Source organism: Parasteatoda tepidariorum, chromosome 2, assembly GCF_982258835.1.
Source record: "Parasteatoda tepidariorum strain Cologne lab strain chromosome 2, Ptep-v5.0, whole genome shotgun sequence".
NCBI classification, from domain to species: Eukaryota; Metazoa; Arthropoda; class Arachnida; order Araneae; family Theridiidae; genus Parasteatoda; species Parasteatoda tepidariorum.
This window is the reverse complement of record NC_141756.1, coordinates 93516194-93660372: the sequence shown is the minus strand read 5'-3', so window position 1 is coordinate 93660372 and position 144179 is coordinate 93516194. Positions and strand designations below refer to the sequence as shown.

Genomic DNA, 144179 nt, shown 5'->3' with positions numbered 1-144179 from the left:
AAAAATTCTCAAATGCTTGATTAAACTTAAATTTTGCAACAAGTTTTCCTTAATTACTTAAAGTGATGTAAATTGTAATTAAATTATGAAGCAAAAAACTCAATGATATTAAATATCATCATCATAAAAGATAGACTTACGTCATGAGTTCAGAATAAAAACTTCGAAGATCAGCTGATTTCAAATTTGGAGATATATGTATGCCTTTATACTTTTGCTACCTATATGCTAATAATTTCGCTAACCTTTTGCTAATAATTTCGTTTGCCTTAGCGCCTATAGTCTACTTTCAATTGTTTCATACATTGAAAACAAATTAATTTTTATCTTTCTGTCATAATTATATCGTAAAAGTTGGGGGTAGGTTGGGATTTGCCTTTATTCTGAGCCTCGAGCATTTTTCCGTCTTAACTAACTATAACTTAAAAATTGGAGGTAAGGTGAGATCTGCCGTTATTTTGAGCCCTGAACGTTTTTCTGTCATGCATATGTCTAAAAAAATGGAGGTAAGGTGGAATCGGCCATTATTCTGAGAGATGAGCGCTTTTCTGTTATAAATACTATATTTCAAAAAATGGAGGTAAGGTGGGATCTGCCGTTATTTTGAGCCATGAGCGCTATTCTGTCAAAAATATATCTCAAGAATTGGAGATAATGTGGGATCTGCCATTATTCTGAGCGTTGAGCATTTTTCTGTCATAAATATAACTCAAAAATTGGGGGCAATTGGAAAATTTTTTTTTACAGTTGATTAATGCCGTAATTATTTAAAAGCTTATTTGGATGCCCCTATATTTTATACAACAAATTTAAAAAGCAACTTTCAGCTTTATTACTTACCTTAATTTATAAATACTTTATTTGAATGAATGAATGAATACTTTTATTTACCAATGTTTCTTCATTAAATATTATTTATGTTCGGCAATCAAAATTTGCTGTTTACCCGCATTACCTAATTATATCTGTCCATAGTTTAAAATGGTATTTAATGAAGAATGAGATTAAATAATTTGGGATAATTGAAAAGCAACTTATACTATAAAACATTCTGCTAAAGAATTTAATTTAAAATACCCTGACTTTTAAAACATAAAAAAAAACTTGGTGTTTTAAAGATATCTTTACAAACAACTTGCTTATTTACTTTTTTTTGAGTGCGACGTTTGGAAAAAAATTCCAGAATTAATTTATCCCTATTTCTCTAAGCATTTAATTAAAGTAATAAATCATAATCATTAAAATTCAGTGACGTTAGAGCGAAAATTAGCTTCGCCAAGTTAATTAGCTTTAGTCCCATTTTACTTCACTGCAAGGAAAAACGCATTTTATCTCGTTTCCAATTTAGCATAAAGGAAGAGAAATAAATTTCATCCCTCACGTTATCAAAACTGAAAATTAAAGTTAAAAAATTAAATTAGCATTACAAAATTTCTACATTACTCCTTTTTCGTGTAATAAAGTATTGGTAAAAAGAATGATCGTGCCCATAAATCATGCTTGTTAATTAGAGAGTAATTATAATACTTCGAAAAATATGTTTAATCATCTATCAATCATTTTTTTTACTAATGGAACTAAACCTTATTCAAGAAATTTCAATGAAGGCTAATTGTTTCTAAAAATTCGTGTGGATTTTAACGACCATTGAATACGCATTTAGAGTGCAAATAATTGAATACGAAAATATAGTTAGTTGAAAATGAAAATGAAAAGATAGTAATTGAAATGAAAATATAGTTAGTTTATTTATTTAATATTACAGTAATATTTTGTTTCATGCACTGATTCAGTGATTTTACGGTAATTATTACTGTAGAAATTAAGATATATAAGAAGTTTTCGTTTCATAACATGTTTTGGGAAAAATTAATTTAAATTTCAAGTCATAAGCATATAAAGACATGTTAACTCGATTTTCTCTTGAGATATAGTTCGCTCACCAGGAGTTAGCACTTGGCTCCTCCTTAATCACGTGGTATCTGACGATACTATTTCGCTATTTTGGGGAGAAAGGTGTGAACAATCCTGAACAAGGTTGCTGTTTGGCGATCGTATGACAAAAATATTTATTTCGCAATCTTTGTTAACATTAAATATTTCATAAATTTGACGATCTTTTGAGTGAATAGTTTGTCCTTTTAGAAACATTTTGTAGCAATATATTTAATTAAGGATTTTCTCAATTTCAAGCACGGAGACGTTTCTCCTCCTACTCCCAGCGCTGAAATTAACTCTTCGTGCTAGGAGGTGGAGCCAAGTGCCAACTCCTGGTGAACGAACTATACCTTTTGTTAGATGACGTTTGACATTGTTGGTAGCCTAGTCCCGCATAAGGCTTCCGAAATATTAAAAAAAACGTTTTTGAAAACTACATGCACCGTAGCTGCACCATATTTTTTCAATCAACTTCAGAATGACAAAATTATCCACAATCAATCAATCCATCTTTCGTCGCCATTAATTTTGTTTTTTAGCACAATTTTTAATTGCAGTTTGCCATTGTTATGAATTATTTAGTTGTATAGAAACTTTTCAAAAGTGTAACTATAAGCAAAATAACAAGTAATTTCAGTACTTACTCGTAAACTTTGGCGATATTTATTTAGTCACGTTGCTCTCACATTCTCACTATCCATGCTGATTTATGAGCTCACCTGACAAAGCAAATAAATAAAAATATTTACACTGGGGAACATGTTTTTGATGTATAAGATTTTTAAACAGATCTTAAGTATTTTCTTATAATTAGTTTCAAATCTGCAATACATTTTTCTCTCTAAGCTACATTAGTTTCAAGACATTTTTAGTCTACTTTTTTTTATCGAAATGTACAAGCTTAAAAACGTTATTTATAACAAGAGGTCACATAAAATGCCCAGAAAAACTTCTAAAGGAGTTAAGACTCATCATCAGGATTAAAATGGCATAAAAACTTATACCCGGAAACATCATCATATGCACCAGGAGGCTCTTCCATAAACTGTTTATTCCTGTTTTTCTGAACAGGTAATAATAGGGAAGCGCTCTTAGTCTCGTGCAAGGACATTTTCGGACATGGGTCCTATGCAATTTTAATTCTGTTGATGTGTTCTATCTGCCGTGGAAGTTTGTCGCAATATTTACTCCACCCCTCGTAATATATTACGTTTCTAAACTTGTATATTTCGACAAAAATAGACTAGAATTATCATTCTGAAAAAAATAATCTTCAGCTGCAGGAGTAAAACTAATTTCGGATTTGAAATTCCCACACCCGAATTAGGCAAGATCAAGTATTTTCGTAAGTACAACAAAAATTTATCCCCTAGTGTTATTAACTTTAGTGTTATTATTTTATTATTAAATTTAGTTTTTGATTAAAAAGAACTATCTGTTAGCAAAATTCATTCATTTTATCTTTCAAAGATTTAAAAAAACAGTATACACAGTTTAATTTTTAAAAAAGCTTTTTATTATATTAGAGGGAAAAATTCATCTCTCTAATTTTTCCCAGAAGTGACATCTATATATATATTTCTCTTACACGGTGACAAAAAAAAGCCTCATTGCAACTCCCCGAATGGCAACGCTAGAAAAGCTACCAATGATTGCCGCTAAAAATGTCACATACCAAATGTAGCTGAGGTGGCTCAACAAATAGCGCTTTTAAAAACGGAAACTGAAATAACCAGAGAGAGCATTCTCATCACATGTGATCTCTTCCGAAATTCACACTATCAGCTGCGGCAATCTCATACTATTAAGCTAGGCAGAAGTGAGTAGTCTTTGCCGATAGATCTCTATTTCAGTATTTTGTCGAAAGCGCTTTTTTTCACGAATTTATGTATTATGAATTTATTTGACGATTTTTGATTTATATCACAAATTAATTTGTTTTATTATTGTTATTAGTTATTCATTGAAAAATGAGTCTCAGACGTGCTGTTATGCTTTAAGATTTTATACCATAGCACATTGCTAATAGGTTTAACGAATTACATGTCATTTATTTGAATTCAAATTTATTTTAATGACTTAGTATTTACTAAAAAGATGTAATTTTTTTAAAAAAAAAAAAAGTTGTTATATGGATTTGAATGATTGTTTTGAATTCTTAGAATTTTGTGCATTTGCAATGTACCTAAGTTAGTTTCGAGCGAAGAGAGCTTGGTTTGCGAAGCAAACCATATAAGATTGCACAGCAATTTTGGGGGGTTGGCAAGCGTTAGCAAGCAGGGGGCGCAGCCTGCTTGTAGTTTTTCAAATTTTCCAATTATTTTCAAGATTGAGGCCTAAATTGTCTCTTTGCATCTACTGACAAATTTCAAGATCCTGACAGAAACATTTCTGGAGTTTCGTTCACACACAAAAACACTTCCTTTTATTATTAAAGACTGTTATATTCTTTTTAATTTAATACCATATATTTTAGTTAATTGGATAGTTAGTAAGATAATTATCAACATATAATTAATATTTCGGCTTTTTTTTGTAATCTTTCTTTTTTGTAACCTTTATACTCTTACCTCACCTTTATAAGCATTGTTTTAATTCACTTTTATTGAATATTCAATAATTAAGTTTCACGAATTAATCGTATTAATTAATTTTGATTTTGATTGGTTTGTAATAATATAACTTACTGGTTAAAAAAAAGCATTTAACTTATAAATTAGGTTTTTTACCGGTAATTAAATTAGCTTGCTCAATAATACCATATTTTCTTTTATCGTGTGTCAGCAATTATTGTTTTTTCTTTTTAATTTCTTTCATTTAAAATCTTTTGAAGGATTTATTACTGGAACAGTTTTTATCCTTTTATTCAATTAAATTAACGATGATTTTTTTAAAAAGAAGAATTTTTTCTTTATGAGATGCATTGAAAAAATAATTCTCTGGAAACAATTAAACCATTCAAAAGGAATTCCTTATTCACAATATGTGCTATGAATAAAGATTTTTAAAAGTTTTAATAGAAGTATGCATTCTTTTATTTTTAATGTTTTCCAACTGTGGTTTTGGTTGGAATTATGGAAAAGTCTTTCATAAAATTTTATATGCGTATAGTTCAAAGATTATTACAAATCCTATTAAAAATGTTTTTAGGGCAAAATATGATATTTTCTTTTGCTGTTTTTTGTTTTTTTCTTATTTTCATTTCTCATTGTACTTCCGTTTCAAAAATTTTCACAAGTATCTACATTTTTTTAAAACTATTATACTCATAATTTTTAACTATTATATTCATATTAATAAATAACCCAATTAGTTCAAATATATGAATGCATACTCACTTTAGGCCCATATTTAGCATTCAGAAAATTGTTTGAAAAAACGAAGCTCTTTGGTGAGAAAACTTAGAAGTTAATTTGATTAACTTGCATTTAAATAAATCTAATTAGGTGAAAATACGAGCTCTTCTACTTTTAAGTGGAAACATTGTTTCTCTAATTGCTTTTCCAAGAAAGCAAATTAAATTAAACTCAACGGCTTATGAGTAAAGAAGTATTTATTTTTTAAAAAAAATACATATTTTGTAATTATACAAAATGTGAGTTAAAAATACAGTGCGGATCATATATAATATTAAAACAGTTTTCATAATTAACAAAGTACACCCTAGAAAAATTATGATATTAAAATACTATTTAGCACTAATGAAATTATGTTTCTAAGTTTGTTATGAGGTTTAATAAAACAGTATTAATTTGTTATAAAATTGGATGTTTTCAAAGTACTATAGCTATATCTTTGAAGAAACAAGTATCATGCTAAGGGACACATTTTTTATTGAATTTGCACATATTCCTAATTAGGCATATACCTAATTTGCGATATTGCCTTATTGGGATGTGGGAATTTAAAAATCTGAAATTAATTTTGCTCCTAAAGCTGCAGATTTTTTAAGTTTATTTTTATCGAAATGAACACGTTTAAAAGCGTTATGTGTAACAAGAGATCGCTTAATGTTGTGACACACATTTTGGGAAATCAATTCGCATAATCAGGATTCAAATTGTATTCCTATTACTTGTTGGCAGTAAGCAAAATTAATTAAGATTTGGGATTTCGAAATAAAATGAAAATAAATAAAGATTCTTTTTTTAAATGCAAGCATATAATTTTGATTTCTTATTTGGTTTTTGTGTAATATCTATGTTCACTATTTCAAAGAAATATATAAAAATTTCCTACATTTTAAAATTTATCAATTTAAATTAAAATTTAATACAATTTAGATCGAAAATTTTATATTTTGTTCCGACATTTTTTAAGGATAATTAGGTAAAGGTTAATGATTAAAATACGGTAACTTTGAATTTTTGATTTACTAAAAATGTACTTTAAAATCATTAGTTCTTATTTGTTTTGTGCTTGTAAGTTTACTTGTATGTTTTGCTGGTTACTTTTTGAAATCGAAAATTTCTAAATTTTATATTCATTGCTTTTGCTTAAAGTATTTGTACTTTTATTTGTTACTTTTCTAAAGTAATGTTTCCATTTATGATTATTTCCTATTATGACCTGCTTAGATGCACACGGAGAAATAGTACATATTAGGGAAGCACCCCTAGTGGCTTAAGACGTTATTTCCGTGCACGAGTTCTTATGCAGATTTAATCCTGATGATGAGCTATAACTCCACTAGAAGTGAGCTGCAATATTTACGTTATACCATGTTATACATAATGTTTTTAAACTTGTATAATTAAAAAAAAGTCTAAAAATGTTTAAAAAAAAACTGTAGTTCGGAGTAAGAAATCGATTGAGAATTTGAGATCAGCTACATGAACGTATCCAAGATCCGTTAAAATTCTCATTCAGTTTTAAATCTTGAGTGATTAGAGAAATTGTTACAAAATGGTTTTACTGTTCTTGATTTGCAAGTACACATTTATACTAAATACGCATTTATAATTAGTTAATCCATTGTCACTTACTCGTCTGAAACATTTGCTCTCCCTTTGTTAACAGTATTCAAAATTCTTGGTAAAGTCTTAAGTGGACACAGTAAGTGAAACTAGTGTAAGTGTCGTAAGTGAAGTGAGTGTTTCACCTTTATAACAAATTATAAAAGTTAAAGTGAAGAAAAAGTGATTTCTGACAAGCCTAGAATTTTTACATACCAAAGAATTTTCACTTACCGAAAAGAAATTTTGAAATATAAAAGTTTAAAAAAATATATCAGAGGATAACAAAAGATTACTCATTGGGAAATTCTCTATCAATAATTTGTTTGCATTTTGATATTATGAATTTTTCATATGGCATTTGAATTCATATTGAATTCGCCCATGGCATTCGCCATACTTGCTATACCCTAGATACGCCACTGACTCTGACCGCCACAAAGTCTGCGGCAGTCTGGTGGTATGGAAACAAGAAGAGGACATTTTAGGGAGGGTGGCTTCGATGAAGAGGTCTCCTCTTCTTTCGTCGAAACCAGTCCTAAAGAGGGACCCCGCATCCCTACTTAAAATAAACATACCTCGTTACCATAGTCACCGCCACAGCTCCAGACGAATGTCTGGCAGAGTGCCTATCGTAGATAAACAGGTTTGCCTAAGATAGGTACTCTGACCGCCAATAAGTCTGCGGCAGTCTGGTGGTATGGAAACAAGAAGAGGGCATTTTAGGGAGGGTGGCTTCGATGAAGAGGTCTCCTCTTCTTTCGTCGAAACCAGTCATAAAGAGGGACCCCGCATCCATACTTGAAATAATCATACCTCGTTAAAATAGTCACCGTCACAGCTCCTGACGAATGTCTGGCGGAATACCTGTCGAAGACAAACAGTATTTAAGAGAGTTGAGAGGATTTCTTCTCTAGAAGTTGCCGGGCGTGTCATGCCTCAATTTCTACAGAATATATAATTCTCCTTCTAAAGCGTCTATTTGAGTAAAAACTTGTTCAGAAAGTCAAGATCAAGTTGAATGTCAAATACTGAATGTACTAAGAAATGCTAGCTTAATTAGGAATATTAAAATTTTCTGTCGGACAATGGGCTGCAACAACTGAAAATCCTGTTTATGGATTTTAATATTATGGTGTATGTGGGGCGAGGAGTTTCCGACCATGTCAATTGTCATCGATGAAAAGGTACTTCCACCATAGAATCGAGTTAACATGTCTTATATACTAGTGAATTGTAATTGTATTTTTGTAGTGGTAGATACGCTGCAGTACTCCCCCACCAGAATTATGTCTGTGATAGAATTCGATGAATGCATACCACTAGCTGATTCATTGCTGCTTTGTGAGACGTCGGGAGAGCTGTATTAAGATCACCGAACCTTTTGCTGATCGTGAGAGCTGTGTTAAGTTCACGGTAGTGGTTGCTCCTGTGTTGCCTTTTAGCAGTCGAGTGTGTACAAACCGACGTTGTGTATGATCGAGACGAGACTGAGCAGCAACAGTGCGAGGAGTTGGTTAATGTCGCAGTCACAAGTTGCAAGTCAACTATTCAATGTGGACCATCCAACGAAGTAGGCGTTTTCAGATCAAAGTGGGCGTTACTGTCAATATAGGCGTGTTCACATCACGTCCGGATCACCAATGTGGGGAGAGAAGTCGTGAATATTCAATATCGACAATGTCAACCGTCATCTTTGAAAAGGTACCCCTCCATAGAATCGAGTTAATAAGTCTTATATACAAGTGAATTGGAATTGTTTTTTTGTGGTGGTAGATACGCTACAATGTATGCCCCCATTTGTACGTCAGTCTTAATCAAAAATAATACAAAAATTACTTTTTGTACGTCGAAGACCTAATCCCGGACAGGGATCAAGTGATAAGCCCTCCCGTAATTCAAGTAATCATGTGTTTGCTTGGAATTTAATAGACCAATTTGTTCCAATGATTTTTTTCTGAACTAAACGCTTAAATAAAAACAATCTCCCGGACTCTAAAAACCTAATAATAAGAAAATTTATGAGACAGAGCTATAATTTCAATCAGCAGTCATTCTAAAATAAAATGTAAGTATCGAAAAAAAAACTTAAACTCATGAATTGAAAAGTAAAAGAGCTGCAAATGAATATAAACTCAAAGAAATTGGATAGAATATCCTCAAATTCAGTTCAAAATATCAAAAAGCAATGAACTAAAATCGAAGAAAAACAGTTCTATGAAACCTGGTATAGAAATAAGTTATTTCTGCATTAAACCATACTTCCGCTCCGAACTAGGATGATGTGATTATTGAAGTTGAAACTGTGGAATAATTTTGCTCTGTGTGTGGGAGGAATTCAGTTAGAAACACGATGCATTGTGTGCGAGTTGGAATTTGGATACATGTAAAATATACCGGTCCAATATCAAAAATAGAAATTGTTGGATAATGAACTTAAGACATTGCGCAAAAATATTCATTCTTAAGAAACATTCATTGTCTTATAGCGAATTATGTTTTTTTTTTCGATAAAAATTATACCAGAGCTTTCTAGTAAGCGAAATTTATGTTCATAATTTTTTTTAAACCTTTAATACCATTTATTGAAGTAGTAACAGTTAAGAAAATGCAGTATTGTATTAGCTAGCTTTAATATTAAACACTTGTTTTGGTATTCTAACTGTCTATTTATTATTGTTTGTAATAAATTGTTTTTAGAAAACTCCTACTTTTTTTTTTAGGGTAAATTATTTTTTCCACTCTTTTCATGCATTCTTTTACGAATTCGCCACCAGTAAAGGGTTTTGGTTTTTTCGCTATTAAATTTGCTACGACATAACTTGCTGTCACAATGATGATATTTTGAGTAGCTGTCCTTTTAAAAAAAATTTTTCAGACGATAGCAATTTTTTAGTTCTATGATTTTATCTTTAAGGCAAACGCCGAGATCATATTTTGTAGCATGCTTTTAACTATATTGTCATTTCAAATTGTAGATTTCAAAAACAGGGGCACAAAGTCCTTACAAATTAAGTAAAGTGCTTTATTATTCTCCTCAATGGAAAAGTATTTTTTCACCCAGTTTTCATTAAAAAAAAATTTTTCATCTTCGATTTTCCTTTTTTTAGGTTCTGTTTGGTTTTTAATGACGTGGAGGCCATCTAAAAACAATTATGTACTTTAATTTTATTAGCAAATATCCATAATGGATATGAATTATTCAGACATTTTTAAAGAATTTGATACAAGAATTAAGAAATCAAAATACAGTGCAATATAGTTCATGTAAATATGGTGATTCTTCAAATATTTCGCTGTCGCGTGGATACATACATAATTCGAAAGGTACGCAATAAGATGAGCTCAACGGTCAGATTCTGTTTTTTTTTTTTCAAATCTTAAGGGATAAAATATATTTAAATTCCCCCTGTTTACAGTTCGGTTCTGGTTTTCATATTTAAAAAAAATAATGATAAACCAGAACCCGAATGTTGCGTCCTAAGATGTTTTTATTTAAATTTTTATTTCAAAATAAATGTCGACGAATCGATAATATATGAAAAACATTGCAAACATTTAATTTTTTAATAAAAATGTGTAAATTTAAATATTTTCATAATTTGCGTTTTGGCCGCACTTTAGACAAGCATGATTTAGAACAAAATAAGTTAAAAAAAATAAATGTTTTGAAAAAATATTACCATCTTACTTTAAAGACAATATATGAAGTCCTTCCTTCCTTCCTCCCTCAGTGGCACGACAGCCCCGGGTGGGCCCTGGCCTTCTCAATCAACTTCCTCCAGGCCTGTCTCTGCCTGGCAGTTGTCTTCCAGTTTGAGACTTTTAAGACTGAAAAGTCTCTTTCCACGCAGTCGGCCCATCTCAGCTTTGGTCGACCTCTGGGCCTTGATCCGATGGGCTGAGCCGAAAAGATTATGTTTGTCGGACGCTCTCTGTTCATCCGAATGATGTGACCAGCCCATTTAATTCTTTGAATTTTTACGTACTTGACAACTTCAGGCTCTCTAAGGGCCCGATAGAGTTGTGAGTTTGAACGTCTGTACCAAGTACCATCAACTTGTTTGCCCCCAAAAATGGATCTTAGGATCCGACGTTCGAAGATTCCCAAGGAATTCTCATCTTTCTGTGTTGTTGTCCAAGTTTCTGAGGCATATGTTAGGATAGGTCTGATCAAGCATTTATAAATTAACAGTTTAGTATCTCTTTTTAGTAGGTTTGAGTTTAAATATTTTTTTAATCCATAGAAACATTTACTTGCACTATTGATTCTTCTTTGTATTTCGGGTGCGATATTGCCATTAACGTTGACTTCAGAACCAAGATAAACAAAACTGTTTACTTTTTCAAACTTGTATTCACCAATTTGCAAGTGAGTTGTAGAGTCAGTTATTTTGGTGCATTGCATGTACTTGGTTTTCTCCTGGTTAATAGTTAGATGCATTTTTTCTGCCTCTTTTTCCATGGATAGAAAGGCTTGCTTTAAGTCAGATTGTGTTCGAGCTATGATGTCAATGTCATCGGCAAAAGCGAAAATTTGGACAGACTTATGAAAGATATGTCCTCTGGTATTGATTCCTGAATCTCTGATATATGAAGCCTTCTACGTTTAATTTCCAGCGTAAGATCACAAATTTTTGTATTTGAACTTATGGCATGACTGGACATACTAATTAATACTTAAGGTATTAAGGTTAATTAATATTTAAGTGAAGAAGGAAAAAATGCTATCGATTCTCTAGTTAAAAATGCATTGCAAAAAATCACGAAAACCAATTTAATTGCTTAATGGAAATCACAGATGTTTCAAATAATCTCCATTTTCTCTCTGTTTCTTCTGTCAATAAAACAAACTGCTAGTCTACTTAGTCTCGGTATAAACACTAAAAAGATTACGATAGCACGATTTTGTTATTTTTATATGTGTTTTTTAAATATGTGCATTTTTTTACTAGCACCTAAAAATATGTAGATTTTTGTCATTACGAACAATACAAATGTAAGATGCAAATTAACAAATACAATTACATATGCATTCGAAAAATACAACTTTATTTTATAGAACATTAGTTCAAACAGGGAAATTATTGCAAATTATTATTATTTAAAAAATGAAAATCTTTCATTTGTTGTAAAACATCATACAAAATCTTTAAATGTGCTGCATTTTGCTTAATAAGATAAAATGATTAAAAGCTCGACAATCCTTTGTTTAAAGTTTTTTTTTAAAGAAATCATTAAATAAATTAAATATTATTTGTTAAAATATAATTATTCACTTCACTTGCATTCATAAAACTTTAGCTAATGTATTCTAAAATTTTAAAAGAGATATAAATTATTAAAAATTTAAAAAAAAATAGCTTTTTAAAGTAATTTAAACAAAAATTAGCCAGTAAACGAAATTTTGTTTTAAAAAAAAAGTAAAATATGCTTGCATAGTATAAATTAATAATGTATCTGACATAAATGTTTAATTCAGTTTTTAAAAATGGAACAAATAAAGTAATAGCAATGCGATATCCATTAAATTACTCTGAATTAAATCCCTAAAAATCTAAATATGTAAAGTAAACTTTTATTTGAGTAAATAAAGAAACTTTTACTCCTCTTCTTTTGCTAAAAATATTACTGCCTGGTTATTTTTTATTTTAAATGCTGTTTTAAGTGTTTTATTGCTAAGTAATATTCATTGATTTTTTTTTTCTCCGAAAGCATTTGTCAAATTATTATGAAAGAAATCTGTAGCTTCGGGTTATACAGCTAAAAGTTGATAAATGGAAAATTCGCTCATAATTAAGTTACGTATGCTTAGTAATTATATATTTTATGTATACCTTTGGAAAGGGATTTTTTAAGTGGGGGGGGGGTTCCAAGAAAGAGAATGATGAGTAAAACTTTAATTGCATTAAGTTTTTGTTAGTCATTGATAGAATTAAAGAAGTTTTATTTGAGGAAATATGATTTTGAAAAGATATCAAATTTAATAAGATAGTTAAATTTTTTGCTCATTTTCATATTTTCTGATGATTATGTGGATTAAATGAAGTGAGTTGAAGACAGCAAAACTGCATCGCTTGCGGAAAGGTTAAAGAAATATTGTCTTTTATATGTGTACACTGTTAGAAATTTCTCAGAGAAAATTGTTAGATAAAAATTTATTTAATTGTTATTTTACCATATTCAAACAAAACAGTCGAATTACCATAAATAAGACGGTATTCAAACTGTTGACTGTGAGAAAAACTGTTTATTTGCTGCTTTCATCTAATTTGGTTAAACAACCAGAATTATATTGCACCAACTAAGCCCATGAAGTAACTTAGTTCATTGAAGCTGAGGAAGGAACTAAGCGTTGGCATCACAATATTTCTTCCATTTCCTTCAACACATGAAGAGTTTACAGTGTGAACAGTGCACTGATCAATTTGTGATCCTGGAATACGATACTCTAATCCATACATAGATGGCAGCACCATAAAGCTGCTTATTACAAAAAAGTCTAGTATTTCTCATCTCTTAGGATAGGTGAAACAACCAAGTAAACTAACAAAAACACATTTCATGGTTCTCATCATAACCTATCTCCAATGATGATTTCCTAACGAAATGCCTAGCTTCAATGCCCGATTAAATTTCTTTTTTACTGTTTTGAAACCGTGTTAGTTGTAAATGGTAAAAATATGGTATTGCTTTGTATTAATTGTGTTTTAGCCATACTAGTTGCAAACAGTTTAAAAATCGCAAAGATAAAAAATGTTCTTTACCGTAAACTTTAAGGTTAACTGGATGGACAGACTGCAGTCGGTTATTTTACCGAAAATTTAAAGTGAAAATTATCACAATTTTTGTTACGTTTACATATAACGCATGCATTGTTAACTTAAAATAAAGTTGTACAGTAATTGTAGATTGTAGTTCCAGTTGGAGTTATTGTGGTAACCCTATTTCAGCGTGTTCTAACCCTAACATTCTCCTAACATCTGATCCCTGATTTAATTTAATCAGTTCTGACAATGCCGATTGATTGAAATAATGGATTTACATTTATGAGTTATCTCATACATGAAATCATATCCCTTGCATCAATGACACTCATAATTCTTTTTGTTCCTCATTCAATTAAAGAAATATATATAATGGACTTGCCACATATCTGCTTATGCCTTGCTCTTTCGTGTATTTTGATTTTGGAGCGCTATTGGGTAGCTAGTGTGCGCCTTGAGCCTACAAATATATCATGTCTTATTCATGTTATGTATTTTATTTGAAGCCTAATGGTCTTGTAACTTACATTTGGAAATAGAGAAATAAATGAAAATATTTTAAAGTTCTCCCTAAAGGTAGTGGTTTTCCTTGAATTTTGATCGACTATATTCTATCTATGAGACATGTAAATGCCCTTGTAGTATTGACTTTGAGTAGAATTTGAACTATTGATATTGTATTACCGTTCATTTTGAAGGTTAGTTAACAAATATGTAATATTTTAAAATCAAATAGGTTTAAAGCAATTTTTCTCCTAAAAAATTGTGTTTTCGAACTTGAAAACAGCACATTATTTTTTAGAATAGCTGGGATTCAGATAAAATTTTCTATTGAATGTTGACTTATATTGGAATATATCATGTATATCTCTCAAAATTCAAAGCATGAACTTCAACGTTCTTCTATTGCACGCCATCGCTGAACTGAAGAACTAAATTTTGATTATTTCCGAAATCTACTCTAAAAATATTTGTCATGCATTGGCACAGATTTCTAGGAAGCTTTTAACATTGGGAAATGCAACAATTCTCTTATTACCTAATTACTGCTCCACATTAGCCCAAACGTAGTAAACTATTCCTTTTTAGAAAAAAAATCAATTCAACATTTTCAACATTCTGTTTTCTTTTTCGATAAAGATAACTGTCGATACTGACTTTGTGATTTCGCTTGAAAATTTTCGTTTTATATCATCCTGCCATCCATTTTTTTTTGTTAATAAAAATACACCACGCAGCATAGAAATTAATCTAAGATTTCTGTAAATTATTTGGGACTTAATCGTTGTCCTCACTTAATATTCTTTTCTTTTTCTAATGAAACCACTGTTGACATTTCTGTTTTCTCTTATCCTTTCAATGTAGCAAAAAATACGAATTTTTAAAATTCATTATTTCTAATAGGATTATGGATAATCTCTTATTTAAAATTCATAGCATGATTTTTGGGGCAACAATTTAAGATCTTTAAACATCTTAAATTGTTACTTAAGATCTTAAGATATTTAAAATGCTTTAAATTCGCTTTAAAAATATAGCAATTAACCTCCTTAATTTCAAATAATTAATATTATATGCGATAATGAACATGCATGTTAAAATGAATTTAAACCTTTCTGAATTCGCTAAAATCACCTGACTATTAATGGAGAAGATAAAGCATGTGATTTGTAAAAACAAGAAAATGTGTAGAAGAATGTATCCTAAGAAACTTAATAGTGTACCAATATTATTAACTTATATAACCCATGATCGGTACCTATGGATACCTATATAACCCATTCAAAACCTGGAACGCAATTAATATATTTTACATCCACTCTAGGCCTGATGCACAATTCATAGCCTAATAGATTACTGGATGGTATATAACAGTTTCTTAATGAGGCTATTAGATATGAATATCAATTATTAGAATATAATAATGACTCCTTATTCGAGATTGAAGAAAATTCGCATCGAATGAAGACAACAAATTACGATGAGGCATCAATTTGATTATTTGATTCACTGTGGGAAAAAAGTATTCACGAATGCATGGCAAACTTAGTAAAAAAATAAATATTTGGTGCTTGATTAATAAAATAAACGCACAGTAGAAATGTTTTATGAAATTAAATAAGAACAAGCGTAAACCTATTAAATTGAAATTTGATTAAAAATGAGAACTGCAAGAAGCTCAGGAATAAAATAGGAGTTCTTATTCGTTATCTACAGAAGGTATAACATTATTATTAATGACAGGTTTGTTGCAATATTGAATGCTGTGTTTGCATTGCTAGTCGATTGCTACAATTTAGTTTTTTTTTTAAATAGCAAACTTAGAGGCATCTCGAAAAACTGTGTATTGATTTTTGCAAACTCATTTATTCATATATATTAGAACCCTCTGCTCTTCCTTAATAAAATACCTTAAAATACAAAAAAAAAAAAAAAAAAAAAAAAAAAAAAAAAAATTGGAATGGGAATTTGCAATTTTACCTACTTTTTGTAATAATGTTAAAATTTCTTTTGAAAATATGTTTAGAAAAAAGTATTTGCAAAATTTTAAAAACAGCATTTTGTATATTACAAACCTTGTTATCTTAATGCGTAAGTCAGCAGACTTTTGTCAATAAACATATTGCCTTCAAATGTAAATCAAGAAAAAACATCCATTATTGTTTCAAAAAATATCGCCGTAATATTTGAATCATGAAGAAAAAATAGAATAAGAGATCAAAAGGAAACGTGAAATTTTATAAAATGTAAGTAATTACCTGCAAAATTTTAAAATTGCATTTAATATTTTGCTTGCACAAATAATACTTTAGTGAACAAGTAAGTAAATTAGTTCTTAAACTAATCAACAGCACATGTAGAATAATAAAAACAAAAGAAAAAAACATTTAAGTTTAAACCAGAGAAAGAGGTAAACTCATGAGTTTTTTCTCTCTGGTTTCAACAAAAAGGAGGGATCATTGTATTTATACAAATCTTCTTCTTCAGGAGCGCAACAGCCCTTTGCAGGCCTTGGCTGCCTCAACAGCACGCCTTCTCCAGCTCCCTCTGTCCATGGCAACTCCCCTCCAGTTCTTAAGTTTCAGGACTTTGAGGTCGTTTTCAGTGTCTTTGAGCCATCGAGTAGGTGGTCTACCTCTAGAGCGGGACCCCTGAGGGTTCTTGAAGGTGGCAATTTTTACAGGGCTATCTTCAGAGCCTCTCCATATATGTCCGAGCCATCTTAGTCGGTTGCTTCGGATTATCTGCATAATTTGAGGATGTTTATAGAGCCCATAAAGTTCAAAGTTGTACCGTGTTCGCCAACATCCCCCCTCTTTTATGGCACCAAAGATAGTTCTAAGTATCTTTCTTTCGAACGTTTCTATCGGGCGTTGTACGTCAAGGTTTAAAGTCCAGGTTTCGTTTCCGTATAGCAAGACAGGCAGAATGAGTGTCTTATATAATTTTAGTTTTGTTTTTTGGCTAATAAAATTCGATCTTAGTTGACTTTTTAGTCCAAAAAAACATCTGTTGGCCATATTGATTCTATTGTCAATTTCAGGTTTCAGTTTGTTTTGGTCATTGATAATTGTACCAAGATACTTAAATTCTTTAACCTTTTCAAAGGAATGTCCGTTTATCTGCAAAGGTTCACTATAGTTTACAGTTGAGCTTGAAAACTCCATGAATTTGGTCTTGTCTTCGTTAATGGAAAGGCCCATATTTATAGCAGAGGCCTCAAGGGCTTGAAAGGCATCTTTAACAGCCCGTTCTGATCTTCCAATGATATCAATGTCGTCCGCATAAGCGAGGATTTGGAGAGATCTGTTCCAAATAGATCCTCCTCGGTTTAATCCGCTATCCCGAATGCATTTCTCCAATGCCAGGTTAAAAAGCAGACAAGCAAGAGAGTCTCCCTGGCGCAGGCCTCTTTCGGTAATGAAAGGTTCAGATAGATGGCTTTGGATTTTAATCCTGCATCTCACATTGTTGATAGTGGCACGGGTGAGACTTACGAGTTTTGTAGGGATTCCGAACTCGTTCATCGCTTCAAGTAATTTATCTCTTTTAATACTGTCGTAGGCAGCTTTGAAGTCTATAAATAGGTGAAAAGTCCTGATGTTGAACTCTTTAGTTTTTTCAAGGATCTGTCTTAGAGTATGAATTTGGTCAATGGTAGACCTTTGAGGCCTGAATCCACATTGGTAATTTCCGACCGCTTTATCAGCAAAAGGCTGGAGCCTTTTGAAAAGACAAATATACAAATGTCGCCCTCAAATGAACGTCGACAAGTCATAATTTTTCCCATCATCCATAAATGCATATACATCATTTGGAAAGCAAAATAGATCATATCGAAGAAATCATTACATCTAAAATAATATTAAAGAAACATGCTTTATAATTACATTACATAAAAATAATTAACATATTAATTACATTAAAACTTCATGTTTTTATTCTTATAAAATGAAAAGAAAAGCTTGAACAGAAGAAACTGACGCATTTGCTTGACGCTGCTACAAATTTTAATGCAATTCAAATTTTGATATAATTACTGATCAAGATATTCTGTTGACCAACAGTTGGCGAATAGCAATAAATCTGGACAAAAGTACGCTCGTATTTGTTCTGAAACAGAAATCCTACCTGTTAGACAGAATTCGATATACAAAAATGAGGTATAACATTATTTATCATTACATTATTTATCATTACATTATTTATCATTACATTATTTATCATTACATTATTTATCATTACATTATTTATCATTAACAGCTTATTTATAAGCAAAACATTATTTATCATTAACAGCTTATTTATAAGCAAAACATTATTTATCATTAAAAGCTTATTTATAAGCATAACATTATTTATCATTAACAGCTTATTTATTGCTAAATAAATTGTTTGTCAACACAAATAATTGTTCTTATCACGCAACAAAACGGAATTAAAGATATTTAGTTTTTAAAAAAGTTAAAGTTCTTAAACACAGGTAACGCTAAAAAATATTATACGTATTTAATTACATTTCAGTAAAATGTTTATAATTTTGATTTTAATTAAAATTGTAGTTACACACGCGGAGAAAAAATAATTAATCTCACTAATTATTTATTTTAAGACATTAAAGTGCTTTTAAATTAGTATATTATGGAACCATACTTGAAACATTTAATCCTCACATTTAGTATAGTTTCAGAGAATTAAATGCTTCGCAAATTATTTCAAGGAATTTAATTATTATAATGCATAGTATTGATCTGAAAATCCTCTTTATGTGAAGATTTTCTCATACTGGGAAATATATTGTTTACTAAGAAGCTGATTTGGTTTTTCCGTTATCTTTTCTAATAACTTCCGTCAATTATTGATTTCATAAAATAATAGCATTTAACATTAATTTATAATCTGTAGCTCGCTTTCAGTTATTACTTAGGATTAAAATATTCAAAATATATATTTTAATCATTTGTTACGGAAAAACATATCAATATTTTGTCTTATATTTTCAAGAATTTGCATACGCAGTTTGGTATTATTTAAATTCAAAACATAGTAAATACTTTTCTATGCTTCAAAGGTCTTTAATGCTTGTGTAGTAGGCCATCAGTAGATGCACATGATTACTATCTTGTTGAGTTATCTTATCCAGATTAAACAATTAAAAAGGTAAGAAAATAAAAAAGGCGTAGAATAGTTATTATTTGAGAGAATTTTTATTGAACTGATAAATCGATAAGAAAATGCTCTTCAAAATTGGCCGCCCATTTTCAAAACTTGCCAGGCGTGAATGTAAAGAAACTGAAATGATTTGAATTTGTGCCTATTTTTTAAACTCCTTGAAACATGTCGACTGCTTTTACATATTTTCTTTAGTTTGAATCGTTAAACCGATTAGAAAATAAAAAATAAAACGCTTGGTATTGGTGTTAAGATTATTAAGTATCTCGCTGAATTGTCTCGTTCAGTAAAAAATGACAAATCGATAAGAAAATGCGCTTCAAAAATAGCCGTCCATTTTCAAAACTTGCCTGGCGTGAATGTAAAGAAACCAAAATGATTTGAAATGATTTGAATTTGTGCCTATTTTTTAAACTCCTTGAAACATGTCGACTGCTTTTACATATTTTCTTTAGTTTGAATCGTTAAATCGATTAGAAAATAAAAAATAAAACGCTTGGAATTGGTGTTAAGATTATTAAGTATCTCGCTGAATTGTCTCGTTCAGTAAAAAATGACAAATCGATAAGAAAATGCGCGTCAAAAATAGTTGCCCATTTTCAAAACTTGCCAGGCGTGAATGTAAAGAAACCAAAATGATTTGAAATGATTTGAATTTGTGCCTATTTGTTAAATTCCTTGAAACATGTCGACTGCTTTTACATATTTTCTTTAGTTTGAATCGTTAAATCGATTAGAAAATAAAAAATAAAACGCTTGGAATTGGTGTTAAGATTATTAAGTATCTCGCTGAATTGTCTCGTTCAGTAAAAAATGACAAATCGATAAGAAAATGCGCTTCAAAAATAGCCGTCCATTTTCAAAACTTGCCTGGCGTGAATGTAAAGAAACCAAAATGATTTGAAATTATTTGAATTTGTGCCTATTTTTTAAACTCCTTGAAACATGTCGACTGCTTTTACATATTTTCTTTAGTTTGAATCGTTAAATCGATTAGAAAATAAAAAATAAAACGCTTGGAATAGGTGTTAAGATTATTAAGTATCTTACAGAATTATCTCGTTCAGTAAAAAATGACAAATCGATAAGAAAATGCGCTTCAAAAATAGTTGCCCATTTTCAAAACTTGCCAGGCGTGAATGTAAAGAAACCAAAATGATTTGAAATGATTTGAATTTGTGCCTATTTTTTAAATTCCTTGAAACATGTCAACTGCATTTACATATTTTCTTTAGTTTGAATCGTTAAATCGATTAGAAAATAAAAAATAAAACGCTTGGAATTGGTGTTAAGATTATTAAGTATCTTACAGAATTATCTCGTTCAGTAAAAAATGACAAATCGATAAGAAAATGCGTTTCAAAAATAGTTGCCCATTTTCAAAACTTGCCAGGCGTGAATGTAAAGAAACCAAAATGATTTGAAATGATTTGAATTTGTGCGTATTTTTTAAATTCCTTGAAACATGTCGACTGCTTTTACATATTTTCTTTAGTTTGAATCGTTAAATCGATTAGAAAATAAAAAATAAAACGCTTGGAATTGGTGTTAAGATTATTAAGTATCTTACAGAATTATCTCGTTCAGTAAAAAATGACAAATCGATAAGAAAATGCGCTTCAAAAATAGCCGTCCATTTTCAAAACTTGCCAGGCGTGAATGTAAAGAAACCAAAATGATTTGAAATTATTTGAATTTGTGCCTATTTTTTAAATTCCTTGAAACATGTCGACTGCTTTTACATATTTTCTTTAGTTTGAATCGTTAAGTCGATTAGAAAATAAAAAATAAAACGCTTGGAATTGGTGTTAAGATTATTAAGTATCTTACAGAATTATCTCGTTCAGTAAAAAATGACAAATCGATAAGAAAATGCGCGTCAAAAATAGTTGCCCATTTTCAAAACTTGCCAGGCGTGAATGTAAAGAAACCAAAATGATTTGAAATGATTTGAATTTGTGCCTATTTTTTAAATTCCTTGAAACATGTCGACTGCTTTTACATATTTTCTTTAGTTTGAATCGTTAAATCGATTAGAAAATAAAAAATAAAACGCTTGGAATTGGTGTTAAGATTATTAAGTATCTTACAGAATTATCTCGTTCAGTAAAAAATGACAAATCGATAAGAAAATGCGCTTCAAAAATAGTTGCCCATTTTCAAAACTTGCCAGGCGTGAATGTAAGGAAACCAAAATGATTTCAAATGATTTGAATTGTGCCTATTTTTTAAATTCCTTGAAACATGTCAACTGCATTTACATATTTTCTTTAGTTTGAATCGTTAAATCGATTAGAAAATAAAAAATAAAACGCTTGGAATAGGTGTTAAGATTATTAAGTATCTTACAGAATTATCTCGTTCAGTAAAAAATGACAAATCGATAAGAAAATGCGCTTCAAAAATAGTTGCCCATTTTCAAAACTTGCCAGGCGTGAATGTAAAGAAACCAAAATGATTTGAAATGATTTGAATTTGTGCCTATTTTTTAAATTCCTTGAAACATGTCGACTGCTTTTACATATTTTCTTTAGTTTGAATCGTTAAATCGATTAGAAAATAAAAAATAAAACGCTTGGAATTGGTGTTAAGATTATTAAGTATCTTACAGAATTATCTCGTTCAGTAAAAAATGACAAATCGATAAGAAAATGCGCTTCAAAAATAGCCGTCCATTTTCAAAACTTGCCAGGCGTGAATGTAAAGAAACCAAAATGATTTGAAATGATTTGAATTTGTGCCTATTTTTTAAATTCCTTGAAACATGTCGACTGCTTTTACATATTTTCTTTAGTTTGAATCGTTAAGTCGATTAGAAAATAAAAAATAAAACGCTGGAAATTGGTGTTAAGATTATTAAGTATCTTACAGAATTATCTCGTTCAGTAAAAAATGACAAATCGATAAGAAAATGCGCTTCAAAAATAGTTGCCCATTTTCAAAACTTGCTACGCGTGAATGTAAAGAAACCAAAATGATTTGAAATGATTTGAATTTGTGCCTATTTTTGAAACTCCTTGAAACATGCCGACTGTTTTTACATGTTTGCATATTTTTGTAGCAAATGAGGTTTTCAATAAGGTAACATGTATTAAGCGCGAGTTCAGATGAAAATGTTTTTACAGCATGTCCAAAAAAGTATTTTTTATATCCTATCACTTCATGAAAAAAAAAATTATCAGAAAGTATTAATATAAATATTACAAATTTTGGTGGCTCAAGGGCCCCTCGCAATGAAGTGAACCGGGTTCGAATCTCAGAGATGGATGATCAATGCGAAGTCTGCACTCGGCTCACACAGACAACAGCGCTGACATAAAATATCCTCAGTGGTAGATGCATCATTATTTAGAGTCCACTTGCCGCCAGAGTAACCATGGAAGTTTTTCGTGGTTTTCCTTTTATTGCAGCCCAAACGGGGGTTAGTCCTCTCAAACCTTCCTAAACGAAGGTAGAATTTCTCCAAATACTTGATAAAGAGTTCCATTGTCGTCGATTGGGTTCAAATTTATAGGGCTACGGAGTTTAACATTGGTAGTCGTAAACTTAAATTTGAGTCAGCTGTTTAATGACGATTCTAAAATAAAAAAAAAGATATAAATAATGCGTATTCAACGGAATTACACAGTAAAAAAAACCGTTAACAGTATAAAGTACTGGCACATCGGGTTGATCATCCGTAAAATCCATTTTACCGTAATTTTTACGATAATATTTATTTAATTAAAATGATTCAGAGATTTTACGGTAATTATTACTGTAAAAATTACTGTATATCAGTTTTATTCTTCCCTAACATCTTCCGGGAGAAATGCATCATACGTTAAAAGTACCGGCATTCTGAATTCCGGTAAATTTTACCGGAATTTTTCACAGTATGTATATTTTTCACTTAATCAATATTTTGCCATTTTCTCCAGCACCACCGGATAACGCTTTCAGTAAATATTGATTATATATCTATATTTTATTAATATTTTTTTCGAGAATCTGAAATAAGTTAAGAAATAAAAAGCTCGATTTTAATCTTATCTTACTTTTTTCAATGATCCCAAAATAATTCGAAAATCGAATTTGAAAAAGAATGTGTGAATGCAAGATAGTTTTTCACTTAAAAAATATAGCTGAAGGGAAAAATATAAGTATTTTCACCAACCCACTGTCCACCATGTGGTTTGGGGGATTAGAGTCTTATCGAATTTTCTTTTTACTTTGCAGTACTTGTAATTATGGGCTTATTTCGTTTCCTTTATCCTAAGGAAACATATTGATAAAAAATATATTTCGTAGAAAAAAGTTTTATTAAAAATGGAGGTACAAAAAATTTTGTAATTTAATTCAGATGGATAAATGCTCTAAGAATTGTAATTGCAGTTTTAATGATATTTGCTGTATAAAAATTATTTGGAAACAATTGTATATACATTAAGCAATTCATTAGTCATCTGTGGCAGATAGACTAATGAATTCTTACAGTGACGGAAAACCGATACGAATACTTGATTCCCAATCCCTGATGTAAAACGCTTAATTTTTGATAAAATCCAATAGTAACTTTCCTAAATCTTTAGTTTGAAAGATAGATACTAATGATTCCCATAAATATATGCATATTTGATTCCGAGTGGTATTAGCACTCGCTCGTTAATTATAATTTTTTTTTAAAAATTAAAATAAATAAATAAATTTAAGAACATTTTAATACTTTATGGCATTAAACGTGTTGTAACAGATAGGCATATATGGGTATTGCTGTAAACGATACTGGGTCTTTTTAAAATTACTATCGCGTTGAAAAAATAGTTAATTAATTAATTTTAATTGTTTTCTTTAATTAATTAATTAAAGAAAATTAGAGGAAGATCGATACTTACTTTTTATTACATTCTTCTTAAGAAACTAGTTTATATTTAGCACCTTAAACATATCAGCAAATAATAAAGTGCCATCTAAAAACGTATACAAAAAGCGCGTACAATACATTTAACACGTGTACTTTTATACATATAAGCATACTTAATACGTATACAGGTTAGAATTTATAATGTTTTTTCTCAACAAGTACAAAATATAGTTACACATAGCTCTCTAAAATATGGAGTTGCAAGTTTGACAAAACATAACAAATTTCCTCAAAGCATTCATTTTTTGCATCAACTGTGTGGCGCAATCGGAGGATAAAATAGTAGATAAATGTGAAAATATGTTGTTGTTGTTAAATTATGCCTGTTTAGGCAGAAGGGGTGCGATTGTTCTTGTTTTACAGTGGCGCCATCTATGGTCAAGAATTCGATTTCTGCCGCACCATACGTCTCACCCGTTTATAAGGCGGACCCATTCATACATCCATTAAATCATCCACAGATCGTAATTTTGACCTGATTCAGAGAAAGATCGATCTCCAATCCAGTACCCCCAGAGGTTCTGATTTGTTATGGGAACACGGAGGACTTTTGCAACTCGACAGATTTAGCGTGCATCTGTCACTTTACTGCACGGTGAGTCTTGGGCCGTCGGGATTCGAACCCACGAACTCTCGGACATGGGCCCAGAGCCCTACCGACCAGGCTATCCCGGTCCACGTATAATATGGCTTGACATTCAGCAGAAAAAAAAAGTTTTGTTTTCAGTCAAACAGCGCCATCTTTTGAAAAACTGTGTGATAATTTTTGAAATTGAAGGATAACAATTATAGTTTCCTAAGAATAAGATCTCTACTGAGGAATGCATCTGAAACTTGGGCATGGAATTTCGTGTATTAAAAAATTTTTGAGATTTTTAGAAGAAAGATGTTTTTGCTGTGTACTCAGTGAGAACCAAATGGACGAACCAGGGAGAAGATGCCGTAACTTAGAATTCAACAAGTTCTATAAACAACCTGATGTTGAAAAATTCATGAAAAATCGCAGAGAATCAAATGGGTTGTTCATCTGGATAAAATGCGAGAAAATTATTTTGACGAAACACATGTGCACTAAATCTCAAGATAGACCTTCACAGAGATACATTGATTGTTTTAAAAGGACTTGACTGAAAAGACTTAAAAAGTCTTAGAGTCCATCCATGACTGTCGAATCAATAAAGAAGTGAGTGAGTAATTATTTAGGTTTTACAAAAAAATAATATAAAATATGAGATTAAAATATTTAAACAGAAACTAATTAATTAAAAACATATTTGAGAATTAGTTCGAAATATAGTATGATGTATGTTTAATTAATGGATTGTTCTATTTCTTTACTGTCTTGGGTGGGTCTTGGTTTCGCCGGACATCTTTATTTTTTGATGACGGTTCCTCACCTAAAGAGCGTTAAGGTCTTGCTGTAAGAAGTAGTATATATGAACTTTTCTAGAAAGATTTTTGTACTTATTCCAAAAAAGCTTTATTATTTTTTGATAAAACAAAAATATCATTTAAACTTATTGAAACATTAAATTAATGACTAGTTTAGAATGTTGCCTTCAAATTTTATAGAAAGCTATATTTCGCACCAGGAAGAATTTTCCGATGGCCTATAAATTAACTATAATATTTTAATTTTACGTTTCAGGTGGTGAGCTTTTTATACTAACTATTTTGATGCTATTGTCTAATGATGAGAAATTTCAATAATATTAATCAATTAAAATAACACTCCCAGATAGTAAGCATTCTCACGACGAACATTGTATTTTATTTTTATTTAGTTAGCATTGAAAGATCGACTGATTAAGCCTTTTTTAATTTACGCTTCTTAGAAATATTAGCATGCAAAGCGTGTCACCATAAAAACTAATTAAAATTTGCAAAACAATTTACAAAAAAATCTAATTTTTAAACTATTTATAACATACACTTTTAACCATTTTCTTAATTCTAACTTTATCTAGGCTCTCAAACGCAACATTTTGTTGGTGTTGAAAACTTAGCAGGTCAATTCTCCCTTATAAAGTGTTCCAAAAAGTTTATAAAAACCTGCATAAATAAACGTTGTTTTAGTTAGGGTTAAAAATTTCTAAAGCAAACCTTGAAAAGGTGAATTTGTTTTAGAACGCTTCCTACTCTTAATTTGCGAATGATTCATTATCAAATTTCAGAAAGTTTTTTCTAGTCTTGTTTAGTAAAATAAGATTCAATATCTATAGAAAATGGTTGTTTATGCAAGTGTGATGGAAACCTCATAGCGCCTAAACTTGCATAATTAAATTTAACATTGTTTCAATCTTATTCTGCTATCTGGGTTTGCTGTTAACGTAAAAATAACTATTACAATTCAAGTATTTTAATTTTAAAAGGAATCCATCTGGTTCAATTATTCTCGATTTCAGAAGGTTTATCGAGCCTTGCTTTGAAAAAGAATATTTAATTTAGATTTAAAAGCGTTATGTAAGATTAATACGAATCTAATCACGCGTAAATCAGGATAGTTAAATCTAACTTTGTTTCAAGCTTGATGGTTTATTTGCTTATCATTTAGATATCTTGTTTATCTTTGTGATAAAGGTTATTGGCATTAAAATCAACCCTGCATTACTATCTGGGATTGATAAAAGCATAAATTAACTATTCCTATGGATTTAATTATTTTTCTTTTAAGGAATCTATTACACTGTAAAAAAATTCCGCATAAAATCAAAGAACAAAGTACTGGCACTTTGTAAATGCACTCATACGTAAAATCTGTTTTTACCGTAAAATATTATACCATAATTTATAAAGTAAATTTTATTTATTTAGAGTGATTTTAAAATAATTATTACAGTAAAAATTACGGAATATCAGATTTATTGTTCCGTAACATCTTCCGGTTAAAAAATTGATTTTACGGTACGGTATGTAATGCACCCTCAGTGCTGGTACTTTTTACCGTAATTTGATTCGGAATTGTTATCATTTTTTTTACCGTGAAGCTTTACAAGAAACACTCATCTCTAATGTATATTCCACATTACGAATATTCCACATTACATATTAATACTTCTAAAATGATTCAGTATTTAGAAAAATATGAGTAATCGGCATTCAACATATATTCTTATAAATTTCATTTATATCAAATTTATTTATTTATGCCTTTTTTATACTGATAGACGAACAGAATGACAAACAGATTGCTCTTTCAAGGAAACAGACAACAAAATAACGAAAAACAGCTAGAGATAATTTAATTTAGAAAGAACCTAATTGATTTGGATTAAACTAAAATCTATTCAAGGTGACATTAAAATTGTTTTTATTAAGGAGACATGGAAGATGAAGCGGAATAGTTATTGAGCAGAAAGAGAATATTTTAAAGGGTTTTTAAAATAAGCAGTAGATGCATTTTTTGTTGTGTTGGGAAAATGAACTCAATATATTTGTAACCGTTTAACCTTGTGCACTCCACTGCAACTAAGAGGTAGCATCAAGAGCTACCACTTTGAAATTTAAAAACTATGTATCTCAATCTTACATTACCACTTAATTTTACGTTTATTAGCTGTTATATAGCATTGCGTCATGTATTTCATGTAAATTGTGCTTACATTTTAATTTAAGAAGCAATTTCATGAGCTCAGAGTGACAAAGGTCAAACATACACTCGAGATACGGCGAAATACGCAAAAAAATAAAATTCAGTTAGTGGGTCCAATTTTTGGACCGGTCTCCTGACCAAACTATGGGGATCATATTTTTCTGATTGCGACTACGTTGTTTTGGGGATCAATAAATCGGAATCTGTCGAAAAAAAGGCATGTTTATTCAGGGAAAGTACTTTTTTTGTCTGATTTCGTCACTTCAAATAAGGTCTGCACTTATTAATTAGCATATGCGTAGTCACACCCTTAAACCATTAAGAGTCCTAGAACTGAAAGCTCCAATCATTAGATCAAAAGTTATTCAGAATGGACCTTTTTTTCGCACTTTACATTATGAAATAGAATGTTACACTTTAGCTAACACTCATTTTGAGGTCTTGTTTTATAAACTTGAAGGTTGATTGAAGTTGGATATTCATGTAAATTAAACTCATTATTTTCCTTACTCAAAGCATTTACTCATATTTTTTTTTTCTTAATCAAAATTCGTAACGGAAAAATATGAAAAATAATTGCGAAAAGTTTATTCTAAGCAAATAGAATAGTTGTTTCAAGGTTACACAATGTTTCTACATTCCACACTTCCCCATGTTTTCGGCAAATTTTGCTTTTTTTCCCGCGTGTGTATGTTTCAACTTCTTACTGAAATACATTATTAAAAAAAAAAAAAATAAATCAAGATTTGTTGCAACCATGGTAACAGAAAGGGGCAAAGTGAGGTGAGTGGGAAAATCGAATTACTGTTTGGTTCAGTTCGGAATTTGGAAAAAGTACAATAAAGAAAAGTGACATAATGTGAGATCTACTAGTACGGTTAGAAATAGTTTATAGAAAATAAAATCTAAGATTATCAGTACTTTTTTATTTGATTTAAATTAAAAAGATCTATATTCCCTTGAATGATAGAAATAGTTTATTTCATGTCATTTAAAACTTTTTGTAAAGGAGTTTCTAAGTAACGATAACGGTATGAAATTAATATTTTAATTCATATTATCGAGAACATTTGTTACAAGTCTAATAAGATGTAGAACTGAACTCTGTTTCGTTGTGTGGAATCTCGAATTCTGTAATTAAGTTAAGAAGTTACTTTTTCTGTTTTACGTTTAAGGATAATTTGCTCAAACTTTTTAACAGTAACTGGTTAAACATAATATACAGGGTGTTTATAAAGTCCCGGACCCATTTTGATGTTCAATAACTCATAAAATAATAAAGATAGATTAAAATTACTAACATAATTGGTTAGATAGACTCAAAAAGTTTCATGACCCTTGTCAATGAACTTCCACGTGTGCCCCCTTCGTCGCACGGAGAATATCAAGTCCATAGTCAATTTCACGCCAGGTAGCGGCAAGCAGGTCGGCATCAACAGAGGCTATTGCGGTTGTAATTCTGGCTTTTAGGACATCAATGTTCGACACGATCCTCCCGCAAACATTGTTTTTTATAAATCCCCGAGGAAAAAAGTCCAGCGGCGTTATATCAGGTGATCAGGTGACCGAGTCATTGGGCCTTTCTCTTTTTTACAGAAAAGATGGTCTCGTCAGTCGTATACTTAGACTTGTTGGAAAACTTCGTATTTCCACAACTAGAAGAACTTCAGCCACATGTCTTTTTGCAACAAGATGGTGCGCCACCTCATTAGGGTATCATCGTTCGTAGTTCTTTGAATGGCCATTTTCCAGGAAGATGGATTGGGCGAGGAGGTCCAATTCCTTGGCCATCCAGATCACCTGATATAACGCCACTGGACTTTTTTCCTTGGGGATTTATAAAAAACAATGTTTGCGGGAGGATCGTGTCGAACATTGATGTCCTAAAAGCCAGAATTACAACCACAATAGCCTCTGTGGATGCTGACATGCTTGCCGCTACCTGGCGTGAAATTGACTATCGACTTGATATTCTCCGTGCGACGAAGGGGGCACAAGTTCATTGACAAGGGTCATGAAACTTTTTGAGTCTATCTAGTCTATCCAATGAAGTAAAGCATCACTGGCTACGGTCAGTGTGTGGATGGGTGACCACTTGGATCAGTCTGCGTAGGGACCGAGGGTGTGCGGTATTGGTCCTCACTGTGCTACCGTAAAGTGCTCGACTTCGCGCGCAAGTCGTCGGGCTACCGAAGCGGGGTGCCATCCCCTCCGCAGAGGATCAAAATTGTGATGGCATGTCTTCGGATCATCCTCCGGGATGTTTCCCAGACCGTCGCCAATAGCCCATTCTGCAGCTCCAGTGCGACATAAATTAACAACAACAACAACAACTAACCATTTATGTTATTAATTTAAATATATCTTTATTATTTTATGAGTTATTAAACATCAAAATGGGTCCGGGAATTTATAAACACCCTGTATATTACTATTTATAGTATAAACAGTATATACCGTTTTTTAAGGAATCGGCTAAATATAACACATTGTTATTTAATAAAGAATAATGCAGGGAATTTAAAATAACTTTATTTATCGTATTTTAACAAATGCTTTACATTTTTAAATACTTTCATGCATATTCTAGAAATGCGTGACATCGAAATTGTAAATTAAATGGCTCGTAGCAAGAAACAAAACATATTAGAAAAATATAAATAAAAGTTTAATTTCAGACCTATGAAATTAATTAAAGTATTAAACCAATACAGGATCAAAGTTGTAAATATTTAAAATTGAATTTATTTTAATGCATGGTTTCCTGCAACATGAAGGTAAATATTTGAAATTTAATTTATTTTAATGCATGTTTTCCTGAAACATGTAAGGTTTTTTTCCGTTTCAAAAAAAATAATAATCTAAGAATAATTAAATAATTATATAGTCTTTTAAGACAGCAAACTAAATTTTTAATTTTTAATGTGTAATACAATGTTCATTGAAAATAATTTATAATTTAATGAACCAAAAATTAATGAGTCTGTTTCAAATGTTTCTAATTAGAACCAGATAAATTATTTTAAATCTAACGTAGCTGCAATTTTAGCGACGGTTAGATTGAATTGTGACGTTCATCTTTAAGAAAAGAGACTTTTTACACTAAGAAATAAAATATGATCAAACACTTGGAAGAAAAATTGCTGCGTTTCTGGCTTTATGGGAACAACAAAAACCTTGGTAATTTTTACCTTAGTGGCTTTGGTAATTATTTCAGTAAAATTAGTAATAACAGTGATATAATGTATAGGATGCAAAATATGCTGCTTTTATGAGATGCTTTTACAAGACGTTACAAATTTGGTAACTTTGTCTTAGAGCATGGCATCAAAAAACATTTATTCGGTTAAATTTACTTCTCATTATTGAAATATTTACTAAATCTCGGTAAAAAAAAAAAAATAAATAAATAAAATTAAAAAAAAAACTATAATTTTGGAAATTAGAAATTTCGATTAACTTTTACCACACGGAATTATTACCAAACGGATGATTTAAATATTGTGTATTTTCTTAACACAAATGTTATTACCATAAAGTGCGGTATTTTCACCAGAATTTTTTTCCGAGTACATAATTTTGATTAGCTCATTTTGTTTCCTGCAAAACATGTTAAGTACAATACAAGTTTCATAAAATCCGTTATCATTTCTTTTTCTTTTCAGAAGTATTCAAAATTCTTGATTTATGTTGTTTATGTATCAAAGGAAAAAAAATTGCAATCATTACCTTTCCTCAAAAATATTCAAAGTACAAAATGATTCCCTGGAATCTATTATTATTTTTCACTTTTTATCAAACTTATGATGGTCAGTTTCGATAAGAAGACTTTATAAACAGCACCTCAACTCAATTTTTTTCCCAAATCATTTTAAGTACAAAAAGTTTTGATAAAATCAGTTATCATTTGTTATTATTTGAGAAGAAAAAAATAAAAATTCGTTACAGTGCTTTCCTGAATAAAAGGTTATGATTTGGACTTAGGGTTCTTTTAACATACGAGGTACACCTTAAAAAAAGTCTTTACAAAGATTACCTCGGTTCGTTTTGTCATCAAAACATATTTTCAATACGAAACAAAATATGTGATATACGTTATATTTTCTATCAGAAAGATTTTTCCGTCTTTTTTTAAACAAAACTTGGCCTTAAAGCATATTAACAGTGTATAAATTTAATTAGAAATGTGTGGTATCAAAGGAGGCATTAAATCTTCCAATTATCACTTTCTGCAATGCATGGATGTGAAATTAAACACAAACCACTCAGTTAACTAGAAAACAAATGACGTTTTATGCACTCTGACAATCGTATTATTGTTCCACAGATTTGTTTCTTGAACTTTCTGTAACTCTAAATTATAAATAAAAATTCATGATTTCCCGAAATGCAGATGAGAAATCTGGAAAGAATAGTCAAAAGATGACTTTATTTATTCCTTTCTTCAGAAAAAGTGTAAAATTAAAAAAAAAAGCTTTCACGTTAATGCGAAATTAATTCAATCATTATTTATACCAGTTCAGATATTTTATGTACAGTATAAAAACATGTAAGATGGATCTTTTCAATGCAGGAAGCACTGGCACATCTTCAAGTAGTCATGCTTCATTTTTAAGGCTTTAGAATAGTCTTCATCTAAACAAAAAGTAAAAATAAATAAATGATAATGAATTGATTAACATAAATAATTATTATAACAGAATACTAAATATTACGCAGAGACGTCGAATTATATAAATATTAAATTAAATAAAGTTGAATAAAGCTGAATATCTAACAAATCGAAACTATAAAATCATACAAAAAGTACTAGCAGCCTGAGTGTTGTGGAACTTTGTACCGTAAAATTTTAGAATAAGAATAGCCTTCATCTAAATAAAAAGTAAAAATAAATAAATTAAAATGAATTGATTTTCATAAATATTTATTATAGAATACTAAATATCACGCAGAGACGTCTAATTATATAAATATTAAATTAAATAAAGTTGAATAAAGCTGAATATCTAACAAATCAAAACTATAAAATCATACAAAAAGTACTAGCAGCCTGAGTGTTGTGGAACTTTGTACCATAAAATTTTAGAATAGGAATAGTCTTCATCTAAATAAAAAGTAAAAATAAATAAATTAAAATGATTTGAATACCATAAATATTTATTATAGAATACTAAATATTACGCAGAGACGTCTAATTATATAAATATCAAATTAAATAAAGTTGAATAAAGCTGAATATCTAACAAATCAAAACTATAAAATCATACAAAAAGTACTAGCAGCCTGAGTGTTGTGGAACTTTGTACCATAAAATTTTAAAATAAGAATAGTCTTCATCTAAATAAAAAGTAAAAATAAATAAATTAAAATGATTTGAATACCATAAATATTTATTATAGAATACTAAATATTACGCAGAGACGTCTAATTATATAAATATTAAATTAAATAAAGTTGAATAAAGCTGAATATCTAACAAATCAAAACTATAAAATCATACAAAAAGTACTAGCAGCCTGAGTGTTGTGGAACTTTGTACCATAAAATTTTAAAATAAGAATAGTCTTCATCTAAATAAAAAGTAAAAATAAATAAATTAAAATAATTTGAATACCATAAATATTTATTATAGAATACTAAATATTACGCAGAGACGTCTAATTATATAAATATTAAATTAAATAAAATTGAATAAAGCTGAATATCTAACAAATCAAAACTATAAAATCATACAAAAAGTAATAGCAGCCTGAGTGTTGTGGAACTTTGTACCATAAAATTTTAAAATAAGAATAGTCTTCATCTAAATAAAAAGTAAAAATAAATAAATTAAAATAATTTGAATACCATAAATATTTATTATAGAATACTAAATATTACGCAGAGACGTCTAATTACATAAATATTAAATTAAATAAAGTTGAATAAAGCTGAATATCTAACAAATCAAAACTATAAAATCATACAAAAAGTACTAGCAGCCTGAGTGTTGTGGAACTTTGTACCGTAAAATTTTAGAATAAGAATAGTCTTCATCTAAATAAAAAGTAAAAATAAATAAATTAAAATGATCTGAATACCATAAATATTTATTATAGAATACTAAATATTACGCAGAGACGTCTAATTATATAAATATTAAATTAAATAAAGTTGAATAAAGCTGAATATCTAACAAATCAAAACTATAAAATCATACAAAAAGTACTAGCAGCCTGAGTGTTGTGGAACTTTTTACCGTAAAATTTTACAGAACAAAATATAAATAAAACGTAATTTTTAAGGTAATATTTATTGTTACATATTCTCTGTAATTAAACAAATATTACTGTAAAAAGTAGGTATAAAATTTTAGGTAAAAACAAGATTTTACAGTAAAATGTATTTTGCGTTTGCTGCACTCAGGGTGTTAGTAGCTTTTACTGAAATTTTATCCAGAAATTTTCGCAGTGTATTTTTAAACATATAACTGCCTAGCACCTCAATTCTAACGTTAAAAATATTATTCCCATATTTTTTTTACTTATTTACTGTGTGCATCACGTTTTGATAAAAAGTAAGTGCTTCTTTTCTCGAAGATAATGTTATTTTGATACTAAAACAATGACCTTGAAAACTGTGGCAACCTTGTTTAATCATAACTTCTTTCATTGATATATTTACCTAGAATTTTATTTCTTTTCATATACATTTATTCCTCTTTTTCTACAATTTAATTCAACTTTTTATATACATTATTTCTTGTTGAGATTAACCTAACCAATTATAATACATTGGGATACATTATAATAGGTTAGGTTGTATTATATTGGGATAACCTAACCGTAACCTATGGAATTAGGTTAAGGTTTGGATAAGGCTGGAATTGGTTAAGGTTAGGTTAAGGTTAGAATTACGTTAAAGTTAGGTTAACTATCCTTAACCCGTCCTTAACCTATTAGAAAGCACTATTTCAGAGCGGTTTTGCTTTACATTATTGAAAAAAAATATTTACTATTATGTTTTAATAATCTGGAAATGAAAATAGCATTATTTTAACTAATAAAAGGGTTTTTATAATTTAACCTTATGTTTAATATAGATATAGATCAAAAGATATCAAACGCTGAGAGAAAAAATTGACAAAACTACCAGAATATGGTAAAAAATTTTGGAAAATTTAACATGCTACCTTATATCATGGCATAAAAATCATTAATTTGTTTGAAATTAATTTTCAGTTTTGTTTCTCTTATATTAAATGTGTGGTAATAAGAACTGTAATTTTGAAAATTCCAATTATTTGTTACCATATAAACAGAGAAAAATTACTAAATGAATTGTTTAAGTACGGTATGCTTTGGTTTTATTAAATAGAATTTTTTTGGAAGGGGGGTTGACCCAGAAATACCTTTACCATATAGCATGTTAATTTTATCAAAAATTTATTTTCTATAAAATATCAAGAACTCATTTTAATATCTTTTTCTGAATATGGTAGATATTTTTGTCCCATTGTTTATTACATTATAAGTATCCGAAAGTAATAAGATTTTACATTTAGGGCTATTTAACGCCTGTCTTTATTGCATAATTTGATTATGCGTAATTAAAGCACTGTCGTACCTACCTAAATCCAGGCCATAGTGTGATAAAGAGCATTATGAGCAACAGTAAGTTTCTGAATGTGCAGTTAGATGCTGAATCGACTTCTAAAAGAATAAATAATTAAATAAATAAAAAAACAAGCAAAAAATATAAAAAAGTAAACATGAAAACATTTCAATTTGAAAAAAAGAAGAAGAAAAACAGAGTATTATTTAAAACACTAGTTTTTTTTTTATTTAATGGAAGTTTAATGTTTGTCATTTCTATAAAAATCAACAATAAATTTTATAATGATCCTTTTCTTCTTAAAAATTTTTATTTTTTATTTTTCCCTTTAACTTCTCAAATAAAAAGATCTAAAACAAGAATTTAGTACAAAAAAATATAAAGCAAAATCCCTACTGTTCAAAGAATATATTTTTTCATCAAATGAAGTAAATTAAATAACGTCTGTTGTATTTTTTATGCATTTCCAATTGCGCGTAACTTAAATGCTCCAATTAATTAATGCAGACCGAAATTTTAATCACGATTAACTAAACTGAAGGCAGCCGATAAAAAAAAACATTTTCGAATTCTTTTAAATTATTTTTTAATTTGAATGTAAATTATTTCTTTTTTACTTCAGTAAAAGTTACTCGCAATTTCTTAAAATGTTTTAAGATTATGAATGGAATAATAGTTCAACAATCTAAATAATTTTAAATTTAAATAAATCCAATTACTAATTACTATTTGAACACTCGAACTATGGATCACGTAAATTTACGTTCTGTTTTAAATTGTGACTTCTGAGAGTGAAAAATTAGAACAGAAATTTTAATTACTATTAACTAAAATTAAGATATCCGATAAAAAAAAATACATTTTCAAATTCTTTTCAATTTTTTTTTTAAATGTAAATTATTTATTTTTCACTTCGGTAAAAGTTACACGCAATTTCTCAAAATGTTAAGATTATGAAGAGAATAACGGTTCAACAATCTAAATGATTTTAAATTTAAATAAATCCAATTACTATTTTAACACTCGAACTATGGATCACGTAAATTTACGTTCTGTTTTAAATTGTGACTTCTGAGAGTGAAAAATTAGAATAGAAATTTTAATTACGATTAACTAAAATTAAGATAGCCGATAAAAAAAAAAAACATTTTCAAATTCTTTTCAATTATTTTTTTTTTTAAATGTAAATTATTTATTTTTCACTTCGGTAAAAGTTACACGCAATTTCTCAAAATGTTAAGATTATGAAGAGAATAACGGTTCAACAATCTAAATAATTTTAAATTTAAATAAATCCAATTACTATTTTAACACTCGAACTATGGATCACGTAAATTTACGTTCTGTTTTAAATTGTGACTTCTGAGAGTGAAAAATTAGAATAGAAATTTTAATTACGATTAACTAAAATTAAGATAGCCGATAAAAAAAAAATTTCGAATCATTCTCCATTATTTCTTTACTTTAAATATAATTTTTTTTCTTTTTCCTTTCAGTAAGCATTAATTGCAATTTCTTAAAGTGTGAAGATTATTAACAGTTTACCTGAACTTACTTTCCTCTATACTTTAAATTTTAACCTCTTCCTTCTCGCTCCCGTGAAAATGACGGGGTGAGGTTTCGCCCTCTATTTCTCGCTCCCGTGATATTGACGGGTTGGAGTGTTCAGTAGTAACGCGCTAATAAGAATAAAACTAATTCATTTCTTTTGCTCGGAAAACATTTTATTTTTCATTTTACACACCAGATGGCAGTATCAGGATATTTTTAAGGTAATTGTAAATAGTTAGTTTATTTTATACTAGATGTCAGCACTAATCAAATATGTACTACAAATACAAAAGCCAAAATAATATGCCCTTTTATGACCATTTTTTTGAAAATTAACCGAACGTTAAGGGGTTAATATACCAATGGTGATGAAAAAAGCCTACCATGATACAGCGTTCTCTTAAGTTTTAACATACTAAGATAACATGTAAAAATTTAGAATGGTGTTAAGTAAAGCCCGCTTCACGTGATACTTTCATTTTTGAGAATTCAGGAGAATCAATAGGATTTATTCGTGAATTTTACGTAATTTTGATAAAATGATATTACCATTGAGATGTTTGGTAAAAAAAAAGCTTTGGTATAGTTTACGTAATATTAACAGAATGGATTTTACTAACTACCCTTTGGTAAGATTCAGAATTAAATTTTACGAAATTAAATTTCAAGAATTAAATATTTAAGAATACAATTTCTGAGAAATTTTTAAAATATTTGAGAATTTAATTTTACAAAAGACTGTCTAAAGAATATTTATTATTTAGATTAATTGACGATGCAAATTTACTATTTAAATTTCGGTAAATTTTGGTTCTTATTTATGTAAAAATTCTTTTTTTTTTTTTTTTTTTTTTTTTTTGGATAGCCATTTTTTTGTATAATTTCACATTTCAACCTATATACATTTTGACGCATTGTTGACATAAATATTATGTAAAAATAAGATATTCATTCTTACCAAGTAAAAAGTGGTTGGTAAAATATTAAAAAAAAAAAACGAATTTATTTACTGATAATTTTACTTGAATTTTAAATTTTTTTGAAAGCCATTTTTTGCTATAATTCGACGTTTTATTTTCACGTAAATTATAAGTATTTTTGACATAAAATTGATGGTTTTGTGCTACCTGGGCGTCATTTTGAGGGCATTATTCGTAAAACCCATTTTGTAGTAAAATATTATGCATGAATTTATACAGTTATATTTATCTAACAAGAGTAATTCAGTGATTTTACCATAATTATTACTGTAAAAATTATGGTATATCAGATTTTTTGCCCCGTAACAAGTTCCGGTAAAAATGAAATTTCCGGAAAAGAACCCTGGCTCACAGTTTGCCGGTACTTTTTACCATTATATAATCCGTAATTTCTTTTACGGTATATGAGTTATTGTAAAGAAACGGTTAATTTCTGTAGTTTAAATTAAACATTCCTCAGAGGAAAGTGTTGATTTGTGACTTTCCTCTGAGGAATGTCTCCTCTCTGAGGAATATATGTCATGTATTTTTGTGAGAGGAGACATTCATTCACAAAATGTCATATCAGTAAACAATAAAGATTCTCTTACCAATAAGTGTGATATCTCTACTGATAATGGCTACTCTACCATAAAAGGAAGCTTCACATTTTATCGCTAATCTCCCGTTGCTTAGCAGTCTCTCGGTTACCGGAATCTGCAGTGTTTTGGATGTGGCTTCTAGGTTTTCTGTATCGACAATAACTCCATGGTCTACAGTGGTGTCATTGTCATCAATCTGAAATAAAAATGAAAACACACAATTGATCTTTGTTGCTTTCAATTTATACTAAGGGGATTCAAGATATTCTGAAATAATTAGGTTCCAAATTGTGCCTTAAAAGGGTTTCCAGATAGTAGGGGAGAGTGGGGTCAATTGTAACATTTTTTACTTAACTATTTTTAACTAACAAAAAATCCAATATATTATTAGTATTAATTGACAGACGAGTAAAGTAGACTCTCCTCTGGTAGAAAAAAAATAAATACCTTATTTTAAATGTTGTTATATTAGTTATTAACAATTTTTGACAGTCGTGCACTTGTTACAATTGTCCCCACTTACGGGGTCAATTGTAACAGTTCATAAATTCAACTAAAACATAGTTAATCATACATATTATCATAGTTGTGATATATTTTTTTATTGATTAAAATAGTAGTGATATTTTAGAAGTAAAAATAATAATGAGCAGAGAACTAAGGGGTTAAAAGTTTTAATTTGTGCTGTGAAAGGTGACAAATAAAATAATGCACATGCAATATAATATAAATGATATAGGAAACTGTTGGTGGTTCTTCAAGAGTTAAGTAATGGTTTGTAAACAAAAGAAATGGGACCTAAAGGGTTAAACAATTGCAATTGAATTTATGAATTTATTTTCAGCTGTTACAATCGCCCCTTTACTTATTGTTACAATTGTCCCCAAGACGCCATTTCAGCTTCATTTGTTAAAAACAATGCTAGTTAATTGACATAACTAATCTTTTTTTTTTTTAAATGTTAATTAAGGTGTCCACTTACATATTCTGTTAATAATTTTCATCTGTTTAAACAAAATTACTTTGTAACAATATAATATTCTAATACCAAAAAAAGTACTTACGCAGCGTCAAAATATCTTTTGTGATGTAACTCTTTCAAAAGTACATAAAAATGGCTGACAGCAGGGGTGTACATGTAGATTTATTAAATACACCTTGTGCGCCACCTAGGAACCAAATCCAGAACCCGACACTCGAAATTTTTGCTCTATTACAATCGTACCCTGTTACAATTGACCCCACTCTCCCCTATTTATAAGATTAATTTTAATGTTGCAGCAACCTTTATTACTAAAACCCAACAAGGTTTATAAATGAGAAGCAAACAAACCATGCAAGCTTGAAACATGTTAAATCTAACTATGCTAGATTACGTGCGATGAGGTTTGCGTTCAGCTTCCATAAACAGTAGTTTTATATGGAGATTGAATCTAAAACAACCGCGCATCATCATTAAAAAATGCTGCTTATGAGGAATTAACAAAACACGCAAAGGAAAAAAAAATTAAAAACAAGTTTTGCAGTAAAAGCAGAGAAGTTAAATACTTTTTTTTCGTAAAGGTTTATGCGAACCTTTATTTAATGCTTAAAAAAATTAACATTGACATTGTAACATTTCTGCTTTGTAAGAATAATGATTAAGCAGTCAAACTTATTCACCAGTAAAAAAAATTAGAATACAACGTTTGCAGTGAGGTTTGCTTGTTATGTGGGATACGGATTGAAACTGGTATCTATGATTAGAAATATCGTAAGCCTGTTGGAAATCCTCTCCACTATGGACCAGTTTGATAATCGGTGGATTATTTTGATGCTAATTCATTAAATTACAATAAAACAGCATCTCTTGGTCTAATATAATGCAATTTTCGTGAACAATTATTATAAGAAAATACGATAATTTAGTTAAATCAAAGAATCAGTTCAAAAGCTCAAGGGTTGTCAGTCCATAATGGCTTCTCACCCCTAGGAGCAGATGGCATTTCAAAATATGGGTTGCTGTGCAATTATCATAGTGATGTCCACTTATGTGACGTGCTCTTCCCCCTTTTTCTTTATGTGTACGGATTTTAAAACGCCTTTATTAAAAATTTCAAGTGAGTTTTTAAACTTCCAAGTTCAGGGAGCACGATATAAGTTCAAATTTTGAGGCAGATTCAATTATGATAGTTAGATTGATGCCAATAACAATTCGAGTTTAGTGTGAAATAAAAATCGTGCATGTATTTAGTTTAAACCACAGAGATTTCAAATATTCGAATGTATCAGAGAAAATCAATATGGTTTTGCATGTCAAAACAAGAGGTCTAAAAACTTAACTAAACAAAGAAAGAAAAATCCAAATAATAAAAAGATAATAGATAACAATTTTAGAAAACACACAAAATTTCAACTTACGACTGAAAATACTTAGACCAACGTGTTGATAAATAACTTATATTTTAAAAAGAACCTTCAGTGGAATAAAAAGAGATAATTAATTAAACTTATTGCTTCTAACTTTTGTTTCCTGTGAGACTGAGAAAATAGATATTAAGTTTCATACATTTCAAACACAAAATAAGAGAAAATTTACAATAAATACTCCTTTCGCACTTTTACTAAATGAATAATTAAACAAATTATGCAGTCGGCGCACCAGAACGAACTGTTTATTGAAATATGAACCAGATATGGAAGAAGTATTAGTCTTCTAGATACACTTGGCAACTGCTCATGGTTACCTTTCTGCCCACATCTACAGCATTATCATTGCTGTTTGCCTCCTATGAGACAAAAGAAGCAAATGTGGGGACAAATAACACCTGCGTACTTGTGCTCTCCATAGAGAAACAGAATCGACAAGATATTAGAAAGCAAGAGGACTTGGGTTGATAGTGTTTCGTTTTCTTAGGAACTGTCCGATGCTTTATATATATCACGGCGAAACACCGAAATCGGTGGTTGTTGACTTTCCCCGGTGAATGTCGACAAACACCAAATACGTCGGTGAAAGATCGAATATTTCATTACATTCTTGTACATTCGGACCCTCACCGGTGTATGTCGACAATCACAGATATGCTTTGGTGAATGTCCGAAATATTTATTACATTCGATTTGATACGAATTTATTCGATATTTTAACCCTACACTGATGTTTTTTTAAATGTTAAGTGCCACTGCCCGGTATACATTTGCCCGGTATACCCTACACTAATGTTTTTTTAAGGTTAAGTGCCACTGCCCGGTATACATTTACCCGGTATATCCTACACTGATGTTTCTTTAAGGTTAAGTGCCACTGCCTGGTATACATTTGCCCGGTATATCCTACACTGATGTTTTTTAAGGTTAAGTGCCACTGCCCGGTATAAATTTGCCCGGTATATCCTACACTAATGTTTTTTTAAGGTTAAGTGCCACTGCCCGGTATACATTTGCCCGGCATACCCTACATTAATGTTTTTTTAAGGTTAAGTGCCACTGCCCGGTATGTATTTGCCCGGTATACCCTACACTGATGTTTTTTTAAGGTTAAGTGTCTCTGCCCGTATACATTTCCCCGGTATACCCTACACTAATGCTTTTTTAAGGTGAAGTGCCACTGCCCGGTATAAATTTGCCCGGTATATCCTACACTGATGTTTCTTTAAGGTTAAGTGTCTCTGCCCGTATACATTTCCCCGGTATACCCTACACTAATGCTTTTTTAAGGTGAAGTGCCACTGCCCGGTATAAATTTGCCCGGTATATCCTACACTGATGTTTCTTTAAGGTTAAGTGCCACTGCACGGTATACATTTGCCCGGTATACCCTACACTGATGTTTTTTTAAGGTCAAGTGCCACTGCCCCGTATATATTTGCCCGATACTCCAAACACTGATGTTTCTTCTAATCTATCGTCAGTAAGTATTAAAATATGGAATAAATATAAATATATCAAATAAATATAATAATATTAACGAATGAATTAATATAAAATTGGATATAACAAATATTTCGGACATACACCAAGCGACTACTTGAATGTCGACATTCTCCAGATTTCGGTGTTTCACTGTAACACATTTAGTAAGAAAATGTCTTAAAATAAGTAACAATTTCATTATATTTTCTGCTATATTGTATTTGTAAGATCAAACACTTTTAGAAAATATGAGTTCATGTTTTAGAAATAAACAATTTGATTGTTAAATACTTACTAAAACTCCATTTACTACCCAACTCAATTTGGCAGCTGGTTTTGATTTGGCTGATGTGCAATTTAAAGTAACATTATCCCCAAAATCGTATTTGCCTTTTCCCCCTGATATGACTGGTCCTTCCATTGGTAAAACTAAAAAGAAAATATTCAATTTGAATTACAAAAAGCAAATATTTTCAAACTTTTAAGGTGTTTACCATAAATATAGATCATTATTATACAGAAGTAGATGTTTTTTTTATTGAGATTCAAAACTACTACAACTTTTTAAACCACTTCATATAAGGAATATCATTTATTACAATTACATACGTACAATTTGTTCTATTCATTGTTCTACAACAAGATTAATTTTGAAATGTTTATCAACAACGAATTTCTGTGAGTTTATACTATTATTATAATGCTATAAACTAATATGTTTAATGCATAGCAATACATCATTTAATAAAGAGTTTTTTTGCACATTAGTCATAACTTTTATTGGCATTTTAATTTTTTGTAATTTTATTAAAATTAATTACATCAATTTCTTTGGTAAATAACTATCTATATTTTTTAAAAGTTACTTATTAAAATAATTTAAATAACCAGTTACTTAGAATAATAATCAATTGGTTGCATTAAATTATAAACACATATTGTCCTTACTACTCTTTTTAGCGACTTTTTTTTTAACAAACTTAGTACTTAAATATAATTATATTAACTAATTGTATCAGGCTGTTAGGAAGGACAACTTATTTAATATTATTGCTAATATTAGATGTAATATCTAGCTGATCAAACTATATTAACGTGCACTACTAGTAATAGTTAATGTTATGAGGAAAATTCATGATTGGACTAGTTCCAGTTTCTATTCTAAAGATATTAATCAACAGATGATGGCTATTTCACATTGGGTATACTTAGTTGCATGATAATTCTAAACATTATTATTAAATAGTTAATATACCCAGGTATAGTAAAAGTCTGACAATTTCAAATTTCAAAATTGATTATATTGCTTATGACAGTAATGTTTGTGATATGTTTATGATAGTAGCTAGAAGATTTAGCCTTTTATGTACAGTATCGAGTTTATCTGCATGTTATTCAATTTATAATCTCAAATAAACACCTTTGATAGACTTCTTATTCGATAGCAAACAATATAAAAATTCACTCAAACAAGTTAAAAAGTTCCTGGCAGGAAATAAACAAATGCCCGTAAATTTAACATGACCATAAATATAAAGACCAGTTCCTTATTTTTTCCTTTATTTATTAATTTATTTTGAGAAATACGAGGCTACAAACTGTAAAATAACGTATGCTCTCGTAAAATGTATCCTCAGTATGAGCCTTGACGTTGTTTGAGACTCAGGGCGACGCTTTTGTTGAAACAAGGCAAACAGTGGAACAAGGCGAATGTCAAAATATACGGGTGGGAATTGGGGAAAAAATCTAGTTACTTTTGACGAAATTTGTTTCCTCGAAAAAGTGACGATAGTTATTTCCTAAAATTAGATCGGCTGCTTAAAGACAATTATAAAATAAAATAAAAATATAGTTCCTCACTTTGAGGAACCGCTCATTACCAGCATATATATCAGGAAACGGTTTAGTCAAAAATGAAGAAACTTTTATGAGATTTGAGAATCCATTTTTTAAAGCGTACTAAATTAAGTTGAATCAGCACACGAAAATTTTAATAAAAATTATTAGACACATAATGTACTAATAGTCTATTTCAAAAATCCCAAAGGTCACTTCCTCAACTACTGTTTGGCTATAAGAGTTTTAGCTCAGGTAATTAAATTCAACAAATACTACACAAAACACGACATTTACAATGTGTTGTGAAACCCGAAGTGACGTCAGAGTCCATTAAATGTTGCTAGCTATTTGAAAGCTTTTAATTGGAGGATATCAAATGAACATCAAATAATTTTCGAAGCTTTACCTAGAACAACAAATCAAATTACATTATCCGAAATATCTTAAAAGTCACTCGTTGGAAACGGAGCTATTTATAGAAAATGCGCCACTTTTAATCTAATTTACATTACGAGTTGAATAAGATTTCTGTTGTAATAAGATTTCACGGTAAATGAGTTTAGTAAAGCAAAACATACGTCAAGTATTTACGTAAGGAAAATATTATCTCTTTATGTACTTTTTTTCTCGATTTTTGTTCTTTTTTTCGAGATTAATATTTTTTTTTCTATTAAAAATCAAAGTACTTTAGTTTTTTAAAGGTTGTTTTAAAACATATATTACCTTGAACAAGGGTTTTTATAAATTTTTTATGTTATTTTTTTTATTTAGCGAACTGCCTTAGATATCTGAAGCAAATAAACTATTCCATCTTAAGATTTAATGACTTTTCGAATCATAATGTAAAATTTTAGACAGTAAAGATTTTGCCACCCATGTTTTAAAAGTTTTCTTTTTCATGTCGATTTTTTGATATATGAAAAAGTTAAAAGATTATTTTAAGGACATTTTGTTTATAACTTACTGAAATTACACTTCAAATGAGTTGTTTAAAACTTAGTACCGCAAACCGAAGCGAGTCTACCTATCCAAGGGCGAGTCTACCCAGTTTAGTTTAATTTAATTTTCACTATTTTAAATTGCAAATAAATTTTTTTTACCGATGGAGGACTTAGTTCAGACTCTAAGGAAGATGGCGATGTAGTAGTTTGATCCGTTTTTATTTATTAGGTGTCTTTTGAACCGACCTGTTCAAACGTCTTTTGAGAGATTTGTATTGAAAATCAGCAAACTTTTAGTTGGTGCTACGTAAGTATATTATTATTATTACTATTTTCTCTTTGGTTAAGTGATAAACTTATCTAAGACTAAGATTACATTAATTTTATATGAAAAAAAAAACAAAAAGAATGTAAGTTTTGCTGTTGTAAACAAAAAGCCAGAATTCGCGGGGCGAGTCTACCCATTCGTATTTAGTTTTAATAAAGCATAATAATATAATTTAGAACTTTGTTTATATTAAAATTAAATCATTTTAAATGAATTTGAGTATATTATTTTAATTCTGCGATGATAAATTTATCATTAATAAGAAAATTTATAGGTTAAATATAAATTTAATATAAAATATGCTTATTTTACCCATTTTTTTCAATTTTCATATTACAAAATTAACTTTTTTTATTTAATGCAAGTTAAATAAATTATTATTTATAAATTATTATTACCTCCCAAAAGAATGGGAAAAGGATTTTTCATGATTTCCAATGTTTGAATTTCGATTTTGTTAATAATCTTTAATTATTATTATTTATTAATTATTTAATTGTAAATTTATATTAATTTTAATTTATTTTTATCAACAATAATCAGAAAAAAATGTTATTTTATAATGTTAATGATTAGAAAAACAAAACTGTGATCAAAATGTGATAATCGATCAAATACTAAATTTTTGTTATTTTATAAATAAAAAAAATGGAATATATAATAAAGTTATGAATTTTACTTCATAAATATCCTGTATAGTAACTATAATAACAATTTAGTAGTAAAATTTGATTATTTACAATGTTAACATTCATTTTAGTAGAATGGGTAGACTCGCCCCATACGAGAGATTTGTCAGCAGTTCTATAAAAATATACAGTAACAGCGTAACTGTTAATATTTTCTAAAATCGATTTCACAGCTTTAAAGAAGGATAAATAGCGATTCCGAAACACCTAATAAAAGCCTTTTTTTTCTTTAATATTTACAAAAGTTTGACCACTTGAAAGTTGACAAACTGAAAAAATGGGTAGACTCGCCCCGGTTTACGGTATGCGTTTTTCCTTATCAAAACTAAGATATAAGTTTAACGGAAATATTATTAGGTCCATTGAAATTAATACTATTCGAAAACTGAAATTAACTATAACTTAAAAATATTTTTTCTATTTGCCTTATAGTTGGAATTTGCCAAGTTTTTTCCTTTTGAACTCTCAAGTAAGATTTGAAATATGTTTTCTAAATAATTCATAAATTCTTGTCTTATAATTTAATCAATTCAATATTTTTTTAACAATTAAAAAGAATGTTATCTAAAATATTATTAAAGAGAAAAAAACGAAATGTAATGAAATTTTAACTTAAGAACTATTAATGGTCTAAATACTTTAGAACAAGCGTTACCTTTAACGAGAAAAAAAATGGTAAAATTATCGAATTGCTATGGTAATGCCAATTCTGGTAAAATGAAAATGAACCATAATGCTGGTTATCATAAATATTAAATGGGGTTAAATATAATATGGGTTACAGCATTTAAATAGTTCATTTGGTCAGTTTTCCTTTCATATTGTAACGGTTTACCAGAAATTCTGGTTTTCGAAATTATTGTTATTATTACAATATATTTAGTAAAATAAATACAAAACTGAAATTTGACTTTAACCTAATAAATGGTTTTCATGTCATTCTCTAAAGTTATTAATGTTAACATAGTTATCAATTTTTGTCACGTGCAATAATACCCTATTTATTTGTTGTTAATTTTACCAAAATCATTAGCGAAGCACTTCGGTAAAAATTACCGATCTTTTTTGTGTTCCCATAGAGCCAGAAACACGGTAAGTTTTACCATCGTCTGGCAGTTTTGACCAATACTTTATTTCACAGTGTGAAGTCTCTTTTTTTAAAAGTAAAGATCATAAGTCAATCTAAACCGTTGTTCAAACGGAAACTACATTAGATTTGAAATAATGAATCTTGTGACGTATAAATAAATAGATTTTATGTTACGCTATAAGGTATCATATTAAAGTTATCAAATTTTATCACATATTACAAAACCATATTCAATTGTTAGTTTTAGAAAATCATTACCATGCATTTCATTAAAAATTACCAACTCTCTGGTGTTCTCATAAATCTAGAAACCTAACCTATTTCTTTTTACAGTGTTGGATTACATGAAAGAATTTCATAAATCATGTATTTTCATTAATTTATGAAAATGAGAAGTTGTTGTTGTGGTGGGCAATTAAGGTCCTTGTTTTCCAGTGTCGCCATCTATGGACAAGAATTCAATTTCTGCAACAACCATACGTCACATCCGTTTACAGGGCGCACTCATTCATACATCCATAAAAATGAGAAGTGCTTCACATAAATTAAATAATTTGAAGCAACACACATTGATAAGGTATATAAATGCTTATAAAATTTAAATATGCACTTACTAACTACATTCATATCTTTAACAGCTTGAACACAACTGTAAAGTGGTGCGTCTGTAGACACTTGACACTTGTACGTTCCTGCTGAGTCAAGAGCTACGTTTTTCAAATATACTACGTTGCTACCTGACTTTGATAACTTAAAAATAAAAATACTCACATAAATATATATTTTTTGAAAAGAATAAAGCTATATATTTTTAAATATTTTAATCAGAAATTTTGAAAACTTTAATTGCAGTGGACTTTCCAAAACACAAAAAAAAAGTTCAGTTGTATAGAATTTGGGTATTTAAACATTCATTTTTACAGTATTTACAGTATTTTATCAGTTATATGTTATTTTAACTGTTATTATTTTAAGAGTATTTTAACAGTATTGACAGCATTTTATAGTATTTTAAAAGTATTGTAACAGTATTTTAACAGTATTGTAGCAGTATTTTTAAAAATTTTTAACAGTATTTTAACAGTATTGTAACAATATTGCAACAGTATTTTAACAGTAATTTAACAGTATTGTAACAATATTTTAACAGTAAATTAACAGTATTGTAATAATATTTTAAAATTCAGTAACAGTATTTTCACAGTATTCTTGCAGTTATTTAAGTAAATGCTAAGTAAATATTATTAAGTAAATGTAAGTAAATGAATGAGGTTTAAGTGTTAAACCTCATTCAATTCTGCGCTCTACAATACAAATGTATCAATAGCCATTCTATAATTTAGCTAGCAATGTTAGGTGCGTAAAAATGTAAAACTAAAAAATTGGAATTATTAGCATGTAAAACTTTTATAACTTTGAAACTATTTGTCCATGCATCTCCTGTACGTGTCGTTCACTTCTGCTCAGTCAGTTAAAAAAATACACGTGAAACCAGGATAATTATAATTAAAATTGCCCATTCAAAAGTCTAAAAGGAAATAACCATCAGTCAGAGTGACCTGTTTTAAATATACGTGAAGTAATTGGAATTTGTTTTGATTAAAAAAATAGTTCAAAACTTGATTGATGGATTTTAATATTTTTGACCAATTAGAGTCCTCCTAAGCTGTTAACTTAAAGACATTGCACATGGTTGCTACACTCCTTGTTTAAATTCCATCAACGATGAGGTTTTGAATCGAGGTACGAAAAAATATCGGTTTTTAACTGTGCATAGGTTAATACAGAATATCATTCCAGCCTTTTTATCAAAAGTGTAATGTGAGTTGTGCATGTTACGTTTTTAAAAAACCTCTTAAAATAAGATGTTTTACAGCAATCGTTTTTTAACATCTTATGACGAGTACAGCATCATTTATCGGTCAATTTTTGAAATATTATTATTTTTTTTAACAAAACAAATTCCCATTACTTCTCGTGCATGCTCAGATAAAATTTCAGGACGTTATAATCCTTTCAAAAACTTTTCTCATTAATTATTTTTTAAAAAAAGGCAACTAGAATTATAATTACCTTGTGGTTGAAATGGTAAATTTGCATTTTTTTACAATTTTAATAATAATTATTATGTGCATAAAATTGTAAATTTTCATGTATTTTTGTATTTGTTTTTTGAAACGTCAATTATAATTGCCCTGGGGATAAAATGGTAAATTTTTTATATTTTTTTACATTTTTTGAAACGTCAATTATAATTGCCCTGGGGATAAAATGGTAAATTTTTCATATTTTTTTATATTTTTTGAAACGTTAATTATAATTGCCCTGGGGATAAAATGGTAAATTTTTTATATTTTTTCATATATCTTGAAACGTCAATTATAATTGCCCTGGGGATAAAATGGTAAATTTGCATATTTTTTGTTTCTTTTCTTAAAATAAACCTTGCGTTTAAGAATCTCTTACTTTATCATATATTACCTAACTTACGTTATAGTTATAAGTAATTTCTGATACATCCAAAATCTGCAGTATTTTAAAATCACTAAATGCTTTTCATGCGCAACCATAATTTCCAACATTTGAGGTTTTTGCGAATTTTTTGTTCCAAAGGTAGTGAACTGAAGCCGTAGTTTTTAAAGCAAATGGAACAGTTAAAAAATTATCATGACTTAATAATATGTCTATCTGATCTTTTTATATCTTTTTTAATTGTTTGAATATAGCAATGCACAAGTTTCTTTGATTCGAATTTACTACTAATAATGATAACCATTTTCGATACCGCCATAAAAAGTGTTTCTGAAAATCTGAAAATTCCAGAGTGGTTGCACAATTATATGCAAGAGTAAAAATGTATTCAACCGTTTTCAGAAATTCTCTTTACCCTAAATTGAATGGTATTAATAGAAATAATAATTAAATGCTTCATTCTCTTACATTATATTTCAAGCAAAAAATCTATTGTGTTTCACTGAGAACTAATTGAAATACATTTTTTCTTCACTCTAAAATTACTTTGTATAATGATGCATTGTTTAAACTAGATATTGCTATTATATGACAATACAAAAAGATAGACATACACACAAAGAAGAAAATATTGTATTGTGTCATTAATGTTTTTATTTTATTATTTTCGTTTGATTTTTTTTTACAAAGAGCAAGTCAGTTTTTAGTCTCAAGTCGAAAAAAAATAACTCCATCTATTTTTGGGTTTGAAGTATACTAAAAATAAAAATACTTAGAATAACTTTTTAAATGAAAATATCTTTTTTGAACACAAACAAAACACATTTTATGCAACTTTAACTAAGATAAAAACATATGTTTGTTTAACTTTAAGCCGATGAAAGAAAGAAAAAAATGTATTTTCAAAGGAACATATATTCAAAGATATTTTTCTTTTTCTTTTCTTTTTTTCTTCAATCACGCAGAGAGTAAATTGAGGTAAAAGAAACAAAATACTTCATATTATGTAACAAAATAGGAAACAAATACTGAAATGTGAACTAAGGAATTTTTTTTAAAAAGAATCATAATATGCTTCTTTGAAAGTTGTATACATGGATCTCTGATTTCCAGAGGGACAAATATAGCCGTGGGAAAGAGCTCGATTTCTCAGTTTTAGGGGAAAAAAATGTTTATATATTTTTTTCATGTTTTACATTTGATACTAAACTGAAAAAAAGAGGTTAAAATAAGTTAGACTGAACTGAAAGCGAATAAAAGTGTAAGTATAGTTTAAATATTTGCGTAGCATTCAAATTTCAAGATTTTGTGAAAGAATCTTTTACGTTCTTAGATACACTGCTCGAATTTTTTAACGCAAGTAGTATTCATATTAACAATGGAATTATAATTAAATTTTTATATCAAATATTATCTGAAAATCCCAAAAGTATTCTGAATATTAAAAAAAATAAATAAATAAACCCTTAATTTCCCAGAAACAGTTTGAAATGATACTCAAAATTTTGAAGTGCTTATTTTCTGTAATCATTATGAAACTTCTTATCTACATTTCTAAAATTTTCTAGAAACAATATATGGAACCAAATTGTGTCAAAAGTTAGATTAGGAAATTGATGACACTTTTTTTTTTTAAATATTTCGAATTGCAGTCTTAGTCGTTAGTATTAGACATACGTATTTTTACATGATCTCACACTGTTAAAAAAGGATTTCACAGAAACAAGCAAAAATTTGTCTAAATAGCTTTGAAACAAATATAGTCGTATTTAAAAATCTCCGGGTATTCAAAATAGAAAAGACTTATACTTATTTTTGAGCAAAGTACATAGCTGTTAAGGAGATGTAGAGGGGTTTTAAAATGCGTAAGAGGTGATGTGTAAATTGATGTGGAGGATGAATGTTCATTAGCTGTAGGCAAGATTCAAATCAAGATTTTTGGGTTCTTTTTAGGATGCTTAAGTCAACATCAGTAGTACACTCAGGGGTAGGGATTTTTGGGGAGATTTATATCGTGGCCTACCCAATGGCATATCAAGACATACGAATTTCCAATATCAATATTAAGAAGGATCTCTGTTTGGAAAATGAGGTCCCAATAATTAAGTCAAGGAGATCAGTAATGTTAATTTCACTTTTTAATTTCACTTTATCATAAAAACCTTTGAAGGGATTCACAATGGTTACTATATAAAGCATCCTACCTCTCCCTGGACTATGATAGTTAAAGCATCCAACTACGAACTTTGGTTCGAATCTTGTTGATAGCCAAAGTACATTTCTTCCTTCACACCGATTTTAAGAATCTGCATTTTGCTCTGGGGTTTTCAGATTCGACTATATTTGTTTTGGAGTAATTTTGAAAAGCTCTTTTTTTACCGTTCGAAAAATTTACAAAACAGTCTTAGTCCAAAAAGTCGTAAGTCCAAAACATTCTTTTTTCTACCGTTTGAAATTAAGCATCTACAAACATTACGCTTTCATCTTAAAAATAAATCTTGGACTATTTAAATTAAAGTTGAAATTTTTGGAGTGATTTTTATTATTCTAAAATGTAGAAGAAAAAACTTTTATTTCAAAGAAGCATTCGTGGAACACTAATTATTCAATGCTAACAATGAGTAAATTTCCGAAAAGGTAAACAAATTATTCGAAATCTCTAAAATCAGCAATTAAGTTTCAGTTGCTCTAACTTACATCGATGTCAATGCCAGGCTGAGAGAAATATACTGATTGGTTGTCATCTTTTGGTTCGAATCTGTAAAATTCTAGATCGTCTTTGTACCACTTGACGACATAAAGTTCTTCACTCCCAAGGTCATAGTTGCAAACAAGAGTGACTGACTCTCCCAATATGGCGGTAGAGGGAACTTTTAGTTCAGTTACTCTCACACTTTTACTCGAAACTATATCTATAATTTAAAAGATATGGAATTAAAAAATAATGTTAAAGAAAACAAATATAGCGTTACTTGCATATTCATAATACTAAATACATTTTAGTAACATAAACGTAATATATTGTACTTCACCGTACTTGTACTAGTAACTTTCTTGGTCTTACCATACTTCTACAATGCGCCAAAAAAGCAAACCACTCTAAATAACTTTTAATCTAATGATCGGATCTCCACGTTCTAGGAATCATTCTTAATGGTTCAAATGGATAACCTCAAATAGGCTAATTAATAAGCTCAGACGTTATTTTAAGTTGCGAACAGAAGCATACTAAAAGAGGTAGTCGCAATCATGAAAAAATGGTCCCCAAAGTTTGGTCAGAAGAACGGTCCGAAATGCGGACCTCTTAATGTTAATTTCACTTTTTGCTCCAGAAATTACTCATTATTATAAAGTGTAAAAAAAAGTTTCGTAAATATTTGTTTTTTTCTTATTTTACTCAACAATAGTAAATTTTTTAATTGTTAGGTATACAGGTTCTTACATAATTTTAAATTATGTAATGTTTGTATTTTTCATGGCAAAATGCAAACTTTGAACAAAGTCGGTTGAATAGTTCCTGAGAAATCTAATTTTTAAATTCAACTAATTTAAATATTCGACATTTTTAAAATTAAATTGCTCAGGAACCAAAATATCGTCTGCACTAATTAATTAGCATATTTGAGGTCACCTCTTTGAACCATTAAGAATGAGTCCTAAGGCATGACGATCTAATCATTAGATCAGAAGCTATTCTAAATAATCCGTTTCAGTTTTTTTTCTTTGCATTGTACTACAATAGGGTGTTAGGTGACAGCATCAAATTTTGAAAAAAATTATAAATCGACTCCACTCTAAATTTTTAATAGCTAAATTTTTAGTTTGCCATATTTTAGTTATCTACATAATTGTACTGAACATCATTATACATCTTGCATCATTATACATAAGTGTTAATGCTTTATGTTATACATATAAGATCGTATTACTTTAGGAATAATATATAAATGACTATTTATGCAATACAATGTATTGATTACTTATAGTTTTAAAAATAGCATATTTTTAGATAAGCTCACAAATTTAATAAAAAAAAGTTGAAAAAAAATATTGAACTATGTGGCGAATAAACATTTTTTCAAGAGTATATTGCTTCTCATTTCCTCAAACCAGTATGCTTTGTACAGTATTCTTAATACTGCATTTTATTATGACAGTTAGACCTTCCTCACTTTGAATTGTTCACATTATAGAGCAATATATTTCAATTTAACATCCTATTAATACATCATCTAAATTTGTAAGCTATTATCTATATTATGGTTCAACGACATTACTTAATTTTTGGCACGCTGGGTTAGAGTCCTTTTCGTTAACTAGATTTTCAGGATTTGATTCCTACACTGTAAAAAATTCCGGATCAAATTACACTATAAATAATGCTACTTAGCGTAACATCAACAAAAATAGATTTTACTATAAAGTGCCGGAACTTTGAATTCAAACTTCTTACATTGTTGATCGGAGATTAATTCATTTTTAACTTTTTTTTTACCTTAAATATTAAATTTTCAGTAAAATGTGTTGGCACATTGAAAGCCAGTTCTTTTTACCATGAATTTTAAATTTTTTTCCTACAGTGAACCAAAATTAATTTTAATTCTACTGAATATTTCATGCACACACAGAAAAAAGCTCATTTTTATTATTTTTAAAAATGTTTTCAATTAAATATGTCACGAAGTTTTGTAATCAATAATACAGTTCAATACTTCAACAATATTGAAAGTGTTTCGATTTGCAACAAAATAAAATAAATGTATTATTATGTGATCATTTGTAATGAATTCCATTCATTTATCTAACAATTCGCTCAGCTACAATCTATTAATATTTAAAAAGAACCTGTCATGTTTTATTGTATTAGTTTTTCCGTCCAATTTCCCGTTAAAATAATGCTCAAAACCCACGCATTATATTAACAAAAAGGTCAATTAACATTTTGTTAAAAATACACTGATGCTCCGAATAATAAATAATTTATTTGCGTAAAAAAACGCAGCTCGTAAGCAAATTAATCATCCAGATTCAAATTTATATTTGATACCTAGCGAAAATCTGATAAACACAATGATATTCAGTAGCAAATATTTGCACAAAAAATACGACAAAATTAAACAAATCTATGTAAAGCCATTTTCGACACGCAAAACCATTAGTTACCAATAAGCATTTTTTTTGCTTCTAATGCCTTAAGTTAATGATATGTAGTTTGGAAAACCATTAACTTCTGAATGTGTAATACCCGGGGATAAATTTCAGCCTGACATTAAAAACATTTTTTTGATTTATTAAGGTATTTATTAATGGTAATAATGTACTTTAAATGCTTTCATTTTTAAGTGCGGTTCTTTATGTGCTTGCTGAAAGCTCTGACCGATAAAAATGCGAACAATGAGATATTTATCAGAGAAAAAATAATTAATCATTTCCTCCAAACTATGTTATTTTACCATTGATAAATCTGATTCTACTTTTTTTCTTTACATATTTGCTTTGATACATGGAATTCATAAAAGATAATAACAAACAGAAAATTCATAAATAAAAATGTTTTATTAAGAAATAAGAGTACCTTAAGGCCTTAAATTATATACACTTTTTTTTTATTCCTTTGTCTGTCTTCGACTATGGGTATAACATAATTCAACCCTTTCTACGAGTACAAAACCCAAGATAAAAAAAGCTTTTAAAAGTTCAGAAACAGTTTTAGCAAAATAATTCATAACACGAAATGTAAAATGACAAATGTGACAAAAATAAATGACTGTTGAAATGAAAAGTTTGAGAAAAGAAAAAAAAATGGCACTTAAACACTATAAATTAAGTATAATGTATGTATAATATTTTAAGAAGGATAATTCATCCAACCTTTAAGTATACGAAGGCTACAATTATTCTGACATCGGTGTACTGTCTACTTCGGCATCCTGTCCTGCATGAATTATCTTCATGAGTTTGTGAATTTTGGCAGCTTGCTTCCACAAAATCTCTTTCTGGAAAAATTCGTTAGTTTTTGTGGCCGGTAATCCTTAAGAACTATTGATGGTCTTATGAATTCGGATCAATGGTGGTTTCAATTATTCTTTTGGTAGGGAATGTTTTTTCCTTAGAAAATAGTTTTAAGTAACCAATTTAATGCATCTTTGATGTTCTATTGATTCATTTTGACTTGTGCTGGGTCCGTTAAAAAAAAGACTTATATTTTCTTTTTTATGCACAAAGCCCTGGACCAAAAAGTATATAACCTATGATTTCCTTGTTTATATTAACTTGCTTAGTTTGGCTTGAAATGACGAATGGTAGTAAAGTACGTTGGAGGCTTAATTTGTGTGGAGTTAGATATATAATTTTGCGAAATCTAATTGTTTTTTATTTGAAAAATGTCTTAATATAATTATTTGATTTTGACAAGCAATATATTTGTCACCCATATGTGTATTTTTCTAAATAATTTCAATAGATTTTTTGATATTACTAAACGTTACTAAATCAAACATTTCTTGCACAGAATGGAAATTTTTTTTGGCATTTAAGTTTTCAAATATGAAAACTGTGCTTAATTTTATTAAAATATAGTGTGTATTAAAAAAATTCTGAATTTTTTTTTCTGAATAAAAATAATTGTTTCTTCTTTTTAGAATTTTACCACATCAACATTTAGTTTGTCATAAAAATAAATTCAGAAATAAAACTTTAGTGTTCCATTCTTGATTAGGAGTGAATTCAATGCAATATTTCCATATCACAAGTTAAAAATTCATATTATTTACAAATATAAAATTATTTTTTTAACCTTCTTAAAATAGAAATATAATTTTTAATTAAATGGATTTAAGGGGGACTTGTATGTCAGTAAGAAATTTTATTGTTTTTATTACTTATTTTTTAAGAAAAAATTATAATGTTTATCGAATTTGTTCAACAAATTTATTACTTCTAATTTCGAAGTAACAAAGTTTAAAAATATTTGATATTTTCAAAATTAACATAAATAAAAATTCTTCTTATATAAAAACATTTATTTTCGATTTCCTCATATTTTTAGCGTATTTCTCAATTTCTGGATTTTTTAATGCATTTTGTAATTTTTTCATGCATTTTAAAATTACATGTAAATTAAAATTTGTTGCTTTTCAGTTTAAAAATATGTTTTCTTATATTTTTTAATGAAATTTAAGGTTACTTTGAATTTTTAATTTTCTCGAAATGCACCTCAAAATCGTTACTTTTTAAGTACTTATACTTTTACTTCTACTCTTTACTCGTTACTTTTTAAAATTAAACCTACTTTTTACTAGTGACTTTTGCTCAAAGTACTTGTACTTTTACTCATTACGTTTTAAAAATAGCTTTTCCATGAATGGATTATTATGCCCGAGTTGAAATGCTCATATGGTAGTGTTTTGGCTATCAAGAACAATACTTTTCTTCCATTTGGATTCAGAAACACTGAGACCCGCACTTTTTTACTTGTGATCATCTTATTTGTGATCTGAGGTATTGAACAAGACTCATGCGGAAAAAGAGCACTGTGAAAAATTCCATGTAAAATTATAGTAAAGAGTACTTCAGGGCATCAGAACTTTTTTAAAGGAATAAAAGGGACTAAAGTTCTTGTGAAGAGTCCCTTTATTGATTAAACGATGTAATGAAAGTAATAGATCAAATATATATAATATAAGCAATTTTCGATAGAATTGGAAAGCAAAGTCTTGCAGAAGGGATTGGTATTTGCGTATTTAAACAAATAAACAGTTTTCTTTTCTCTCAGAGGAGCATTGCCATTAAAACAATTTAAAATGTAAATAAAACAAATACTGACAAAATAAAATCTTTAATTTTTTTTGAGTTAGGAGAAACAAGTTAATATCGTCTTTTTGTCTCCAAATAAAATAGCGGTATTGATATTTAATATGATATACACAGTTTTTTTAGATATCTAAATTCTAATTGGCTAAATAACTTAAAATTCCCGGAATTCATAGATGCATGTTTTGCTTCTCGATTACATGCCATGCTGAAGCGTTTGCTCAGAAAATGAGACGTTGATATATATTTTTATCGTGCTGAAATTAGAATATGGCGTGAATGCTTCTTCCTTGAATAACTTTTGTTTGCAAAACTAGTTTATTTATACAGCAATCGATTAAAGCGGTCACAATACCCTCGCCAATTGTGTTGATAATTTTTTTGCATTCACCTCAAAAGAGATATTGTTGCTATGGTAAACAAAAAATGAATTATTCTTTAGTTACCACGTTTGCTCTTGGCTAAACAAATTTTAATTTTCTGCCTATAAAGGCCTGTAATTTTGAAGCATTTATCAGTTTGAAATACAATAAACAAAATTTTTAATATCACATTTACTTAAAATCAATAATTTATATAGGGTAATAATAATAGTGGAAATAATTAAGATGATCACCGTAAATATAATTCGTTTGATTAATTTATTTTATCGTACAACCGGCGTTGAACAGCAGATAAAATTCTGCGTTTACGACTATCAACGTTCGATTCCGCAGCCTTGTAATTTTGACCCTGATCCAAAAGATTAGGGAAATCCTTGATCATACTCGGGAATAAACTTGGATATTTCTGACTGAACTAACCCGCGTTTACGTTACATGGAGGGGTAAACTACGAAAACCTCCCACAGTTAGTCCGACGGCAAGGGTATTATAACCTATGATCCGAAAAAAAACATAATTTGCTCGTTTTGCACACATTTTTTCCCAGGCACTAAATAATTAACAGTAAGAATTATTTCGCGCCTGGTAACAAATCTGTCCAAAACCAGCAAATCATGTTTTTTTTTAAATAAAATAATTGTTTATTTTCTAAAATCCTCAAAATTTTGTAATTAAATATCAACCTTATTATTTAAATCTTTGAATCATCCAGTATTATATTATTACTTTAATCGCATCCATTTTCGGGCCAATCCAAAGCAATTAACATATCAAACGTGCATTATTACTGCAACAAGATCGCATAATTAAAAGGATCCATTTATTTACGCTTTTGTGTCCATATTTTGCAATTTGGCAATTTTATTACGTAAATATTTTAAATCATTCTTGAAAGATTCCGGTCCGCGTAAGTTTATTTGAATTCGCCACTCGCTTCATAGATTTCGTTTTGTGTTTTGATCTGTATTTTCGTTGCATTTTTTTTCTGTTTTTTTTTTCTTGATATATGTTTCATTTCGTATATATTTTTTTTCTTAATATGTTCTATTTTCTTTTCAATTTCTTTAGTGCTCCTTACACTATTGTATGATTCATTTTGCTTTGGCTTTATTGATCTAATATTAGTTAGCACTCCATTTTGCGCATATAATCGTGTGAGCTGATAAAGTCATTATGTCTTTTCATTATTTTGTTTTCCGGCTTTATGATATTTTTTTAAATAATTTTTATTCTTCTCTTTTCTTTTCTAAATCTTCAATATCTTCATATATATATATATATATACACAAACTGTAGTTTAACTCATTCGAAAACTTGGGTTGAACGTTGCTTTAAGATTTACTTCATTGTTTTCTTTAAACATTAAAAATTTAAGACCCGGGAAAATTAAGCTTTATAGGAGGCTTTCAAATGCTGGTCAAACAACTTGTTATAGAATTAATTATTCAACTTTCATAGCATGCAGAAAGTTTTCATTGTTAACTTGAACATCATGCTTAATGTTTGAGTGAATCCTTTGGGAGTAGTAACAATAGCTAGACTTTTAATTTAATCTTTGTTACCTTAACTTAAATATTAAGATTGGAAGTTTCCTCCCATTAGAGAAATTGAAATAACTAATAACACATTTTCTTTTCCCATAAAAGTTTTTTTTCCTAAGAAACATACTTAGCTAAAAATTCCGGATCAAATTACAATAAAATGTATCTGTATTCAAAGTGCCGGTACATTTTACCATAAAATGCCTTTTTTCCGGAGCAAAGAATATTATATACCGTAAAATAGAGATCTAATATTTTACGGTACAATGGATTTTAAGACAAAATGGTTATATATTTTTATAGCTTTATTTAAGCAAAAATTACTTTCTTCTGTAAAATTTTTTTTGCATACTTTTGATGGTTAATTTTATATTTGACTTATCATGACTTACAAATAAGGAAAATTTACGAAGTTGGGCAGTAGGAACAGTATGACGAATTAGAATGTGTCAAAAACTTTTCGAATCAATATGTTTATTTCGTTTAAACTTATATTTCAGAAACTTGCTTAGCTCAACTTAAATAGTTTAAAGCATATGGGAATTGATTTCAAAATTGTACCTATTGTTTCCTAATTCATCTAGAGAATAGAAAATTCTGGAAGGTATATAATGTTTTTGTTGCCAAAAATATAGCCAAAACGTCATTCTTTTGCTCTTAAGTTTGGATACTTAGCATGGTTTTTCGAAGTCTTTTCGCCAAGAAAAAAGGCATAAAGAAATCAAGAGTGAAGCTGTGACTTTAAATTATATGGGCAATCTTGTTGTGGAGAATTATCTAGTCTTCAGAGAGAACAAATTTAAGTATTTTAAAAATTACTAAACTTTTTTAAAAACACCAACTGGGTGACATTTTCCCATTTAAAAAGATTTATCAAAATCAATGCCTCATTCTCATATTTTGCAATTTTGTATGAGCCAGATAATGCAGTATTGAAGTGAATTTTTTAGCATTAAAATATTGGAACAAATGTTTTTCCTTTTCTTAAAACTGTGGCTTTTCTCCATAATGACGTTTTGCGCCATTTTCAGAACAAGCCTCGAAGGTGCTGGCAAAAGATAGGTTAAATTTGCTTGACATTCATGAGTAATTGTCCCAAACTTAATTCAGTAATGAAAATATCAAATTATATTGAAATTAAAATGAAATTTATCCGTGCATAGTTTTATCCGATGACGAAACCTTTGAAAAGCAATCTTTTAAAATAACAACGAATTCATCATTTTTGCCTAAAATATGCAAGAAAATTCAAATTTTATCTGAAGGAGAATTTGACACTGAACACTGCAAAATTAATAACGAAATTTCGTCGTACTGCGTATTTAATAAAAATTGTACAATTACATAAAAATAGAAGCTGTTGTTTTGCTGCAAAGCACATTGTTATGTAGATAAATCTGCTTATTTTCAAATATATAAAAATTCAACTGTCAAAAAAGGCTTAAAATATGAAAATTAACGCCAATTATATATTTGTAATTTAATATAATTATAACGCCAATTATTATACCAATTATATATAACGAATACCTGTTCTTAGATAGCAGTTTTCTTTCATCATCCGAAATTCTTATAAAAACTATTATTCTACTCGTAATGAAATTACCTCATTCTCCGGTGTACCCATGGAATCTTCTTCAAAATTTTAGCGAGTGGGGACAAAGGGTTGAAACGATAGTAATAAAAGATAATATACTCAAGGAAAAAAAAAGACTGAGAAGCTCTGAAACCGTAAGTGAAAATGCTCAAAACTCACGAAAGATTAGGGAAAAAATCGATGCAGTTAAAAGTATTTTCAGAGTTTGTTGTTGACTAACATACCAATGGTGTCAGGACTGAAATTATTAGAAAAGAAGTTGGGTACTACGCTTAGTAATTTGAGCGTTTTTAACTCTCCTTTAACTCTCTTTTAACTCTCCAAAAACGAAAAGGATCATTATCCCCCATCTTCGTAAAAAAAAAATTCTCCAAGCGTCTAGTGAATTCTCAGCTATTTCGATTTCTAATGCATTAAGAACCCAGAAACTACTAAAAAGGTATATTATGTTTTTGCTGCAAAACATTTAGCCAAAGCGTTTTTCCTATGCCTTTAAGTTTCAAAAGGTAGGTAGGTAGTTACTTTATTTACGTCACACTAGAGTTGCACAAAGGGCTATTGGCGATGATCTGGGAAACATCAATGAGGATGATACGAAGACAAGTTATTGTAATTTTGATCCTCTGCAAAGGGGATGACTCCCCTGCTTCGGTAGCTTGCCGATCTGCGCGTGAAATTGAGCACTTAATGGTAGAACAGTTTAACGAGGATCGATACCACGAACTCTTGGTCCCTACGCAAGCTGATCGAAGTTTTTCCCCTCCCACTTACAGACCGCAGCCAGTCATACCTGACTTCAGTGTTCTACTGGGAACCGATTCTTTACGAACAGTCCTCTGCGGGACAAGTTTGAAAAGTAAAACTGATTCGTGGTAAACTAAACATAATTGCAAATTCCTTATTTTTGCCAAAAATAAACAAGAAATGCATATTTTCATTCAAAAAATATTTTTTATTATGTACACTGTTACGAAATCTATATCGTAATAAAGTATTGAATAAAATTCGAAAAAAATATGATTATTTTTAAGAAATTATTATAAAGGGTCAAAAAATGGTGTGTGGCTTAGAGGAACAAATCTAAAGCTTTATCTCTCAGATAATGAACCTTAACTTTAACAACAAAGAATAAAATGGGCAGGCCACGTTATCTGAATGGACGAAGACAGTACTAAAAAAAGAGTTTTCAATGTCAGACTAGTTGGCTCACGAAAAGGGGCCGAATTCGAGATGAATAGATAATCTAGAAAAAGACCTTTTGGTCTTAAAACATAAAAACTGGAAAACACTTGCAGGAGAAAGGTCAGCCTGGAAAAAAACATCTTGAGAAGGCCAAGGCCCACCCTGAGCTGTCGAGCCATTGATGATGATGATGATTGAATTACATACCAATGGAAATTTTTGTTTATTGAAAAGTATATGTTATGTGTAAAAAAATTAAATTTTCAAATATTAAAAGATTGAACTGTAACAAACGAAAAAGCTTACAATATAAATCTTATAACACCAATTATATATTTATAATAACAAATATCTGTTCTTAGATAGCAGTTGTTTTTTTCATCATCGAAAATTCTTACAAAAACTATTATACGTTCGAAAACTCTTAACGAAATTACCTCTTTCTCTGTTGCACCGATGAAACCTTCTCGAAGAATTTAACGAGTGGGGAAATCTACTTTAAAACAAGAGAGGGTTGAAACGATAGTAATAAAAGGGAAGACACTCAAGAACTAAAAAAAGATTGGGAAGTTCTGAATCTGCAGGTAAAAATCCTCAAAACTCACGGAAGATTAGGGGAAGAAATCGATGCAGTTAGAAGTATTTTTGGAATTTGCTGTTGACTAACATACGAAAGGCGTTAGGAGTGAAATTATCGGAAAAGAAATTTGGTAATACGCTTAGTAATTTGTGCTTTTTTTACGTGATCTCTTAATTAACCTGGTAATTTCAAAAGACGTATACTTTTTCCTCGATGTAAGTATTTTGGAGAATCTTTCGAGATTTGTTTACATTGTGTTTCGAATTTTTTTAATTGAATGTGTAATACTTAGAAAGATCTTATTTTTCCAGCGATTTTTTTAAGTGAGTAAGCATGTGAAAGTATTTCTGTTCGACACTATGCTTTCATTAAGAACAAAATGGTGGTAACTAGCTTGATTTGCGAAACACCTGACCTGTCATAAGAATTTTGTGATTTTTTAAATTCAGACACTGTTTAGATTGTAAATAACAATTCAACAGTCTTCTTTCTTTCAGAAAACTATTTTCGTTTTACTTTTTTTAAGCAATCCCGTTACCAAAGCATCCCTATTTGAATTTTCAAATTACACTAATTTTGTCATTTTATTAAACTTTGGTAAACATTTAATGCTTAAAAAAACTAAGTAAATATGGGTACAGAAAATTCAAGTGGGCATAGTGTATTAAACAGATACTGCTATGTATGTGTGGTTAAAAAAACTAAACAAAAGCAGTTTTTAATGTTGTTAATTTCTTTTTAAACAGTGAAAACCATTATTATTACAATTTATTGCGTATGAAATTTTGAAAAAAAAATTTTTTTTTTTTATGGATTTCTTCATATGAGTTGTTTTAAATTTTGCAACTATATACCTCAAAATATAAAAATTAAATACATTAAATTTGAAAATTTGAATTTGAAAACTTTTAATATTTGGTTTTATATTGTTCACAGAAATTGAGATTAAACTTTCAGATTTATGTAAGAAATATTGCTTTAAAAATATAAATTTCAAATTTAGATTTTTTTAAGGTTTATTAGCAAGGAGGCAAATGTAAGAAATAGTGTAATTTATGGAAGATATAGGACTTTAAGTAAAAATGTAAATTTTAAATTTAGAATTTTTTTAAAGCTTATAAGTAAAGAGGCAAATGAAAATTATATGTAATTTATGTAAGAAATCGTGCTTTGAAGAAAAAAAGGAAATTTTAAGTTTATAATTTTTTTCAAGTTTAGTTATAAAGCAGCAAATTATTTGTGAAAATAAATTTAAAACTGATAATTTTGGAAATAATCAAAATTATTTTCTTAAAGTTTTAAAATACTATTTCAAATATCTAGAAAAAAAGTTTTGATATTTTTATGATACCTTTTAATGACACAATAACACAGAAATTTCAAAAGAACCCGTGTATTATAAAAGCCCATGTATGTGTCTTTAGAATTTCTTATATTCAAAATAAAGTAATTTTTCTAGAAATATCATATTAAATAGGCTTGATATATCAGTGTTTATAGCATTATACTGTCATTCTGCAAAACAGGATACCCATATTTCTGAACTGGTAGTTATCTGATTCCGTTGGCTTGAACCCTACGCAACTTATACATCGGTATCAGCTTGAGTGGGAAGTAAAAGCGGCTGGTGCTTAATACCGAACACATTGCCACCATTTTGTGATTGGTCATTGGCTGACAATTGTCTGTAGCCGGTGCATTACACTTCATTCCACGAATGTCTCTAAAATTAACTGGTTCCTAATAGAGTTAGTACAATTTTATTTATATTTTTGATATTTGCATAGAAACTTTAAACTCGTTCAAATTTTAAGCTATCCTTAAATGGGCATTTGGTTTAATTCATTGAAATGATTAAACATCTCACCGAAATACTCTAAATAGCTTTTCAATTATATATATTTATTGTCTCGTCTGCAAAAAATTCTAAAAATAGTGAATTTTCTAAATAATAAAACTTTATTCATTGTAAAATAGTTATTAAATATTTAAAGGAGATTATCCTTTCGAAGAAAAGTTTTTTTTCCATATTTATTTTCATTTTTCAATTTTTGCTACATTCCAAACAACAAGATTACTAAAGTGAAAATGTTATTAATAATAAAAATGTAACGAATTGAGATTTTAACATTTATTAAAGGCTTGTGAGAAACCCAATGAAATTAATGTTTACCAAGTAGATTTTAGCTTATAAATTCTTTGATTGATTTGTAAAGGAAAAAATTCAATATTCCATTCAATTTTTATTCTACTATTCTTGGCAATAAATGAAGCACGTTCAATGAAATTAATTTTTAAAGGAATGTAAGAGTTTTCTTTTGTATTTTTTATATATACTTCTATTTTTTTTCTATTGACAACATTTTTCAATAAAAAATCCATTTCTATTCAAAGGTATTCCTATACTTCGCTCAAAATTGCCTCAAGCATATTTCGAAAGCCACTTAATTCTTTTTTATTATTGAGGATTTTACCCGAAAATATTTCACGATATCGAAAAATACGAGCCTGCGTGCGTGGGAAATGACTTTTATAATTTTTATTTAAGGCTTCGAGAAATTTAATTTACAAGAGCTGTATTTTTTTTCTTAGTACAACTGGAATCTTTAATTTTCGATTTCAGGAATTTTTCTGTAAACGTTTTTGGCAGTTAAATAAAAAATATACTGAATTTGTTATTTGCTGGGAAAATAATTTTTTTCATTAAATGAGATACTTTTTACTTGATAAATATTTTTTTATTGGAATAAATAATTATTTATTTATCACTTTTATAATTAATTTCAAAAAAAGTTGAATAAATAAAATATTCTAAGTAGCAACAATATACCTAAACATTTTAACTATTCACGCATTGTGAAAATAGCTTTTTTTTCCTTATATGTGATACGTTTCACTTAATAAATATATTTGCACTGGAATAAATCATTAGTTATTTATCTTTTTCTATAAAAAATTTCAATTAAAGTTGAACTTTTAACATATTCTTAACAGCAAAACTATACCTAAACATGAAATCTATATTGATTCAGAAGTTTCAATAATTTATAAATGATCTAATATAATAAACAACTTTTGTGAAATCTAAAATAGAAAGAAGCAAAGAAAAATCGATATGATTCAAATAAATAAAATGCTCAATTTGCTCATACTTAAAATTTATGTTTTAAAGCTTTCTTTTAGAGAAAAATTTTAGAACTATATAGCTTTATATGCATTCATTTAAACTACAATTACACTAAATACAATAGGCTATGTAGCATAACTTTCTAGAAAGCATTTGCATAAATCGACTTAAGGATATGTTGGAAAAAAAATTCTTCACTCTTATATGAGATCACAGTCTGTCGTAAAAACTTTAAGAAAATTATGCAGTTTCTTTTTCAAAATATAACTCTTCATGTGTTATCAAAGTAAGATTTAAAAGTATTAAATAGAGAGAAAAATGGAATGTTAAAAATCTTTGATACATTAAAATGTTGAAAGTTACCTTGTAGGTAGAAAATGATTAACATGAAAATGACATTTTCCAGCATTGTCTTAATTCGACTTTATTTCTTCTTGTAGAATCAAGTTATCATCCTTTTCCAAGGCATCTTATTCCCCCTATGAATTCAACTGAAAAAAAGATTTATAAAACAATTTATAAAAATTATATAAAACAATTTTTTGCACTCTTATAAAAATCTACATTTTTTTTTAAAATACAAAAGTATTTATCAAAACGAAAAAAAATGAGTACGTCATAATAGTAAATTAGTTTAATGCAGAAATAGTATAAGAATTTGCATTACTTTTTGTTTTATTTTAAGAAACTCAAGGCGAAGGAAATAATTAGAGTTAAATCACTTGCATGATTTACGCAGATGACTAGTGCAAACTTAATATGGAAATTCGACGAATTGACTCTGGTCTCATTACATATTAATTAGGTGCTAAATATTAAACAAAAAATAATTAAAACTATTTCTATTATATCTTTTTATATCTTTATTACTTCCATAATGGGAGAATAAATTAGTTTTTATAAAGAAATTATTGCAGTTTATTGAAAAATATCATTTTTACACTTTAATTTTCAAGCAATTTTACTTGGGATTGATAAATACTTTCCTACTCATGATTCTACCAACTCTTATGATGAAAGATTTGGGAAATGAAACAAACAATAGAAATTAGAGTAATAATGAAGATGATCGATGCTCACTCTCCTATTTATGATTCTACCAACTCTTATGATGAAAGAATTGTGAAAATGAAACAATAAAGATTCGAGCAATGAAGATGATCGATGCTCAGTCTCCTACTCATGATTCTATTAACTCTGATGATGAAAGAATGGAGAAAAATGAAGCAAGACATTCAGTAACTCGAAAGAGTCTCGGAACTTGCAAACAAGTGGCACTGGAACTATTAAGTTTGTCGAAATAAAACTGTGTAGCGATTCCAGGCAAAAAAATTCAAAATTCTTGTCGTGACTTGTAACCTTCCTGTTTAAAGTGAAAAGACAAGGGGATCTAAAAAAATTTTTTTTAAAGATAGGCGTGACCTAAGTTGTGACCTTTGTAAGAAATGTGTGACTTTTCTCTGACCTAAGTTGTTTTGAAAACTCCATTTCGTCAAAAACTAAATTGCTCAAAATATTTTCAAACATTAACAGTTATTATTTTGGGCCATCATGTGCGTTTTCGATCTTTAATTCGGATAGCAATTATCTAATTAAATTTTAAAACGTGAACATATTAATTGAAAGAAAATCTAATTTGCAAATTCAATTTTTCAAAAATATTAAATATATTTTTACAACCGTTCTTAAAATCTTTTTTGCTTTCTTTACTCCAGGTAAAAGTAACATTTTTGTATGCAAAAAAAAAAACGATACCTTTGTTTTCAGAATAAAAAATTCATTTATTTAAAAAAAATTTAAAATAGTTTCAAAGTAGGACAGTTAAAAATGGTTGAAGCATGTGTGACCGCAATAAAGGAGGTTTTATGGAGCCCATAATACTTTTGCTTCTTGAAAGCGGATTTGTTTTCTAGAAAAGCACATTTAACCACAATATTAATTTTTTTCTTTCACAAACTCGTCTTGAAACAAAATGCATATGAATATATATCCAAAAAACAATTTGAAAATAAAATATAAAGAAGATTTTATTTGTTCTACCAAATTATATAAAAAATTGTGAACAAAGAAGAAAAAATATAATGTTTTGAAACTTTGGGAAAGTACTCATATGGGTTGCAGCAATTAAAAAGAAAGTTCCCTCTTCCAGAAGGGGTACTAAAACTCTTCCTTCCTAAAGTGATTTTAATAGAAATTAAAGCTTATATTTTTATGAATTTTGAAAAAAAGATATTCTCCTGAAGTAAACGCTAAAAAATATCATTTTTTAAGTGATAACAGCTTAGAAAAATTGAAGTTCCATTTCTCTTTCCCATTTCTTCCTTCAGAATCTTAATTTATCGAAAAAAAATGTGATGTGATTCCGACAGTTTTTTAAATATTTTTTTTTCGAATTTGAGCATAATAATTTCATTTACATTGGATATATTAATGAATAAAAATCCCCATTTAATAGGGGTCCCTCCAATGAATCATATTTTATGAAGGTCACCAATACGATGTTGCCTTTTTTTAATTATTAATTTATTTTACAATTCTGCAATTCTTCTCTTCTAATTAATATATTTTACAATTTTAATTCCTAATAATTAAACATGAGAATATTACTAATGTAAATTTCTTTAATAGAAAAAACTCCTATTAACTAAGAGGGTGCTCCCCCCTTATCTTATAACTATAATTTTAGGATTCCGAATTGAAGTTTTCTTTTTAGCTTCTGTTTAATTAAATGTAAGAAATCCTTTAAAAGGTACAAGATATTTAACCATTGGCTTGCCAGTTTTCCAAAAAAAAAAAAAAAAAGAATATGGACTTTGAGTTCGAGTTTATCGAGCAATTAATATTTTTCCTACATTTAATATTTATATTATGAAGTTGTTTTTGCTTTCAGTTTGATTCCGTTTCTAAAATTATTTAATTTTTCATGAATTTTAAAACTTTGATATAATTTGTTACCTTTTGTTATCAAGTTCTCCGCTATCTAATCTTTATGAGACGACTACACTATTTTACGAACTTTCGAAAAGGAAAATAACTGTCTGTTAAGAATCTTATTCCAGCCTTTATTTTAAAATATTAAAATTAAAATATTAGTTCAAAGCCTATTCTATTCTATTCTATTCTATACTATACTATTCTATATCTATACTATTCTATTCTTGAAACAAATATTTTACGAGCTCTGTTTTTAGAAATCATATGATTCATCAAGTTTCGCTGAGTACTTGTAATTCAATAGCTATTATGACAGTGATTTAATAAAAATAATGATGTTGAAATTGAGAAGAGTGGTGGAAATCGAAACTAATCTTAAGGTTCAATTTCTGTTCAATTTACAGATGACTAATAATAACGACAGATGTTAACTCTATCGCTAATGCAAAGTAAGCATTTTTTCATTATCAGTACTTTTCTCTTTTGTTGAAATTCTTATTTTTGAAATAAGAAATTTCTTATGGTAAGGTCCTGGCTTTCAGAATCTTTTTCTTTTGTTATCTGACTGTGATAGAGTTAAAATTTCAAGTCAAAGATATTTCTCACTGTGTGATATTTGTTCCTTCCATATTCTTGTGATTAATATTATTTTCAAGTTGCATCTGCTGTTACCGAGTGAGGTAAAGAATGGTTAGCACTTCTTTTATAAGCCTCATTTATAAATTTATCTTGCTATTAGTGACATGTCTGAGAGAGATATAACAACGGAAGCAAAATCTTTCTTAGAAAATCTTTCTGATTCAGAATAGGAAGATTTAGAGATTTTTATGCCTTAGTTTTGCGAAATAAGTAACCGATAAGAATTTAGTTGATAAGGAAAACAGTCTAGAGCCTGTTACTCCATTTTATGTCTGTGGAGAAGAGTATGTCGTTTTTATAAGTAATATTAATGCAGAAGAAGTGAAAAATTAAATTCCAGGAACAGTTGCAAATTAATTCGAACAAAAAAGTAAAATTTGATGAGCAAAAAGAAATGGAAAACCTTGAAAAAATTTTGCAAAAAAGTGCTAAAATAATAATTGTGCTCATTTTGTTATATTTCAAAATTACTTCTTTAGAATATGCAGAATATCTCGATCATTAAAATAATATCATTTTAAGATTACTAAAAGTATTAAATTGGAAAGGCTTGAAACAATTTTGCAAAAAGCCATGAACGCTGGTCGCATTGAAGTATTTTAATAACTAAATTGATGTATTTTAATGACTAATATATTAATCACGGGTTAGAGTCCCTTTGCCATCAGGCTAACCGTGGGAGATTCTCCTGTTCTTCCTCTCCATATAACGCAAAATGCGGTTTAGTTCCATCAAAAAAGTCTTCCACGAAGTTAAATTTCTCCCTATGCTTGATCCAAGAGTTCCCTTGGATTGGATTCAAAACAACAAGGTTACTGAGTTGAACATTAATAGTCGTAAACCCAAAAATTGGGTCGGCTGTTGAACGACGTTATTAGTCTTATAAAATAAAATAACAGCATATTAGTTTTATAAAATTAAATAAAACTAATATTATTCTCATAAAATTAAAATAAAACTAATATGTTGAACACCACAATCGTTAATATAAGTTTACTTCAATTTTATCAAAAAAACAAACATTAATACATTTCCAAACTTGAGGATTTACAATTTTAAGATCTAAGCAGAAATGCTCAAAGTTACGCATTGGAACGCAGACTAAGCAACCGTAACCATCAGTAGTTAGAGCTCCTACTCCAATGTTCCAAATATGGAACACCGTTAAAAGAGTATTCAACGTACTAACATAAGATAACTGAATTCATGAATAACGGATTATGTTACTCAGATAATTATTTTCAACTCTAACCACAGTTCTTTTCAGAAAATCTTAAGCCTGCTTATTTAATTCATTTTCACCATATGCATACACCAAGAACGACCCATAATATTAAATACTAACTGAATTATCCGTCCTTCGTACAGGATAGAAAAAGTAAATCAATAAATCATATTGATGACTAATCCTGTACTAAATCATTGAAATAATGGACTTAACTGAAAGACATATTCAAACACAATTAAGTTAATACTTTGCTTATTTATATATTATTATTTGTTGCCTTTTTTGGTCTCTATGCGATATTAGATTACGCAAAACATGTTTTTAAAAGCTCATTCCATAAAAATAAATATAAACCAAATTTACTATGATTTGGCATATTGCTATTGTTCAAGTCCCGATAATCGAAAATTAGGTTGACCGCAAAAAATCCTATTTCTACAATACCTACGGTAGGTATTTTGCTACCATAGTATACTTAGTACCAATTAGAAATTTACAAAATGACTATAATCTTGCTTTCATATTGTCTGTGAAAAGAACTCCCCAAGCGATTCATCTGGAGCAGGGGCGGTGACTATGGTTACAAGGTTTAACCACTTCAAGCTGGTGGTCCAATACTTAAGACAGGTATTAGTTCGAGTCGGCGAGAGAAAGGGAACCAAGGGAGAAACTTCGCTTTTTGAAAAGCGGTATTTCTTGTTTCCATAGCAGCAAGCTGCTTTAGACTTGATGGCGAGGGGAGTCCTTTCTATAGAAAAACTATATTGACTATTTGTCTGAATAAAAATTGAAACACCATTTAAAAATAAGTAGTAACAAAACTGAATTTTGATATATTTATTTAAGCCGAAAATTGTTTATAAAGATGAGATATATAGATATAAGAATGCAAAAAAAAAAAAAAGAAATAGACTATATACAATATATTCATTATTCAGCAGTCTCTTTTCTGCTAAAATTATACAGTCTCTTTCCTGCAAATTTATTTTTGTCTCATTTTATAGTTTAAATAACAGTCTTTCCTGTCAAAACTATGCAGTCTCTTTAATATTTTTATTGTTATTTTTTTTGCCTTTACAACACAATTCAAATAGCAGTCTTTTTCCTGCCAATATTATGCAGGCTTTTCCCTGCCAAATAAATGCAGTCTCTTTTCTGCCGATTTATTTTTGTCTCATATTTTTGTTCAAATAGCAGTCTTTTTCCTGCCAAATATATGCAGTCTCTTTCCTGCCAATTTTTATCGTTGTCGCATAATATAGTACAAATAGCAGTCTTTTTCCTGCCAATTTTATTTTTTGTCGTCACATTATAGTTCAAACAGCAGTCTCTTTTCTGCCAAAATTGTTCTTAATTGCAAAATATAATTGCATTCTTTGTTCAGCGCTTCTCTCCTGTCCATTTCCATATATTCCTCCAAAAATCATTGCAGATTTCAGTGGCAAAGTTGCATTTCCAATGACATTTGTCATTTTTCCATTATGAGGATTCTTTTCCCCTTTTAAATTTTTTCTGTTCTTCTTTTTGAAGAAAGCGCGCCAAACATGATGTTTTTTGGCTGTAATTGTCTCATCCAAAATCTTCTCTTCCATCTCTTTCATCATTAGAGGAATTATGGGAGCACTTCCGATTATCCGAGCTCCTTCCTCCTCTCCACCGATGTTGTGGTTTTCGGCTTCCATTTCAGGATCGCCATTCTTTTTTCTGATAAGTAATAAGAATTCAGTAATTGTTTTAAAAAAAGTTCCTCATACAAAAATTTATTTATGTACAGTATGCTAAATAAAAGTTGTGGACATCCTAATTTACTTTTGATCTAATGCTCAGATTTTCATGTATTGGAACTCAATCTTATTAGTTTGAGGTTCTAAACTCATCTATACTAATTAATAATTAACGAAGGCGTTATCTTAGGTCATAATATTAAAATATCGTCAAATTTTAAATATACGACTTTTTTAAACTTAGAATTTTTTATAACTTTTAGACTGATTTGGATCAATTTCCGCTTGTAATTAGTTCAATTTCTGCTTGTAAATTCCGCTGTGAATAACAAATAATAATTTAGTAATAAATAGTTTAAAATGTTATAAATAGTGTAATTAATAATTTAAGATATTATAACAAATTTTATAATTATTAAAATGTATTAAATAATTATTCAAATTTGATTTTATGGTTCTTCTTTGGATGAATGATTTTTATAATTGAGTGTATTTTTTAAGTCGCTTAAAAAGCTCTCGTGATCACAATTAATATGTTATATTAATAGATCTAAACTAGTTTTATTAGGTTCAAACTTTTGGTTGCTCAACTGCCTAAACTATCAGTTATCACCATATTTTGAAAGTTATCACCATATATTATATAGACACCCAAATCCGTCGAAAAAAGTTATGCTTATTCAGATAAAGTACATTTTTGTGTCTGGCTATAAAATTTAAAATATCATCTGTACTCATTAACATATCGAAAGTTAGTCTATTGAATCATCAAGATGAATTTATAGTATGATAGAATCCGATTATTGGAGCGAGAGTTATTCAGGGTGTTTGCCTTTTTATGTTGATAAATGTACAAAACTTAGTAGCAATAATTATTTATATGGTTAAAAATATTAATATTCATTATAAATGTTTATTAACGGGACATGTTTTTAAGCACAAATATTCTTGCATAGGTTCTTACGTGCAGCATACGTTGACAACGTTCAATTTTTAAGTAAATCACATTTACTATTTATAATTACACAAAACATGGATGTTTTAAAAATCAACGCATAAATAATTCTTATAAAACGAATATTTTTTCAAAAAAACTATACTAAAATAATTAAGCTTGAACTAATTCTAATAATTTTTAAAACTGATGGTGACTACTAGGGTTGGTAATAGTTTTATGAAATTTTATTTTCCATGAAAAGTAGAACAGCACTAATAAATTCTTTGAGCAGATCAAAATTATGTTTTTTTAGTTAAGTATACGATTCAGAATTTTTTTTTATTACACTATGTGACCTTTAGTGAATTTAAAACATAATGTTTGAAACACCCGGTGTACACATAAAAAAGATGACTAAAAAATAGTAGTAAAACGTTTTCTAAATGATGTTTTCAATCACTCTTATAATTAACGCAATGCTTTTGAAATTCCCTCACAAACTGTACGCATTTTTAAGTTTGCGTTTGTAAGTGTCATGATGATAAGCAAAGAAACGATAAATACATGAAGTAAAATTTCCATCCCAATTAAGGAGGACACAAAACTAAAATATAATAAGTTTTTAAGAAAAATTTAAATTGTTTCATATGCGTCTGCATTTCATGCTGGGTTAGATAAACTATCTGAATGTTGTGATTTTGTAGTTGAACCGAATTGAATTAACCAAATAATGCTACTTACAGTTTTTTACAAAGAAACCGGTAAATTTTCGCCATAGCGACAAATTAATTTTATCTCAAAGAGCAGTTGAAAAAAAATTCGCCCAACCAACTCAAAAGCTTTCAAGAAAGTGATTTTTTTTATTGTTACATGACTGACATATATTTTATGCATTGTTTAATTTTAATTCATTGTTGAATGTTTGCAACAACAAAGAAACATTGTATTTTATGTAATTGTTTGAATCGCAAATTACTCTGTTTAATTTGGAAAGAAATTTTAGCAATGAATGAATACATTAGCAGAATTTCTCTATATTAATATAAATGTGGTGCTACTTAGCTATAATACTAGCTGTATATCCGTTTTTCGTAATAAGGAGCGAAAGAAAGTAAATAATTAAGAAATCAGTATTAATCAGTGCCGCCGATTTGCACAAAACTAAAAGACGCATACCGACACAACTAAGCAAAATTCATTAATCTATTTGTTCATTTTTTTCTTTTATAATTTTCTTTATTCATCAATGCTCTCCCAGGTGTTTTTTTTCTGTTATCAGATTCAGAAAAACATGTTTTTACTCCTCTCTTTCAAGTGTAGTTGTTAATCCTATGAAAATAAAGATTAATTACATTCTGCATCATTTAGCATAATGCTATTGCTAAATCATCTCCTGATAATCAGAAATTACTATAATTAACAATTTTAGTATTTAAGCAACAATTTTAATATCTCTTTTAGTGTTCTTACAAACCTAATCCCATTGTACCTATAGGCATCTTGGTATTAATATTAGTATAATTAGTTACTAGTATAAAAACGCCAATTAACATAATATCAGTAGTACCTATAATTAAAATGGCGTCAGTAATAAATAATGATGAAATTTATTTATGGTTTTCTAGAAGAATAAGTACTTTTGCAACATTAATTTAGCATTTTAATGCAATACTTATTTTCTTATTTCAAGTTGTACTTACTGTCAAAATTATTTAAATATCATTTTCGTCAATACCAGATTTGCACTTAATGTTAAAATTAATTAACTCAAACTCTTGAAAATAATCAGTAACGACACTAATATTTTTATAATCATTTTTGGGGAGCGAAATAATATCGGTACTTATTTTGAAGGCCGTAAAATCACCAAACTATTATTGGCGCCAGTAATACTTAATTAATTGTACTACTACTGCCTTTACTGAGGTAATAAGAAATTATTAAACCAATATAGGTACCTAATATAGGTACTGTAATAATAGGTTTATATTAACCACCGAAGCGAGTAAAAGCCCTAATATCACCACAATTCATGACAACCAATACAAAACCTTAGTTTTTTTTAAATTATTTGTTGTTGATTTCATTGCGACTTCCTAATGTTAGATTTACCTTGATATAGTTGGAAGTTCAGCACATCAAAAGATTAGCTATACACGTAGTATAACTCAAAATATGATATTCAGAATTCCCCACAATTTTCTTTCGGCTTAATAGATAAATTCAAATTTATTTTATTATTTCTTGTTGAGTTTTCATTATTTATGTTAATAGACACACTGGGTTAATTATTCATGTCAATGTAAGAAACACTTGGTTTCATATACCTTTAAAATACGAATGCGGTGATTGGGATTTAAATACTATAGCCTTTGGGTGATTTTGGTAACAAAAATTATGTGAATAGTCGTCAATGGAATAAGAATCAAGTGCAAAAGCTATATAAAATGATCGGAATGAAATAGATTTAGAAAACTTTAAAGAACTTTTTAATACTATGTGCAATGCTTAAAAAAATAGACCTCACTGACTACTTTTTGATGCATTGATTTTGAAGACTAGAGAGGGGGACCTCAAATATGTTAATTAATAAGTGCAGACAATACTTTAATTTACGAAATCAGACACGGAAATGTACTTTCTCTGAATAAACTAAACTTTTTTGACGATTTCTGACCCCCAAAATATAGGAGGGAGTCGCAATTTGGGAAATATGGTCCAAATAGTTTGGTTTTTTATTTTAGTGCCTTTAGATATTCTTTCGAGTACTATTAGAAATTTCTTGGAAAAAAAATGGTTAAATAGCAATTTATTGCATTGTTATTTTACCATATTCAAACAAAACAGTCAATATCCTTAAATAAGATGATATTCAAACTGTAACTGTGAGTAAAAGAGTTTAGTAACTGCTTTAACCTAATAAGTTTAAACAACCAGAATTTTATCACGCTAACTAGGCCTACCTAATAAAGCCACTTAGTTCCTAGCGGCAGGGTACATATTATAGCTGACAAACTCCTGGCCTGAATGGAGACTCTAGTTCCAGCTTTGACACTTTCAGATTTCCTCCAGTTTCTTCAACACATAAAGGGTTTCCAGTGTACTGTACTCCCTGAGTATTACCTTGGAATATTAGAATATGATACTCCAATATACGTAGTATTTTTCTCTCACAATAGGTGAAACAATCAGATAAACTAATTAAACCTTATTCCACGTTTCATTTGAAAACTCAAACCTAAATCTAATTTCCATGCCCATCACTTGAAAATCCTGCGTCCAATTACTAGTTAAATTTCTTTTTTAAGGTTTTGAAACCATGCCATTTATAAATGGTTAAAAAACCGTACTGTTTAGTATTCATGACTTTTTAACCATACTAGTCTTAAGCGGTTTGAAAACCATAAAAGTGAAAGAAAATTATAACAGTGTAGGGAATTTATAAGTTGTTTGGATAATTTTTCCTTAATTCTTACTGGAATATTAGAATATGATACTCCAATATGCGTAGTATTTTTCTCTTACAATAGGTGAAACAACCAGTTAAACTAATTAAATCTTATTCCTCGTTTCATTTGATAACTCAACCTTAATCTAATTTCTATGCCCATCACTTGGAAAACCTACGTCTAATTACTAGTTAAATTTCTTTTTTAAGGTTTTGAAACCATGCTAGTTATAAATTGTTAAAAACCGTACATTTAGTATTCATGGCTTTTAACCATACTAGTGTTAAACGGTTTCAAAACCATAAAAGTAAAAAAAAAGTTCTTCACCGTAAACTTTACGGTTAACGGAACGGACACACTGCTTCTGACTGTTTAAAAGTAATTTTGAATGAAAATTATAACAAGTGTAGTGAATTTATAAAATTTCAAGTTGTTTGGATAATTTTTGTTTAATTCGGAATTTAAAGGTTAAAAAAATGTTGTCAGAAAGCTCTTTTCATTCTAACATTTTTTTAATTTACATTATTTTTACATAACTGCAAAACAGTATTTACGAATGTAAACAAATGTTTTTCATAACATATCAATCTTTATAATGATGGAACAAAAAGAATAGTTATTTGAAATTTATTCCTTAATAAGTATTAAGGAGAAATTTAAAATTTATAACGAATATTTTGACGTTTTCAGAAAATATGAAAAATTTCCTCATGCTTTTTGTCAACCAAGCATTTGATTAAATCTAGAATGCATAAAATAAATAAGGGAAAAAAAACGAATTCCTTTTTTACTCATACACGTAATGAAGAGCATCTTCTAGCATTTATTTGAGTTCATTTTATATGTCCCTTCATTAATACCCTTCAGGAAAAGAATCTTGAAATTAATATATCTTTTTTTTTTACCCACTCAGGTTTTGAACTAAAGACATTTTTTATACTTCAGGAAGTAAAGAATAGTTTTTGAAATAAAAAAAATACCCTTTTTCTAGATTAGATTGTTTAGTGTTTTTTGTGTTGCTTATGTTTTTTATTGTATTTCCACTCGAGGTTATACTTTTTTTAAAAAAAAATAAAGTAAGCTGTTTTTTGAGTTTTGTTTTTTTAGAATTAAGTGCAATATGAAGAGGTAAGTTTCCGTAATTTGTTTTAGTTTTGTTTTGAAATAGGTTCGTAAGAGCATGATTTATTTTGTATTTTATTAAATGTCAAATAGTTTTAATTTTCTCTCAACATGATATATATTTCTTGTTTTGATGTTTTATTAAGCGACATCGTTTGTTTTGAAGATGGTATCAATTTTATTTTGGTAAATTCTTCCGGAATTTGTCGGACAACAGAGGGGAAAAATGTGATATATCGTAATATTTAACTTTTAATTATACGGTGGCTAGGTGGTGCAGTTGGTTTGTCGCCGGCCTTCTGAGCCCAAGTTTGCGGGTTCGATCCCCAGCACAGACACCGGATTTTCGGGTTGCAGAAAGCGGCACTCAGTGGCCATATCCTATGATTATGCGGCATGCAAAACATCCCTGGATTGCCTTATTGGCTCTTGGCATTTCCGGCAAAATTAAATTCCTAGTGCACTTTAGCATCCAAATAGAGTTTCGGTGCTGCCACCTAGTGTGGCAGAAACTAGACGTCCAAATTGACACGACCAACGGTATCTCGCCTATTGTGGTGGTCCTGAAAGAGTGGATACCACCTCTGGAGAACGCACTGGATCTGCTCATCGTCAAGACCGATTAAGCAGCTCATTGGAAATATAAAAAAAACTTTTAATTATTTGAATAATTCTTGCTAGACAATTCGAAATTGATAATGCTTATTATAGCAGCAATTGAATAAACTATATTCCTTAAATTTATTCTATGTTAAACCTGGCTATATTCTGTGTATCTACGTTAAGCATACTTTTGTCATAGTAAAATTGTTCATAAACCATCGGTAATGAAATTTCTGGCAACTTTTACCAAATCTAAGGCACGCAAAATTTAATTCTTGCTTAAGTAGTTCCTTGCAATGTCGCTGTTCATTCTTGCCAGTTGTTTCCATTCTGTTTTATCCTTCTACCGATGCTTATATTGTTCAGGTCTTTTTCATCTAAGCCAATTTATGCTGTTTACGCTCTTCCTAATTTATTGAACCTAACTCTTTTAATAATATTTTTGGTCAATGATTTTGCAAATAATTTTTTCTACTTATTTAAAAATTATTATAGAAAAAATTATTGAGGAAATATCTCTTAAATTATTTTATTTTGCATCTTATAACCGTCGTTGAACAGCCGATCCAAGTTTTGGGTTTACGACTACTAATGTTGAACTCCTTAGTCTTGTAATTTTGAACCCAATCGAGAAGACAAGGGAACTCTTGGATCAAATATTGGGAGTAATTTGTCTACGTGGATGAATTTTTGATGGAACTAACCAGCATTTGCGTTATATGGATAGGAAGACCACGAGAACCTCCCACGGTTAGCCTGATGGCAAGGGGACTCTAACCCATGATCTGTCTACCACTGAGGATATTTCACGTCAGCACTGTGGTCGGTGCAAGCCGGATGCAAAATTCGTATCTGCCAGCCATTGCGGGATCGAACAGCGGTTCACCTTCACTTAAAGAATTTATCATTAAACCACATAGTAAATTTTTTCAATATCACAATCATACGGAAAATTTATATTTTTTCTATCATTTAAATTATTGAGACTTTCATATTTTTAATCCACTGTCTTAAATTTATTTCTTGATGTGTTTCAATATTTTTCAGCGAAATTTTCAACTCTTGACAGTTTTTATATTATTTTATTTTATATTTTTATGGTTAAATTTTTACAGCTTTTTTATAGTTACTCTAAACATCATTTTTCTTAAATTTATCAAAACAATAGGATTATCGCCTCTTTTTCTAGAATACGAAGTGAATTTTGTAAATAATGTTCTTCATTATTTAGTCCAGCCACCACCTCTTAGAAAAAAATTGCCTCAGAGCCATCTTGTTTAAATGCTCTTGAGTCAGCAGATGGTGTGCATAAGTCATACAAGTGCATTGAGTTTGCTAGAGTTGTGGAATTTTAAACAGACTTTATACTTTCAAAGAGAGAGTTTTCCATTGGTATTTCTATTGTTTCTCATTTTTATAATCTTTCAATGTTTTCAATTCATAATGAAATATATCTGATTCCCCAACATCTCTTTGTTTAAATATAAATACTATTATTTTGCACATCCTTTGTTTACTATTTCTTTCTATCATTTTCGTTAACGTATAAAATTTCTGAATTGAATATGGATAGTACACAATATGGAAAATAGCACAATTGAAATGAATTATTGAAATTTGTTGTTACCTTCTCTCAACCATTTTAATTTCTTTTACGAGAATTCAAATGAAAAGAGATAATTTGCAAATGAAAATACCAGAGGATTAAGCTTCCTACTTAATCCATAACTGTAACCCAATTTGTTTGTTAAAATCTTTTATTTAAGATTCAATTTTGCAAAATATAACATACAAATGTCTTATTACTTGGTAAAAAACTATGTTTTTGAAAATATTTTGAGAATAAAAGTTTTTATAAGTTCCAGTATTGCATAGACGCGTTTTACATTTAAATAATCAAAATATATTAACATATTTATTTAAGCTTTAAATTTTAACCATTGTATTCATGAATATTTAGGTATCATGTAATAAGAAGAAACAAAATTTTAATTCATTGCTTAATATTTTTGGAAACGAACTTTAGTTGTCAAAAACATTAATTAGGATGTTTCTATTGTTTATATTACGATCACCGTAATAATAATCTAGTTACATCTCAACCGGCGTTTTCTAATTTATTTTTATTATTATTTATTTCTAATCTAGCATATCAACTACCGAAGGTTTTGTCAGGAACGCTTATTAGATTTAACTAGATTATTTATGAAAGTTAATATAGCTTGCTTACTAGGGGGAAATTTTTTCGTATCTAATTATGATTTTGAAAACGTGAAATATGAGAAGATTGCTAAAATGTTGTTGTAAAATGCTTATCAGTTTTATTTAAATATTTTTTTAATTTCAGTTATTAATTTGTTAGTGCATCTACTGCTTTATTTTTTCATAGAACTGATTAGATAGGCTAGTCTCGCAAGAGTAGATTATAGTTACAATAATTTTGATATAAAAAAAATGCAAAATTATAGAAATTGTTTTTATAAAACACGGGAATCTTTCAATTTACTTTACACCGAAAACATGCTTTAAAATACATACAAAAGTTTGTTAAAAATAATTAAAAACTGTCTTTATGCTAACTTAAATCTTGAAATATTTTTATTACATCTTTGATCCTTTACATATATTTTATTTTGAAATTGTCACTCTGGCTGTTAATTCTCGCTAGATCTTTGAAGCCGTAACTAATGTACAAGTATCATCGAAATAAAGATTTTAGACTGTACTAAAATACGTTATAAAAGTAAATTAATTCTATAACTAGAAATTTTTTTTATTTAAATACAACTACACTGTAAAAATACCGGATCAAATTGCAGAAAAAAGTACCGGCACTCAGGGTGCTAGTACTTTTTACCGTAAAATATATTTTCATCAAAACATGTTATGAAACAAAAATCTGATATATCGTAATTTTTACTGTAATAAGTACCTTAAAATCACTCTAATGAACTGTTTATTCGTCTAAAATTTACTCTGTAATATTTTACATTAAAAATGGGTTTTACGGTAAAATGTATTTTGCAGATGAGGCAAAGTGCTGGTACTTTATACCGTTATTTGATCGAGAATTTTTTACAGTGTATACATACATGAAATAAAACATTGTATGAATCATTTTTTGACTTATACTTTAAATAAGCTATACTATTTGCAAAGTTTCTAATTCCTAAATAGAAATGTATTTAAGTTATTTTTCATTAAATTATTTAAGGAATTATTTTTTAAAATAGATTTATCAAGCATAAATAAAAAACAAAATTTTAATGGTGTTTAATTATATCAGGAGTAAAATAACAGCAAACGATTTATCAGGCTACAGCGAAGGTAAGATCTACTCTTAATGACGTCACTAAGTGGTCAGGCTTTCCTCTTCAGAAGGTTCCTGTTTCATTAACTGAAGCAACTTAACAAACCGGAAAATCTAAAGTGCTTATAATTTTACCACGCTTTGTATACATAGTCATTAACAACAAAGAACAATTTCGTACAGGCAGATGTCAGCTAACGTTTTGCGGTAAGATGAAAAAGAAACACCACGTATGGTCAAGAAATCTCTGTAAAATCATGGCAAACCTTGTTTGTTTTATAATGCAACTTCACGTTTAACTCATAACTTTAGGAGTGAATATTAGTTTATATTACAATGCCTTAATAAAAATAGGACTACGCACGTACGCATCTAATTTATTTTCTGCGATCTCATAAATTTTAGTAATCCAAAAACTTGAGCGACTACATGGAAATACCTAACTTGTAATGTATGTTGCCATTACGCTCGAATATTTCGTGTTAAAAATACCTTAGTTCAGAATCCGCAGTTTTAATGATGTTGTAACATAGTGAAAGCATAGAAACCTCTCATAATGAGCTTCTTAATTACGACCCATTTTTTCCCTCTTCAAAATTTCAGTGTGCTTCAAAAGATTTTTTTATTATCTCCATTTTTGTACGTGTTGAGAATGGTAATGCCTAGTACACTTTAAAAACGAAAATTAGTTTCAGAAATGATTTTCGTCTTTACAAATGAAACTGAATACGGAGCGCTTTTGTAAATGCAGTTGTAATTAATAGGGCTTTTTGTTCTACAGAAATGGAATAACATTTGAAATAGGAGGGATTAGATTGTAAACAATCATGATGGATGCTTAGTGTTAACTATTTTAAATGCACGATATTGGAAATATAAATACTTGAAATTATTAAAAAAACTTATGATGCGTGTTTCAATAATAATTTACAAAATAATAATTTAAAAAATAAATATTAGGTGTTTTCTCAGTTACTGGCATATTTTACTTTTTTTACATAATAATTGCAATTGTAATCGATAGAACTTTCTGCTTAGCAAAAACAGAATAATGTTAACATAATCAAAGCCGTTTTGTGTAACATATGTGATGTAGAAGAACAATTATGTATGTGTTTTACATTAACCATACTGTTATGTTTTATTTCAAATTTATATACGCGAAAAATTTTATAGCACTTCAAATTTATGTTATATGATACTTTACTATGACATACTTGATATTTCTAGAGCCATTAATGTGTTATATTTGTTTAAATGCGAATGGCAGATGAAATTTTAATTGAGAGAGCAATTAACTAATTGAGAGAGCAATTTAATTATTTCAGCAGAACAAAACAGCGTTTCAAAGATGACAGTAAAATTATGATGAATGCTTTATATTAACTATGCATTTACTTATTATTCGAAATGTATCTGTATAAAATTGTTCATTGTAACTATGCATTAGTGATATATGTTACTGAGATTTTAACGCACGAAAAACTTGGTATTTTCTCAATTATTGCAATTATTGGTATTTTCTTAATTATTTATGTAAGTAAAGTAAAGGTCACTGTTTACATTTGAAGATCCTTTTACAGAGCGGTATGTGCGAAAAATAAAATAGAATGTTCTAATTCGTTAAGCGTTAGCCATTGTTTGAAATTAAATTACAGACGATTCTGTTTCATCAAATATTTTAAAGATCGCAACAATTATTTTTCCTTGATCACAGCTCTGTTTAATTAAATATGAGTTTAATGCACTTACTTTACTATTCAATTATTTTCATAGAGGTGGCTAATCTGACGTTACTTCACTTACTTGGCCACTGGCAACCCATCAATGTTCAATCAGTTACATATAGAAATTAATAGGAATATATATCTACTGGGACAGGAATATGAATTGGCAGATAGAAATGTTAATGTTGCAAGCGACAATTGTCTAATTTATTCCACACAGTGATACAGTTCAGCCTCTAGTTTAGACATCTCTATTCGCTGCGTTTGATAAATTCAATAAGCAAAGTTATACAATTTCTAAAATTATCTGAAACCACGTTTAAATTTTGTTTACGATAATTTTTTAAACCATGTTTCTATAAGATATAACAATTTAAAAATCTACTGTAAGTTAAATGAAAACAAAAGCTATTTATTGAATATATATATACATACATACATATATATATATATATATATATATATATATATATATATATATATATATATATATATATATATATATATATATATATATATATATATATATATATATATATATATATATATATATATATATATATATATATATATATATATATATATACACATTTCAAGAAGTAAAACTAGTTGTTATTATCATTATCAAAGCTAGTTAAATATACTTAACTGAGTTTTAATAAATTTGTAAAGAAAATTATGTCGACAGCTTTCTAATAAAACAATACTAAAGAATATTTAAGTAAAGCAGACAGAAATTTTCATTGTTAGAAATAACCAACCAATATTAAGTTTTTATGCATATAATTTTAAAGATGATTGCAATAAGTATGAATTTAATATATAATTTCTTATTTAAACAGACAGCAGCATTTTTCTTAACTGGAATACTAATCGCCTAAAAAAAATTTTCTTAGGAATCAGCTGATAAATTTTAAAATTTTATAAAAAAAGTTTGGAAATATTGCGATTTAAATCCTTTATAGATGAAGGTATTACTAGAATTATATCAATTTCAATCAAATTGCTAAATGCGCTAACCTGATAATGTAACTTGTAGAAAGTACAGCAAGAAAAATTTATTAAAATATTTTATATTTAAATTATAAATTGAGTTTAATAAAATCATTTCATTTAGTAAAACATTATCAATGTTTTACTTGATGAGTAAAATTAAGTGAGACTGAGAAGTTTCAGAACTTTTTTTTTGCAAACAAGAAATTTGCAGCTATAAGCAAGATTTATAAGAAATATAAAATATCGCGATTTACTAAATATCGCGATATTTTATATTTCTTTTGCATTTTTCATACCTAGAAAAAAACAGTTAAATCTCAAACATTATTTTTTATAAGTAATGCGTTTAAATGTAAAGTTGTCTAAAAATAATAATTACTTTTTGTCTGCTACGGCAACAACATTTAATCATAATTAATGAATTTATTTTAAATATATTTGTATTGTTTTGAAGATCAAATGCTAAATGTCCTACCTTTTCTGTATTTTTATTAACCTTTAACCTTAACAATTAACCTTTTCTGTATTCAGTACATTTTTCTGTATTTTTATGTTATACGAATTTGTAATCTATAACAGTTAGTCTGTTGCAATGAAATCACCTTTTATGGTAATAGCTTCCAAGAGTTGAGAACATTTCATGGAAAATTATTCACGGTATGGAGTATCATAAATGTTATCATGAATATTTTTCAGTATTCAAGTTTCCTGATGTTCTGTTTATTTTAGCAGGCGTTGAGGAAACTTACAGTTTTCCTTGCAATTTGCTAATGAAAGTGTTTGAAGAGCCATTATAAAAAAGTAAGTATTACATATTTCTTAATATCAAAATTAATATCTTTCAATGTATAAAAAAATATTTTAGTTTCTTTTTAAGAATTTGAGTTTTAATATATATATATATATATATATATATATATATATATATATATATATATATATATATATATATATATATATATATATATATATATATATATATATATATATATATATATATATATATATATATATATATATATATATATATATATATATATATATATATATTTTTTTTTTTTTTTTTTTTTTTTTGAAAAATTATCCGACTGATTTATAAAAGCATATTATTTTGGTATGTTAACTTTAATAAGCATAAAATATATCTTAAGTTCAATTAACAATAGTCAGCGTAAAAACTATGTTAACTCCGAAATAACTTAGCTATTATGCTAAATGTATAAATTTAAGTAATGTGAATTAAAATGTATTGATCCTGGACTACTAACAATGAATAGTGTATAGAACTACGTAACGAAATGCTTGCCATAAATAACGTATGAACTATGTTAAGTCCTAATGACGGGTAATATTTTCGACCTGTCATTTGTGGAGCACTGACTAATAAAGCATTCAAGCCGTGCACATTATTTCTGAATTTGTTTCTACTTTGTCAATATGCACGATTGCAGTTACTTGTATATAAACATCATAAGTCAATAACATGCAGTTTTTTCCCCCGGTTATTTTGGAATAATCTATAATAATTATAATTAATGAATACTAAAAGAATAATTATGCCTAAAAAAGTAGTATTTACTGATTAAGATTAGACCTTAATCTATATCCTTCTTTTTTAATTAATTTTAATTTATACATATTTCTTTCATAGAGTTTAAATCTATTTAGAAAGAATAACCGATTCAAGCTAGCAAACAACTAAATATAAGTTGAAGCTTTATCTTATACAGTTATGTAATATTGATACAATATTAGAAAGCACTTTTTTTACTGATATAACCGCGTGAGCTGATGACGAGAGATTATATCTTTTCCTAATTTTTTTTTTTTTTGGCTTTTAATCCTATTTAAAAGAAATTTTAATATATTTTTTTGATATTAAAAAAATAATATTTCTAATATTTCTTCTTCTCTTTAAAAACATATTTTTCTAAATTTCTTCGTAAATTTATCACTTAACAGCGAAAAACTTTATAGTTGGCATTACATTATATATATATATATATATATATATATATATATATATATATATATATAATAAAAAAGTAGATACAAGAAAACACGAAGAAAGTTAAGAAAAACATTATACAATTTTATAAAATTTTTCCATGTGCAAATCCATTTCGGGCAAATCCGTGTTAAAATTATGTATTAAATTTTTTTTTTCTTTGATAATTTAAATAATTTTTCTATGTGCTAATCCATATTGTGCAAATCCGCGGCTGAAATTATTTGCAAAACAGGCAATTTATGTTTCTCTTTTCTATTTTATATTTTTTCTTAAATAAGCATCTATCTTTTAAAACTATTTATGATCAATTTTTAAAATTATCCAGTATAATATTACCTTGCGCACATCCATTTCGGGTCCATCCTTGGTAACTAACAAATCAAAGCTCAGAATAACAAATCACTTCAGCAGTGCAGTAAGAACGACACTTTGAAACCCTCTTGTTACACTCAATTTGCGCTTTTGTTTTCATCTTTTGTTTTCATATTTTGTAATCTGGCAATCTTTCTGCGAAAACATTTTTAAATCATTCTTGAAAAATTTTCTGTCCTTGTAAGTTGATCTGATTTTGCTACTCGCTTTGTAGTCCCTTTTAAATGTTTTTTTATTTTATTTTATTTTCTGTTTTTGCATGCTATTTTTACTTTTTGTGATCTATATTATTTGTTGTTATTTTTATAAAAAAAATTTTTGAGTGCTCCTCACACTATTGTATTAATATATTTTGCTTTGGCTTACTTGATACAATATCAGAAAGCACTCTGTTTTGCAGATATAATCGTGTGGGCTGAAGAAAAGATTATATCTTTTTTTTCCCCGGTTTTATTTTTCCGGTTTTTTAAATAAAATTTCATCCTTTTTTTTTTTTAAATGTATTTTATAAACTGTTGTTTGTTATTTTTTACTTATTATCCCCCCCCTTTTTTTTTCATATGTCTATAATTTTTCTTTGTTTTATTCTTCATTTTGAACTTATATATATATATATATATTACTGTTTTACTTTCTACAAAGGAATCATTTTAGAATAATTTTAATCAGTCAGTAATTTCTACGGACCCTCAAACATATGAACATTAAGTTTAATGTTTGGTGATAGTGGTTTGGGTAGTTGTATAAACATTCGACAAACAAATAAACAACAAAAAAGACTTAAACGCTTCCAGATAGCAACAACTTTACAGCTAACATTGCATTTGCGTTTTCTTCTGATTTGCCCTATAAGGTTGACGCGGGTTACTTACTATTCTCATAAAACAGAAATGTTACAATGAAAATTTTATTTTCTTATCGACTGAATAAAGGTAATCAGAAACCTTATACAAAGAAATGTAATTTCTTAGCTTTTATTACAAACCTTGTTTTTGAACTTTTTTTCTTCTTTTGCATGGGAAGTTTCCGCAAAATTATTTTTTACAAAGATATTTTGTGTCTTAAGTATTTTGATATAAAAGGGCTGTATATGCAAGCTTAAAGAAAACCTCATTACACATAAACTAGCAGAGTTAAATTTATAATTGTGTCAAGCTTGCATTGATTTTTTGCTAATCATTTATAAACATTTTTGGGATTGTGTAATAAAATTTGCTGCTACTTTAAAATTATCCTTACCATGCTATGTAAGATTTATAATTAAAGCTTTAGAATTGTTATTTTGGAAATATTTTAAATAAATTTAATTCTAAATGCAAAATAGCTCTTGTATAAATATATCATATATCGTATAACTGAAGATGTCAGAAAAATAAAAAATATTGTAATAAACAACTAAACCTTTACGTATTTACTTTTTTCTCGAGCCCACAAATATATAAATATTATATTTAATGTTAATTAATCACGGTTTTTTTAATTATAAATATTATTCAAACAAAGGAACAACAAGAAAGATTATAACATTTCAAATTTAAACTTTAGAATTAGGAATTTTGAAACATTTTCACTAAAATGTAAGCTAGTTCTATTGCAAAAGTATCCAATTATAGCCTGACTGAAAAAGTCTAGAAAATAAAAGGATGTTAATAAACAATACTATTTCCTAAACATTTATATTTAAATTAAATAGCTCCTAAAGTATATCCAACGTCAAAAACAGGACAACATTTTAGACAGACGAGCATTATCACGTTTCACACTTTACAAAACTATTTCCCCCTGCCTTAGCGAATGCAGCCAACCGCAGTTAATGATTCTTTTAAACATATAATATAGAGCTACGGAAGCGAATAAACCATCACTTTAAAAATAGCAAATTTTATGCTCTCTTTACGTGCGTACGATCCATTAAAGTTATGAATATGATCCTTGTTATTTAACCTATGAAGTTGATAGCAGCAGAAGTTTAATTTTGTGATTAGAAGTTTCCACTGTCTGTCGGGAACATGTGCTTCTGTACAAGGATTCTAGAGAGAAACGTAACATTAAGCTCTTAAAGTATATTTGTTGTCGCCGTATATGCGATTATGTATCTTTATTATGCCATTCCAAGACGCTGTGGCACTTTTAATTAAGGCAAATCTTTTGAAAAACATTCGAGGATCTTTGTAAATGTCTAAATATCTAATTTATTTTAATGGGCTTTGGTATATCATTTCTTTTTTTTTTCAATCTACGAGGTTTTCTTTAGGCGCAAAATATTGCTTTTCTATGTTTACTTTCACTGTTAGATATTTCTGGAAAAAAAATGGTTAAATAACAATTTATTTAATTGTTATTTTTCCGTATTCAAGCAAAACAGAATAATAACCTTCCTTTAAATAGTATTCAAACTGTGAGAAAAACAGTTGGCCGCTTTCACCTAATATGATTAAACAACCAGAATTTAATTGCACCAACATTTATCTATATAAAAATGTTTATTGAAATACGTAATTAGCATGAGTCTTTTTTTGTCTATGCATCATCATACTGCATCCATTTATCCCATATAAACAAATATTTATTGAAACGAGTAATTAGCATGGAAATTTTTGCGTCTATGCATAACCATATTGCACCCATTTATCCATATAAACAAATTTTATTGAAACACGTAATTAGGGCAAACCTTTTTTCTGATTATGCATCATCTTACTGCTTCCATTTATACAGATAAACGAATGTTTATTGCATTCTGAATTTTTTTGTGCTTTTAAGTTATGCTCTTCTCCCAGGCCTTTAGAAATTGAACTTTAATTTTTCTTTAAAAAATCGATCACCCTGTTAGGGACATTGTCCTTCCAATCCTGTAAGGGCTGTTAGAAAATTCATTTAACTTCATGCACACCAGTGACAAACATTGAATGATAAACTGCAAAATCTGATTATTTTACCATATTGAACTGAGATATGGTTTTGCCATTACAAGGATTTTAAACATCTAAATTAATCACTCCTCCTGAACCATATATTTTCTTTTTACGGTCAATTTTAGCGACCTGATGAAGACAGGATCTTCCTTTATTTCATTCGCTTCTAATCCCCTCTTCTGAGTGCTAATTGGAAACTATTTTTACATTCTTTATCGTTCAGTTTCTCTTACAATCATTTTAATTACTTGATGAAATTTGCCCCCTGCCATTTTGAAACTCGTAGGGGTATTTTTTCTTCATTCTGATGTTATAAGACGAATTAATAAACATCCACATGCTTTGCGCAAATTTCCTATTATTCAAATTTTGAATTTTCAGCTGTTAGCTGTCTATATCCGTTAACTGTTAACTTTGAAAACTATTTAACCAACCTATTCTTTCATTTTAAGATTCTTATTCGTATAAAAAATTTTATTAGCATAATATTGCACATTTCTTTCCGTTCTTATTTGTATAACCATTTAAACGCAACGTAACTTCCTTAATTAGTTTAAAACAACTCCAATTGCATTTACGAACTTCTTTCTTATCTACCTTCCAATAAAAAGTACTATTTGGATATATTTTTTTCCCTTATCGAGCTTATCTTCCAATTCTTCACGTCAGTTTTTAGTTCTTTTTTACAACTATTTTTTAGTCACGTTCCCTTCTTTATGACTTTCTAGTTCACTGCCAACGTTTTTCTAGAATGCCGGCAAAGGCATTCTGGAAATTTCTGATCTCTTTTAAAAGTTCTGCATCCACACTGCAAATGGCAAACAAAAGTTCTCCGCTTCCTTCAGATTCAGCACGAATAAAACTTTTTTTTTCTTACATCGGAAAACTTGTTACTTGATGTTTTATTTATTTTACACAAATGCGAAAGGTATACTTCAACTTTTGTTCAGGTACGGCTAGAGGTAAAAATGTCGCCTCAACATAAACTTTTTTTTGTGGTATGAATGAAATCATGAAACTCCAGATTTTTTTTTCGTCGGCTCTTGAAAATATTTCCATTGAACTATAAAATTTTTTTAAAAGAATACTTTGTTCTGTTCGGTTTAAAATAACTCCATAAAATTCCAGATATTTTTAAGGGAAAAATCGATTTTTTAAAATAATGCTTGCTATAACGTTTTTTTTTTTTAAATTTTAAATATGCTTGTACGTGAACGTAAATTTAAAAAAAAATATTCATGGTGTGCTATTCTTGATATTAAATGTAGCAGGATATTGGTCGCTGCAAAAAGTTCGCGGATATTAATTGTATTTAAATAAGTATAAACTTTGACAATTATTAAAAATGAACACGTCTAGTACACTTGATAATATGAAAACTTTATTTACTTAAACTATAAAGCTGAAAAATGGACATAATTCAGCGTTCAAACGTAGGCGCCCATTTTCTAGACTCATCTGATATGAATGACAGACACAAAAAAGATTTGAAATAAAAAATGCTTAGTTGCTAACAAAAATTAGGAAATAGACGAAGGACAGCCACGATGGCTCAGGGGATAGAGCGTTTGCCTTCCAATGCGAAGAACTGGGATCGAACCCCAGTCGATACGAATTCCGCATCCGGCTTGCACCGACCACAGTGCTGACGAGAAATATCCTCAGTATTAGACAGATCATGGGTTAAAGTCCCCTTGCCGTCAGACTAACCGTGGGAGGTTCTCGTGGTCTTCTTTTCCATGTAACGCAAATGCGGGTTAGCTCTATCAAAAAGGCCCTCTACGAAGGCAAATTTCTCCCAATACTCGATTCAGGGGTTCGCTTGTCTTCTGGATTGGGTTCAAAATTACAAGGCTGCAGAGTTGAACATTAGTAGTCGTAAACCCATACAATTTGGTCGGTTGATCATCGGCGGTTATAAAAAAAATATAAAAAAATAAAAAAGTAGATGAAGGAGAAAATTAAGATTAATCGATTTTTATAATTATTGAAGATGTCCAATAAATGTTTTCTTTTGTAGAAAATATTAGTTTCTAATTTAACTACTTGATAAGTTTTAGCAGATCATAATAATTTTTAATTTAGGAAACATCAACATACCAGAGCATTGCTTCAAAAGTAGATTTAATGTAGAAATCAATTTAAAGAAAGACTTGACAAAATACCAGTTGATGCATTATCATCATTGCAATCTAAATGCTGTGGAAAATAGAGTATTCCCTACACTGAAATAACACTGATAAAACATTATTCCCTACACTGAAATAACACTGATAAAACATTATTTCAATAACACGTGCCTCAGGTATTCCAGAATAATGTTCCGTAAGGCATCTTAAAAAAACAATATTAATCTTCCTTTGAGGCCAGTTTCCTATTTCAGTTCCCTTCTATATATATATATATATATATAGTTGCTAGAGAGGATGTAAGAGACACTAAACAAACAAAGACTGTAACTTTTCACTTTGGAATTGTTTTCTGTCTTTCTGCTTGGTCAGAGAAGAATCTTATTTCCATTCGTTTGAAACTTGATTTCCGTTAAAAAAAATTCCACGAGTCCAGGTTTTACAATTTCATTTTAGGAACAACATTATAAGCATGTTTTTCTATATAAAAATTCAATCTAGACCAGAATTATAGTGTTAGACCTTTAATGGTTGATTATGCTTCAACATTATACATATATATATATATATATATATATATATATATATATATATATATATATATATATATATATATATATATATATATATATATATATATATACTCTATAACAAAAACATCGACGCAACAAGAAGCAATCATCCGATATTGCTTTGAAGTTTCGTATGCATGAACGTTTTGAACAGATATACAAATGGTCTGGCTGGAATGATGCCGACTGGGAGCGTATAGTCTTTGGCGACGAATCCCACTTCCAACTGTGTCCTGATGATTATCGAAGACGTGTTAGGAGACGCACAGGGCAGAGGGGGGATCCTGCTTTCACTATTGCACACCACACCGGCCCTCAACAGGGCATTATGGTCTGGGGTGCAATTTCCTTTGACAGCCGGACACATTGGTCGCCATTAGAGGCACACTTACTACACAGCGGTACGTCGACGACATCCTAAGACCCGTTTTGCTACCGTTCCTTTTGCAGCACCCTGGGCTGGTTTTTCAACAGGACTATGCCAGACCACATACGTCACGTGTTGCTATGAACTGTCTACAAGCTTGTCAAGCTCTTCCTTGGTGAATCCTTGGCTCTTGGTGGTTCCTTGGCTCCTCTGGTGATCTTGCCAGATCACCAGATCTCTCCCCCATCGAGCATGTCTGGGATATGATGGGACGGCGATGGCATCTGGCACGGAATTTTGATGACCTCGTTCGACAATTGGGTCGAATTTGGCAGGAAATACCGCAAGAGACTATCCGGGAGCTTTATCGGTCTATGCCACGCCGTGTGGCAGCTTGTATCTAGGCTAGAGGCGGGTCAACACCTTATTGAACTTGTTACTGTAACTCTGCAATAAATTATTCAATTGTTCTGAAATTTTAATCATTTACTATTCTGTACATTGTCGTCCTATCCACCAATTTTCGTTTCAATCCGACAACTCCTTCTTGGTGCGTCGATTTTTTTGTTATGGAGTGTATGTATATATATATATATATATAAGTGTTGAAATATTTTAAGAATTTCTTATACTCCAAAAACACGGGCGAAAGCTGCCGACGTAAATTACTTAACGGACAATTAACGAAATATATAACTATCACTATTAACAAAACCAATACTTGTTACGGTCAGAGGGTATATATTTTTGCTGTTGGCTGCAGAGAAGTTACATATATATCTAAATTACATTACATATACCAGCTTATTTTTTTGCCAAGTGCAACGTTTTGTCGTGCCTTTCATCTATCTCCGCTTAATTTAGTGCATGAACATATCCTTGAGGTTCAGAACAAAGCACTACGTACAAGTTTCCATTTTCAATTCGGTTTTTAAAATTTTTAGTATTTTTTAAACGTTTATAAGCCTAACAATTATATAATGTGCCGATATATATTATTTTTTGTTTAAAATAAGATTAAAGTCTGTAATAAAAAATATAATGTAGCAATTACTTTTTTATTACATGAGAGCAATTTTAAACAGTAGTAAACATAATGAACGTAAAATGCACTTGATTTAAAAAAAATATCACTATTACTTGTTTTTGATTGTATTTAATTTGTGGCATTAGTAGAATATTTACAAAATTATATACATTTCCTTTCAATATAAACTATTTCTGTCTCATTTTCTGTTACCTTCTTCTCTTGTCACAAACTGTCACAATTTCATGAATTCCCTCTTGCTTTGCGATATTACGCTATATCTTAACTTGAAATAATTTAAGCAAATTTCTGTTCTTTTTTTTTGTTTCCCTTTCTTGCAGTTCTTTTTTTATAAGTAAATTAATTAGATTTTCCACTTATTTGATTTTTGTTCCTTTTTTCAAACTTTTCCCGAGGAAACAAATGAAATAGTAAGAGAGAAGTTAAGCAAAGTTATTATCTTTTAATTTTATTAAAAAGAAAGTTACTGATTGTACTCTTTCAAAAATTTAAAAAAAATCTCTTTACTAGGAAAAAAGTTGAAATTAGAATGAAGGCGAAGTTAACATTGCTATTCTAGAAAAAATGAACTAAAAATGTACTTCACTAGAAGTTAACTGAAATTTCCACACTTCACCTGTCTTTTTTTTAACTAGAATTGCATAAAAGAAATATTAGGTAATAAGGCGTTAAGAAGATTATTCGTTGGAATATAACATTAATATTCCCACTATAAAACATTCCGTATCAAATTACTGTATAAAGTGATGCACTTTGGATGCATCATTTGTAAAATCCATTTTCACCTTAAAATATTATATCGTATTTTTACAATATTAATTTATTAAATATATTTATTTATTTATAAATTGATATATTTCATAAATATAAAATTATATTTTAAAATTTATATTGTAAAATAAATTTTTATGTATTTTATAAATATATTTTATTAAAATATATTATTTAATAGACTAGTTAATATATTTATTATTTAATATATTTATATTTAACATTATTTATATTTAATATTATTTAATAATTTATATATTTTAAAAATTATATATTTATAAAATTTATATATTTTTCAAATATATTTATAAATTTAAATTTTTATATTATAATAAATATATTTATAAATTTAAATTTTTATATTAAAATAAATATATTTATAAATTTAAATTTTTATATTATTATAAATATATTTATAAATTTATATTTTTATATTATAATAAATATATTTATTAAAAATATTTATTCATCATACACAAGAGAATGGCATAAAAGCCATTCAGTTTGTTAGTATTTATTTACTTTTCATTTACTTACTAATTTACTTTTCAGTTTTTATTTTTTTAGAATTTCCACGAAAACCGTAACAATATATGGATGGAAAAAGTTCCAAATGACCGACTTAAATACCGAAAAATTTGGTTGTATCACCATAATTTTTACCAGAAAGTTGTATCACCAGGATATATCCTAACTAAATACTTCAATCCTATTTTGACATAAACAACAGTACATCAAATCATGCTTCTTTCTAAAAAATACTCTCCAACCTAAAAGAAAAGTTTAGAATTTTCGGATCAGACACTTTCTTAACAATTCATTCAGAAAAAGGAAACACTCACAAAGAAATAAGCCGTATCAATACTTTTAAAGACAACTATTGCCTGGCAGAAACTCCGAAAAACCATTTTATTCCAAGAATCAAGCAATATATGGTCGAAAAGAAGTAGTTAGGATTCTTCCAATGCAAGGACTCTAACGTGGTGTGTCTAGGCTTGAAATATTCATGTCGAGTAAATATGAAAGTCACGTATTGTATGGTTAGCCAAAAAGTGTGTGTTTTTGGTGCGAATGATGTAATTTCTTTTTTACCTCTTATTTATTTTTTCCAACCTATACAACACTGAGATGAAAGCAATCCCAAAGAAAAAAACCCAGAGGTAAGACTTCAGTAACAACCAGAAATGGGATAAAAGTTCATAGAAGGAATTAGGAAGGCTTGCAAATAATACACACATTGGTCAAACATACGTATATTAATACATATAAATACATCACTGTTTTTAGATACTTATTTAGATACATATAACTAAATATTCATTTAACTGGTTTTTAGATACATATATAGATACATATAACTATATATGCATATAACTGGTTTTTAGATGCTTATATAGATAAATATAATTAAATATACATATAACTGGCTTTTAGATACATATATAGATACAAATAACTAGATATACATATAACTGGCTTTTAGATACATATATAAATACATATAACCAAGTATACATATAACTGGTTTTTCGATACATAAATAGATACATATAACTGTTTATTAGATGCATATATAGATACAAACAATTAAAGAGATTGTATGAATTATTCGTTTGAAAAATCATTGGAATAAAAATTTCAAACCTTTTCTTATAAAAAATAAGGTGTTTTTGAGGCTGTTTTGAAGTTAAAAGATGTAAAAAAATATACCTGAGGTAGAACATGAGTTTATGTTTGAGTTTATGTTAAAAATAACTTTATTAATAAACCTAATATTAACCCTAGTAACATCTCACAAAATCAACCGTATATATCACTCGGGAATAATTTTAGTTTAGATCAGATGAAATTATTCACACCTCAATATACGTATTTGTTTGAAGCGTCAAAAAAACAATCCGCACACCTCCAAAACAACCTCAAAAATACCTTAAATTTTTGTAAGGGTTTATAATAATGAATACAGAATATCCTAAATATGCAGATTCATTTTGTACTTCTTGTGGAATCTTGGGAATTTTTTTTTCAATTGATAAACATAAAAATAATTATTCAAATTGTTTATTTCAAAAATTAAATCATTTTGAGAGATTTATAACCAACGCTTTGTTTACATTTGTCTAACTATGTAAATAAATAAGTAAAAACAACTAGGAAAACACAAAAATTTTAAAGATAAAATAAACAGTCATGGTTTTTGGTGTTTATTATTTTTGTAATAGACAAAACTGAAGAAGTTTTTTCTCGGACAAAGTGAAAAAAAAGAAACACTTGTAAGCAATTACTTTCTAGTTAAGTTTTTTCAGTATTCTCTACTTTTATTGCTTTTAGTGGAAAAAAATTATTCTCTGCACTGTAAAATTTATGGTAAGAAGTACCGTGTTGGTACATTAAAATTTACTCATGCTTACTGTAAGTTTTCGTTTTGTTCCGTAAAATACATTTTACGTAAAAAATTGCAAAAATCAGAAAGAGTTTCTAAAAAACAGATATACCGTACTTTTACTGCAATATTACTGTAAAATCACTAAATACGTGTAATTAAAATAATAATACTATAAAATTCATGGCAAAAAATTTTTTTGGTAAAAATAAATTTCATTTTGAAGTAGATTTTACGTTACGGTGCCTGTTACCAGAGTGCCAGTGCTTCTTAATGTAAATTAATCTAGAATTTTTTTACGGTGTAGTTCAATGGGTTAGAAAATGTTATTATGTTATTATTACGTTACGCTATTTTCTATTAGTGCCAACAAACATGGCAAAAAACGGATAATAGAAACAAGTTTACATTAATTTACAACACATAAGTTCAATTAAAAATGTTTATGTATTAATGCAATAACTCAGCACTATAAAAATACTTTCTGTTGTTATTTCTAATGCCACTTGCGAATATCAGCATGTTTGCTTGGTGAAACCAAGCGGAATTTAAGGCAGAGGGTACGTTTGTTTGGTTTTTAGTGGCGCCATCTATCGCCAAAAATAGAACTTCAGTCACACACACGCCACAGCCCGTTTATAAAGTGGACCCATTCATACATCCATTTATTTACACACAGATCGTAATTTTGACTAAAACCAGAGAACGATCAAGCTTCAATTCAGTACCCACCAAGTTACTCAAATTTTGTTTTACATTTGTGTTTTTACATTTTATTATGAAATAAAACAATTTTATCAAAGTAATTTAATACACACGCATGCTATCTGCAATTAAAAAATTTACTTTAAACAAGTTTTTGTTTTAAAAACTCAATTTTTCTTAATTTTTTAATATTAAAAATGTATTAAAAGCTTTCATTATTCGAGTAACGTTGAAAAATTAAATTTGTCTAATACTTTTGTATAAATATCAAATTGTTTCAATACCGTAAAATTCAATACAATGTTTCTGAAACACTTTTAATTTATTTTAATCATTTTAATTAGAAAAAATAAATATTTTAAGAAATTAAAAATTAGTAAAAAAAATAAATAAATCATAAGTTTAAAAAATAAATACTTAAATCTTTTTATCAAATAAGATAGCTGTATCTTTCGTTTAAAATAGTATTAATTTCCTTCATGTTGTTATACTCTTGTACTCCTTTTCTAAATTGTTTTATCAGTTACAATATTCTAATTTGAAAAAAAAATCTGCTCAAAATGAATTATTTCATTTAATTAATAAATACTTAAAGGGCAATCAAATCGTATTGTAAAACAATAATTTAATCTCTCTTTGTGTTAGAATTATTGGAACTAGCAGCATAATAAAAATATTAAAAACCTTAAATTTTTCTCACACAACCAAACCATATTCATATTCAAGATCAAAAACAAAACTATCGCCTAGAAAAACGTCTCCTATTTTGCCTTGAATAACAAATCAAACCCTGTAAGTTAAGCGAACGCTCTATCTAGAATTATTTTTCTTTTCTCTTTGGGAAGAAGAAAATCTGCTGATCTCATAAAAGTATCACACTCTTTTGGATTTCTGCACTGATTAAGAGTATTTCATTCTGGATGGTTCGGAATACTAGAGGGTATTAAAGGACCACAAAAACTGCCTCGGGCCTTTTACGAACCAGTACTTTTGTTACGTTTTCTTTTCTGCTCTACTCATTATTAACCTTTTAGAAGAGAAAAATTCCTCCTCTGGTTGGAGAGAAGAAAATGTAGGTACTGATATGAATGCCAACTTCTTTCTATCAGTAAACAAGCCTCATAATACTTTTGGAATGGTTTTGGTTGATATAACCAGGAGAAATAGAGAATATTTTCTTTTTGGAAATATTTGAATATTTTTAAAGGAGATGTTATTTTAGTTTAACTTTTGCAGGGAAGTTTTTTAAAAAAATCAGCGATTAATATACATTTTAAAAGGAGTGTTTGAAAAAAATGAATAAAATTTTACCCGAGGAAAATTTGTTCATTTTTAGTTGCTAATCTGTGTTATTCTAGAAAATTAAACAATCTTATTAAATTTCTAATTCAGAAATAATTTCAAATTAACTACTTTTTTTAAAAAATTAATTAAGAAAAGTATGAGGCAAATCGGCTAAGAAATTTATTCATAATGTTGAAGAAAATATTTCATTCATTTCTAAAGTATGAAATAAATTTTATCACAGAAATATTTTTGTTTTCCTTTTTACGTTTATTTAAATTTTGTCTTTTTGACAAGTTATGTAAATGAACAGTTTTTGAAACATGCAAAAAATTAGTTTTCTTTTTCAGCATACAACCAGAATATTTCAACAAATTAAGTTTCGGTATAGAAGAGGACATTTGGTAGAAAACAATTAAAAAGATTTGATTTTCAAAGGACAAATATTATAAACTTGATTCTTACAAATGTCTATTTCTACAGCCGAAATCATAATAATTCTCTGTCAAAATGCGGGAAGCATTTTTTTAAAAATATTATTCCTATCTTTTCATAATTTTCAAGCGGTATTAAAATTTTCATTGCATTTAAAAATTTATTGCTTGGGAACTTAAGGCCAACTTAAGAAGTGTACATTAAATAAGATTGAGGTGAATCGTTTAATGTAATTTAATTTGACTAGCGGCCAAAAATGGATAACACTTGTTGCCGATTTCCGTTGCATAAAGCTTGTTCTGATACATTAAGCTTGTTGTTCTGTTACAATAAAAACGAGAAAAAAAAACACTCCATAGCGATGACTTTTTGTGTGCATATAATGCTAATATTTGAGTGGCAACCCCTTATGACCTTTACTTTTTTTATGACTTTAGTTTTCTTAATTATTTACCTTAAATTAAGACCATATAAGTTTTAAACTCATTATTAACCTTTAAATGCTTATTTTAGGGGAGCATATATTGCATACCTTGAAATTGACAGGTTAAAGGAAACGAACACAACAGAAAAAAAATGAAATCGAAAAAGTTCGTGGTTATTTATTTTTCTCCATCTGAAATTGACGTGTGTGTCAAAAATGTTGATATCATTTTCCTTACTCTGTTTTTCATTACTAACTTTTTCTACAAAAAATAGTAGTGAGAAAAAATAAAGGTATTTTTTGACACATTTCCAAACCAATACTGTGCATATTTCAAACCAATATTGTGCATATAAATTTTAAAATATTAAATTCTGTAAAAGGAGGTATCATCGTAGAAAGCAATTTTAAATTAATTTTGACACCTTGCTATAGTTAAAAAAATTATGCTGATTGAATGCTTTTTCAAAAAAAAAAATAATTAAAAAATTGCTTACAATAATTCGAAAACAAATAAGTTCATAATATTAGCAATGAAAATCTTCGCTTCTAAACCACATAGAGTATCTGAGGGTATTAATAAACAAAAACACTCTAAAAGGGGTTGTATAACAGATAACATCTGTTGAAATTTAAGTGTAATAATTTATACGCAGAAAAAATTGTTCCTATCTTAATCCGGTGCTAAGGTAAACCATATAATCACTTTTCTTATTTTTGATTACGTGATACCATGGTTCAAAATGTACAGAGTCCCGCAGTGGACTGATCGTTAAGACACGGTTCCCAGCAGATCACCGAAGTCAAGCATCACTGGCTACGGTCAGTGTGCGGGTGGGTGACCACTTGGATCAGTCTGCGTAAGGACCAAGGGTGTGCGGTATTGGTCCTCGTTAAACTGTGCTACCGTAAAGTGCTCGACTTCGCGAGTAGATCGTCGGGCTACCGACGCGGGGGTGCCATCCCCTCCGCAGAGGATCAAAATTGTGATGGCCTGTCTTCGGATCATCCTCCGGGATGTTTCCCAGACCGTCGCCAATAGCCCATTGTGCAGCTCTAGTGCGACGTAAATTAACAACAACAACAAAAAGTACAGAAAAGCAAAAAGTTTAAAACCTTATTAAAGTTGCGCCTTATCATACTTAAGGGCATTGATATAAATGATTTGAAAAATGAAAAACTTTAGCAACAGCTCATTGTGGGCCAGAGGTGAAATCATAGTAATGTAGTCAACTTTTTCAAACCAGGCAAGCAACTATTAATCGATTTTGAAGCTGGGTAGGCTCGGTCGCCACTGATATTCGAATTTCAGAACTGATTAATTGCAGCTCAACATTTAATAGATATCTCTGGTAAGCTGGAGTTTTGAATAAATTTTTCAAAAACTTTAAATGTTTTTTTAGAATGAAGAAGTTAAATTTGTTCTAACATCGAAAAAAGGAATATTGTATAGTTCGAAAACAAATACATTAATAATTTAACTAAACACTTGCCTCCCTATGCTCGATTCATTTAATACCCTTGCTAATGTACAGAGCGTAAAATAAAGAAATGGACCAGCCTGAATAACTTTTGATCTAACGATATGATCTTCACGTTTTAGGAGTCTCGGAGAGATGACCTCAATTATGCTAACTAATCAGTGCAGACGATATTTTAAGTTGCAAAATCAGACACAAAAACGTATTTTTTCTGAATAAACATACATTTTTTCCCCAACGAAATCGGCTTTCTAGTCTCAAAATTATAGGGAGTATCGCAATCTGGGAAATGCAGTCCTAATAGTTTGGTCAGGAGAGCGCTAAAAAGTTTTGACCCCTTAACGTGATTATTACTTATTGCGTATTTCGCTATAATTCGAGAATTTTTAAAGCGAATTAAAAATTTTGCACACAATAGTAAAATTCATTTTTCCAAAAAAAATGCCAGGCAAAAAATAATTTTTAGTATGTATTTATTATTATTTAATAAATTCTAATTATATAATATTATAATTACAAAAAAATATGATAATATAATAATTATGCAATTTTAATAATTTTTGAAGTATAAGATCTAAAATTTTTTACATCATTTTGAAGAATGTAATTTTACATGGCAAAGTACAAAATTTGAGAGACATCGATCGAATAGTTCCTGAGAAATGACATTTTAAATGTCTGACTTTTTTAAAATCCAATCATTGCACGAACCATTGAACGAACACTGAATGAATCACGTTTCTAATTCTTATTAAGTGTTTACATTGCATAAACGTATTTTACACGATAAATTCAAATATTTAACCAATTTCAAACAGATACATCGTATCTCTAAAAATGTCGAATTCGTTTAATATTTCTTTCCCTTGATGTGAGAGGAAAATCCATGGGGAATAAAATACAGGACGAAACCTGACTTATGCAAATTGATCCAACACCTGCTCTTGATCAGCGTGACATGTAACAAATGGAATATTCGATTGTTGAAGAGCGGCTAGTGAGAAATCAAATTCGTCAAGATTGTAAGGATTGCGGCTTCACAAACATGCCACAGGGAATGTTTAATAAACAATGAGATACGGCAGAGGCAGCTACTACTGATGTCTGTTACATATTACCATCCCTTTTCCAATCTGTTTCATCTATCGTAAATAAACATATAGTAATAAATATATTCCGTTAATAAGTTCTTGTCGTCTCAAATATTTTGATGTGTCATAAAATTATATTATTGAATTTGTAATGTGATTTTACGATTTATTCTAATTATTCATTCTGGTACAAGAAGTTTAAATTTTAAATTATTCTGGAGAATGGACACCTTGAATTACTTTTTTATTTATAAGACAAATTTCTTCCGAGAGATATCGTAGATTGGTAATATAGATATACACTTGCATGTGCAATTGCATAAACAGACTGGGAATTATTTAATATGGAATTTGTAAAGAAAAGTTTTCAAGGTACAGAAGTAACATTTAAATTTTCTATTTATTCTTGTGTTAACATATTTTATCTCCAGAAATTTAACAAAATTTGAAAATATTTTATAAATTATAGGGTTTTCTACCGATTTTGAAATTAACTTGTCCTCTGTATACTTTGAGTTAACCAGTATTATAGGCATAAACAAACACTAGTTTTCTTATAACTAGGGTAAATACAAGGTGGTGGGGTTAGGGTGAGCGTATTTTCATTGACCCCCTCTACATCTAATGGAAGTAAGATAAATTGGTTATAAATGCATTACATTTGATTTTATTTATTTGATTTCAGCGAACTCATGCGCCACTGAAACTTAAGGAGAATTAAGTAAGTCAATTTTAAAAAACGAAATACAAAATTTGAAAGAAATTGGTCGAATAGTTTCTGGTATTATCCAGTTTTAAGTCACATGTTTAAAATTTAATTCCTAATTGTGGCAATTTGTCATTTAAAAAAATTTGTCAATAATGATGTTTAACCTCTCGAAACTTTAGTGCTGCTTTTTGAAGCTCTGTCGCCAAAGAAAATAATAAAAAGACATAGTTTAAATGCCTTACACTTAAAGCAATGCTTTGATTTCAAACTATATATATAATATTGCCATGAATAATTCTCTGGGCCTTAAAACAGACAACTAACTTAAATATTATAAAAGTTATTAAACTTTTTTAAAAATCTGCAATTTGGCGACATTTTTCGACCTAGATGAAAATTATCAAAATCACTGCCTTATTCTCAGTTTTTGCAAATTTTTATGAGCCCAGGTAACGCAGCACTGAAGTAAGTTTTTAAAAATTGAGAAATTAGAACAGAAACGCTTTTCATTTTCACAAAACTGTGGCTTTTCTCCATAATGACGCTTTGCGCCATTTTTAAAATAAATGCATACAGCTCTGGCCTTAGATAGGTTAAACTTGACCCAACAATCATGAGTAACAGTTGCAAACTCGCTTATATCAGTTGTAAAAATAGCATAGTATTAATAAAAAAGAACATTTCATATTACGACGGAGCTTTCTAAAAACAGTCTTAATTTTTCTTAAAATACCTAATCATTAGATCAAAAGTTATTCAGGCTGTTTTTGTATTATTTTTTTGTATTGTACATTACTTCGCATGATTTAAAGAAGTACTACTTAAAGAAATTTTCGTAACATAATCAAACCTCTTAGCTTAAATTTCGGATTTGTGAATATAGCTGTTTTAGAATATAGAAGACGACTCAACATTATTTATTTTAAGGAAGTCAATTCAATATCCTCTTTTTCTCAAAAAGCTTTTGTTATAGGCATATCATGATAGTATTTTTGACTAAAATAAACATAGTAAGCATGTTCTTTGCGCAATATATACATTTTTATAAATTGAATTTTCGATGCTATAGTCTTTCTAATAGTGCCACTTTAAAAGCATCTAAAGATCCCATATAACCCCATATATATTCTTATTTATCTTCATTTATTCATATTGCAGTACTATCTTGAGCCCATTCAATACATTGCATGACATGCCTAAAGCAGCATGATCACATATCCAATAACGTAAGATGCCCCCAAAGTATTGTAAATGATGAAAAAACAACAGCATTTATTTAGAATATAGATCGCGATCTGAAGCTGTTGAATTATTCATTGATATTCTTAAATGATTCTGAAATAACTCTGTTTCTACAGGAAATACCTACTTGTATATCGTTTTTCTGCCCCCTGCATTTGTGATAAATGCCGGCTTCCACGTTTTTTTATGCTTCGTGTATACGAAGTTTTATGTTCCGAGCAAAGAAAACAAATATGCGCTTCCGCTTTTCTACCATTTTTTTAAATGTTCTGTTTACAATCTGGAATGTTTTATACCATATATTCCCGTTACTTATATAAAAACTAAAAAAAAATCAATAGACGGCAATATTTAAAAGTTTTGCTGAATGAATCGAGAATGTGAGTCTATAAAATTATGGAAATAACAATAATGGGATGGGAGTCGTTGTGAATTTTCAAAAATCAAGAACTGCAAATAAAAATTCTCTTGCATACTAAAGGACATTATTTCTTGCACCTTAAATTTTAAACTGAGATACGAATCATTCATAGTAAAAAGGCCATCATTGTAAAAAATTTCTGGAAAAAATACGGAGAAATTTCATACCAATTTTTTTTTTAATAAATATTTACTGAAGTGAGTGATTCAGTAAATATTACTGTAAAGATAACGGTATATCAGATTTGCTTTTTTGTTCAGGGAAATTATTCCAGTAAAGATAAATTTTATGGTAAAAATTACTGGCACCCTGGGTGCCGGTACGTTTTATTATAATTTTTCAGGAATTTTTTTACAGTGTACATAAAATTATCGTGTACAATAATCAAAACTTAAAACTTATATTTGAGATTTATATATCGTGCAATAAGTAAAGATTAAAATTTAACGTTTTCATTCGTAACTAGCTAAACAGAAGTCACCGTACTGTTGCTGTAAAAAATGACGAGATTTTTTTAAAACATTCTAACAGCCACAGACATCCCAATGAAAAGTTTACCCTTGATAAAACATCACCGGGTATATTATTAAACTAATTAAAGTTATTTGATCAAATATAAAAAATAAAAATTATCATTAAGAGTCGAAATCAAACTCAAAAAGCACCTTGTCATCAAAATAAACATGGAAGGTATTTTTCCACTTTCCTTTTATAAATAGTGCGTGGAGTCTCTCCACGCGGAAGAAGTGAAACTTCGTAATGAGGAAATGAAAATAGGAAGGGGTAGAAATTGATTTTTAGTGAAATCATATTGTTTCTTTAAGACAAACTTTATTAACAATGCTTACAATTCACAATTGATCGCATCTTTTAATTATCATTTTCGAGTGGAGAAATATTCAAATCTATAACATTTACAATGGGATTATGATAACTAAAGTTTGATACGAAATGTTTGAGTTCTATTTTTTGCAAAAACTGCATCAATGGTAGCTCCCCCTTTGGTTTTTGGATCATTCCTACCATTTATCATTTCCAATCCAAATCTGTCCTTAAGGAAGGTTAATAATTTTTCAGTTTCAGGTAACGAGAAATTCACATTAAAATCTCCTGCAAGGATCACAGGCCGTTTGTTGCCATGGTAGCGTTAAACGTTTAACGCAACCTTGTTGGAAGTCGCATTAGAAGTTTCACTTCAAAAACTGAAAAGAAAACCATACCCAAAGTAGCCGGAGGAGAGAAATTGTGATACCACAATTAAAATACCACAATTTCGTGACCAATGGCCAGCATTAAAAATCAAACACTTTTTCCTCACCCATTAATCTGGAACCTTCCGGAAACTCTTAGATCTGAATCTGGGTGGGCATCAAGCCTCCAATAGGAATATAATTTCAGTCATTAACAATGACAGCTCAGTCATCAATGACCACTTTCACACTATGCCATTTTATTACACTCTTTGTTATGATATAAACGTGTACTTGAGTGGTCAAAATAGTTCTTAATAAAATAGACCTTGTTCCGATAGACAATCTTATGATCCCATCGGAACAGTTTACAGTTTAATTGGTTGCTAGGAAACCATATAGTATAGCACAGACGCTTTGTAAAATGTTATTAAAAGCAGTCTTACGAACTAAACTAAAAGACAAAGATATTTTGAAAAAGAAATTCAGTTAGGTAAATATCAAAAATTTGAACAAAATTTAAAATAACATTTTTTGCCTACAAAGCATTTCTCACTTGACTACACGGAGAAAAAAATATGGTAAAATTACCGTACTTTATGTAAATAACATTTCTGGTTAAAAGAAAAAAAACCCAGAATTTTGGATAATTTAATTAAACCAGAATACACACTATTTAAATCATTCATTTGTTAATTTTTACATTATTATAAATGGATTACAGGAAATTCTGGCTTTCAAGATTATAGTTCTAATTACGTCACAGTGAGTAAAAAATACTGCCACATATTGAGTAAAACTGAAAAGAAGAGTTATCTAATTGAGTGGTTTTTAAGACATGCTCTACAGTATCATGATGAAATTAAAAATATTTTATCATTTTAAAATAGTTTACGACACATTATAAAACTACAATTCATTGCTAGTTTTACTAAAATCCTTACCACAAATTATCCAGCCTTTTTAGATCTTTCATAGACCCAAAAACACGATGAATTGTATCAAATTCTGGTAGATTTGACCATACTTTTCTCAATTTCAAAAATATGAATGATGTCAATACATTTCGATTTTAAAAGTAAATGCTCGTAGCTTGCAAGCATTTCTTTTCTTCATTAATAATCGGAACTATGTAAATGACTCTATTCAATCTTTAACGATTTCCGATGCAAATCAAATAAGTCTGAGCGAAATACAAAGTAAATAGCTAAAATGGAATTGAATCACGTTAGAAAATCAGGTCACGTATTGGATTCTCTGTGTAAATTCAAGAAATTTGAATATCTAATTTCTTCTTCTTACTGTTTATTCAATAAATTTAATTTTTATACAGCATTGCCGTAGCTTTAGAAGTCGCGGTATCGCGAGGATTACGATTAATTTAACAATAAAACTGAGTTTTATTTCTATTTGTGAAAAATATCACTGCATTTACTGTAGTGTTTGAAATGTATGAGGGAAATCGTAAAAATATTTAATGCAGATCTTGTCATGAGAAAATCGACATAAAATTTTGCTTTTGTGAAAATTGTCGGATTCAGTAGAAAAATAATTATTATAACTTTCATAAATCAAATTATGTTTTTCTTATGAGGTAATGTAACTTCAAGTGTTTAGACTATTGTTTCACTAATACAACTTAATCGTAAAAGTTTGGGAACTTGCTGTTCACATTAGAATTTTTTTTTAGAAGATGTATAAATTTTTAAAGAAAAAGAAAATTAGTATCATTGAGGTAAAAGACGATTTAATCTAAACTCTGTTAAACATAAAACACGTTTAAAATAAAATAAAATAAAGTAAGGAACATTTCCCTATAATCACATGATTTTGAAATATTTTGCAACATTTGATGTTACGTTGTTGTTCTTGTTTAGTTTAGTTTTCATTGGCGCGTAATATGTTTCTCTGGTTCAAACATAAATAATTATTAAGCTTTAAAAGTTTGAACTCCAAGTCTATTGTACACTAAAATATACACTTCATTCTTCCGTTCTGTTCTTCAGAACAGGTTATTTTTATAAAATATTTTTTAAAATATTTATTTGTAAGCAAAATTGTTGTTAATAATGCATCCGTAAAAAATAATGCCCGGGTTCTATATAAGGTAATTTAAAACTAAAATAATACGCTTAACATATTTTGATTGTCCAAACCCACAAATATATTAAATTTCTAACCAATATCTTTTATTCAATAGTTATTTTAACTATAATTTAACCGAAATTGTTTTTCTGGATTAAGTCGTTAGTAGCTTTATGGAGATCATCTAAGTTACGTGTAACTATGTAAATTTTATTTAGTTATAACAAGTACACAGTAAAAAATTTCACAGCTAGAATACGATCAGCAACCTGTAAAAAGTGCTGCTGATCATCAAAATAAATTTATGCGAGTAAATAAAATGCTGCCATCTATCGAGTGGTGAGATAGTTCTGCGTTCGTTATCTGTGGTCACTAATGTGGGAGATGTGCGAGAGGGATATTTTTTGAAGCCGGCTAAACTCAAACCAGGGACCTTTGTCGCAGTAAGCTGATGCTTTTACCACCAAGGGAAATTGGGTTACAGTAACTGGCTACAGTACATCCTGAGCAAGAAGAACTATGAATCTTTATAGGAATCTTTATTTCATATGCCAGTTTCTCAAAGATAGAAGTAGGACGCATAAATTAGCAGTCGAAACTACTGATTGTGCTGAAGTTCGTTGCAATTTTCGAGCACTTGGCCTATTTATCAAAAAAGGGAACATTGGGAAAAATTTTATAATTTATTCGCAAAAATTCAACAGCTTTTCTAAAGTTATTCGTATTTACATGAGGTGATTTAATTTCCTCAACAGGAAAGCACGCAGCATAAATTAACAGTCAATTTTTATGGAATTTTCTTAGAGTATATTTAAGGCTCATCAATCACTTCTCTCTTTAAAAAAGGTTTTCTCGAAATTGAGAAAAAAAATGTGCAAAATGGAAAACAAACGGTATTATTAATTTTCAAACTAGATGTATTCAAACATCTAGTTGAAACATGTGCTCATTAAGAAACGGGGATGTGTGCTAGAGATGCACGTTGATTGACAGAAGGATTCGAACCAATGACGGTCGGTTTCGTAGTAGGATACTCTACCCACCCCAGTTGTGTAACTCCCTATTCAGGGAGAGTCAGAAAGCTTTATGTAGTCGCCGTCGCAATGATACTTCATGACATATAGTGCGGCTTTCATGAGAACTCCTCCACAAATCCGTCTCGCGTCGTGGCGGGTACTATGGTTACGAGGAAAAGTCACTTCGGATAGGGGTGTGGGTTGAATAGTTTTGTCTTGATCTTGGCATAGGTCATTGTGAGTAAACCAATCAACACCTTCATTCCTCCATTGCACTCCCATTAGAAATGTGCTCTAGCTTGTTACCATAGCAGCAAACAGTCCCAGACTTTTAGTCTGGAGGAGTTCTCCTCAAAGCCGCACTACATGTTCCATTCACTTAAATGTTTTTAAGATATGGCGAAATAAACAAAAAGTGAAATTAAAACTACCTACCTCCTGACTAGGCTATTGGAATATTTACCTCATTTCAACCTTTTTTACCATTGAAATTATGAATTAGTATGCCAATATGTATCATTGCGGGACAGACTATATAAAACTTCCTAACTCTTCCTAGATTGTGGTGTAAGACTTTGATAGTTAGAGCATCTTTCTATAAAATTGGAGGTCTTTGGTTCGAATCCAGTTGCCAACAAACATGCCGTTTTTCATTTCTCTTTCCATGTGATTTTTTCGAAAATAAGTATATGGTGTTTCAATTTTGAATAATTTGGTTTTCAAACTCCACTATTAGTTGATTGGGAGCTATTTTGACACATTTTTGTTTTATTTTATAATAACTCTTTTTTCACACTACATTGTTCAGCGACTGCTGTAATATTAATTATATATGAATTTTATCAGACATCAGTTTCGAAAAATGTATATTATAAAAATTTTAACAAACATTAATCCTGTATTATATTGTTAATTTTCTGGTGAAATTTAAAATTTCAGCTTTAGGTTCATCACACATTTTTACTTAGTCATTATATTTTAATATACATTTTATACATTTTTATTTATTAATTATATTATTATATTTTATTTTAAGTTCATTATACACTTTATGAGTTTTTTTACCAAACCAAAGTTAAACTGAAAAAAACTACCTATAATCTTAACAAAATAAAAGAAGGGAATACTCGCAGGAATAATTGGCATTCATTGAATATTATATAAGAAAAGAATACATAAAATGTGTTTTGCCTTAAATAAAAAGTATATAAGTATACACAAATAATTTACACACTTCTCAAAATCGAGCAATTTTGAAGAAGCATATTCTTGAATTATTTATAAGTGGTGTCGCAATTTTAAAACAAGTTTCACTTAATCGGAAACATTAACGTGGGATTTTCATTAAATTCACTTTTTTAAATTTGACTCATGGGAAATTTTTTTGAAAAGTTTATATAGAAAGTAACGAAAATAAGAAAGTTGTAGCGTATATATAAATACGTAGAATATAAGAAAGATATGGCGTATATGGAAAAAGTAAGCATTCAAAATTTTTGAATGGCGATTTCTTAAAACATGGTTTCCATTATCTCCGACACAATTGCCTCTCATTTTAAAAGCTACTCTAAAATTACTTAACATAAAATCATTTATTGCTGTTCTCCTGACACGTAATGTTTAGATTGCATTTATAGTTAGTGGTTTATTAAATGAAATTCTCTGAGATTGAGAATGGACTAGTGATTTTTATTCAATAAATGTCATTTTCTTAAAATAATTAAATCAACGGAAGCTATATTAAAAAATCCTAAAGTCATTTTGTTGTTCACAATTTGCTCAAAATTTAAATTTTAGATTAAAATATATAAAGTAATATAAAAACAAATCATCTGATCTATATACTTTAAGTGATGGTAAAAGCTATTATTAAAAAGCAATGAATTTTTTTAGTTATTTTTAACAATTAACTTCTCAACAGTTTATTTTTTTAAAACAAAAAAATAGTGTTTATTACAAAATACGTAAAAATTTAAAAACAAAAATTCTATTATTTATATAAATTATAAAATCTGAATGACGTAAATTTTTTTTATTATTTTAAATCAAAGTACTTTTTTCAACTTATCTTAAAGTTTTTTCTTTAAATTTAATTAAATTTTTTTGATAACCACAACAAGTGTCCTATGTTTTCTAATAGCAACACTATGAAAAAAGTGTGGTCAAAACTATCAGAATATGGTAAAATTTACCGTGTTTCTGTATCTATGGGAACGCAAAAAGCTACGTAATTTTTACCGAAGCGCTTTTGGTAAAATTAGCAATAAAATGTGGTTTTAAAATATGACATTAACTTTGGAAAATGGGGTAAACTTTGATAATTTTATCATGATGCCGTAGAGAAAGGTATAAAAACCGGATAAATATCCGGTTAAACTTTCTTTTCTGCTTTGTATTATTTACTAAATGTGTGGTAATTAAAATTATGATTTTTGAAACCAGAAGTGCCGGTAAACGATTACCACAAAAACGGAACAAATGAATGGTTTAAATATCGTATATTTTGGTTTTAAATATCATAATTAAGTTTTTCATAGCTGAAAATGTTATTACCATACAATAAGATATTTTTTCCTAAGTGCATATTCGTGTAATTTTTATAAGTGATGCATATTTTATAAAATGTATATTATCTTCAAACTTAAACTATAGAATAAAATCCTCCTCCTCTCAGAAAATGAAAAATATAAGCTATGTTTTTTCATTCATCCATAAAAAAATAACTTTTGGTCAAATGGAACACTTTAAGAGCTTGATTTTTACTTTAACTATACTAATTTGTAAAATATATTTCTTCCCAAAAATTTTTATCTCTTTCGTTTACTAACGTAATGTTTTTTTTTTAAAGTTCCTTTGAAAACATACCACAAGTAACTTCTCTTTTAGGCCATATATTATGTCCACGAATTTCATTTCTTTTATATATCTCATCATATACGTTATTTGTGAAAACCTGTAAAATAGTATATAAATCCAAAAAACGTAGGCTTTGAATAGAAAATGGATAAAATAATTTTGCTTTTTCGAACCCAAAAACGAAAAATATAGAACGGATATCTAAGGGAGAATTTTAAGTGGTAATTGCAGTTTGTTACAAAAATAATTCAAAACCTATATTTAGTTTTAATACCAGGTTAGACAAAAGTAATTTTTTTAATTCTATTTTTTTTAGAAAATTGGTTTTTGAATTTTCATATTCATTTTTTTTCTTTCATTTTAGCTTTGAATCTGGTAATACATTTATCTTCTAATATCCTCGCAATTTTGGCGATTTTGGCTCTTAATTTTGACGTTTGACTTTGCTTTGTAACAGAGTTGTAACTGCTACTGGCATCATGTTTGAAGCAAAAGTAAAAAGTTAAAAAACAAAGAGTTAAAAAGTAAAAGATGATAATGAGTACTATTTGGTGATAAATTTCCAGTATAATTTTTTAGTAGTGGCTAGGAAAATATTGCAACGTGTCTATTCTTTAGGCACCGAGTACTAGGTAAAGTATTAGGTTTATTTTCAAGAATACTCAAATAGTAGTCGAAATTTTGATTGAATATAAGTTTAATTTGGCTATAAAAGGACGATAACCTTTACTAGCACAATTTAGGAAAGAATTGTAACTTGTATGGGAATTATGTATGGAGTTTTAGTAGGAAATTATTCTAGATAGTTAAAAATTAAATGATGGATGAATTTTATTTGATATTAAAATATAAGTATGAATTCTGTTTATATCTATCGGGAGAAGCTTTAAACTGCAGACTTTGGCTTTGTTTCAGGTTTATGTTTAACATTACTCGAACAATAGTCGCAATTTTGATTGACGATAAAAGGGTATCTTTTTAGCAATAATGATGACCTTAAGTTTAATTTAGCGATAAATGGAGAAAAATTGTTTTTGTAGTCATCAGAAAATGAATGAGACATGCTTTGTCGTCACATCTGGAATTTTTTTAAAAACGTGAGGGCTCTAGTTTTTAGGTGAATGGTCAGAATAATACTCTAACAAGCACAAAAGCAAGTAATGAATAATAAAAGATTCATTTAGGACTAAAATTTTTAAGCAAAGTTTACAAAGAAACGTAGTTTACTACTATGGTTATCAAAATGACTTTCAAAAATTTTTTATCTGTGGGACTGCAATGTTCTGAATTTTTAGAGTGCAAAATAATTAAATAATTTAACGTTATTTTCTAGAAATTAAAGGGGATAAATAATTAGTGTAATAATAAACTCAAAAATGAATAATTTTTACCGATTATATTTTCTGGACAAGCATTTAAACTTTCTATCATTGATAAAACTTTTAATTTTAGCGAAATAAAGTAAATTTAAATAAATCTTTTCTAACTGCAATGATTTTTATATGAATATTTTTAAATTTTTACAGTAACTAATTTAGACTTAAAACAATAATTTTTTTCAACCTGTGTGCAATGCAAAATTCTAAACTGAAGTTAACTTTTAGAGTGCAAAAACGTTATATAATTAAAACAATTTCTAGAAATTAAATTTTAAGTAATATATGTATTAATAAATTATAATAATAAACTTATTTATCGCTGATATTTTCTGGTTGAGCTTTTAAACTTGATATCATTGACAAAGTTTTTAATTCTTACGAAACAAAATAAATTGAAATAAATATTACCAACATGCAATAATTTTCACAAGAATATATTTACATTTTCTTAAGTGAGTAATTTAGACTTAAAACAATATGGTATCATTGAAACACCTTTTGCTTCTTCAGTATTTAAATTTTGGTGATATTTAACAATACTTCATGCATCAGAATCTCAGAAGTTGATGCATCAATCATGATTCAAGTACATTATCACTTGACAAATTGTCAAAAATTTAAACACTTTATCGTAAACTTTAAGAAGTTGTTTCAGCATTGATGGATGAGAAAGATACTTGAAAAATATGCTTTAAACTGCTTTCTATTTTCTATAGTGTTTTCGAAGCTTTGTGATGAATTTGTGACTTTAAAATGCGACAGTTTTTAATATTTTGTTTAGAAATGATGCACAAACGTGCCATTCTACGAAAATAAACCATTTTATATTGTCCATTTCATACAGTCATTAAGGCATATTTTTGGAAATTTAAAAAAACAAAAAGTAGTCAAAACTATCAACATTATTCAGTTACACATATATCTGTTATTATCTGCTAATTGAAATTCAAATATATTTTTGAGATATATTTTGAAATCAAAATAACATTTCTTTACTGCGCCTCATTTACACAGATAGAAAAAAAAAAGTAATTGTTGTATTACAGCATGTATTGTAAATTTGTAAATAAAATTTATTGAATGTACTTAAGTAAATCTTCCTCTTTCATTTAATCGTTATATTTAAGACACCTAAGAGAAATTAAAACATCTATGACTCGGTTCCTGAAAGGTTTTTAAAACTGTTATTATTTGCTTACTGGAATTCAAATATAATTTCGAGATATAATTTAAAAATCAAAATACCATTTCTTTACTAAGCTCTCACTTACACGAATAGAAGGATAAAAATAAAAAATTGTATTACAGCATGTATAATTAAATATGTAAATAAAATATAATAAATGTGCTTAAATAAAGCTTTATCTACCATATAATTTTTATAGTTAAGACATCTAAGAAAAATTAAAACAATTATGACTCAGTCCCTGAAATGTTTTTAAAACTGTTATCATTTGCTTATTGGAATTCAAATATAATTTCGAGATAAAATTTAAAAATCAAAATGCCATTTCTTTACTGAGCTCTCACTTACACGAATAGAAGGATAAAAATGAAAAATTGTATTACAGCCTGTATATTTAAATATGCAAATAAAATATATTAAATGTGCTTAAATAAAGCTTTATCTATCATATAATATTTATATTTAAGACACTTAAAAGAAATTAAAATAATTATGACTCTGTCCCTGAAATGTTTTTAAAACTGTTATTATTTGCTTATTGGAATACAAATATAATTTTGAGATATATTTTAAAAATCAAAATACCATTTCTTTACAGAGCTCATATTTACAAAAATAGAAAAAAACTTGTATTACTGCAAGTATATCTAAATTTATAAATAAAATTTATTAAATGTACTTAAGTAAAGTTTTATCTATCGTATAATCTTTATATTTAAGAAACTTAACATAAATTAAAGCAATTATGAATGAAATGTTTTTAAAACTGTAATTATTTGCTTATTGGAATTCAAATATAATTTTGAGATATAATTTAAAAATCAAAATACCATTTCTTTACAGAGCTCTCATTTAAACAAGTAGAAAAAAAATTGTATTACAGCATGTATATTTAAATTTATAAATAAAATTTATTAAATGTACTTAAATAATGTTTTATCTATTATATAATCATTATATTTAAGACACTTAAGAGAAATTAAAACAATTATGACCCTGAAATATTCTTAAAACTTTTATTATTTGCTTATTGGAATTCAAATAGAATTTTGAGATATATTTTAAAAATCAACATATGATTTTTTACTGAGCTCTCATTTCCACAAATAGAAAAATTTAAAAATTTAGTATTACAGCATGTATATTTAAATATATAAATAAAGTTTATTCAATGAACTTAAATAATGTTTTATCTATCATATAATCATAATATTTGAGGCACTTAAGAGAAATTAAAACTCTTTTGACTCTGTCCTTGCAGACACAAAACAATCAATGTGCCTTTATACAATACAGCCACTAGACGGCAAGATACGGCTTATACTGATAAAATTTTGTTTGTATACCAGAAAATAAAAGAAGTGATTTTGTTTTGGGTTGGAAAACATTCCACTGTGAATAGAACGTGGTTGTTAAGCATTGGATCAGTGTAGACATTTTTATTGCATGTCATTCCCTCGATTATTTTAAAATTTATTAAAGGAAATGAATTGTTCTTGTGAAATGTTTATAGAAGGAAAAAAAATGCTGTTTCTTTTGTTATATAATATTAATATAATAATAAATATTCAGAGTTTTACCATAAATGAAAGGTTACCATAAATATTTAGAGTGTTTAAATATTTAGAAGTTCTTGAATGAAATGGTTTATGGAAAAAAATAATAACCAGCTCACAGTCATACCTCATTTATTTTTACACGAAAGGGAATGATTTTAGTTAAGATGAAATGATTTATTCCCCCTTATCTATGTACAATGCACAAAATAAATGAATCCCCCTGAATAACTCTTGATCTAATAATCGGATTTTCACTTTATAGAATTCAATCTTAATGGTTCGAGGTGACCACGAATATGCTAATTAATTAGTGCTAATTAATATTTTAAATTAGGAATATACTAATTAATATTTTAAGTTACGAACTCAGACAAAATCGTACATTTTTATTAATGATAGTTTAAAAAAGCTGCATTTTTAAAATTTTGAACAACTATTCGACCGATTTCGATCAAACTTAGTATTTTGTCATGTAAAAATCACGTTTTTTTAAATGATGGAAAAAGAGCATACATAGCAATTTTTAAATATTTTTACTGTCATTAAATTAAAAAATGTAAAATAAAGTATTAACTAAAAGTTATTTTTGCAAGGAATTATTTTTGTATAAATGAATTTTATATGTGTGTTTAAATTTTTTTCAATTCTACTAAAATGTTCTCGAGATATGACGAAAAAACAAAAAGTAAAATTGACATTAAGGGGTGAAAAATTTGGACCATTTTCTTGACCAAAATATTGGGATCATATTTTCCTGATTGAATTTACCCTCTATATTTTTGGCGTGAAAAATCCAAAACCTTCGAAAAAAATATCTTTATTCACAGGAAGTACGTTTTTTTGCCTGATTTCGTAACTTATAATATCGTCTGCTCTAATTAATAAGCATATTTGAAGTCATTGAGATGGAGCTTTAGAACGAGAAAATCCGTTCATTAGATTAAAATTTAGCAGAGATAAGATCAAAATAGGGCGGTCCATTTTTTTTGCATACAGTACTATGCAGCAATAAAAAAAGTTACTTAATAGGTCAGGAAAATAAGTACCAGTTGTCAAACTTTTAAAATGTTTAGTGCAAATTTATTTAAGCTCGTTTCTTAAGGATTACCTAACATAAAAAAAAAATCAGAGAAGAGAAACTTTCAGAGAATGACCCAAGCATGGAAATTTAAAATATTATATAATACAATATGAATAAATTTATAAATACACATATGAGAACAAATTAAACACTATGTAAAAAAAATTACATTCGCGAAAATACCTTTAAAAGTAAAAAATTAGTACTTTATGTAAGCATGAAAGAATTTACGAAATATTGTTTTTTAACTTTTTATAAAAACATAATCATAAAATCACATTGCATATTAAAAAAAGCATGATTAATTCATTTTAGCTAGTTACTACCATATTTATGTTTTTCAAATAATACAAAAATCTAGCTTAGAAGAGTTTACGTTTCTTTAAAGGAAAATATATACTTAATTTGATTAATTAATTTGATTAAAGTAAAATATATAGTTAATTTAAAGGTGACTGTTTAATAAAAAATTTATGAGACATTAATAATTTGATTTAGAAAAAAGAAATCCATATTTTTTATTTATTAAGGTGCTTTGCACTCAAAATCATTTCTTAATATATTATTCAAACAAAAGTTTTCTTTATCAGTTTTTAGATAGTATGAATATGAAACCCATTACTTTTAATGGCACTTAGTTTTTTGTTTTTTTTAATACTTTCACGGAGTAGCTTTTATAGCTTATTTGGAAATAACTAATTTTGAATTAAATGCATTTCCAATGAGAAAGAGTATGTGATGGGCATTAAAATGAAATGTCTATTGATTTTTCTAGTGAATACAATATTTTTCTACCTGCAAAATTTGGCAAATAAAATACTCATCAATAAATGCCTTGTTTAAAATACTTTTTTTTTCTTCTCTTAATTCTAAAAACTTGTAAGGATTGCACCTATAAGGGCATAAAGGGTTCTGTATAATAAAGGCATTTCTAATAGAATACATTATAAATTTGGAATTAAAATCTAATTATAAGGTATTTATGAACCATTAATTGTTTTGATTTTTCCCTTCAGGTGGTAATGGTTTAGCAGAAATTCTGGTTTTCAAAATTATAGCTCTTATTATCAAACATTAAGTAAAAAATACAAAATTAAAATGGAAGTTTAACCAAAAAAATGGTTTTCATACCATGCTCAAAGGAATCATGACAAAATTACCAATTTTTGCAGCATTTACTAAATTTTATTAAGCTTTATAATACTATATTTTATTTTAACCAATTAATTAATCCACATAACTTCAATCTTACCAAAACCATTACCAAAGCTTAGCGGTAGAAATTACCGAGCTTTTTGAGGTTCTCATAAAGCCAAAAGCTTGATACCTTTAACTAAATGCTGGTAATTTTGTCTATACTTCTTTTCTCAGCATACCCGAGGGCACTTTAGGTGCATAACCCGTTAAATCCAGCTGTACATAAAATTAGTATATCGTAATTTTTACAGTAATATTTATTTAATTAAATTAATTCACTGATTTTCGGCATTTATTACTTGTTATTACGGTATAATATGTATTTTTCCCTTGTAACATGTTCTTATAAAAGTACATTTTGTGGTAAAAGGTATTGATACTCTGAGGGTCAGTATTTGTTTCCATGAAATATACTTTTTTCAGTAAAGGACTTCTTTTAAATGTATTTTTTCTGTACATTTTTTTAAAATAATGTGATTTGGAATTTTTCTATCGTACTTTTTTGGTCACCTTATTTCATAAAGACAGCAGTCAAAGATGTTCCAATTCCAACGATTTCTTGTTTTACGAGGTAAGCCAGTATATATATATATATATATATATATATATATATATATATATATATATATATATATATATATATATATATATATATATATATATATATATATATATATATATATATATATATATATATATATAGTGGAGCATCGTTTATACGACGATCACTTATACGACGTTTACATTTATACGACGTTTTAGTGTGGTCCCAAATCATTCCTATTCATTTTAATGTAAAAATAAATCATTTATACGACGCACAGAATCGGTCATGCGTAGGTTTTTAGATTTTATTCACGTTTATTTAATTTTTTCTTGTGTATTTTGAAAAAGGGCGGATATATATATATATATATATATATATATATATATATATATATATATATATATATATATATGCACGTTTCTATGCAGCTTTAGTCCTGATGATGTGCTTTAACTTTCTTAGAGGCTTGTCGCAACATTTGTGTGCTCCTCTTTACACATAACGTTTTAAACTTGTATATTTTGACAAAAAAATGACTAAAAATGTCTACAAAAGTGCAACTTTAGCATCGAAAATATTATCAGATTTGAAATCTCTGCATACCGAATTGAGCAACATCAAATATTTGCATAAATGTTGCAAAACACTTGTTTCCCAGGTTGTAATTAAATTTAATTTTATTTAGACCATTATAATAGGGTGATACATAAAATTATGAAATAATACTAACAATTATTTAGCATTTATCTTTACGAGATGAATTAGTTATGAAATTTCAGAAGTTTCTGACGTTTTCAATGAACTTTAACTTATTCAAAAGCACTTTTAATTTATAGTTTTAAAGAAATTCCTTTAGAACAAAACCTTTTCGTCAATTTTTCTTTGCATCTCGAATAAAATATATGCGACCAAGTGCATTGCGTGAACGTAAAACATACGTAACATTCATGTCCTTATATTAGAAGAATATAAATTACTATTTGAGGGGCACATCTATTTATCTTCTCAAGTACTCTTTTTTTTTATTCTTTCATGAAATATGTAGCATGAGCTGTCGGATACAATTTATATCGTTACTTCTCACATTAATATTCTGTTGAAAGGATAAAAAATGTCTCAAAGTTTTGGAGGTCTCGCAGTCTGAGCCTGATGACGATTTTTTTTTTCAAACCATCGCTTAAAGAGAGGTCAAGCTCTCTTTGTAAGGTGTTCATTTTTTTAGTTGGCATTGCGTGAGATGGTTTTCTTTGGAAACCATTTGTGCAAAAAGTTTTTTTCCTTTTCCATTTTTCCTTTTATTGTTCTCAGCGCCTTTTTTCTTGCGATCTTTCTTTCTCTTGAACTCCTGAAGAAAAATAGTTTCTTTATCGTTGTTTTATATGAAAAGTTTGGGTGCTTATCGGTATTTGGAAATCAGTTTTATGCTATAAAAACCGAATTTTTTTTTAAAATAATCTAAATTAAAATAAAAAGCAGTATTAAAAATTGAATCAATTAGTAAAAAAATATTTAACAACCATTGCTTTTTGAGAAAAATACTTTGTACCACTGAAATAAATCGAAGCAAAATATCAACGTCATAAGCAATATTTGTTACGTAAAATCTATTAGGAAATTTACTGAAATAAATAAAAGAAAACTATCACATTTAAAATATTTGATCCATATTTCTTATATTAAAATCCATTAAACTTCCTACTTTTAATAAAACGATAAAAAAAATAAAGTAATGCGCATAAAAACAAACAAAACAGACTATGTTGAATTACTTTTGATCTAATAATCGGAACTTTTGTTCTAGGGCTCAATCTTAATGGTAAGCGTTACTAGTTGATAAACATACCCGCTTTACGACGTATAATGACTTCTGACCCCCAAAATATAGAGGGTACCCACAATCTAAAAAATATGGTCCCAATTACTTGGGTCAGTAGCGCGGTCCAATGTCTTGACCCCCTGAGAAATCACGACTTTTTAAAAGTTATGTTTATTCAGAGAAAATATGTTTGTGTGTCTGATTTTGTAATTTTAAATATCGTATACAAATTAATTAGCTTATTTGAGGTCACCCCCTCAAACCATTAAGACTAAGTCTTAACGTAAAGATCCAGATATTAGATCAAAAGTCATGCAACGTGATCGTGGTTCATGCTTTTTTAATTTTCATTTGCACAGTGTGCACGATTGTAATCTAATCAATATCTGTATCATCAATTAATATATTCAACAAATAAATAAGAAAAAAACGCTTCATAATCATTTCGAAATAAATCGAAGTAGGAAAAATCATATGCGTTAGCTAGTTTTTCCAACATTTGTTACAGAAAATACATTATTATACTGATGACTATCTTCATTATTAATTAAACATCTTCATTATTTATTAAAGACCCTTGTCGATCATATGATTTTCTGGCTAAATAAGAATGCACCAATAACGAAGGAAATGGTTTTAGGTCATTATTTTCTTATGTTACCCAGAGATACATACTGTTTATTATCTAAAACAAGTTATTTTTATGTATGATTCGAGTTATTAATTTTATTTTCAACAAAACAAATATATTTTTTAGGGTACGACTTTTTAATGAAAGTACTATTATGTACCCACTATATTGAAGTTTGTAATATCAAATTATTTAAACCCGAATGTGTCGATTTCTGAGTTATTTGAACAACATTTGCAGAAAGCAATATTTTTTCTTCCATTTGAAGGGAATTTATAGACGACAATTTACAAGTTTGCATCAATAGTTGACAATTAGCTGTTTAACCCCTTCCTTCTCTCTCCCGTGAAAATGACGGGGTAATGTTTCGCCATCTATTTCTCGCTCCCGTGATAATTCCGGGCTGGAGAGTTCAACAGTAACGCGCCAATAAGAGTAAAACTAATTCATTTCTTTTGCCCGGAAAACATTTTATTTCTTAATTTACTCACCAGATGGCAGTACCAAGATATTTTCAAGGTAATTGCAGCTAGTTAGTTTATTTTCTAATCAAATAGCACTAATTAAAAAATAGGCACTTTTATGACCGTTTTCTTGAAAATTAACCGATCGTTAAGGGGTTAAAAATACAGCTAATTATCGTCTATCGCAGCTGAAAAGTTAAAGAAGTTACACTCCATCAAATACTAATTGTGAGCTCTGATTAAGATGGAACAAAATCAGTGTTTTCGAAGTGAGAAATGAGGGGAAATTCATTTTAGATGAAGGCGATTGATTGATTTATATAAACCGCAATTGCAAAAATTGAAATGTGAGAGTGGCTCAAGAGACAATTTAGTTACAACACAAAATCACGAGAACAATTCAAAATATTGATATCATGCGAGTGGAAAATACTCTAAGAAATGTACGCAAAATTGAGAGAGTTTGCCTTAATTTATACATTCATATTATCTTTCTTGAGGAAAAAACCTAATACCCATAATTGCAATGAACTTAAAAAAACTTAGTTGGGTTGGCAGTTAATATATATATATATATATATATATATATATATATATATATATATATATATATATATATATATATATATATATATATATATATATATATATATATATATATATATATATAATATAAGGCTTTCGGCCGGGATAGCCTGGGGCCCATGTTCGATAGTTCGTGGGTTCGAACCCCGCCGGCCGATGGTTCCCCGTGCATTAAAATGACTGATGGACGTTAAATCTGTCGAGTCACAAAAGTCCTCCATGTTCCCATAACAAATTAAAACCTCCGGGGGTACTGGATTGGAGATCGATCGTTCTCTGATTCCGGTCAAAATTACGATCTGTGGATGAACGAATGGATGTATGAATGTGTCAGCCCTATAAACGGGTGTGACGTACGGTGTGGCAGAAGTCGAATTCCTGGCCATAGATGGCGCCACTGGAAAAGAAGAACAATTGCACCCCCTCTGCCTAAACAGGCAAACGTCAACAACAGCTTATAAAGCTTTTAAAGTCTTATAGAAGTAACTGTATAACAATGGTGGTCAAGGATTTAAGCTACAGACTTAAAAGGTCCCAAGTTTGAACCTAGCCAGCGTCAAAAAACCACTCTCTCGCCCTCACGCTAAATTAATGATCATAGAAAACAAACACGCTACTCTCTCATTCTTCTGCAGAAGGTAGAACTATATTATTTTACCTTACAAATCACCTGAGTCTATGGATTAATTACGGTATCAAGTACCGGAATTTCGGGTGCATCATTCGTAAAATACATTTTAAAGCTCTGTTCACGATAAAAAGCACCAGCACCCTGAGTGCCGGTACTTTTTACCGTGTCCCTAAAACTCTTCATGTTTTAAACTCTTCTTTTGAGAAGTCTGAACTTTTAATTTATATTCCTGAATAAGTTAGGTTTCGTTTGAAATCACCACAAAATATTTTAAGCATAATTTTAAACTTTTAGAACTTCGATAATCAAGAAAAGAATATAATTAATATTTTTTACCAGATTTAAATAGTGTAAAAAATCTTATCATAAGATTTAAATTTTTATTTAAGTTAAAAGGAATAGTTTCTTAAATTTCACTTCTAGTTGATCAATATTCTGCATAAAATTTATTGAAATTACTTGCTTTCAAAACCAAAAAGTATAACAAAAATCAAATCTAATTAGAGAAAACTTTTTTTTCTCTTTTATTGATTTCTTAATCTCTTAATTTTCTATTGTTAAAACAAAAATGGTGATGAAACCGCTGAGAGATCTAGTATTAATTCCATTGTAAAACAAAAAAAAATCGCAACTTTTTTCAAATTTAAACAATTCGATGCTTTAAAAAAACTGTTAGCTCTTTAAAAAGCAGGAATTATTTTTAAAAATAAATTGTCATAATAACTTTAGTTTGGCTCCAATGGAGCAATTTATGCATTATTTTGTTTACTTCATAGTTTGTTTTGAAAACCGTAGTCCTTCAAAGAGTTAACTCAGTCACAAAGACATAAAAACAAAACGAAAATATACTGTAAAAGAAAATATGCATCCCACAAATGAAAAATAACGAATTCGAATGTCATATTTACCAAATGTATTATATAAATTACAAAATTCAATTGCATCGAACTCAAAAAGAAGAAAAAGTTTATCTTAAAATAACCGAACATACTATATATAGTTATAAAAACTTATTATATATATTGAATTCATAAAGATCAGCCTAACTTTAATATTTTTATACATTTTATTATGTACATTCTATATTTAAGAATATATTTCAAACATTATCAAATTGAATGCATTTGAAACTTAAACTTTTCATATTGAATATAACTTTTTTTCGAACTAAATCTTATTATCAATCTCTGCTGAAAATATAGTTGAAATAATTCAGTACATTTTCAATTGTAAAGGAATACAATTGACAGCTATAAGAAAAATATAAGGAATATATTCTTAAGAAAAAAAATTGAAAGAAAAATGAAAGGTTTTTGGGAAAAATCTGATTTGCAGGCAATATATTTATTCAAACTATTACGAGAAACTGTTCGACCAGCGAGGAAATATAACGGAGAGACGAATGTTTAACTAAAAGATTACAGTTACGATCGCTCATGTCAACAACTAGGTTAAAAAACTAACTTATCTCGCTATTCATCTAATAAAGCTTTCTATGTCTGCTTCTTGAAAAAAAAATTTGTATTTTTCTTTAAATGAAGAAAAAAGATTTTTTTCCATCATTTAAACTTTTACACTAAAAATAAACATTACTGCTTCTATCTGCAATGAGGGTATTATATAACTATAAATTTTATTATTTTTGGGAACTGAAAATGTAATAATATTAACACGTTACACAACTGAACAACAACGCTAAAATACATTTCCAAGTCATTGTATAATTTTAAAATCGTGAATGCATAAAAACTCTAAATGCGAATAAATCATTTCATTACGCGTTGTCTACTTTGTTGAACTTTTAAAGATTCTTATTTATTCTTATTTATTCCCTTATTACATAAAAATGCCATTATAATGTCCGTAGTATATTTTTAACAATATTTTTGCAAAATTATCAAATAACACTATCAATAAACAGCAACGTTGAAAAGTATTGATAGTCTAAATAAAAAAAACAGCGAACTTCTCAAGATTTCGTTCTATATTTTGAATGAATTTTTAAAAGAATTTTTTACCGTAAAAAAAACCAAGGTACAAAGTACTGGCATTCAATGTGCCCCTAAATTTTACCGTATAATCAATTTTTGCAGGAGCATGGAATGGAACAAAAATCTGGTATACAGTAATTTTCTCAGTAATAATCATCGTAAAACACATGAATGCCAGAAACTAAATAAGCATTACTGTATAAACTTCACTATAACATTTTATGGTAAAGATGGATTAGATGATGCACTTGAAGTTCCGGTACTTTATACCGTAATCTTATCCGGGATTTTTTTTAGTCTCAGTACTTTTTTTCTTAATATTATTTGAACTAAGCTGCGATTGTCGTTCAAATGTGTAACTTAAATTTGTTTCAATATGCGATAGGAAGAATCCCTGTCAATCTCTTTGTATAATTTATAATTCTCCTACACATTTATTTAATTTTCTTGAATGTTTTTCAAGAGTTTTATAAAGAAACAATCCTTTTCACAAATTTTATTAAATTACGGAACAAAAAAATCCAGATTTGCATTATTTACTAAATTCGTGGTAATAAGAACTATAATTTTGAAAATTAGAATTTCCGTTGAATTGTTTCCATAAAATTACATAATGAATCGTTTAATTACTGTTTAATTTAGTTTTTAATACCAGATTTATAAATTTTTTTCAACCAGAATTATCAACACCATACATCTACAAACACCATATAAGTATCGCTACCAGAATTTATTTTTCCCGAGAGTAATCTGTATTCATTCTTGGGTAATGTTATTGGGAAAAATAATCGTTAATTTTATAGAGCTCCATAATAGAGCTATCTTCTCATCTGCTATTATATCACAACTGGTTTCATAACACAGTTATAAGATTTTAAAAAAAAATCACGCTGAGATTTCATGATTACCCAGCAGTTAGCCTGCTGATTTGTGGCAATTGGTCTGAAATCTAGCGTTACTAAGTGACCATTCACTTTTTAAACAAAATGTAAATGAAAGTCTGTTTTTTTATTTAAGATAAATTTAATATTTACCTTAAAATTTCACTGCATGTATTAAATTTACAGTAAAAAGTATCGACATCCTGAGGGGCCCTATTTATTGACACAAAGTTTCCAATGAATGAATAAATGCCACCACATTTGATATCCTTACATAAATAAAGGAAAAGTCGCAGAAAGATTGAAATGAATTTTTAATGCACTCACTGTTAGAAATTTCGTGTAAAAAATGGTTAAATAACAATTTATGTAATACTTATTTTAACATATTTAAAAAAAATTGTTAAATGACCATTAATAAGATGGTATTAGAACTGTTAACCGTGATAAAATCGTTTATTGACTGTTTTCACCTAATACGGTTAAACAACCAGAATTTTATCGCATCAACTAAGCCCACCTAATGAAGCTACTTAGTTCTTGCAGCTGGGTACATATTACAGACGAGAGTGCTAATCTGTCAGTCTCGTGGCAGACAGTTCGAGTTCCAACGTTGACACCACAATATTTCCTCCATTCTCTTTGACACATGAAGAGTTCCCACTGTCCAGCACTTATCAATGACCATTACCTAATGTAAAGCCTAGCTCCAATGTCTAGTCAAATTCATTTTTACGGTTCGGAAACTATTCTAGTTGAAAACGGCAAAAAACCCGTATAGTTTTGTATTCATAGTTTTATAGCCATGCTAGTTGTAAACGGTTTCAAGCCCGTAAAGTTAAAAAATATTCTTTACCGTAATCTTTACAGCTAACTAGATAAGACAGTCTGCTTCCGGTTACTTAATCGTAATCTTGGAATGAAAATTCTAACAGCGTTGAATAAACTTTTTCCATGATCACTCGATAAACGTTTAAACGAGAATTGCTATCTAAGGAAAAAAAGCAATTTATCTAGGAGCTGAGTATTGAAAAATTATACGAATCGGCATGCATGCCAAAATATCGAAAAGCCTCAAAAGTGATAATGTTTTAAGCTGATACACTTAGAGTTTAGAAAAGTAATAAGAAACCGAAATATATTAATTCCAGAAAATTCGATTAGGATTGATTTCATTTCGGTTACAAAGTTCCTAATCAGCTATTTAAAATGTAAATTTATTATTTTTCATACAATAAGTTAATGGTATTTATTAAGGTGTTCAGCTTTAAAGATAAGTTTAAATTCTTATTTATAACCATCTTTGACGAAAATCTCAAAACTAATACATTCTTAACCAAATATTGATTGAGACACTGTAAAGTAATAACGATACAAAATAAATAAACTCTAACAAAATCTATTCGCTTCGTTCCGAAGTTCCTTTGATTTTTTATTGAACATCTGGTTTGAAAGTGAGAATTCGATATCAGAATAATCATTCAAGAGAAATTATTTGTCGTCGAATCATTTTTGAAGGAAAATAACCGAAATTGAATAGTAAGTTCAATCATAGAATGAATATATTTTCTCATCAAAAAATCTCCAATATAATTTAATTTGCTGAAGATTTTTCTTTAACTTAATAGTTCAGAATTCGGAAAAACTTAAACTATAAATATTAACACACTAAATCTCAATAAATTAAGTTTTAATAAATTAAGTTTTAATAAATTAAAGAATGATATTGTACTTTCTTAATAATTAGTAATTTTCATACAATGTTTTAATCATGTAAATGGGTCAAGAATCATTGGATATTAATCAGTATGCAAGAAATATACTGATTTATAAATATTTAATAATGTATATTCCATCTCCTCATACACAGAGAAAAGGAAATCATGATAAAATTACCGCGCTATATGGTAATAACATTTTTGGTAGAAGAAAACATAGTTTTTGTTAACAAAACCATAATACATGGTATTTAAACTATTCATTTGATAATTTTTCCGTTAATATGGTAACGATGTACCGAACATTTCAAAATTATAAATTTAACAGAAAAGAAGGTTTTAATGTCATGCTTCACCGTAATATGCCAAAACTACGAAATTTTACCACTTTTAGAGAATTTTAATACACGTTTTATAGCCATATATTATTGCTAATTTTAGAAAACTAGTAACCAAAGCGCTTCGGTAAAAATTACCAAGATTATTGGTGTTTCCATAGAGAAAGAAATATTGTAACTTGGCCATACTCTGGTACTTTTGACGATACTTTTGTCTTAGTGTTGTTATAAACCTTAATATTGACAAAATGTTTTAAAAATTGAAATTATTTTTTAAACTGCAATATAAAGTACTTTTCTTGAAAAAAAATACTATAAAGAGTTAAAGTATAGTTTAAAAAAATCTGGTAAAATTGCCGTTCGGTATAGTAATAAGATTTTTGAAAGAAAAAAAATATAACTCTGGTTAATAAAATCATAATTATGACAAATAAAATCAAAGTATGCGGTATTTACAGCACTCATTGGGTAAGTTTGACATGCATATAGTAACAGTTTAATGGAAATTCTGGCTTTCAAAATTAGAGTTCTTATTACTACACTTTTAGTAAAAATTACAAAACTGAAAAGTAAATTATCTCGAATGAATGGCTTTTATGCTATGTTTTAAGGTATTATGATAAAATTAACAAATTTTGCCCCATTTCACAGTGGGCCAGCATCCAAGGTTTCGTGGCCAAAATTAGTATTTCGATAAAATTTGTTTCAAAATTTGGGGTTTTTTATGTGCAGGCAAATTGAAACTATAGTTGAAATTTTGAAATACACTGAAAATATGCAAAAAACAAAATGGCGGCTGAAATATGGCGAGCAAAAATAAAAATAATAATATAGTACGTTTAAATACATAAATATGGCAATGAAAATATAATAATTTTCGTAATTTTATATTAAAAATGAAAAGCAAATTATATTTCCGAAGTAATATTACAAAATAACGCGAATTAATTACAAAATAATGCGAAAAACAAAAATTATGTTTTTTTTTTCGGTATATTTTGTTCACCTTTGCAATACGGGTAAAATGGGGCAGGTTTTTTTGAAAGAAGAAACATCAAAGAAGGCAACAAAAAAAAGTTTAGCTAATTACCTCGTGGAACCTTTTGGAACTAAGTTTCGAAAGTCATTCAAACATAATATCATCAAGTCATAAACATAACAATAATAAGATATAAACTATAAGTTTGTCAAGAGTATTAACTTATCCAACAAATTGAAAAATTGTACTATAATTTCAGACTAATTTCTCTTATAAAAATGTAACAGTAAGGTGAAATTCCTATATATATTTCTGAAATAAAAATTTAAAACTTTTTTTTGACATATTTTTCATTACATTGTACTCTCGTCGGTCCAAAAAGTAAATTATAACGTTTGGAATGATTATGAATACTTAATTTGGGCCATTACGGCTCCTTGCAAAAACTGCAGTTTACAATAAATCTTATTTTTAAAAAAATATTCCTATTTATTTCACAGAAAATGAGATTAAAAAAGGTAAAAGATGATATTTAAGATTTAAAACAGAATTATTACAAATCTAAAGGTAATAAGAAGACAAGAGGATTAGTTTCCTGATAAATTAAAATAATATTAAATAATATTTGCATCAGAAATTAGGTTTGAACATTATAGATTTGTTAACAATGGATTAGCAAGAAGGTTACAGTAAACTAAAGCAACTTTTCTAAAAAAAAATTCTTTTTCTTACAGCTTAAACTAAACAATTTATGCAGTTGTAGCAAAACGAAAATAAATTGAAGCCAATTAAACTAGACACTTCTTTTTCAGATTTTTCAAACTAGTGTAACAAAACGACCGCATAAACTCTGCACAGCTAGATTCCTTGTTGGGAGTACATAAAAACTGCACAAAGAAGCGTTCCTGTACGATCCATAGTTTACGAGAAAAATACGAAAAACAAAGTATGACGTCACTGCCGGTGCAAGAAAAAACACTTTATTGAACATATCAACAGCAGTATACTATGCACAATTTGAAGCAGATGTAACATTTTAACATTTTAAACATTATCGTCTGGAAAGATATGCAAATTCTGTTGTTGTTATGACCAATAAAGTGTTTTTTTTTTCTTGCACCGGCAGTGATGTCATACTTCGTTTTTCGCATTTTTATCTTAAACTATGGATCGTACAGGAACGCTTCTTAGGGCAGTTCTTATGTACTCCCAACAAGGAATGTAGCTGTGCAGAGTTTATGCGGTCGTTTTGGGACACCCTGTATATAAAAATTAACCATTCTAAGAAATCAAAGTCTTTTTAAATTTTATTCAAATCGAAAGTAAAACCTTGTGAAACAGTTCATACCCAAACTATTTTTCACCATGACATGCAAAAGCTAATCTCAAAAATGTCATGTCAAGTACATAACTTTATAGAAATAACAGGATTTACATAACACAATTCTCCACTCTCAGCAAAAAAACACCTCCTTTCGATATTTCTTGCCATTTTATGAATTCTAAATCAATATCAATTATCCTTTTTTCGCTAATTAACTTTATAAGCAGAATAATATTTAGTTTGAAGACTCTTCATGTTTAAATATTGCTAAACCGATCAGTTTTGCGCAAACTATTTTTCTTAATTCAAACCAAATAAATATGAATTATCAGCAAAAGAGTACGATATAATTTGCAAATTTATTCTAATCGAATGTGAAAACTCCTCCGAAACACTTTTTTTATGCGTTTCATTTTGAGAAAATTTAAACGGAATATATAATTTAATCACTTTTAAAGAAGTCAGTTAATTCCAATGTAAAGTAGTACAGTTTTAAAGCTTCATTAAGTAAATAGCTGATTCCGTATTCTTGAATCATTTTTCTCTCAGAATAATTCTCATTTTCGCTCCTCGTTACTTAAATATCTCATTGCGTAAGCTCAAAATTAAAGATATTTCGGCGGATAAAATTGCCATGAGTCATGTTTGTTGAGTAATTTAAACCAAATCATCCATATGCAAATAGTGATTTTTAAAAATTATTTCAAAAATATGTTTCAGATAACATTTTTATTGCTAATTAAATTCATATGCAAAAGAAAGTTTTAAAAATAATGCTTGAAACAGTCGTCAAAGTGTTTATAGATGAAAAGCTTAATTTTTAAAAAAAAATTGCTTAGAATAGAATACATTTATTGTTTAAAGCCTAAATTTATAATAATCTAAATAAACTAGAACAAAGGTGTGTTTTAAATCCTGGAACTTTTTAACATATTTTAAAAACAAATCCTTTGTTTATGATAATTTACATTACTATTTTAAAGTATTCAATAAATACAAAAACCGATTAAGGATAACTAACAAATAACAAATATGAATGTGACAAAAAATATAAGTTGAAATTTGGAATTAAAAATATATAATTGGCATTCAAATTTTACTTTAATTATCTTCAGATAAATATTAGTTATAAAATGCCTAATATATTTGTTAAACATTTTAAAACTATTTAAAAAAAGTTACCCAAGCAAGTAGTTTGTTGTTTCTATATCCATTTTCAAGAAGTATATAATAGTATGCTTTTTGTTTCTTATGAATAAAGCACAAATAAGGACAAAAAAATAATACTTATAGCTTTGATTCATCTTATTCAGTGTTGAAAAACAATATAACAGGAGGAAATAACGAAACAAACATGTTACAATAAACAAAAGAATGATTTAACAATAGGCAAAGAGAAAACAAAAAATATTGAGGAGCAAGAGATTTGGTTAAAGCTTTTTCTTCGTCTCCTATTGGGTAAACGAATTTTGTTTCACTTATTACAAAGTTTTTGTCTCGTAACTATCTCTTGTGTTTAGACACGGCAGATTGTTGTTGTTGATGTTACTTTACGTCACACTAGAGCTGCACAATGGGCTATTGGCGACGGTCTGGGAAACATCCCGGAGGATGATCCGAAGACATGCCATCACAATTTTGATCCTCTGCGGAAGGGATGGTACCCCCGCTTCGGTAGCCCGACGACCTGCGCGCGAAGTCGAGCACTTTACGGTAGCACAGTTTAACGAGGACCAATACCGCACACCCTCGGTCCCTACGCAGACTGATCCAAGTGGTCACCCACCCGCACACTGACCGTAGCCAGTGATGCTTGACTTCGGTGATCTGCTGGGAACCGTGTCTTAACGATCAGTCCACTGCGGGACTTAGACACTGAAGAAGATTCTTGTTTATAGAATAGAAACTATTGTAAGCACATTGCTGGCATCAGCTCGTCAGTAAGTCAATGTGGTTTCGTTAACTTTGAGCCAGACGGCGTTTAATTCCTTTCGAACGAAGTGGACAATTTGAATTTTGCCGAGCCTCTAAATTCAATTTAATAATTATAAATATTGCAGCATTAAAATTACTGTAAATAATACACATTGAATTCAAAAAGAGTCAATGGCTGCTGGTTTATCATTAAGATATATTAAATTGCATTTGCTTAAAAAAGATTTAAGTGCAAACATCCATTTTTGTGTCTTTACTTGCGGGTTATTCAACTTATATATTTGCCTGAAGAGAAAAAATGTAAATGAAAAGTCGGGAACAGTATTGTCTGAGGAATGAATTTACTACAGCATTACCAAACCTACTCGAAACTAGGCACAAAGCATGCAGTGTTTTGAATTAAAAAATATATATATATATATACATTTTGTATTTTTCTATTAAAAATAAAATTGCTGTACTGCTAGACATTTAACCATTTTTTACAATTTTACAATAAAGTGTATCTTGGAAATATCAAATAAATATGGTTTTGCTTCTCTATTCGACCCAATGTGCCGATAAGTGTATTTATCTAGATTAAATTTTATTTTATGGTTATTCTGTAAATTTTGAGAAATTTAAGTGTAACATTTAGATAGATTCTTTTATTGCCACTTTACATTCTAATTTTGTCATTTTTTGCATAAATATAAAATTCGCGTTCTTCGACGTGACAAAATGAAACCTAAGGGCCATTTCGAGGAAGAAGTGAATATTTTTCAACTTGTCTAAATATTTCTTTCGTGGATGAAAATATGACTGCAAGGGAAACTTTTATAAACTTAAAATTTTGAATGCCTATAAATAAGTTCTTATGGCACATCTTATTATACTGAATGTTATATTAAATTTAACATAATTGTGACATACAATAAATGATTTGCATTTAAATTAATTGAGTTAAGAAAAATTTATAATAAATTTTTGCGTGGGAATCTGAATTATTAAAAAAAAACATAACTTTTTGAAGAAAAAAATTAAGCCGTTCATATTTTAAAAATTGCAAATAAGCCCATCGCTCTAAAAAAAATTACATTTTGATTTATTAAATTAACATAATTGTGGCAGACAATAAATGATTTAAATTAAAATTAATTGAGTTAAGAAAAATTCATAATAAATTTTTGCTTGGGAATCTGAATTATTAAGAAAAGAAAACAACATAGCATTTTGAAGAAAAAAAACTATGTCGTTCATATTTCAAAAATTACAAGTAAATCCATCGTTCCAGAAAAAAATTAATTTTGATGAATATATTTTTGTAATCTTTTTTTTAAATGATTGTAGAAATAATACTGCAGAGCTTCCAAGATTAATTTGAGCGTGATTAGTTTTATATTCCAAAAATTCTTTAAGCATTTGTTAATTACTAATTTCCAATGTGTGGATTATTCCAGCATAAAAAACACATGAGATTCTTATGTTTTAATAAATTCATTATTTAATAGCAGCCACCCAAGTTGCCAAGCAGTCAGCGTGACAACTGCGAAGCCAATGGTTGCGAGTTCGAATCCTCTGTATGTCGCCCTTGTTGTGTGAATGGATCTGCACTGTGAATGGATCTGCAATAGTGTTGCGTGTATAATGTTTCTTGCTTCCTTGACTTTGGTTCAGAGTTACACAAGAATAATGCTAAGTTAGCAACACTTCCGGTTCCTTCCGGGGCGAAAAACGAGAAACTAAGTTTATGCCACTTAAAGGAAATATTTTATTGCACAAACAACACACTATTTGTAAACGGGTGCTCTTAATGATATTCATTTTCCAAGAAATTCATGTAGTTTTAACTAAATTAAAATGCTTTTAGTTACTAATCCTTAATGATATTGAAATACGATTCCATTACGAAAATCATGTGAAACTCATATAGCTTGTTCGATTTACTATTTTATTCCACATCAGATGGAACATTTGTGAACGCATGTTATCAAAGTTATCTATGTTTACAATGGATTTTTTGCACAAAAATATAATTTTAATTAAAATACTATGTGGTATTTTTTTTTTGAATTTTTGAGCAACCTTTCTGCCTTGCATTTTTAAAGTTTCTACGCGTCGCTGCTACTAAAAAATGGTGAAGTACTGTTAAAATAAAATTTAATTAAACTGATGTATTATTTTTAAGAAAATAATTCATGCAGCATGACAATATCCGAGAAAGTTCCTTTTCAAATGTAAGATTAAATTTTCATATGCGAAATATATTACATTCTTAAAATTTACGCATTTATAACGTAATGGAGGTCTCATATGTTAACACATGGTAAGAATGTGTTAGTAAAATTTTAGTGGCGGTTTTAGAAAAATTCGAATTTTTTATTATTGTTTCCCAAAACTCCTTCACATATCAAGAGATTTAAAACTGAACAGTGTGTATTTTAATTAGCTATTTTTTATGACATTTTAAATTTGTTAAGTAAAGCAAATTATTAAAACTTCAAACTTACAAAACATTTATCATATTTATGAATTAAGAAAGAAAAAAGGGTAATTCATTAGACAGAAGCCAATCGAACTGGATTTTTTTAAATGTAAATTGGAATTAAAAGGTATCCCATTAAGAAATTTTCCATTGTTTGTTAAAAAAATAAAGTAAAATAAAAATTCATTTTGTTGAACCTTCATTTTGCTGTTTGAACCGTGTATAATGTTAATGTTAACGCAGAGTAATTATTTGTTTAAGTCAACAGCTTTCTTATTAAGTCAATAGCTTTTTTTCTGTTACCAATTGAAATAGCAATTTTTCTCAAGAATAATGTGGTCAAAATATATTTGAAACAATTTTTTCACCGGAAATTTAAATTTATTTAGTGTAATTTACGATTCCTACACTATTTAATAAATCTTTTAAATTTGTTTTTAAGCACAATATCTTAAAAGTTTTTAAATAATTACAATAACGACTCTGTATATACAGGTGGAAAATTTTCTTTTCACTATGAAATATAAGCAATTTCAGAATTTGTTAAAACAAATTAGGCATTAAGTTTAAATATTATAAGCTTTTGAGCAAAATTGATTTTTTTGTAACAAATGATTGCTGATTTTAAAAGTAATTTGGCGAATTTCTAACGGAAACCATCAAAATGTGAAGTAATTTATCTAAAACATTACAACATTTAACAGCCAGCATATTGTACATTACTTTACTCAAAATTTGAAAATAGTTAACATATACCATTATTTTTTATCAATATTTATACAAAACATTATAAGACAGGTTTTTGCAATTTAAGATAAATAAAAAAAAATCTATAGTATTTTTTTTAAGTTAACGAAATTATTTTTTGCATATTTTAGATAACTATTTTCACTTAAACATTTTTTTTACACAAAAAGTTTGAGGAACACTATCGCCATCTATTGAGACTGCGTGTATCTAACACAGTAGAATCACTTTCCACATATATTTGTATATTTTATGTTTTATAAAAAATTTATTCTTTAAAAATTACTCAATATTCGTTCCAAAAGTTACAGTTTCATGCAATCGAATAATAAAGAATAGTAATAAATGAAATAAAACAAAGGTGGGAGTTTAAAGACAAATTCAACTGGTAAAATAGCATATATTTAAATTTTTCTATGTATGCTTCATTAATTCAGTCTAAGATTGTTAAATGAGAAAAGAGCAAAGCTGTGTATTTTGAAAAAAAAATGAAGGATTAGAGATAAATATTTTAAACACATTATAATTTCTTGAATCCTTTTTTTTATAGGAAAAGTAGCGATTGCGATAAAAGCATTTTTAGAGACTTACATGTAATTTAAACGCCGAGAAAAATTTTAAAATATTGTTTCAATTTAAGTGGATAGTTTGCAGAAAAGCTAAATATATGTCAAATCTATGACGTTCAATAATGAAAACGATACTTTTTGATGAGATTTGCTTAAAATGAAAACGTTAATTATATTACTTATAGCTTTTAGTTTTCTAAAGTATTTAATATTTATAATATAAAAATTAACCCAGAAAAAATAATGTTTAAAAAATTTTAAATTAAATACAGTAATTTCTGTTATCTAAATTGATGAATGTAAAATGTAATTCTAAGCGAAATAATTATAAGCTTGAAAACGATTTAAATATGCATAAATAAATTCTACGAGATTTAAAAATAATATCATTAAAATGAAGACGATAATGAATTTAATACTCAGTTTAATAATATATTTCACGTTGGACAGACAAATCAATTACTATTTTATAAAAATGTTATTTTAAGTTTTAATGTTACGAATTACAGTTAAATAAATTCAGAACAAGGATTTCTTCCACAAAATGCAATCGTACCATGTTTATCAAGGAGATAAAAATTTTATTTAAAAAAAGGTAAGCTTCGTTATAGAATTGTAAGATTTTTGTATATTATGGAATTAAATGCTCTGTACTACTCGTACATTATAAAATATATTTCTTTCAGACATATTGCAAACACTGTTCGTTTTTCTTCAAATACTTGCTCGTAAATTAATTTAAAGTACATTTAATAGACATATTTAATTGCTATTTTACTAAATTACGTAAACTCAATTTTAAAAAAATGAAAACTTTTTATGCGAAATCAACAGATTTGAGATTATAATTAAAGAGTTAATTATTCTTCTAAGTTTAAATCAAAAATTGTTCTTCTAAGTTTAAATTAAGGTAATTTTTATTTCCTTTAAAAAGATTGTGCTATCCTTCCTCATTTATATGGTTATACTTGAGAGGTTTTTCTTAGATAATAATATAAATATCTTTACTATTTTTCATGTTGATTTTTTATGTGCTGTATTAACGCATTGACAGAAAAACATCTTGTTTTCTCTTTACTAAGAAATGGACGATAATTTAATAACTATGCTTATTTATATATTTATAAAATTCAATTGAGGATAGTTTTAGTTTACGCAAACAAAAATACTTCATTAATATTATAATCCAGAAAAACGCGTAATTTGTATTTATCTGGTTATAACAATGCCAGTTAAACAGACGCAAATTTTAATGTGCATATTTTTAATGAAATTAAATGTTTATTGAAAATAATTTCATTAATTTAACACTTGCTTAAATATAATAATACTTGGTTAAGTTTAATTAGTTAATAAAAGTTAATTCCTATATTAAATTAAACCATTCTCAAGAAAAAATTATTAATTTAGAAAAAATTAACAGTACTCAAAATGAGTAAATTATATATATTTTTTTTGAGAAAACTAGTAAGGAAACACATAAATAATTAAGACCGCATATTACCTAATGAAATTTTACATAAAATAAAACAGTTCGATTCAAAATATCTTATATTATAAGGAAATATAAATGAATACTTTCATTTTATAATTTTTATAATGCCAGCTGTAGTATCAATTTTTTTTAAATCACTTAATATATTTTCAAAAATGGAATTGTGATAATAAAAATAGGAAGCAATTAAAGTTATTCAAAAAGAAAATTAGATTATTTTAATTCACTCGTGAACTTCTCTTTTTTTAAATTAAATGTAAAAATTTAAATAGTATGACTCCGATAACACTACATAGGCTACTATTAATTAGATTAACAATTTATATTTTGAAATTTGATAATTCAGAAAAAAAAATCCACTTACCCAGTCTATACAGCTTATTTATACTGAGAGAGTTTATCACAAATGAAAGAAAAAAATGAATAAGTCCACTATTTAAAGAAACTTGCGCCAAGAATGATAAACCATTAAGGAAGTGTGATCGAGGCTAAACTCCGACGAGAAATAAATTCAGAAGGAGAGGAACGGGAAAATCTCTCGAAAGAAAGATTGAACAGACGGAGAACTCGACACAGCTCTCGAGAGTTGGTACGATTGGCGCGCACCCTCGCGGCTAAACTTTGAACTTATAAGCACACTTTGCAGAGATCATTATGAAGATAATAGCAAAATATGGAAATGGCTATGTAAAGATGAAAATATTCGTCGCGGTTGGTTTAGAACAAATAATTGTCTCCAACACGCACTGGGTTACAAACTCATTCTTAAAAATGCTAGAAAATGCTCGTTTATCTTCACTTATTATTCTACAGGAATTAACGTGTGTAGTTAAGGTTTTCAAAATCTCTTCTAATTAGCTTTGGGAATTTGAATTTTGTTTTGTCTGGAAAAGCAGAAAAAGATTATGTACTGGAATTACAAATTACATACAATGCAAATGTATTTGAGAGTAATGAGGATATTTGATATTTACAATTTTAACATTATCGTATAAGTACAATATATATATATATATATATATATATATATATAACAAAAATTAGCATTAATGTTAATAACGTTCAAATTCAAAATGTAATTTTGCATCTCACTCAGTAGCTAACTCCAGCAATTTGAGACAAAGCAATCTATACCTACTAAGTGTAAAATAATGCTTTCCTCACTTAAAAGTAAAAAAAATTGCAACCAAGCGAGAGTAGTTTTTCCCCCAGCTAAACCAGGAGGTATTCAGGAAAAAAAAACATTATTTTAAGTATTTTACGTGCTATCTTTAGTCGATAAAAAGTAGCTGATCTTTCACAAAAGCGAATGTATATTTTAGAATTAATATAATATAATTGCTATGAGACAGCACGTGTGATTTTGTTTTAATTCTAAAGTGATACATTAATTCATTGGCTGTTAATAAGGAAATCGTGCTGAAATTAAAAGCTTTTAAGAATAAAAAGAAAAGAATTGAGCTGTCATACATTTGGCCCATATTCTTATGTAGCATTAGTTTTGTTTTATTATTAAGATAGCTATCAGTTCTATCAATTTAAATCAGTCCCGCAACAACCATTTTGTCAGTCAAGATTGTCATGAAGAATTAAGGATTCACAATCTTGCGAACAATGGTATTATGTTAGCAGCGTGGTCAAAATTGTTTTATAGTTTTTCAACTAGGTGGGCTCCAACCACCACTGGGGATCTAACCACAATCCCCCATAATGGCAGCTTATATCTTGACTATGGCTCATATTTGATTTACTAATAAATAATTAGGGTACTTAGTGTTTTACATGAGGCCATAGTGAACATTAACAAAGCAAAAATGAATTAAACTTTTTCTAGTGATATTTTAAGATGGTTCAGTTTATTAATTTAATTATAGGAAATACATCATTGTAAAACCATTCATTCTTAGAGATTAGCTAAAAATGAGCGATCGTTTATTCTGATTTATAAATTATTTGAAGAACGTATATCACCCAATCTTTGCGTATTAACTTTGTATTACCTTTATCACGTATTACCTTTGCAACACAAATTCTTTTCATCAATAAATCCTGCTATTGTATGAGATTATGCCAAGTTTAGAATGATCTTGAATGCCTTGAACTACTAAGACTCAAAATTAAAATCCCTGCATCTATTTTGTACATAATTATTCTTAATTTTAATTAAAATACACTTTTGATTAAAAATATCTCTATCTATTTTACTTAAAAACATTTGACAATCCCAAATTCAGTTATTTATCTATATTTATCTGTCCAAATTCAGTTTTCTATAAAATGTTTTCTTTGGTCTTAGTTTTTTCATTTGATAATTTATGTACAAAAGTTAAAAGGAAAATTCTCACTATCTTAAGTTAATGGTAATAAGTTTTTAAGTTAATGGTAATAAGTTTTTAAGTTAATGTTATTTAGTTTTTAACTAGAAACGGTATTTTTTAATTTTTGCATTTCATTGCAAAAAAAAAAAAAAAAAAAAAAACTTGAGCTAAAAACTTCGTTATTAGCTCAAACAGCTGAAAACCACCCTCGACACCCTACCCTAAACATCAAACAGCTGAAAACCACCCTGAATTACCACCCTCGACATACTCGGTTTTATCCTTGGCTTGACTTTTACTGAAGAAAATTCAGGTTTTCCATCTATAAATTCTATACGATGATCTATACATATCATTACTTCTCAAAAATGCTGTTTCTGTTATATAAATTGTGATTTATGCTGGCTATTGCTAAATATATGAGTTTTAGGCTTTTGCTGTATTTTTGCTGAATTTAATGACTTTTGTAATCTTTAAAGTTCACGTTTCCTTTCTACAGTTCATATGAGTGAATGTATTATTAATTGTCTGATCAACTATCGTCATAGATTTGAAAAATAAATACAATTGTATAATTGTATAATTCTGTTAAACATATAAATAAACATAAGATGTAACCAACATTTTTCCTACCACTTTGCCGTTATATTACAATATACAACAGATTAAACAATTACAATAAGATTACAACATTTTTTTTGTTATTAAGATACAAAATATTGTGATCACAATAATTTTTTCAATTGTATTCATTAAAACTACACCTATGATGGCGTTATAAACACATAATATCACAAAATCCTTTTTGAAAAATAACTCAAGTACTCAAATAACTCAAATAACTATTTCCTTTAAGTTTTACACTCAGAAAAGTTGGTCCAAATAACGAAAATACGGTACAATTTGCCGTGTTTCTGGCTCTATGGAAACTTCAAAAATCACGGTACATTTTACCAATGCGTATTGGTAAGCCTTTTTGGTAAAATTAAAAATAAAATAAAGTTTTATTGCCATACAATTTGGTATTAAATGAGGTAAAATTCTGTAGTTTTATTATAACTCATGGCATGATATAATTTTTTTAATTCACTTCTCAGTGTTTTGCTAACTGAAGGCGTGGCAATAAAAACCATAAGCGGCAATATTGGCAAATTAATGGTTTAAATACCGTATATTTTGGTTTTATTAACAAAAGTACGGTTTATTACCGAAGCAAATTATAGGTTCTTTTTTACCTGGAATGTACAGTAATTATACCCGATTTTTTTTTCTCCGTGTAACCTTTGATTCACTATCACAATTCTCTTTATATCAATAAATTGCAATTTGCAATAGCCTTCTTATTCATTCTTTTTGTAAAATAAATGTTATTCAAAATAAACGTTGTACCAACAATGATCGGGAAAAAAAGTAAGTCTAAATTTCAACATCTCATTATTTTTATGGGATAGGCTTCCTTGAATAGTTAAGTAAAGTGCATGCAATTTTAAGGTATACTTAGCATTTTAATGACTGTTTTTAAGAACATTAATACTCTTATAAGGCTTATAAAAGCACGCAGTAAATGTTTCAGTCAATATACATCATTCAATAATACTTTAGAAATACAAAGAATTGATCATTTCTTTCAACAATAAGTGCCGTTTCCAGTTTTTCAAAATGAAAACTAGACACGCAGCCCATCTCGTTAAGTTAAAAAGGTAAATAAGATTCAAGTAGTCCTTGATAAAATAAAAGAACGGGAACTTTAAACAAAAATATAATTATTTTAGAGAATATCGAATCTACACAATTTAAATTATTTTTAAATCTTAAGTTGTATGTATAAATTTTATAATTATTGATATTTTGCGTAACACATCTTCAACACTAGCAAATTACTTAAAATTATTTAACAAGTATGTGTAATAATTTTAAACATAAAATTTATGCCTTTATGTCAAAACTAAAACAAAGTAAAAATATTTAAAACAATTACAATATTAAAAAACTTATAAGCTGCTAATGGTTCTTCAGTTTTGGAGAAAAACGCAGAAGGTGACTTGAACACGAGACATTAAAAATTTCAAAGTTATTGAGACCGTATCTTTTTAGATTTGATCACCTAAATCTGATGGTATTAAGCCCATAGTGATGAAAATAAGGTATGTTTGTCAAAAAAAACTGTTTTTGTATAGTTTTGTAGCTTAGAAATCTACTTTTTCCAATTAATTAGAACATTTAAGCTTTATTTCTTTATCTAACATGATTTATTATCCAATTCTTAGACTTCTGTTTTGATTTTTTTTTATTCCTTTAATTGACATTACGTGTATAACTTTCTGATAAGTTTCTATTTTTCACTCTTTATCTTTTTATATGGGCTTACAGTAGTTAAAAAAGTGGCCAAGTACACATACTATTCAATATCACAATATCATTGTTGAATACAGTCATATATATATATATATATATATATCTATATATATATATATATATATATATATATATATATATATATATATATATATATATATATATATATATATATATATATATATATTATATATATATATATATATATATATTCCTCCCTCTACGTTAGTTGTTCTCAAACAATATTTAAAAAAACGTGTTTTTATTTTATTGTCGAATTACGGCAAAAAGTAGGGGACATCATCCGTGAAATTCATTTTCCCGTAAATTCTACTTTATTGTGAAAATAAGCAGTACTTTTTACAGTAATATTTAGTTAATTAACAGTGATAAAGTGATTTTACATTTCATATTACTGTAAATATTACGGTATATCAAATTTTAAATTTATTGGTAAAAATAGATTTTATGTTAAAAAGTATGGACACTCTGAATGCCAGCACTATATATGGGTATTGCTAAGAGACATATGCGTATTAGTTTACTTTTATACACAGTGTAGGAAATACGATAAATTATGGTAGTGCATTATATTAAGAGTTATGTAACTCAAAAAATACTTGCATAGCTGGAAGAAAAAAATAGTTAAATCAATAACAGTTAAAATTGTGCGAAAACTTATTAATAAAGCATAATTAATAAAGTATAATTACGATACTGAAAATATGAAAAAGGTTATTTTTCAATAGAGCGCTGAATAAGCACTTCAATGAATTTTTGAGCAAAATATTTGTAATAAATAATAATATTTTGTAATATTTATATTAAAATAAAATAAAAATTCTGATCAGAATGTTTTTAATTACAATAGCAAATCTCGGAACACTAAAAGTTCTTTTTACGGAGAAACTTCAATTAAAATATTTTAGTTCAGCTAGCTTTTTTATTTTAAGTTCAAATCTGTATATGATTTTTCTATTTAATTACTAGATATAATATGTTAGTGACATAAACCATAATGCATTTGCATTATTTTGTGTTTTCATTGTTGTGCTAGTTTTAATCCCGACTGAAATAAAACTATTCTAGTCATAACCACTTTCAAAACATTTAATATTACTGGATTTAACTGAAGATATTAAGCAAGCAAATTTTATTTAAGGGAATAAATAATTTAATCCAAAACCACAATTCAATTATCTCTAGCACTGCGAATAAAAATTAATAAGTGAAAAAGCTTTTCTTAAAAAAAAAAAGAAACTTCCTACCATTAGACACTTACACTTATTCGCTAACATTAAATATGATAATAAAATTGCTTTTTAAATAAGAAATAGATCTTTCCTTTATTTCTGATTTTAAGATTGCTTGGATTATTTTAATTTTTTATTTCTTGTTTCAGTTTTCAAATGCAGATTTTAAGTTTTCAGAACGATTTGTTTTATTCTTTACGATTATTGTATTTTTAAAGTATTCAATTAACAGCTATTGAAGCTTCAAGTGTACTGTGAAAAATTTCAAATCAAATTAAGGTAAAAAGTACCGGCTTTCAGCGTACCGGTGCCTTTTACCGTAAATTCCATTTTTTCATGAACACATTACGGAAAAAATACTTATACAACATAATTTACACTGTAATAATTACCGTAAAATCAATAAATCACTCTAGTTAAATAAATATATCTGAGTAAAAATTAAGGTATAAAATTGTATGAAAAAATAGATTTTTCAGTAAAATGGATTTTATGGATGAGACAGCCGAAGTACCGGGACTTATACCGTAATTTGATTACAAAAATTGTTTT

At 28.3% G+C, this 144179-nt stretch overlaps 1 protein-coding gene across 3 annotated transcripts; it reads right to left on the bottom strand.

Annotated features, from left to right (window-relative positions):
• Positions 1-30342: 30342 nt before the first annotated feature.
• LOC107440765 (endothelial cell-selective adhesion molecule) lies at positions 30343-138288 on the bottom strand. 3 transcript variants are annotated; one of them, XM_043044523.3, is made up of 8 exons: positions 138066-138288; positions 66372-66499; positions 52484-52698; positions 47929-48064; positions 42723-42856; positions 38543-38729; positions 35438-35519; positions 30343-32463 (listed from the first exon to the last, which is right to left on the bottom strand). In XM_043044523.3, the coding sequence occupies exons 2-8, from the start codon at positions 66415-66417 to the stop codon at positions 32460-32462; spliced, it is 804 nt and encodes a 267-aa protein (XP_042900457.1). In that variant the 5' UTR covers positions 66418-66499; positions 138066-138288; the 3' UTR covers positions 30343-32459. The 3 variants fall into 3 exon arrangements, with proteins under 3 accessions (XP_042900457.1, XP_087013888.1, XP_071033941.1); XM_087157762.1 differs by lacking the exon at positions 138066-138288 and adding an exon at positions 92076-92201 and having other exon boundaries at positions 32243-32463; XM_071177840.2 differs by lacking the exon at positions 30343-32463 and having other exon boundaries at positions 35434-35519.
• Between the last annotated feature and the right edge of the window lie 5891 nt (positions 138289-144179).

What these genes read in the sequence shown, in the direction of transcription:
- LOC107440765 (XM_043044523.3), bottom strand. Translation starts at nt 66,417, where the DNA reads ATGCTGGAAAATGTCATTTTCATGTTAATCATTTTCTACCTACAAG. An exon ending in AGCCTGGCATTGACATCGAT is followed by an intron (nt 48,065 to 52,483) that starts GTAAGTTAGAGC and finishes TTTATTTTTAAG; the next exon opens with TTATCAAAGTCAGGTAGCAA. An exon ending in TAAAGATATGAATGTAGTTA is followed by an intron (nt 42,857 to 47,928) that starts GTAAGTGCATAT and finishes TTTTCTTTTTAG; the next exon opens with TTTTACCAATGGAAGGACCA.